Below are 144,179 nucleotides of genomic sequence, written 5' to 3' on the forward strand. Positions count from 1 at the left end.
GATTTATCCACAACTGAGAAAAACATTACAGGACTGTGACGTGTTTTCTCCTTTTTGTTGGGCAATTTAAGCATCAGTCAGGTTCATTTTAATTATTGCAGATTTTTATTTTTATTTTTATTTTATTTTATTTATTTATTTATTTTTGGGGGGGGGGGGCGTGGTGATTTGAAAAAATATATTACTATAATATTCACATTTTTAGAAATTATGTGTTTACCTTTATCCGCCCATTCATTTCCAAGAACGGTGTCAACTTTTGTATATCAGGCTGGATCAATAGATGGCGCTATCAGTAACGCATCCCCAGCTAAAGAGCCACTCGTGTAATAGGAACAGAGTCAGTGCTCCATCCACTCAGAGTAATTCAATGAACTCAGCAGTCCTGGGTTATTGCGCTTAATGCCGCGTGGATTTTCAGGACAATTAACCAGCACCGGAGCTACGATCATAACTTATTAAAAGAGACTATCACGGCTTACATCGGTCTCGGTTCGCTCCTCAGAAGGACCATCCACCCCGCTGTCTGCACGACTCACCGTCAGGATTTCCGCTGAACTTGTTCCCAGCGAACCGGGAAGGCTGAGAAGTTGCGTTGTCTTGGACGCACTTCCCGTCGTTGTCCAGGACCCCGGCTGAAAGTTATGCCTTTGACGCCGCTCGGCACGCACACTCGCACGATGTTAAACAGAGCCGACGCTTTCTGTGAGTGTGGAAAATGATCGCAGCCAGCAGCGAGCTTTCCATTATGCTGAGGAGATGTCTTCTCACTTTCAAACCGTTCAGGTAAGAACACATTAGTTTGGCTTTTCCACGGCTTAAAGCACTAGCCTGCTGACTTTAGAAACGGTAACGCGAGAGTGCATTTCCTCTCCTTTTTGATTTTTAATATGACTTTATTTTATTATTCTTGCCTCAACGTCGTAAAAAATAAATGGGATTCAAGAGAAATATAGCAAAACCACTGCAAATTGATCGTTTAGTGTTTCCCAGACTGTGACCGATTAGTGTTTCTTGCTTCCCCCCCACAGTAGAGCAAGTTTTAAAAGTTCAGAGCTTGTCGATTAATTGGAGTAAAGAAGCGGCCGCTGTGCCACAATTAAGATTTGCTTATTCAGCTAAAGCTTCTCCACACAAGCAGCTTGGAGAAGCAGTGGAAGCAAAGCCAGCAGACAGAAACTCATTAAAACTTCAGAGTTTGACAACACGGGCTGAACGTAAGCTCGTGAACTAAACAGCCCCGCGTAATTAGCAACCTTGACCCCGCGCAATTATCTCACATGCGGCTCTATCACAGACACTGAGGCTGTAGTTGAGCGGCTGCAGTCAGCTTTCAGCCTTGCCTTAGAAAACAAAAACAAAAGGTGTGTATGATAGAAGTGCAGGACCATCCGACCTGCAGTTCTCAGCACGGCTCCTGGAGCGTTCAGAGGAGCCTGTCTTAAGTCAATCGCTCCAAAGCGTTTGTTTTCTAAGCTTTAGAAATGTCGTGCTTCTCTCCCACATGCAGCCATTTGCCTGTAACAGAATGCTTTTGTTTTGGATTTCTGCTCGCTGAGCGCAGTGTGATGCAGCAAACCCATACATGTCATGGTTAATTTGAAATGACACAAGAGTACACAGTGCCCCCCCCCCCAAAAAAAGGTTTTGGCTTGACTGAGACAAAATGAATTTTGAAAAATAGGTCCAAAATGTCATGAAGTATTCAGTGTCCTAAGTTTGAACTGAACTCTGCTGCATTTCCTCTGTGACATTACTCCACCTGTCCTTTGTCTTCTGCTTCTTTCTGTCTCCTGAGCTCTATCCTTGGCTTTTGGTCTTATGTCACAAATTGCCCTTTTGTCTGTCTCCCTCTCCTGCAGGATCTTTGTGGTGGGGATCGGCTTCTTCAGCCTGTGCTTTCTAATGACTTCTCTTGGGGGCCAGTTCTCGGCCAAGCGACCCGGAGATTCCCCCTTCACCATGCGAGCTGAAGGTAAGCCTGCGGTTATACATCAGTGCCGCTCGGCAGCCTGTGACTTCAGTGGCTGTGCCCTGCACTTGTAATGAACAGGCTGGAAACATGCTGAGAGCTTCATGGGGCTTCCTTGATTACTGCCAGTGAACTGACAGACCTGCTCACTTTGCTCATCAGGAGTGCGTCAGGGGGTACCATCGCCTGGAGAGGCTCCTCTCATCTACATGCCATTTTTTTTTCCTCGTCTGCTTTCACGTCATGACCCTCTTCTGACCCAGAGGGACTCGATTTTAGTTGTAGTCGCAGCTGAAAATTGGCTCATGGTTTTGTCCATCTTTATGCCGGTTATTTTACCCCGCGTGTGGGCAAATAGTGCAGGGCCACACGGTGTGTCGTGCAGAGGAAGTAATCTACAAGTCGGCCAGATCCCGCAAGCTCAGCCAAACAAGAATAAGCAGAGCATTTAAAAGTGAAGTAGAAAATGACTGACGCTATAATCATATTTACTGGTGATTTCAAAGATAGTTTGATCATTGGAGGGCTGGAAGCTGCGTGTTTCAGGGTGACAGCTACAGTTTTCACAAGGTAATTTTAAAATGCCAACAAAGGCTTCACTGTCACAGAGATCCCTCAAATGATTTCCACTCCAGAAAGAAATCCGAACTATGCGCAGCCATCCCTCAGAGAAACCGGTTATCTTTCAGGGCACGTCCTCTGTGTTTGTGCTATGTGCCTCTGCATACAAACCACTACAGCACAAGCCATTTGGGACAGTCATTGTTAGCTTTTTGGACTTTGTGTCTCTCACCTTTTTATCACCGCTTGGCACAATGTTGACACTGTGTGTCATCCTCTGTGACAGAGACCAGCTGGCATTAGAAGAAGCAATGCTCCCTATCCACTGCCACCCATCCAAGGACGCCAGTTGTTACCAGTTTGTGTTAGCAACACACCACACTGATGCCAATTCATTCCTATGTAAAGTAGACAACGGCATGAATTTAATCTCTGCTGAAGAATGCAGTTTGGCTCTGGGTCGGTGAGTAAAGGGCACACCGTTGTGTGGTTTTTGTGCGTGCAAGCTGTAAAGATGTTGCCGACTGAATTAGTACTAGAAACGTCTTGGTTATTAAAACTAATAATTCTCAGACCAGGAAAAAAAATCTGTGTAATTCTGTAGTGTAGATGGGAATGTTGTATCAGGTGTGATCATGGGTGATAATTTTAGGGATAGCACCCGTTTATGAAAGGGCATACAGAGAAGTGGTTCAAGGTGAGGAAGCCAGAAAGGAGGGAGTGTAAGACAGGAGAGCTGTCTGATTAATTAATCGCTCACAGGCTGCAGTCAAGGGAAGCCATGAGGCCTCCGGCTCATTAAACGCTGCTAACCAGGGAGAGCCCAACCATGTAAAGGCTCATTCTCCATGTGCATTTGTGTGTTTATGCACATGTGCCTGCTTGGGAGTGAGGATTAGTGGACCAGGAGTTAGCATAATAAATTAAGTTGGGATGAGTTACTCAGTGGAGCGGCACCTCGAAGGCGATTACTGTAGCTATCGCACCCATCGAGCCTTTGCACGGGATGCTCTGGAGAGCTGCAAGAGCAAAGGCTGGATGCATCGGACCCCACATTGTAGCTCTTTTCAATTTCTTTATGATCATTTCGTAAAAAGAGTAGAAGCACCGTAACGCCCACAGTACTTTTGTATCGATGAAAATGGCCAGGCTGTGCTGACAGGAACCGCAGCTCTGTTTACTGCTCATCTTGTGAATGACAATAACTGCCTGAAGAGCAAAAGGTGTGGAAAAAAATATGTAATTACTGGGTTGCTACCTTCTGTTTCTCTCCCCTGCCTCTACATTTCTATCATTCTCTTGGCTCTTTTTTTGTTTTTTGTTTTTTGTTTTTTGTGGCTCTGCCAGAGACGGAGAAATGTACTGGGATGCAAAGCTCTATCCAGATTTAAAGTGCATGCACTTCCTTCATTACTTCCCTTTGAAAATAGGGGAAACTAATGATGTGGAAAAAGTAAGGGGGGGAAGGGGGTGGTCAGAGGGAGACCATTTCTTCCAGAGTGGGGTGCATGAAAGGCGGAGGCGTTTGATCCTAGATATCTTAAAGGCTCCAGAGGCGTACCGTAGCTTTCTAATAAGCTCTTTGAAGACCACCTTCACAGTGTGTCCTTTTGCCACGGGGGTCTTGATGCAGTTTAGCCATAAAGAGAGAAATGGGCCTAGCGCGGTTTCAGGTTTTTACCCAGTTCAGAGCAAGACGAAATGGTTCGGATGTTAATGTGCTCTTCATTCTTACATGCAAGCTCCATTACCTGAGTTGTTTTTTTTTTAACTGCTTTTCCTGCATCCTGTGAATTTGAATTTAATGAATATTAATTAATGAGTGAATATTAAACAGTTTTGCAGAAATTGCTCCTAAAAGAATAATAAAGTCATACAAAAGGAAATAAGATAATAATGAATAACAATCAGCTGCTTACAAGCTGCTTTAGCCTCATAAAGTGCTGAGTTACAGCAGGGCAGCAGGTGTGCGGGGAGTGTTGTTCGGCACCTTGTTTACTGCCATCCTTTCACAGACACTGATGGAACTTTTTTTATTTCATGGATCAGCGATCTTCACTACGTGATGGATGAAAATGAGCCTTTTCTGACATCGATCATAGCAAAGCAAGGGTGTGGCATCTGCACGTCTAGCAAAGCTGAAAATGCGAGTTTGTTTTTTTTTATTTTTGAATAAAAAGTTTGATAATGTGCTTGAAATTGAAGCACTGTCCCTCCACCGTGTGTGTATTGGTACTATGAATAAAATAAACCCAAGTTTCCTACTGCTGGAGGTTCACCAGCAATTGAGAAGAAATGGGAAATGATTGTGCAGGTGACTGTCTGGATCTGTGCCTGACAAAGAAGAGGTGTGGATAAAAGATGACTGCTCATCATTCACACTTTCACCTGGTGAAGAGGAAAAAAAAGCAGATTTTTATTTTTTGGCTTGCATTGTGAGGCGGATATGACAATGCAGACACTGATTGCTGTTTGTGACAGTTTGTGGCTAGATTCAACCGCTAACATGCTTTCTCAGATTGTTATTTACAGCTTTCTGGTGCTGAGCATCTTTTATTTAAAGAATTGTCATCAGGGTGTATTGTGGCTGATTTATTGCATGCTATTTTCCCCCCCTCCCTTGTTTTTTGGTATTACAATAGACAGATTTAGGCGGAGATAATACTCATGCAATGTTTTTGCTGTGAACTATAAAGAAAACTGTTATTTATTAGTTTTAAGTGGTTAAGTTGACTGGACTGTTGAATTTTGTGTGTACATGTTAGCTAATTAATTGTGACCTATAGGGAAATATAAGTACAACACTTTTGATTACAACTTTCTGCAAATTAGTAGCAGTAAAATAATTGCTTCCATTGGAGTGTGGCCACAGAATATATCTGTGCTTGTAAAGTCAAAATAGAGCAAAAAAAGAAGCAATGGATTTCACACAAGCAATATGCTCTTACACCATACTGAGTCCTATGCTAGATGAAATTATTATGGTAGGCTGGTTGATTTCAATGGCTTTTTTTGGGTGGAGAGGATACTGATCAAGTATTGTCACTTACGTGAGCTGCAAACTGGGTCAGGAAGTTCACTTTCTATTCTTGTTGTATCCCTTTGCTTCCATGTATTTTTGTGTCTGTGCAAAAACAGGAAATATGTTCATGCAGAATAGTAGGCAGTGAAAGCATGAAAGAGGATAAAAGTACTACTCTTCCTTCTTGGAAAATAAGTGGAGACGCTGTGCAGGCACACAGTATGTTTCTTAGTAAACTGAGCTTTAGAAATGTACGTTTCAGAAAGTGAATTTGGGAAATTCAAGTGTAATTGATTTTGTTTTTAATAGTAGGTCCATCTCGTCCAGGGGTGGGTGATTAATTTTCTCAAGTGGCCACTTGGGAAAATTAGTCATCCACTCCTAAAGTAGCAAAGTCCCAGTTCTTAAGGTCCCAGCTCACTAGCATCATATGAGAAACCAAAACTGTTACCTTCCGCAACAGTCCCAGTTGTGAGCTGGTGCAGACCTCCACAACAGTCCCAGTTTCTCATGTGACTCCTTGACAAAAGCAGTTGCACACACCAGCTCCAGTTGGTATATTTTTAACCATTTTGAGAAGGTAATCACATGACGCTATCACAATACATTTTTCCAAAATTAAAGGTAGAATCAGAACAACCTGATGCATTGCGGTGACTGCAGAATGATCCGCAACACATAACTGAAGAAAAACTGCAAGTGAAGAAAAAAAATTGCCCTAAGATACAGAATTTATTTGCTGGTTGGTCATGGTTTTGGCAGTTAGACTAATTATCTTAATTGCCCTAATTTATTTGATAAGGACCAATCTCGGAGTCATGATGTAGTGATGGGAAACATTTGTCACATGTCCTCCAGTGTATTCATATTTGTATCACGATTGGCTATCCCTACTCAACTGAACCATTTCAGAATGATATGACCTTACTACGGGGCTTCTAATTTCCCTGCAGCAACTGAACACAGCCTGGCTGCTTATTATCCAATCTGGGAGCTATTAGAGAAGCTCAGTGTGTTCCCTTGTCTGGGAACAGGGTTTAAAAAACAGGGTGGAGTGAAAGCGAAGAGTTGTTGTACACACTATACAGGTTACCAGTTAATTTAATGTTCAAGAATTTGGACTGTGAGGAAACTAGAAGACTCCAACATGAATCCAGAAAGGTTTTAACTTTGATCCTTCAGGCCCTGAGGCACGAGTACAAAACAATTCACCACCATGCAGCTTTCTTATAATAATCCGTAATTTTTCTCCCCACAGACATAAACACATTTTTTTTCCAAGGTCTTTGCCTAAGCACATTCAATTTAAAATAATATACTGGAGACTGCACTAGAGTTTTTAAGGATCAGCTTTAATTGGAGTAGAATTAGAAAAATTATTCAAAGAGCCGCTTGTGGGATGAACCTCTTTCCTGGGAAGTCCAAACATACCTGGAGACATGCTTACCAAATGGTTCATAAGCAGCAGGTTGTTACTGGAATGTCAGTTCATGCACAAAAGAGTGAGTTTGAGTGAAAGTTAAGAGTTGTTATTTAGATTCGGGTTCAGATGCTTTTCAGTACAATGCATAAACATTTGGTCATGTGTAAGGGAAACTAATATAGAAGAGATGGAAAAAGGCGGTTACCACAGTGCAAGCTCAAACCCCAGTGACTTCACTTATAGAAAATCAAAGTCTGAAGAAACAAAACGCAAACAAAAAGAGGAAAGCACTGGGGGTGGCCATGACCCAAAAGAGCCAACAGATCCCATCCCATCTGCCGAACGTGGATAGGATCTAGCATGGATCTTAAATGGCTGCCAATGGCACTGGCACACTGCTGACACAAGCTTCAGGATCAATGCAGATCTGTGTACAGGAGGATTCTTTAAGCTTATCTTCAGAAAACTGACAGAGTTGAAGGAGCAAATTTTATCACTCAGCGGGACAACAGAAATCCTAAACCAACAACCTATGCATCCAAAGAGCTTTTCAGGATGTCTGACCGAGCCAGTCACCTTATCTGCTGGAGATTTGGGCTGTGAGACTTCACAGCAAGCAAAGCTGGAGCTTGCTCTGCTGAAGGTCTCAGAGATTATAGGGGGAGATACAAAGAGCTCCCAGACTTCATTGAAGATACAGGATTTTCCACAAAATAGTAAAATTCTTTACTGCCACCAATAACCTTTAGATATATTGTGTTAAAAGGGCTATATCTCACACATAGTTCTTTCAATATTAACATAAACCGCTGAGAAGTCTCCACTTCTTTTTCAAAATGTGCTGAAGTGCAAGGAACAAAAAACTAAATATCTACAAGCTGTAAACTAGCAACCTATGTGCTGCTGCTCTGAATAAAAATCATAAAAATCAAACATCCAATTAAAATATATTTTCACATTTGCAAATTGATAAAGGTGGAAATTCCGTGTTTCGCACCGTGCGGTGTAATCCAAAAATCATCATGCGTAGGACTAAATGTGTTGGTTTATCTGCACACTGTGGATAGAAGATTAAGGTTTTAATTGAAGTTAGAGGGAGTCGTGTTTTTAAAAAATAGTGCAGGTTGTTTCCATTTTTCCAGGCTGTCGGGCATAATAAGAGGTTGGAGCTGCACGCAGGATAAGTGACAAAGGTTTTCTGCTCTAATAGCTTCTGGATCTGGCAGCTCCCTCACATGTGCCAAAAAGCAGAGAGCAACTCAATCTCAATCAGCCTTTTCTGTAATGAATATTTGAATCTGCAGCGTGAGGACGGGGGGAGGGTTAGCTGAGCATGTCTGAGTTCAGAGCAGGAGGGAATGTATGATTTTTATCCTGGTGACAGGTGAGGTGGAGAGGTTCAGCTCTAAGCTCCCTCACGGAGAAACCTTGCCAGCCAGAGTGGATAGCAGGGAAGATTGGATTTATTTATTTAGCTTTCTGTGGTGCTAATGGGGAAAAAGAATAAATTATTGAGTAAAAGTCAGACTTTAAACACTGCTGCAATCGATAGTTTGGTTGATAGTTTGAATTTTTTTGATTTTTAGCATATACTGTATATAGATAACAAAATCTTTAAATCTTTTATTTTAACCTGACAAAAACCCAACATCAGTTGGGCTTTATTCTTAAATCTTATATTCTTAACTTATTCTTAACTTAGAAATTATGTATTTATATATTTTGAAAGCTTAAAAAAAAAGCAGTTGAACGGTGGTGCTCCTGCTCTAGCATTATTTCATTCGAATCAAACACATAAAAGATTTGGAAGTGATTCCAAGTGTTGAACTTACACTTGGTAGCTGTTCAGTGGAAGCGAGGGAGGTCATTAGGCTGAAACCCAAACTAATCCAATCAGGGAGATGGGGAAAAAATAGGAGTAGCCAAATCAGCAATTTGGTTAATTATTTAAAAAAGGATGAATGCACTGATGAGCTTAGCAACACCAAAAGGCTGTGAAGACAACAGAAGACAGCTAAAGTGCATGATGACAGAATTATTTCCATTGTTAAGAAAAACAACTTCACAACATCTAAACAAGTCATTAACACTCTCAGAAAAGAAGGAAGGTGTCAAAGTCTAGAACTGAGAGACACCTTCTTGAATGTAAATACAGAGGGGATATAACAAAGTGCAAACCACTGGTTACACTCAAGAAGAGGAAGGGCAGATTAGACTTTGCCACAAAACATTTAAAAGAGACCGCACAGTTAAAGCGAGAGGCAACAACCCTATCTTTGAACCAGAATGACGGGGAGGGAAAAGTATGGAGAAGGAACAAGTCATGATCCAAAGCATGCAAAATCATCTGTCAGTCATGGTGGAGGTAATGGTACAGCACGGGCAAGTATGGCTGCCAGCGGAAATGAGTCACTAGTGTTTATTGATGATGTGACTGCTGATAGAAGTAGCAGGATGAACTGTGAAGTCTGCAGAGCTACAGTCTCTGCTCAGATTCAGCCAAATGCTGCAAAACTGACTGAACAACACTTCACAGTGCAATTAGATAATGAGCCAAAGCATACTGCAAAAGCAACCCGGGAGTTTCTCAAAGTAAATAATGAGATATTCTTCAATGGTCAAGTCAGTCAGCTGATCTCAGGCTATAGAGCATGCTTCTTAGTCATTAAATACAAAACTGAAGGCAGAGAGACTCACAAACAAGCAGCAGCTGAAGATGGTTGCAGTAAAGGTCTAGTAGAGCATCTCAAGGGAGGAAACGCAGCACTTTATTATGTGCAAGGGTTCTTTGTTAGATTTTAGGCTGTCAAGTATTTTAAACAGTCCTATTATGTAAAATGATCTAGGTTTGCCCAATAAATCCTCTGAAAATGGGGGACTGTGTATAAATGTCTGTAATTCTGAACCTGTTAATACAGTACTTAAATTAAAGCTGAAACTTTGCACTTTAGTCACATTGATTGAAAAATCCAATCTGTAAAAAACCAAAACCACAACAAATGTCATTGTACAAATACTCACTGGTCTAACTGTATGTCAGTACACAAATCACTCCAACTAAAGCGACCTCAGAGTGCTGCCAATGTCCCTTTTATGCTTCTACATTAATCACCTAACAATGCAATAGTATAATGCTGGTGTATTACTGTTTTGACACAATTTAAACTTTTTTTTTAATGACAAATCTTCAACTCTATCTTCGCATGTTTTGCAGCTTCAGCTTTAGCTCTGGTACTCTTTGAGCATTTCTGCTGTACTGCTCTTCCTCTGTACCCACACAGATTTATTCTCTTTTTAATATTTCAAGCTGTATCAATGATTCTCATTGATCTACAATGTACAGGTGGGTGGTATGACCTAAAACATGATTCCTAAACCCACTATATATTTTTTTCAGAGAAAAGGAAATTCTTCTCATTTATTTGTCATGTTGCATATGTTAATAGTAAACTACCCATCACTTTATTACCTAGTTTTACCAACCCAGCCTTCATCTTCAATAATAAGATTAAAAGATGCAAAAGTCTTGAAACACTCCTCATTTATTTACATTTTGCTAGGAACATAAGAAATGCAATGATTTACTGAAAAATGTAAAATGCATAGAAATACAATATATAAGGCAAGTGAGCAAAAAAGCAGCAATTTGCAAAGAAAAACCTTGAAAGACCTTCAGAGAAGAACTATTGCTCGAGAACATTTTTTTTTTTTTAAAGTACAAAGTCTGGAGGCAAAATGTAAAGAAATGGGGGTGGCTTAAGACTTTTGTAATGTTTTTGATGAGCTAAAACCAAAGTGAATGTATTTATCAATCTAATGATGGTATCATGATATCCATGTCTTCACACTGAAGATGGGATCCAAGCTGCTGTTTCTGCTCACAGTCATGCAGTCTAACCTGCTGCTGGCCTTTCCTGGTCTGCCTCCGCACTCTTTTGTTCCCACTTACAAATTTGTTGCTGATTTAAGCAGACTTGCTCTTGCAAACAAACAAGGCTTGACCTTTTCCCTGACGTGTTTTCCATCATTGCAGTTCGTTTCTTTATATTGAATACATATTTTTGGAAATTAAGTAATAAAATACAAAGTCTTTTCAGCTTTTTCTTGTATGTAGTGCCTAATTACAACAATAGTCATTTCACAGCTATTTTTATTGTGTGGTATAGACTCCAGAACATTTATATAATTCAGAGGAAGCAGGTGCATTGCAGAGTCCTTCTAGCTTTATCTATCAGTAGGCTAAAGTTAAAACACCATCTTTCCCTTTAAGTAGCATCTGCACACTGCTCCTTCTTTCAAAACGGTGTACACGGCTGAAGTAGTACATGTATATAATATGACAACATGCATAAATAATAAATAAATCACCATCAATAAATGATCTTTAAAGCATTTTACTCTACACTGCAATTACTCCTAGCCGGGTAACCACATGTATGGGCCATTATATTAACCTTTCAATAAGTCTTTGTGGGAGTTTTGCATGTTCTTTCTGTGCCTGTGTGGATTCTCCCTGGGTATTTCGGCTTCTTCCCACATTTCAAAGACATGAATGTTAGGTTAACTGGTGATATTAAACTGGCTCTAGGTGTGAATGTGAGCATAAATTGTGGTATTTCTCCTGTGATGGATTGGTAACCCGTCGCCCAGTGACAGCTGGGATAGGCTCTGTCTCAAATATTAATTTACATAGAATTATATGAAGTGCCCGTGTCATCCCCACGGAAACCTGCTGATAGTTTTTCTCCAGGCACACGTGGGGGCCACTTGCTACGTGTCTCTTTGTGCTTTATTGTCCTTACTTATCGAGCTCATTAAAGCAGTGTTCTTTAATTAATTTATTATGTAAGTATTTCTCTTAAAAGAGCAGTTTTTGCAGCCATGTCAAATATGGGGGGAAATGTGAAGACTGGGACTCTGTTAAAGTTGCCCAGAGGGTTGCAGAAGGCAACAGCAATCAGACAGAAAGCATGGTGTGGGCTGTACATGAGCGTGACATGTCCTACTTATTTTTTTTATGCTATTATGCCAAAGAGTGCAGGGCTCTTTGTTTTTGTTTTTTGTTTTTATGTCTGCAACTAAAATGAACACACATGATTTGTATGAATTTTATGATTTCAACATTGAGGTGGTATTAAAATCAGTAAACAACTCTCTGTAAACAACTTAGGCTTCACACACTCACAGCCATTTTCCAAACATACCAACATTTTCTTGGCCCAGCAGAAATGCTTGTGAAAAAGCCCAGAGGACGAGCTTTAAATGCCACTGACTTGAAGGCTGAACATGTAGGGTAAAAGCAAAGTTTGCAATTGTAGACTCAAACACTGAGGCTTGGATGGCACATAAACAATTTGCCGAAGAACTATGGCCAGAGGGCACAGACGCGGCCTAACACATTTCGCGGTGCTGATGAGAAAACTGTGTATGATTGTGGATCAAGTGATGGGGAAAGAATGGGGAAAACACCGAGGGCCACAGCTACAAAGATAAAAAGATGCTGTATATTGGGCGGACAGGCTGGGTAAAAACTGTGGTATTGAACTTCTACACGGAGCCTGTGGGTGTATGGGAAGGCAGTTGTTTATAGCCGGTCAGCAAGTGCTTTGGACACAGCAGGCTACAGTAAAGATGGTGACCTAACTGGAATTTGTTCAGAATATTGATTGTGCTGTGGCACTTCTGAAATTGAGCCTTTAAAGGAGATTAGCTGTCGTTAAATGTGCCTTTTATTAACCAGCTGATGAGGAATGACACAGAGGAGGCGCTACATTAGCACGTAGATAAACTATCAACTCCTGCTGCACCGCTGTCGGTGCACTCAGATCTGCATGGGAAATAACACATTAGCTAATGTTTCCCAAGAGACGACAGAAAACGGGAGCAAAAGGCTATCTGATGAGCAGTTGATTGCAAACATATATAAGGTTTAGTGCTAAAAATGCACTGTGCAGGAAAGGTGGGGGTGGCGGGTGGGGCACAGTCTCAGTAATAGTGATTTACTTGCACAACGTGTGAGAGCTGGATCATTATTGTGGAAAAATGTGAATTCTTCCCACACTTTAGCCCAGGGGCTTTGTTTAGATTTACTGCAGCGAGTAGACGGCAACTGATAGGGGATCATCTGAACCTAGCAAGGAGTCTGAATCCCCCTTATTAAGAAACAGACTTTCCTTTTTGTTTTTTGTTTTTAATAGATGGTTTTAAGTAGTGGTTGCAATTTTCAAATAGACGTTTATTTATGTGGCCTTACATGCTACAGTTTAGACAACATGATAATACACTAGCTTTCTTCTTTCTAATCTTCTTTTAAAAAAAAAACACTAAAATCCTGGTTCAGTGTTTTATAAAAGTATAGTATTAAACTGCTGCTATAATGCTCCAAATCTTAAAGGGAATTCATTTATTCTCTTTCTTTCTGCCCGTAGAATAAAAAATTTGTTGTCTAACTACTGAATTATTCAAAAGGAGACGTCTTTAGGCCAGTTTGACTGAGGATAATAGAAAAGCCTCAGCCAAAGAACAAAACACAGGCAGTGAAGGAAAGTATATCAGTGCAACATTTCTGTGAACCTTTTTTGAGAGGCACTCCTTTTGGGGGGGGGGGGCACACATACTCTCACAAACAGCAGAAGAAGTTGAGTTTTTCCTCCCCTCTCCTTATTTTATTTACTGGAGATGTAATGCAGTTTATTTATTCATTTTATGTGAAAGGTGACTTTTCCCTGCCCCATGATAAATGAACCCTGACAAGGGAAGTGCAGCCTGCACACATTGCAGTTTCCAAAGCCTAATGCAATTGATGAGGGAACGCTCAAAGGTGAGGTTTTATTTTCACTCTCTGAGAACAATATGAGGCTATTGTTGGTTTCGGATGTTTTCTTTTTTTCAGGAATTCAGGCTACAAATTCACTCCAAAGTCCCAAGAGTGGCACTCTTTTTCTCGGTTCTTCAATTTTTTTTTCTCATCAAAAGCGACTTAAGACCTACCGCCTGAGGCACGCCGAGCTATTTGTGTTTTCTTGGTAATTCGTGCATTTACATTTTAAAATGAATACTTGACGTTGGGCTTAGTGTGACTGAAGCAAACAGCAAAGGGTCAGGACCTTGGCTCAGCATTCTGCTTTGACCTGGTTGTCTGTTTCTGCAAGCCTGTTAATTGACTGGGTATTTGTAAACTGCACCCTTCTGGGTTACCACCAGTCAGGTCATTAATAATCTGAACTAAGCGCCAAAACAAGTCCAACACTGAGAGTCTAATTTGACCATTCCTTTGTTTTGCTGGGTGTGCTGGTTCCCAGTGAGCAGCTGGCTTTAGTTATGGGGGATGAAAGTACATAGAAAATTGACTGAGATGATGTTAAAGGTAAACCAGAGTAAACTGGGTAATGAATTAAAGTAATATCATAAGTAATATAGTAAGACAGGCTCTTTGAGAATCCATGAATAGGGAGCAAAAGAGGCTGAAGAGGTGGAGGTATGCTCTGGAGACAAAAAGAAAGAAAAGTCAGTAGAAGCAAGACAGAATACATTTGTGTACATGAGAGGGAGACTGGTTTAACAGTGAAGATACCAGGAGCAGATGAAGTGAAGGTGGATGAGTTTATCTACATGTGGTCAAACATCCAAAGCAAAGGATGGTGCACACGAGAGGTAAAGAAGGATGAAGGAAGGTTGGAGTTTCAGGGGTAATTTGTTGACCCAGGAGAGTTCAAGATGTTAACATTTTCATTGAGAGTGACCGGACATGATTAGCAATGAGTACATCTGAGGGACAGCTCTGGTTGAGATAAAGGAGACAAAGTTAGAGAGGCAAGGCTGACATGTTTGGGTATGTCCACAGGAGGGATAGTGGGTAAACTGAACAAATGATGGTGAACATGGAGCTGCAAGGCAGGAGGAAAAAGACCACAAACAAGGTTCATAGACGTATTGAAGGAGGACATGTAGAGGTTTGGCTTGACCAGAGGAGGATGCTAGAGATGTGGTGAGATGGAGGCAGAGGGTCTGCCGTAGTTACCTCTAAAGGAGGCAGCAGTTTACACCTGAATGACTTCTGTGTTATTTCAATAAATTCTTGTGCCTTATCCTCTTGCTTTTGATTTCCTCATCTTCTCTGTGCCATCTTTCTGATTTTTTTTTGAGGTGTTATTAGTCACATAGTATTTATCTGTCTCTATTTTTTTGTTTTTGTTTTATTTTAGTACTTGGTGGTCAAGAGTCTCGTGGGGTGCTGAGAAAAATCTGTGACATGCTGGAGGTAATAATGAAGAGGATGGATGTTCTGTCAAAACTGGGCAACACAACTGACACCCACAGGCTGGATGAGCTGAGCTCGGCACTGGACAGGTACAGTATAGCACTGGCTTGCATTTCGATATGTGTATATGTGTATACATGTATATAGACATATATATGATGCCAAGCTAGAGTTGTGTGTTCTGTGGTTTCCTTGGCAACTGACCTTTTCTTATGCCTGCACTTGCTCCAGGTTTAAGGATAGGAAGCTTCCAAGCTTCCTCCTTTTGGTGCATTTATTATTAGTTCCCCTGTTAGATATCATGTCCATCATCTCTGTGTCTTCGTCATAGACAGGAACTCTTTCCTCTCAGAATTCACTTCTGATGATCTCTAGAGATCTGCAGGGACATTTTCTGTTTACAGTATGGCTTGTTCACTGTGTAACCGATTCGATCTGCATTTAATGAATGAAGGCAGACGTATAGTGCCTCACCTAACCTGAACCCTGATTTCACAAGTGTGATGGGAAAATATTTGCTGGCTAAAGCTCCACATATTTATATTTCTATGTTACAGTTTAGTTTCCACTGCAGAATGCTCCCTGAATACACCCTCAGTCTCACAGTTCTAACAATCATTTAATTGGCCTCTCAGGGACTAAACTGGAAATGTTACGGTGACAAAGGGCAAATAGTTTCAAAACCAACCACAAATGCTGATACATATTGGGTAAAAGTTCACACTTGAGGTTAGCGTGAAATCTCCCAGCAAGAAAAAATTTGCTCACCTAGTATAATGCTGTGAAAGTAATTAAGCTGTCCTCTTGCTCTTCACCAGCTGATAGCCTTTTACACTCCCAGATTGATGGAAATATAGATGCTTCTGTGTGAAACAACCAATGTATGTTTGCACAATGAGAGGCTGTGCGTGTGACTCCTGTGCTCAATCCGGTCGTTAAGTCTGACGTCACTAGCCGTGTCTGGGCCTAAACTCCGCTGCAGGTCCATATATCAAACGATCACTGTGGCATTACTGAGAGTTGAAAAACTGTCTAAACTCTTTCATCTTTAATAAAATGATCAGCGTTCTGCTCTACCAGGTGTAACAATTGAGTTTAACATCCAGGCATCCATGAAAACGGAATTTATGACATTTAACGGAATTAGAAGTTAGCAGGGAGTTAGCTCGCTAGCTTCTATCTAAATACAATATAGCATGTCCTGACTGTCGGGTTTTGGAAACAAATTAAAACGTACAGCTCTGTTATCACTTCCAACATAAAGGAAGACAGAAAGCTAAACAGCAGTGACGTTTGTAGGGTTACTGAAGTTTGGCTAGCTGGTATTTAATAATGATGTGCTAGCGACACAGCTATGTTAGCATAATATAAACAAGCTAACTTTTTTTCCACTCGATAAAAGTTAACGTGAGAGTTCTCGGTGGTCAGGAACAAATGTAATCGCATGGCAGGATGCTGTAAAAGGACCAAACTTCAGCCAGGAGAACAACTGAGATAATCCATCCACAATACGAGGTTAGTCATTCATATACTGCTGCATGGGCTGGGCTGTAGTTCCATCCTAAGGTTTTAAAAACTGAGCTTAAATAAATGATTAGCGGTAATAAAAGCCGAGGGAGGTCAACAGTGATCACTGACTGTTTTAGGAGCTTTTTGAGATTAAATAGAAGAAAATACAAAACATTAAACATGTTAACAACACAAAAGCCATATTAAACGCAGACTACTTTAGGCCCGGAAGTAGGATTCATCACGTCATCACTTAACGACCGGATTGTATATCTGTGTGACCGCTAATTAATCTGTGCTGCCCTGTTGCAACTTAAGGGATAGAAAAAGATATTTGGCTGCCACTTGCTTCTTGGTAAATGGTAAATGGCCTGTATTCTTGGGTGCTGGCTCTGTATGGACTGAAGTGGAATGAGATTGGGTTTTAGAATTATGTTAAGTTATGCATATAAGCACAGTATGATTGCTTTCCCCTGACACACACGCGTGCATACACACAAAATAATAAATGCTGCCTAAATGAAATCAGACTTTTTCTGCTCGATCTGCATCTGGCCCTGGACCACTGTTTCATTTGTTTTTGCGAGTTTCTGCGGGTTTACATATTCAGAGCTGTTTAACGAGCAATATAAATTCCAGAAATACTACTATATAACACAAGTGCTCATTTGAATAATTCATTTAAGTGTCATGTAAAACAGCAATGATACACTGCAATAAAGTGGTTCCACTAATGAATGTTGGTTGGTTACAACGCAAGCAGCAACCAAGTTGTGTGGTGATGTGCAAAAGTTTAAGGTCACGATGTACTTTTCTCTTAGTCTTTCCATGTCAGATGTTTATGAAGCAATGTGTTGAGCCGTGCAGAGACGAGGATCAGGCCGCAAAGGATCGCCTTTAACCGTTTTAATAGTGTTTTAATAGCAGCTGCAAACAGAAAATATTTACTCTTGTGAAAACTCACCCTGCAAGGCAAATCTAGTAATAGCAACCTGTAATCTTATTATCTAACTACTTTTCTTTGGACACACAGGGCATATCTGAAGTAGAAAGTGTAAATAAGTGGGGGGAAAAAACTGTTCTTCTCCACAGCATCAGCACTATTACACAGATTGTAATGCTACGAAATGCTATGCTGAAGCTGTTATTTGCTAATTTGGTTAATCAATCAAGAGGATACAGATCTAACTTATGTCCTCTTTTCTAGTTACAGTTTAATCCACATGTTTTGGGACAGTGAGATATTTTTGTAATTTAGCCTCTGTACACCACAGTGGATTTAATTAGACAATCAAGATCTTCAGTATAAAATTAAAAACTAAATGTGACACTTCTGCTAAACAGCTTGAATTAAAACTGAAACTCTGCACTTTAGACACATCATGAATATTTCATTTAAAATCCACTGTGGTGGTGTACAGAGGCAAAGTTGTACACACACACACGTCATTGTCTAAATACTTATGGGAAACAAATGGTTTGGCAGGATCATTGCGTTACCTTACATAACACTTATTTCAGCCACAAATGCGTATTACTTACTCACTTGCATGTATAACCAGAGAAAATAGCCAGGTAATGCTGTTTTCAGGTGATGTCTGAAATTGAGTATTTAAGCTTAAAGGATTATTTAGTTTTTAGTTGTGTATGGTTATACTTGCAAGATAATATCCAGCAAGATATCAGGAGAATTATTTTTGTGTTTTGTGTATTTTTTAAGAAAACTGATTTGGTTAATTACTACAACAGAACTACTTCCTTAAGTTTAATGGAAGACCGTGGTTTGTTTTACAAATACACAATGCATTCAAATGTACCTGACATACATTACAAGTGAGTGAACACATCTTTTAGAGCAGTGTTTCCCAACCGCTGTGCCGCAGCACGTAGGTGTGCGTGAGAAATGATCAGGAGTGGCATGGAAGATTGTCTGGCTCCACCTGATTAGTGCTGTAAGCGATCGGCGTGAGTAATGCGAAGTACAATTACATTCTCTTCCACTAGAGGGCAGTACAACTACCTGCTCTAATTAATTGGAGGTAAATGATCTAAATTCCAGGAGCAGGACCACGCCTCCAAACACACACCCCCACACCCTAACCGCAGCTCATTTCTTGATTAAGCCATTCGCCTTTATCTACTAAAAATGCTCCTGAACCTAAAATGACAACGTGGGCCCAGCTGGTGAGATGGGTTACCAACTGTTAGTAAAACAGAAGAAGATGAAGAAGAAATAATAGTCATGCTGTGAGATGATGGTGCGCGTAATAGTAATAGATAAATATTTGAAGAGAAAAAGTAGTCAATCTGACCTGGGTCCTGGAGAGAATTCGGACCCAGATGAACGCCCAACAGTCCATCAAAAAAGTGGTCATTAAAAAAGCAAAAAATGGTGCGCTTGGAACAAACCGAACCAATTCCGCTGTACCTGGTGCACGGAGAAAACTTATCAATATGTTTTTTGTGACATTTTTGTTTGGTGGTGTGCCATATGATTTTTCTAATGTGAACAATGTGCCATGGCTCCAAGAGCGTTATTAAACACTGGTCTAGAGCATATATGATAAGAGCAATCATATTGAACAGGAGAACTACAGTCTTCCCATAGTAACCAGGCCTAACAATTTCGGGTCCTTCTTTAGATTATTCCATTTAAAAGGTGAAGGATAATTAAAGGCCCTTTTTCCAACTGGTGTTCTGACTTTGAGAGTGTTGGCTGCACCGGTTATGTATTTATATGCACATGTACACAGATAAGAAAACGCCAGCCCAAGCAGAAAGGGATGATTTAAAAAGCAATTGGTAAAAAGTCTGTGGGCATACAGAGAGACTGTCATGTAATTTCCACATTCAGTAATAAAACATAAAGCACAATGGTAGACACTGATCAGATGCATTCAGAAAGAATAGGTCACTGTAATCCAAGAAATACTGGGAAAGAAACGTTGCAGAAATCAAGTATTTCCTCGCCTGGAGAGATGAACTAAATTTATTCCAAAGAAAGAAACTTCATTTAAGTTTCAGCTTGAACACAAGCTTTTCAGTGTGAATTTTAAATACGAAATTCAGATCTATAATGATGCCTAAATATTTATGTTGTAACCGATTCAATTTCAGTCCCTTGAGCTGTTTTCATGGTTTTGATGTAAGGGAGTTTGTGTGCCATCTTTTTGCCATTTAAAAATAAGTTGAACTAGACTTTTATTTCTTCCTGCATTAAACATAAACTTTGAATTAAGTGCCACTAAACGACATCAAAGACAGGCTGCAGACCTTTCAGGGTTTGTACTCCTGAAGGGCATGAACAATAAATAACTGTGTGTTCTGCAGGTTGGGAAATGTGGTGAAAAAGTTTTAAAACAAACTTGTTTAAGGTGTTAACCATGTGTATAAAAGTCTTTCTGTTCCAAAGTTTTCTAGTAGCAAGACCAGGAGACAATCTGGGTGCACTTCAAACTCTTGCAAAGAAAACGACTCGCATAGTGAGGGGATGAAAGTGGATGCTTAGGAAAAAAAAACAACATTTAAAGATTTTACACTTATTCTTGTAAACATAGACCTGAGGATTTCCTTTGTGTATTAAATTCTGTATACCTTTGGGTTTTCATATAGTTGGTTGGATAAGAGATTATAAAACATAATTCAGGGGACATTGCAGATTACGACATCTGACATTTTTTTTTAATAAAATGATTTATACATCAGCTAAAAATCAAAATAATTAATGTCTGAGCTGCAAATGTTAGTAACATGTATCACAATTTATAGAAATGTATACACAGGTTTATAACAACTTACCGAATGCTCATACAAACAGTACATAACTACCTATGAATTTTAGACATCTTTAAAAAAGTGTTTTTTTTCAAATACCAGCAGAAACTCATTGATTTTTATGCTGAGGCGTACTGGGGTTTCTTACAAGAGTATTTTATAATTCATCGCACAAATTCTTTAACAATTAATGGGGGCATTCCCAAGGTGAGTAAGTTTATATTTTTGTAAACTTACTTTGGTATTTAGTTTTTTTTTTTTTTTTCAGGTTCAGGTCTGGATTTTAACCGGGCCATTGCAACACCCTCATTCTTTTCTTTTGCAGTCTTTCTCTGCTTGACAGCTGATATGAGGTTATGTCTGTACAAAGGATGTTATTCAAGAAGGCTTGCAGCTGGCTGAAATGCAAATTTGCAAACCTAAAGTGTGCTACCATGTTCTTCTTAGAGATGACAGGCTTTCTCCTTCCAACCAACCTAGTTTTTCATAGAGCAATGAATTCTGTGAAAGAATTTCTTTTTCATATTTTTGTAGCCTCTGTGTTGAAATGAAAGATCCTGGATGTTGAAAAGTTCCTGATACTCCCCTGTTATTTTTTTTATGTATTTAGTTTTGCTTGTTTTCTGGCATGCTACGAAATGGCAACTTAAAATTGTGATATTGCATAACGTTGCTGATTTCGGACTCTTCTTTTGTCTTCATCCTAGTTGTTCTTTAGTTCATCCAATGCATCGTCTTCTCCATTGTAAATATTGGTTCCTGATCCTTTCTCCAGCAGCTTTTAGGCCACAGAGGTCAATTGGAGTGAAACACATTTGCTAACAACCTAATTGCCTTCTGTTTTTATTTCCCCAACAGACCCGCTTTAATATGCAGAGTTACTATATTATCTCAGCAAATAAATTATCTGTCAGTGTTTTAAAAGCTTTTTTGATTTCACGCCTCAAGATCTAGATAATTAACATTTCTTCTTCTGGTTCACGCTTACCAGTGGCGGCTCCTGAAAAAAATCTCAGGGGGGGCAATTTTTATGATATCGACTAAAATGACCCATTTAACCCTTTAAGACCTACCATAGAACCAAGTTCGCCAGAGCTTATATTATATTTTTACATGCTGTGGAGCCATTTTTGGGAGCATTTCAAGTTGCTATACATCAATACAACCATTATAGCCCAAACTTTAATAATATGTCTGCATTAGGTGCATAGTAATTACATAAATTGCAAAAAAGTGCAATAAACTACAAAAAAATTGAAAATCGTTTTTGTTTTTTTAACATATATTTCTAGTTAGAGAAATTTAAGAGGCTTATCCCTCAAAACTGTAAATACAAAAAAGTTACACAAACTAGTTTCCCACCACAGGAAATTTATTTTGAGTGTCTTCATAGTTTTATTTTTGAAATACACCAATTTTTATATACTGCAGGAAAAACAAAAATAAATATTATAGTGCAAATTTGCAAAATAACAGCATATGCATCAAAATAAACTATTTCCAGCAGTGCAATATGAGTCTTAAGCATCCCAGAAACGACACAGAAAGTCATAAAGTCAAACATAACTTTTTAAAACACATAACAAGTAAAACACAAGCTCATAAGGCCTCGATCGTAAAAAACTACATTTCCGCAAAATGACGTCACTTCCGGTTTCGGGCAGGTCATGCGGTCATGTGATAGTTCGCGCTGATGGACGTAGGAAGTGTTACAAACAGCTGATAGATCGGCGAAGCTGTTTCTGGAATATCATGTTTTTGTTGCTGCAAGTGATTTTTATGCAGTTTTTGCAAAGCTATATGTGGAAGGAAACTGTGACCGAGGACAAGCTGATGGCATAAGATGTAAGTACAACTCCTCCGGTTTCATATGCAAAAAAAATTATTGCGCTAGCTTACTTGGTTGCAGAGCTACCGGGATTTAAAAATAGTTACGCAAAACAGAGCGTGCCCGCTCCGATCGGCTGTAAAGGGTTAATGAGTACATCAAACAACACAATTTTAATTTAAATTTAAAATGAACAACCATATTCTGGCCATTTGTATAGATTTGTAAAAATGAACATGAACAGATTTTTTTTTTTTTTTTTTTGAATGAATGAAAAATAACTATTGAAAACAACAACTGTAAACTGATTGGGGGGGTGGGCTAAATGCGTCCCCGCATTGCTAGCTCAAAAGCACCACAAAACTTAATACAATCGATGATTTTAGATAAAATATGACGGTTTTTATCTACCTCTTCGTTGTGCCTTCTTAAAGCAATCCGATGTCCATCATCTAGCTGCGCCGCTATGCTAGTTTTCCCTAGCACAGCTAGCTTTACACTGTTGTCCATATGAACTCGTGAGCTTTCATGTTTCTTGATTCGTTCGGAGAGGTGCTTTAAGTCGGTTTGTCCAGATTGTGTCCACGTCAAATCACACTTGTCACTTTTGAACAGTATGCACGGGAAACAAAAAAGTGCATTAGCTGTTCCACAGCCTGTCAGCCACGACTTGCGCTGGAACCAACTCCGACAAAAAGTCCTGTTGTATGCTTTTGACTTCTCCTTCGTTGCCTGGGTTAGTTGAATTTCGGGCTTGTCAGGTCCCAACTCTTTAACTTGCAGTTTTTCTGCCATTGTCCTTCTGGCAAAAGGGTAGGTTAGAAGCGATCTAACCGAATTTGGGGGAGGCTGTGCCTCAACCGTTAACAATACCGCTGCCATCGTCTCTCTCTGACCTTATAGCTCACTTAGGCTACTGACTGAGGTAAAATTCTAGAACAGCAAATCTTCGCGCGTTTTCTGCAGGGGCGCAATTTTAAGCGCCCCCAAACCATTTAATTCAGCGACGCTGATAGGTCAAATATTTATTATTTTCCCCTGGCAACCATTTAATGATAGGCTATTTCGCTGCATATCAAGGGCGCTTTGACGAGCGCCCCAGAAGAAGAAAAACACCGTTTGTTGGTTGAACTTTAATGAGTCAGCTGGTGAAAATGTTAAAATACGCCTGGCTGTATATGGGCACACACATAGTAAAACTATCATTGATGAATTTTTTAAAAATATATATTTTTACTCCTCCACATTTGGGGGGGCGGAGCCCGAGCGCCCCCTATGGGCCAGCCGCCACTGACGCTTACTGTGAAGAGTGAGAAAACAACAAACTGAATGGAAGGAAGCTGTTACAGAAATATAGCGCTGTGTTTCATTGACAAGCCTATTTGTGGTTCACATTTAAGATATTTCGGGTCTTTACAAAGTGTTTGTGTGTGTTTTTGTGTTTCATATGCTTGATTAGGATCCAGCCCATTGGTCTAGTGGAGCGAATTCAGGCCATAGCCCAGAACATGTCAGACATGGCAGTTAGAGTGGAGCAGATCCTGCAGCGCAGCATGGCCTATAACAGAGGTATGATTTAAAATGCACACACAAACACACACACACACGAAGAAAACAAATACAGCCCTTCTGATGAATCTTCCCGTCAATCTCCAATCCATCCAATCCCAGAGACTCCTTTCCTGCTGCCCACATACTATAAGCCAAACTGTCAAGTTTGGATCCAGTTTAGCACTTTGCTGCACAATTTATGTCTAACATCCACTCGCTTGTTGGTCATATTGAACATGATAGACATTATTCACAGAACATTACCCTGGAGAATAGCAATCCAAACATGCAATATCAAAACTACACAACTGCAGGACATCTAAATCACAAAGATGAATTGCTGCCTCGTTAATGGGATCCGGGTCTTGCCAAGCTTTCTTTATTGCCCTTCATTCTCAGTTACTTTATTGGGAAAAGAATAGAAATCAGCGTGATTTGATGCACGGCTCAGTTCCTCCTCTGTACCCCCACCTTGCACTTGACTGAAAACAATTCAACACGACGTCCGATTAAAATACGCCAGATCATTTTTCTGTTGACATAATGGGCGCTATCACTCAAGTGGGGCTGATCTAGTTACTTTTGGTTACAGCTGAATGGCAGTGGCACTTTTCTTTGTGAGAGCTCTGTTGTTATCATGCTAATCAGTAAGAGTAGCTGGAAATTATTTGTCATCCATTCTGCTCTTTGATGCTCGGTAGGTGCTGGTGGAGGAGCTGCAACTTCTTTTTTTTTTTTTTAATTAGGCTTACTAGTGCTGGGATTTTAGACGGGAAAGAGGAAGGGGAGAGATACTCAATGCAACAGGAAGGGGCAAGAGGGGAAAAGGGAAGCAGGATTGTGGTGGGGGCGGATTCCAATTTTTATGAATCACACTAATGCAATCTATCTATAGTAAATCCAGTGAGCTGGCCGATGAAGAGATTTAGCCATTTAGCAGGGGAATATGAGCTTTTACAGGAGCTTGTCTGTTATCTGCCTTTCACTCTAATTTATCTCCGTTCATCCCAAGGGCTGGAGAATTTACAGTATGTTTTAATACAAAAAATAAACAGACTTGAAGCCCAGAGGAAAGACTGTAGACTATAGATCATGTGCTAGTCTTATCCTCATTTCAATGTAGCTGGGCTATATAAAATCTATTTTTAAAAAAAAAATCTAATATATTGACAGGATTTCTAAAAACACTTGAAAGAAATATAAAGATTTTACTTTGGTTGTCTGAAAACAGTCGAAATTTTGGTTGGACATTACCATCATGTTTCTCTTATCCTCCTCTACACTATATGGACAAAAGAACTGGGCCACCTACACATTACACCTACATGAGCTGCTCAGCCATGGAAAATGGTGCCATGAACCTCCCAGTGCTCAGGTTTTGTGCTGACGTTAATGCTCGAGTAGGTTTCAAGTTCTGGGGTTTTTGAATCAGCAGAAGGCGATGACTTTTACGCACTATGAGCCTCAGAACTCGACCTCCCTGCTCTGTAACTTTACCTGGTCTGCCACTTTGTGTCTGAGTCTCTGTGATTTCCAATAATAATACCACTTTCAGCTGTTGTGGAAAATCTTGGAGTGACAAAATTTCACAGACTGACTTGCTACAATGGCGGCGTCCTATTACTGTAGCATGCTCAAATACAGTGAACGCTTCAGGACTCTTATTGTAAATGTAAACAGTCGCAGCAGATGGCTGCTACTCCTTGACCTTGATTCTGCTGGAGGTTTCTTCCTGTTAAAAAGGAGGTTTTCCTTCCCGCGGTCACCAAGTGCTTGCTCATAGGGAGACTTTTGATTGTTGGGGTTTTCTGTCTATTATTGTGAGGTCGTTACCTTACAATATCAAGCACTTTGAGGCCACTTGGCTCTATATAAATAAAATTGACTGCATAGCTAGATTTTTATACAGCTGTGCCAATGACAGTAAAAACCCCTAGTATATGTGTTAGGCTTTGTGTAGCAATATACAGCGTGGAAAAAAAAAAAATCTCAACAATGCAGCTTTTCTTTGTTGATTAATGCTTGTGTCTAATGCGTGTAGTCTTTTGTCAGAGTGTGTTTAAGCATTGATAAATACCCTGCTTTTTTTTTCTTTTCTCCAGTTAGGGACGGAGCATTCGGACAGTGTGAGATTCCTAAAGATCCCCGTTATCCAGACTGCCCCAGTAAGATGGATGTAAGTCTTTATATCTCACTTAAGTCCAAACGCAGAGAGCAATCATCCATTTGTCGTGTTGTGGCGTTTCACCTTGGTGCAAGCCAATATAAATCTGCTCTAATAAGATAAGGGAATGTTTAACCTTCAAGCGGCCGAGGTATTTTAGTGTCTAAAGTGAGGTCCTATAGAACACTACAGAGACCTTTTATTTAATGGCTCTATTTAAAGCTATAACACACATATAGATTTCCTCTATGATAGATAGATATTCTAAGATGTTCTACTATAATTATGGTTTACAACCCATTTATGCCAAAAGGAGTTAAGAATACGAATTATAAAAACAAAATGTCTTTGCTTATATAATACTGGAAAAAAAATACACTTTAAAATTTAAGGTATTTGAAGTTTGTGTGAAATGTATTTTATAGTGTGCTTATATTGTTTTACCAGCAAAATTTATAAAACCTGTGGCTTTGTAATACAATAGCGATCATAATTGATACTTATATGCTTCGTTGTACTTTAAATGCTTGTAGATCTTTAATATTTAAAAGATTTTATGATTAAACATACATAAATATATAAGTTACAATGAGCTGTTTTCATTAACAACCACTTCTTTCCATTTTCTTCACTACAACAGTTTTTGTTAAAGAAAGTGTGGGGGGGGGGAATGAAAGGCACAGGAGACCTCAATTTAAAAACTCAAAGTAGGAAACATTTTTTATGACTGAAAACATCACAATATGTAAAAAAAAAAAAGAAAGAAAAAAAAAAAGCTATAAAAAACCCCATTTGGCCACGTGAAGGCTAAAGGCTCTTAGCAGAAAACTGGGTTGTCTAAGCAATGGACTGCACTTACTAATCAAAACAAAGAAAAGCAGACTATAAAAACAGATGAGTAAACAGAGTTTCATAATTGCAGTTTGGGAAAAAAATACTGTTTAATAAAAACAGCTTGGGTAAATAAAAGAAAAAGTCATTGTGCTTTATGAAAAAACTAAGCTTGTTCAGTATACTGCTGTCGCAACGAAGTGTGCTAGTATAGCTGTGTACCAGACATGTATACAGAGAAAATAGTTATTTGTATATATTAAGCAGACCTTCATCCATCATCAGTAATATGCCATATGGATGTATTTAATATAGACTATGTGACAAAAGTACTAGACCACCTGGAGGATCTCCTCAGCCAGGAAAATCCATGCCACGAAGCTCCTGGTGTAAATTCTTTGTTCTGACGTTAACGCCAGAAGAAGTATGGAACGCTGCATTTACTGAGTCTGCAAAAAAACTGATCTTTGGGATGGAGTTCAGTAACTGCAGCCTACTGTAGAGAACACTGGACGTGAAAAGTTTTGTTGAGTCAGACTTCCAAAGCTTTTTTCTTTTTAAGTTAATAGCATCCTAAACTTGTTTCATAACGGGGATCATTAGATTATTTAATCTAAGCTTAATTAGACTATCTAGCCAACCATTCTCTTCCTCTCATCCTTATCAGGGTCAGGTGGGGGCTGGAGCCCAGCTACCATAGGGCGAGAGGTGGGGTACACCCTGGACAGGTCACCAATCTGATGCAAAGCCAATCAGACTAATTTAACTAAAGAAAAGTGGCATCACGCTGAAGCAGAAATGTGTAGACCCCACTGATAAATGGCAAAAGCCACACTCCCATGGTGATATCCAACATTATGGATTATTTAACCATCAATATCTTTGGAAATTTTTATTGTTTTGTATTTACAGCTGATCACCTTATCTGATCAGTATGCTTTCGTCTGAACTGGCCTAGTTGACAGAAATGTCTGTATTCCTGTTACGAGATGGTGATTCTTGGCTAAAGTCACAAGTATTTCCACATGTTATGTTTTTTGTTTATAACATGCTTTTACTCAGGCTTTTGTCTTTTTAGAAAAAACATTTTTGAGGTTGTGGTAATGCAAAAAAGTAATAATAACGTGATAATAATGTTGACAAGAGGCCTTCCTCAGGTCAAGGAGAACATGAAGGACAGTTTACAAAAACTGAATTCTGTAACAGCTTCTTTTGTTGGTGGTGTATTGGGCCAGTATGTCTTTAGTATTCAACCCCAACTTTTCTTTCCAGTGGATGCGTGCTCGTTGGACCTCGGACCCTTGCTACGCCTTTTATGGCGTTGACGGCTCTGACTGCTCCTTCCTTATCTACCTGAGTGAGGTGGAGTGGTTCTGTCCCCCACTGGCCTGGAGGAATCAGACCACTACACCTACCTTAAAGCCTCCCCCCAAGAGACAGGTAATATAATATTTTCACATCATTTCTTCCAATTGCTTCTGACCTTCTGGTAGCCGAACAATAATTTGGAACAGAGAGCAAAGTGACAGTGATTTAGGGGCTAAACATTCGCCCACTATGGCCCAGCCATGTACAAGAGCTAGAAGCTTTTCTGCAGAATAAAGGAGAATTCCTGTTGCTGAACTAAGGAATCTTGCTGGGTTGTTTTCACGGCTGTGCATTGATGAAGAAGAACTCAAGAGGGTGGGGGACTGCAATGTTTTTAAAGTCGAAATTCTCACCGGCAGGTCAAAAAAGGGGCTGATGCTCCACTGAGGAAGTGCATGGTAATCTGCACTCGCATGAAACGCCACCTGTGGTGTCGATCTCAAAGTTATCATAAGCCTGAAATTGGCAAAAATATAAGAAAATATGTGAAATTGGCAAATAAAAAATAATGGTGTGAAATGGTGAGTGGTTCGTGCTTCGATGTTCGAGGATTCAGTGGCCATATTTGTTGATAAGTTCCCCGCGGAGGAGAATAAGCAGCTGTAAATTATCGCTTAAACGGTGCTAGGTGTCGCTCCCAGTTTTCACTGCTGTTTGCTTTCCTGCCTCATTTGATTTTTATTTTCAGCATCAACATGCGATGCGCTGAGCTTACAATCACTCTGCTAGGTCTACCCATCCGTTCGCCCCCATCCTCTCCCCCGTGTCTCTCCCCAGAGTAATGCACTGCCAGCATGATGGGCCCTGACGTGAAGTCTTTCTGCAGCTCTGCCTTCTGCTGTAATTGCCAGCCGGTACTCACTGGGAATACTCCCAATGCGTCCCTTCAGTGCTCTGCATCTTGTTTTGCTGTACACAAGTTGCTCTTGAGAGCAATAATCCACCTGTATTGAGAGAAGACGGTGCAGCTCTATGTATTTTTTTTCTTTTATAGTATATGTGTGTTAGAGAGAGACAGTTTGGGTTTGTGGTTATCAGCTTATTCGCTTCTAAATCCTTTCAGCTCTTCTATGCAGTCTCTCCTTCGATTAACGATCCCATACTGGTTATGCCTTATAATGCAGTGATTAGAGTGGGTGAAAGAGGAAAATCTGGGAATCTCGTGTGTCCTATCCAAGGAGTCTACCTCAGGCTAACGGTGGATAACAAGACACTGCACACTGTTTGTCACCTATAGATTTTAAACTACATTCAATGAAAACTGCTTTATTTGTTAAGAAAAAACAGCCATCATAACGTTTTTCTAATATCTCTCACCCGTTCATCTCAATACCAGCATAATCCCTATTTCCTGGTGTAAAATTCAGTAAGGAATTATTACAACAAAAGAATGAAATTAATTATTGGCTCATGAAAAGCCACATCTAATTTTCCTTCCATTTCTGATACCTTTCCTCTCCTGTCATCCAGGCTGTTTTTCAGTCTGACATCGGGGCTCTGATGGAGCAGGTGGGCACCGGGAAGGAATCTTTGAGCTTCATGAAGAGACGCATACGCAGGCTGGCAGCACAGTGGGCCTCTGCTGCTCGGCGGCTGGATGACAAGCTTCGCAACCACTGGAGAGAGCAAAAAAGGGTGAATATGAGAGATTTTCACACGCAAATGCTTCTGCGCACACTGGAGGAAAAGTGTTCGCAGAAGGAGAAGTAGTCCGTGATGCGGTTTCCTCTTTTCAAAGTGTTGTGACAGCAACATACAGCAGATGAGTGCTCTGAATAAAAGCGTTTATCTACAGTTTTTTCCCTCGTTATTTATTTATTTTCCTGTCTTCTAAGTCTGGAAACGTATTCCTCAGTTTCTAATTTGATGTAAATCCATCTGGTTCGGCACTGAGGGGAAAAAAAACCTCTCAGCACAGAATGTTTCTACTCTAACAAACTTGCTCACACACCAGACCAAGTTACCAACAACCGTGACACTCAGATGAACTTTTATGTTCTTCTTAATCTTTGCTTGCTTGGTGTTAATTACACTATGCTGAGGTACAGACATGAACAGATGCTGACTCAGAGTAACTACTGAGAGGCTTTTGTGCACTTTCACCTCTGACAGCTGCATTTCCACCAAGTATCAAGAGATGTCCAGTGAAAAAGCACTGGCATGAGTGCATGGTGTATTTTGGCGAGAATTTAGATTGTACATTTGGGAATAAAAAGTAAATGTTCAATGCCTGTCGCAAAGATTGATGTTAATTATGGCATAAAACAACAATGTGTAATGCAGAACACCCACAAGATACAGCCATGGCAGATTTCCCCACCTCTAGACTTTTATCTGAATTGCTGTGGTGTTAGCTGTTTCACATCTTGATGACGCATTGATTAGCACTGTTGAAACTTCTGTTGCTGCCTCTGGGGTGCCAGCAGTCTGCTTTGCCTTAGGCTGCTCATATGTTTTTGGTTCAGAACACAGGAGTTAAAAAACCCACCAAAACAAAAACCCCACTGTTTTTAACCACTACAACCAGGGGCTGAAAATTCACTGTAGCCTAAGGCAAAAGCACACTTTTTAAAATATCAGCTGTTTGTTCTGTTCTTAATTGTTTTAATTGATTGAATTTTGTCTGATGCCAGTCTGACCACAAAAATAGTAAAGTAATGCCAATTCCATACCATAATCTGTATATCAAAGATGGACTGCATACAGAATAAATCAAGCCTTAAAACTACTTTTTCTCCAGATGCCACCAGATGGCAATAGCTTTGGTTGCAACAAGTCTTGCATCCCATAGCAGTCACACTTTTCTACTGAGTGTAAGAACTCATTTTGTTTTATATTGAACAAAAATTTCAGTCCTTTTTCAGAAATCTTGAGGCCTTTACACACTGGCTCCGTAAAATCTGTAAAAATCTGTGCAAATATTTTGTGAGTTAAAAATATTTTTCGGACTCAAACATGAAATTCTCCCTGCTGTCGGCTTCTCGTGAGAATCGGATGAACCCAGAATCCCAGTTTCTTCCTTTTCTTGTTTAGAAACATCATGACCAGTTCATCATTGCTTGATGCCAACTTAATTTTTTTGTCCATAGTGCATATTTTGAGGACGTATTTTCCGCAAAAATGCAAGTGTGTTGAGTTTGGATCTGAAAAATCTAAACTTTTTTGCAAAGGGCCTGAATTTAATGGTCTTTAGTGATACTGTGTTTCAAAATAGAGGATTATCTGTGGTATAGCTAATAACTATAGTCTCATCTCGAGGCTACAGGACTTTAGAAACCTGCGGGTGACATCACAGTAGCTATGTCCATCTTATCCAACTGCTGCTTTTGCAAAGTCTCAGTTTTGGCCCATTTTGTATTTTGGAGCAAGGGGTGACAGTGTTTAGATGAAAGTGTACTTCTAAATTCTCTCCTATTAAGTAAAGCTTGGTTAGAAAGGTACTTGCATAGATTGTAGGGGTGCATTACACAGATCTATTCTAACTAGTGCTAAGTGGTATTCTAATGAAATAACTTCTCTCACCAAAAATAGACCATGGCCTTCTTGCACAGGCTCTAAGGAAACATGGCTGAAACAATGACATCATCTCCCTGGTCAAAACTGGTCAGTGAATCGTAAACAGACCGATACTGACATTGTTTCCACATGGAACAGAGGTCCAGTCACATCTTATTATTGTAATGAAGTAATTAAATGTCTGAACTAATTTGGTTTGAACATAAATATAGTCATATGTGATTATAGCCATACAATTACACATCCTCTCCATGTACCGTATGGTAAGTTATTTGCCATGCATGTTTGTGTGGAGCATCTTATTAAGAAGCTACAGTGTCATTATATGTGCCTTGCTTCTCATTATGATGCTACTGTAGTCCAGATCTCAGTTTCATAAGCTATTTTTACTGAGATGGATGTAGGCCGTTCTCCCAAGACTGAAAGAAATTCAGAATTGCTGAATTCTGTCTTTTGTAAATGAACTCACATTATCTTGGCATTATGTTATGTGTGTGTATTTGTGTTGCTCTCATCAGCCAGTTTTCAACTGAATAAATCAAATTTCTCTCTATTAATAGGATTCCGCTCTTTCCAAATGCCAGCTTCTTTTTCCCCCACTGGGAAAAGAGAGCTTTGTTTACTGTAATGGTCTGCGTGACAGTAATAGTTACTGTCCATTAACCAGACCCTGCAAGCTTGGCTTCCTTTGCTGAAACACTGAGAGCTGTTGAGCAAACAGAAATGCACTGATTTGTGTGAAAGAGAGATCTTTATAGAGTGTATCGGGCCAGCGTGTCCAGTTTTCTGATGCCTTTACTGTTTCACTGTACTCTGAGCTTTTAGTGTTTGAGTGAAAAACTTGTCCTCACCTCCTACTTTATCGTTCAGTAGGTATGACTCGGCATTCATGTGATACTTTAGTAAGTCATGAGTAACTGCTGGTGAGTCTTTTGTGTTTGTTTAAAGTCTAACTAGAAGCAAAAATCTTGATTTAAATAGAAAGGGTAAGGAAATGCATGCATTGCAATTGCATGCTCTTTTAGGTTGTGGGAACTGAAATCTGTTCTGAGTCATTCTTTGACAAGCAGTTAGAAATCGTGTCTGATATTTTTGGTTTGTTGATTGAATTAATCTGTTCAAATACAATTAATCTGCCTCTGAGTGGACTGGACACAGAATCATCTTCAGATAAAACAATAACATCAGCATCCTGTCAGAACAGATGGTCACACTGGACTAGAGGCTATGTATGTATGTGTGTATGTATGTGTGTTTTTACAACTTCAACCTAAAGTGCTCTATCTATGCAAGATAGCATGGGTGCACGTGTGTGTATATACGTATATGTACGTGTGTGTGTATATACGTATATACGTACGTGTGTGTGTATATACGCACGTGCGTATATACTTTCACTCTCACATAGTTTTATTTTAATTTCTATATTTAGATATTTTTATTCTCATGTTTACACATATTTAACACACACATTGCAGTATTGTGCTCTCTTATGTACATTAAAATACATGTATATTTACAATTTTCACTCTAACATACATGCGTTTTCATTTATGCATTCCTACATTTTGCTCTCATTTACATGCATTCAATATGCATTTAATCTCACAAATAATATATGTATGTAAGAAGAGAATGCATACATGTCTGAAGAAAATATATGTATGCAAGAGAATAATGTATGTGAATGAAAGAGTATAGTGGAAACGGAAGGAGTTTAATGGAAACGGAAGGCTGGGTGTCTGTACCGCTGTGATTGGCTGAGAAGCACGCCCGGGTCACTTTCAAGTGTCTGACAGCATGGAGGCGGGAGAAGAAACTGGAGTTCTTCAGGAAGCTATCGGGGTGTTAAGAAATATTTTATCATCTCCTGAAACGGTCACATCATTGTCCTCGTCACTTGATCAAGATGGGACTCAACTGCACCCAGTGTTACCCACAGCACGGTGGAAAGTGAGATGAGGGAACTTTTTAGACCAGCTAACACCTGGGTAGCTTCAACAAGCCAAGTAGCTACACGGAGTTCGACTTGATTTAGATATCAGGGTTGTATAAATCATTCCCCCAAACTATCAAAACATTTTAGCAAGCTTATATCATTATCTAAAGGGAGGGTGTCATGATGGTGCATTGCCCCCTCACAGGAAGTATGGTCTGCTTTCAAACCTGCTGGCCAGCTGGGGACTTGCTGTGTGGACTTTGCATGTCGTGTTTGTGTTTGTACAAGTTCCCTCTGGGTATTCCAGCTTCCTCCCACAGTCCAGTTCAGTTAATTCAGTTCAAGATTTGCCATGAGTGTGATTGACTGTGTTTCTGTCTTAGCCTTCTGATAGACTAGTGATATGTCCAGGGTGTACCCCATGTCTCTCCCACAGTCAGCTAGGATAGGCTCCAGCCCTCCTGCAACCCTGACTTGGATAAATCAGGAAAAACAAACAGACTGATAGCTTTTTCTAGATAAACTTTACAGTTTTATTAGTTTAATCCAATAAAAAAACCTCCAGAGTAAAGTTTTAAATCTAATTTTTTTTTAACTTACACGTTATACATTTACCACCATCATCACTATTATGGAAAATTCCCACAAATTTCAATTCAGAAGTGAAAATGCTTTGCTGTTTCTTCTGGATGCTCGGTAAGAGATCAGCAGCCCGATCACAGTGTTTGTGCCCACACGCTGTTTTTGATCACTTCTGAATGTGATGCTTCAGTCTAGACCAAACCATTCCTGTCTTCAAAAGCATTATAGTAAGTGAAGCCCTATCTATTAAAAAAAAAATAAAAGGATTTATAATATTTTTTTCAAAGGATCCATTCTTCTTTCTGTTATTGTTGAACATATGCTGATAATCACTATGTCCTGTTTACGTACTTGGTTATTTTATTCTTTCAATGTTTGTGCAAATTATAAAATTAACCCCCCCTACACCACCCACCCGCCCTTACACCAAACTGAGATCTTTTGTTTGTTTGTTTTTTTTTATTCCCTACCACAATTCGCACTGTTGTTGCGGCAGTGATTTCACATCTGATATGTGTGGCTCATATGTGGGCACAGCTCTGCATGCTAAACAGTTTCAAGGCTCAAGCTGTTTTGTGTTAGCAGTGTAGGAGACAATAAAGGAATCTGCGAACTGAAACAAAGCAATGCTTGCAATGTTTAAATTTACTTAGCTAGCATATGTGTGATCTATTGTGAATCTTTTTTTAAAAAAAAAAAAAGGTTTTTCAAAACACGTGTGATGGAGAAATAAAAAAAAAAAAAAGAAAAGTATATGCTGCCATCTGTTGAAAATATTTAATAGCCTGTGAAAGCTATGCTTCCTGGTAAACAGTTTTAAAAGTCGTGCATCCTTGTGCATATTAATTATCCTCGCACAGGTCAGTTTTTCTCTCGGCTTCATGCAGAGTTGAATGAATTGGTTCCCTAGTGTGGAAACGCAGCCAGCCTGCTTTTTCTTTCCTTTTTTCCTCATTCATTACATATTCAGTATTTAAAATGTAACCTCACTGATCCATGCCTAATATCTGGATACATTTATATGTGAAATTTTAAAATACCTAGGAAAATTGCTCTCACAATTGCTTTCAGTTATTCCCCATGCAGTGCTGGAGATTGTCTGAATAGCAAAAGTTGAAATTGATGGGGGCAAAAAAAAAATCTCCAGTTCCCTACTGTAACAGAACTGAAACACTGCACGCATTGCATTAAAAAAACATTGTGCTGTGGTGCACTCAACTCCATTCCTCTCTTGCCTTGACTCTTCTCCTCTACCTTCTGCATTCAGATTCTCGTCCACGTGGGTTTTCTGACAGAGGAGTCTGGGGATGTCTTCAGTCCCAAGGTGCTGAAGGGAGGTCCTTTAGGTGAGATGGTGCAATGGGCCGACATTCTCACAGCCCTCCACGTGCTGGGACACAACCTCAAGATCTCGTTTTCTCTCAAGGAGCTGCATGGGTAAGCTAATATAAACCTTGCATTTAACACACAGTTAAGATCTTATGTGAGGGTATCTGTGCGGGAGTCATCTGCTCTTTCGTAAAAGCAACAAAACAAAACAACAAAAAAAGTGAATGAAAATGCTTTGTTGTTCATTCTAGATGCTCTGTGAGCCATCGGCAGCCCGATCCCAGTGCTGTTGCCTACACACTGTTTTCGATCACCTTTGGCCACACACAGATAAGCTATCTCCTCCTGCTGCAGAGTGCTGTTTCAGCCTGAGGGCTTGACAGCATCTCTACAGCTTGTGCACCTCCTTCCTGGCGCAGCTCACTGACTCCTGAGTGATAACGGGCTCGTCACTCGCTGCACAGACATAAGGGCCTATGACAGAGGACATACAGACGTGTACACACAGCGTGTCTCGCAGTCAGGCTGGTGAACTGGTTTTATCTAAAAGCAACACTATTGGTTGCCACGGCGATGAGGTGTAGTATGGAGAGTTCAGAAAGCAGAAAGCAGACATGTCCAGTCCTGCCTGCTTGAACATTTACTCAGTGGCGTGGTGTTTTGGAGCTGCCCGGGCTTCACAGTGGCTGCTCAGGAAAATGACTGAACAAGTCTGGATTTGCTATTACTTCTTCTTCTTCTTCTTCTTTTTTTGGTGTGTGTTAACAGTGCTGTGGCTTGATGCCAGAGCAGACAGCCTGATGATGATATGCACTGGTTATCGAGCCATTGTTGTATGGAAGAGGCAACAGCACTGATGAGTTAGTGCAGCCCTTTCATCATAAATTTCAGGCTGTGAAGAAAAGCCACTTTGAAAATACTAGGGAGATCAGTGAGGTGGGAAAGCCGCTGTGGGAATGCATCTGTTTTCCATGCCATTATTTACCCCACTAATTGGTGTCATGGCAGCTTGAATCACCGCAGTCTCGTCTCCATTGGGAACAGCATCAGAAATGTTTTGAAAATTGCATGAGTCCTGCAAGAGACTCACAAAGAGACATTAGCAAGGGTTATGGACGATTCTTTCAAGCAGCTCATATTTTGTGCGTCCAGTGTGTGCTTATATTTGAGTTTCTTTCTTCTTCTTTTTTTAACTTACCATTTCAGTAATCAGCAAATGAAATGGTCAGTCATTGAGAAAAGATAATGGAGAACTGAAATTAGCGCTTCTTGGACGCAACTCCCCAAAATATGGCAATTTTTAGATCTCCCTCTCCATTTCCACAGCCTTTAAAATTTGGCCATGACAGACGCCGAACATCCATCAATCCCTTTCTGTGACGATTAATGAACAGAAAAGGAGAACATTTCTCTCCATCCCGTACTTTTACTCTCCCACACGCTATTAAATTGACAGATCGTTATGTGGGTTGCGCTCCCACAGATTCCCTCAGGCATGGATCTATTTACATTTCCTACTCTCCTCTTTTCCACCCAAAGAGCTTAATATCACTGCATGGCCTGCTGTGGTGCTTATGTGGACAGGCCTGTTGCATATGTTCAGCACTCTCTCTGATAGGCTTATTAGCCATATTGGGAATTCAGTTACAGTGGGAAGCCCGCTTTTGGTTTGTATCACACAGCTGATTAGCAACATCCGTGCTCTCTGGTGGCTTCATTGTGTGGCGACTTTGGCTGGCATCTTCCATTTACTGGCCTGCTCAGACAAATCAATTATCCTCCCATGGTACATTTTTAGGCAGACGCTTGTTTACTTTCCCTGCAGGTGCTCCATTGTGGTCTTTTTCTTTTGTGCTGAAAGATGCACTGATCACTCCTTCTTAAGAGTAGATGCTGAATTAATAAATATATATAAACTGTAATTATTCTATTGTAACTGTAATTATTTTTATCTGTTGTTTTTTATTATTGACTACCTGGAAATTATAACTTTGAAAACCTGCTTCTGTCTCTTAATGTTTATCCAAGAAGATGGGGGAACAACAGATGGCACAGGCATTCATAATTATCATCTAGACTTTGTTAGGTGGCAGGGGTGCGTATCATCCTAATGATATTTTTACCTAGGTCTCTTGGCAGTACAAGAAAGCCTTTTCCAGTGTGGCACCATCAGCACTTCCTGTTAGTGTGACTGAAACATCTCAAATATCAGATGGTTTGTGTGAACTTTTGTGCCTATCCTTTCACAGCTTTGACAGTCACACTTTTCATGTGTAGTTTTGAGTCAACGTTAGCAGGTTGCTTTTAGTGCTAATTGGTAAATTTTCAAAGCAATTTTGTCACCATCAGAATGTTAGCATGCTAATGTTAGCATTTAGCTAACATTAGCTAATGTTAACTGGTGATACTTTAGCTAATGTTAGCTACAGTATCACCAGCTAACATTAGCCCTTTAACCAATTTAGAAACATCTGTTAGCCTAGCATGCTAGTCTTTCGAAGGAAGTTGGAGTAGCCACAGAGTACACAAACACACATGTATACAAAGACATAAGAGAAAGTTTGGCAGTATAAGGAGTCAGTTTTAAGATAAGATCTAAAGCAGTGGTCCCCAACCGCGGGCCTCGGACCGGTACCGGTCCGTGATTCATTTGGTACTGGGCCGCGAGAGTTGAGTGTGAAATGTATGGTTTTCAGGGTTTTTATTGGTTTTCAGTTATTTTGTTATCGTTTTTATCGTTAACTTGGTTTTCCTGGGTCTTTTCAGGTGTGTTATGAATAAATCTTCTTTTTTTCGGTACCGGTACTAGTTTTATTTTGTTGTGTTTATCCGCGACACCTTAAAGGCCGGTCCGTGAAAATATTGTCGGGCATAAACCGGTCCGTGGCGCAAAAAAAGGTTGGAGACCACTGACCTAAAGCACCTTGGGTAAACTTAAATATGCTACAGGCTACAAATAAAAGGTCCTGTTTTTCTCAGTGGGCATGTTTGAGGTATGTATTTTTTTATTTCCAAAAAATAATTTAGCATGCCTAAGTGAGCTCAACAGTATCAGTCTGATACCGATAGCAACACTGGTATCAATACTATTGATACTTGGCTCCATACTCCCATTTCTACTACAGACTTCACGGGTCAACCACACAAACACAAATATCTGCTAATTAGGATGCAAAAACTAATAATAATGTCGGCTGTTAGCACAATTAAACACAAAGCAAGCCTTATCAGATGGTGGCATTAAAAATGCTCTAAAAGGCAACATCAAAAAAGGTTATCTCGTCCAGTTCAGCAGAGAGATAGCAGTTTAGTCTGCACCCAAAGCACATTGAGGTAAAAACAGTTCACATGATAGAAATGAAATACATATTGAACTTTACTCATTTCTTTATTGTAAATGCAGAATCACATGCTGGAAGTGGTGAAATATAAAAATGTGGAGATTAATTCAAGACATGAGCCTTGATGCAGGAGGTTGTCTCATGAAAAGATGAGCAAAAGGCATATCCATTTAAAAGGAGACAACTATTACTAAAAGAACAAGAGAAGAAATGCAGTCTCTGTCACTCTTCCTCCCCGGATTTGCTCTAATTGAGGTGGAGGCTGAAGTGGCCTTGACATGATTTCTGTCTGTAACATCGGCGCTTGTCATGCACAGAGGGGAGGGCCCTACAGTAGCTTGGAAAGGCGCAAAGACAGCTGTCTCTTCTGCTTGGGGATCTCCCCTCATCTCCTCCCAGAGCGACACAGGTAATTAGCCTGCAACAGAGCATGGTGTCTAGGCACCTGAGGAGCTAGGAAACACAGGAGGGAAAGGGGGGGAAAAAAAACAGGGGAAACAACTACACACTCAGGTATAGAAATTTCTGTCAGCAGAGTGGAGAGGTAATGTAAGCAGACAAAGCAGTGTTGTCATCCAGAGATAATCTGAAGAAAACCAATATTTCAGTGTGCTTTTTCAAAGAGACTCCCTGTCCTCCACCCACAGGATATACACCTCAGCTACAGCTACTGCCACACATCTCCTGTGACGATTCCCGACACACTCTCTGTCCATCTCTTTCTGAAACAGTGTTGTTTGTTTGTTTGTTTTCTCAGGCTCCCCTGCTTATGCCAAGCATAGCCATTTCTAGATCAATTATGTCTAATCTGGATCTGTAGTGCACTTGACAGAGCCCATTAACACAACCGCCAGGTAATTTCACCCTGTTCCTGGCTGCAAACATGAAGACGTGTCTGAATTGTGTGATTGCTAACCCTTTGAAATTATTTAACAAATGTCAAATTCAGGGTCAAATGTGTCTGTAATCCAGCAGCCTACCCCGAAAACGCGAATTAATGGCAGACGTGAGCGGGCATTCAGAAGTGTAAAATAAGAAAGTTGAAATCAAAGCGTTTTCGTCTCCGAAGCTCCGGCAAAGACCCCCTCCTCCTGTTACACTGCAGTCTCAGGTTGTGCCTCTCCATAAGTGCTGATGCACTCTCACCCAGCAGCTTTCTGATTGATGTTTCTATGGTTTAGGATCAAAGGCAATACAGCAGTATTGTTAAAAATAGCCCGAGTAGACATCAGTGAGATAGCATCATAATGATTTGTCTTCGGTACAGGAAGGGAAATTAAAATAGCTCTTTTCCCCCCCTCAATGTCTGGCAACCATAGTGAGATATTTCTTCATTTAGATTATGACAGAACCTTCAGGTTTTTAAGGTTCCCGTTTTGGTTTTGGGGGGTTTTCATCCATTTCTGCTTACAAAAGCTATGGCTGAAGGGTTTTTGTCCCAAACTCTTTGGGGCTTAAAGGTGAACTGCTTATAATTTGGCCTAGTCATTTCACACGGCACATTTTTGGTCATAACTAAATGTATATGATATTTGAACTTATATCTTATGCAGCGATTGTCAAACATAAGGCCCGTGGGTCAGAATCGGCCTGCCAAAGACTCCAATCTGGCCCACTGGAAATTGTGAAGGATGGCATCGATTTGTGACTTCTAAATGTATTTTCATAAGTGTTACAGCTTGTCCTCCTGATAAAGTCCCACATGACCATTCATACTGCACTAAAGTAACTAAGTGATAGATAAACATTGAAATGTTTTTTTCTCTTTTTTAATAGTTTGTCCACAATAAAAATAAGAACATTTTCTATGAATTAACAAAAACCTCCAGCTACCAGAACTTTTTCTGTAATTTTATTAATCTACTTCAGGGATATTTCCTCAATGTAGTAAAGCAGCATTTCTCTATTAGGTAGAAAAAACTCGGACGTACTGTTAAAATTGCACCTCAGTGTAAAATGAATTTGACAACCCTGATCTAATGCGATGAAATGAATAACTGATGGCAACTGATGCGGACAAGGTTAAAAATCAGTGCAACCTGCGGAGAAACAGAGGCTTAGAAACCCGAGCTGTTAATTCTCGTTACATATTTTCACTGAATTTTTTAAAGGCCAAACCAGATTTGAACAGATTTTCCCACAGATTTTTATGTCCCTAGACATCCATGGCTGTTATAATTTTTGCAGCACGAGGACACTTTCAAGAAGAATACGTTCGCTTGTGATTTTGACAGCTCAAAGTACGCCAAGAATAAAAAGTGTGGGTTTAAAATAAATAAATAAATAAATAAAATTAAAAATGGGGAGAAACCACAAGTGAGCTGCAGGATTTGGACTCAGCTGTTTTTTATTATTGATATTTTCCCCAGAAAAAAAAAACAACAGATGTTTAACAGTTTTATTTTTGCAGACTATGAGAGAAAGTCATATTTATACATTCACACAGCTGTTCAACATGAATATGAGGAAAGTGTTTATTATGTGCCGTGACAGCCGCCATATTTTCATTAGCCGTTTGACAGACTCAGACAGTGCACATCAAAGTGGCACATCAGCTGTTTATGATCATAACAGAAACAACATCTGAGTATTTGTCTCCTCCTCCTGCCTCAAGTGGTTGATTAGCATGCCAGACCCCATTCCCCTCTGCCAGGCCAGCTTTACAGAGAGAGTGGCCCATGTCATTCCCCTCACACTGTGAGCCCTCTTCCCAGCTGCCCTGCAGCCCTTGGCAACCTCCTCGCTCGCAGGCTCGGCTCCTCATATGTGTCTGAAAATCTGCCTCAGCCAATTCCCCTCCCTGCTGGACATATGCACCCTTTAAGAAGTAGCACAATGTGACCGTGAAGTCTCTTTCCCTCGTTTGTTTCTCTGGCTCTCTTCCTTTCCCCAAACTGTTGATTTGTTATGGTGCCAGTGGCCAGCTGTGCAACAGAGAAATTGTGCCCAGTGGTGGTTGTCAAGAGGAGTAAATTTATGCAAGTCTTGCACCTTTGTTCTTCACTTTGCAGTGTTCCTTTTATGCCGTCCTTATCTCACAGCTTATTCGTGCTCTATGAAAGCTGAGTGGCCCATTAAAACCCAAATCTTCTTTGCAGTGCAGCTCAAATGCATTGTGCGTGTGCAAAACAATGTATGCAGAGATTATTTTATCTTATTTTTAAATGATATTATCCTTCTTATAATTATAAGTTGTCCAGATGTGATCTACATCTTTGTGCATATTCCTTCATTATGAAGAATGTGGCATGCAATTTTCTATAACTGCAACTGCATTTGAAGAATACTTCTATATTAGGAAGGCGTCACTGAGCATGCTCATGGATGTACCGCCTGCTTATGAGGTGGAAACAAAATTGTGTTAAACAAAATCTTGTTTTATGTTGTGTATGTTTGATAGTGGAGCTGTATATGATAGACTGCGGCTGCACAGACAGCACTTAGGGGGAATTCATCGGTGGCTTCGGTCTTTTCATGGGATTTGCTGCTAATCATGAAAAAAGATAAAACTAATGCCAGCCTTATCCTCTAATCTTGTGTGTGAGGGAGATGGAGAGAGTTGTTTGTGTACTAATGCGCGTACTGTATGCGAGTTACAGTATGTTTGCACTCTCATTTCCGCACTCCTAGGCCGTTAATGCACTTAAATCCCTCTACTCTTCTCTTAAAGTTTCCCTGGATTTGCATATATCCAATTAAACCTCTGAACAGCAGCGGCATTAGTGGATGTATGAGGAGCAGACTCGCATACAGCTCTGCACTCAGTCACTGTAATACATCTGCTCTCACATTAATGCATGTCAGCATTACACTATGAGAGCCCATACAGGCCGTAATTCATACTGAAACTCCTGCAGTGAAATCTAAGAGACGTACTCATGCAAAGTACCGGTGAGTGAAACCACACGAAGCAGCGTGCAAATCTGTGGCTCAGTATGTGTGTATGTAGTGGCTATTACATAGAGTAAAAATTAATGTCACGGTTTTAAGTCATGCTAGGAGCACGGTCCTGTGACAGCAGTGTTGTTTAATTGACTAGTTGCGCACCACGTTTACCTCAGAGTGAAATATTTTGATTGTTGGCCTTTTTCGTGGAATTTGATACTCATTTTCATGCTCTAGTGCATGTTCACTATTCACTAGATAAAAGATGGAAAATGGTAAATGGCCTGTATGTATATAGCGCTTTACTAGTCCCTAAGGACCCCAAAGCACTTTACACATCCAGTCATCCACACACCCATTCACACACTGGTGATGACAAGCTACATTGTAGCCACAGCCACCCTGGGGCGCACTGACAGAGGCGAGGCTGCCGGACACTGGCGCCACTGGGCCCTCTGACCACCACCAGTAGGCAACGGGTGAAGTGTCTTGCCCAAGAACACAACGACCGAGACTGTCTGAGCCGGGACTCGAACCCGCAACCTTCCAATTACAAGGCGAACTCCCAACTCTTGAGCCACAATCGATGGAGTGAGCCACCGTTTCAGGCGAGCCTCAAGGTGTTGTGTTTTGTATTTTGGCTGTCACCATGTTGAAACCAGGCGTGACGCTAAATCTAACTGAGACCTTTAAAGAATCTGTACACGCACACAGTTGAAACTGTACACCCATTTTTACCATGATGTAGTCAGATTTTTGATACTAAAGGGGATTATAATGTACAAAATGAGGTGGAAACTAGGATCTAAGTCCATAAACTCATCAGAAAAGCTTTTTCTAAGGTCATAGATCAAAGGAGCCAAGAGCTTGTACTCCATATAATTGAACTATTGTTCGCAACCTGCTGGCCGTCAGAAAGAATGCAGGTACAAGACGCTCCAGCGCTGGCTTCCCTTTTCAGACTCAGAAGCTTATGTACAGTTTTAACGTACAGTCAAATAGCTCTGATAGCATGACTGTAAATTTTTAGTTATTTTTGGTTATGATAGTTTACGCCATTAATGTGCACTGTAGAAATATTTAGTAGAAATCTCAGTTTTACCTCTTAACAGTGCTGATCTTAGAACAGCTATTAAGTTTTGAGTTGCAGTGCAGATTTTTCTTAATAATTATTTGAGTCTTCAGATTAAAAATAAATTTTAGAAACACAATACAGTAGAAATACAATATTAAAAAAATATACACTTCATGACCACATAGATTCAAATAAGAATGATACAAAATTCAGTGTTATGGAGAAATGTTGAGGAAAACGTCCCATACATTTATATGGAGTTTGTTCGTTTTACAGTATTCTAATCTACTTAATGTCTTAAGTCTAACAAATAGTGTAGATTCACAGCTCAGGAAGTGACTCGTTTAACTTCAGTTAAGTTCCCTTGTGTTTACCTCCAAAAGTTTAATCTGTTCATCTGGACGTATCGTTTTTTTGTGGGAGAAACGTTTCGTCACTCATCCAAGTGACTTCTTCAGTCTCCCAGAATGCATCAGAATGCATCAAGACGTTCCTTTGTGTTTAGTTCCACTACAGTCTGTAAAGGTCCACTTTTGGGAATGTTGACATCAGTCGAGGCTTTTGATCACACCTTGAAATGTTCCTTAAATAAACAGTCACATCTGCTTCTAATTATGATGATATACAAAGTCTGAAATGCTCTACTTTTTATTTTGATTACACCTAACGCTATAATAATGGTCCACTCTTGCTAAAGCAAGAATGTACTGTATGTATGTGTACGGAGATGCCTCAGGAAGAAACTGAGGTCATTAGTTTCTCATATACATATGATCTTATACATACAGCCCCATAGAAATGCATTAATGTTTAGATTTATGGCACCAGAGAAAAATGCAGAGAAACATTTGGTTTTTTTTTCTTTCTTCTATTTTCTTTTTCTTTTTTTTTTTTTTTAAATTACTTGAATTTCCATCTAAGCCACACTGAAGGTCAGACATGAACTAACAGATTGTGTTCATGTCTTTACTGAACACACTATGACTCATAGTGCAGGGAAAAATTTCCATTCATTTCAGTTTATTTATATAGCGCCAAATGACGAGAACAACAGTTGTCTCAAGGAACTTTATATTGTTATGTAAAGCAATGATGCAGAGAAATGAGGAGAAATCCATGCAGTAGAACCTCACTACACTCGAACATTTCCTGTAGCCGTTTAAGAAACATGAAGATGAATTTTGGTTCATTCCTTGTCCAAAAGTCCAAGCAATCACTTTTAAAAAAGGGTCAACATGGTCAGATACCTGCACTGGTAGGAAGTGATGAAATGAAGTCTGACACCGAATAGACACGCAGCTCAAAGAAACCAGCATCGCAGGCAGACGAGTTGCTACGGATCTTCATGAGTGAACCTGTGAACAAGCTTTATGTTGTTATTGTCATTGTGTGTTAGTCATGTTTACAGACATCATCCTCAGCTCTCTCTTGGTTTTCATGAATCTGTGAAATGCCTCACAATCTATTTAGTATCTGAAAAGTTTACTTTATTGTACATTTGTTGCCTGATTATGGTTTTGGTGGATTCTATCCACCGGGCTGCATACTTCAATTGAAGGAGTATAGAGTGAAAACACAGCTTTAGTGAAACAGCCTTTTGTTTGTGTAAGCACCGACTTGCTTGGGTGTGTATCATCGACTGATGAAACTGCAGTTTAAGTATCGCTGGCTGACCCTCTCCTGCTCATTATTCCCGTCCACTGTTGAGGAACCAGCTGCCACGCTGGTTTCCACAAGGCTGCCGTGCTGACTAAATATGTTCTCTGTCCAAAGAAAGATCGATGGCTCTTGTTATGCAGGTATTTGTGTGTATGTGTATGCTGCGTTGTGCGTTATTTGCTTCTGAGCCAGGTAGTAAAAGAATGGTGAAATGTAAGGTCATGGATTTGACTCCAACTGCTAACAATTTTATTTTTCTCAAAGAAATGCTTAAAACTTGTTTCACCAGACCGGTCAGCCTTTTATTGGTACTTCAGTGGGTTTTCTTTTAGTGCCATTTTAATCACACATGATCTTTAGAAATAGATTTTCATTGCTTTTGTTCACTTTGATGACAGGCATCATGTAGGAAGAAAGAGCTTTGAGATGCTTATTATTGTTCAAATCTTAAAGATTGCATTTTGTGTGTTTGCCATTGACCTTAGGTGGGCTTTCAATTAAAGGATTTTTATTCATTGGTCTTCACATACACATGCATTTCACTACTTCTGAGAAAATGTTTTGTGTTTAGTGCCGTCATATTGAGTTGTACAGAAGTAATTTATTGACTGACTGACAGGGGCGACTGCTTGCTCTGGTGTTTCTGATTTTCTTTTGATGGCACATAAAAGGCTAGTGCGTTTCTAACCTGCATCTATGTTCTTTTCATCTGTTGAGATTGCATTTGGAGCCAGAAGGTGCATACCAGTATGAAGACCAGAGAAATGATTGTGCCAGGAAAGAGTTCATCTTGGCGAACCACAGCAAAGGGAATCATGTATAAAACATAAACTGTCCTGCATCAACAACAGTTCTCTGGAAGTGATGATTATGCTGGAGCTTATCCCAGCTGCCATAGGGCGGTCAGACAGACAACCATTCACACCTCTGGGCCATTTTAGAATGACCTGTTAACTTAACCCCACTAACTGCATGTCTTTGGGAGTCTGAGTACCCGGAGAGAACCCACACAGACACGGGGAGAACATACATGAATGAATATTTTACTTACTTACTGAAAGGGAGACAGGCGCCCCCTTTAACAACGATCCTCAAAGGATGACTAAATGTCACCATTGCATCACAGAGCTATTTAACCAAATAATGACTTAATTTTCTTTTAACATTTATCTGTTGCAAAATAGCTAAAGGAGCTAGTTGAGGTTGTTTGCGCTTCTGATTAGGATGCCTCCTCCACTACCAGGTCACTCCCATGAGCTTCCACCTCCAGCTTGGCCTCCTGTCTTCCTGTTAGTGCCACCGTCTCCAAATCATACATAATAGCAGGTCTCAGTATTCTCTTGTAAACCTTCTTGCTGCTGCCCACCCTCTACCCTGTTGACCCCCAGATATTTAAACTTATCCACCTTCACTACACCTACTCCTTGCACCTTCACCTTCATCACCACCTGCCTCCTTGTCCTTTACACAGACGTGTTCTGTCTTGCTTCTACTGACTTACATTGGATTCAGATCAATTAGATCTAAGTGCAGATCCCATTTCTGTTACATTTGAAACACTAAACCTTTTAACAGTCTTTATGATGGAAGGTCCTTTTTTATCTTGATAAAAATCAGGATAAACCAGAGGTACTTAACTTTTTCTTTTTTACACTTATAGATCATGACTGAACGAACTTAAAATACAATCTAAGAACTACATAAAAAAAACTAAGTGCTTTTTGATTTGCTTTACACATAAGTTTAAGATTGCTGTAACATTAAGAAGTATGCTACAACTTACACACACCGAATTAACCCTAAATATCACTTGAACTTTGGAATAAAGCAACAAAAACACTGTGGGGTCTGCCGGACATTCCCTTCTTTGTTTGATGCAGTCACCTACCAAAGGTGCAGTCACTCAGGCCCCATTGTGAAATCCGAATAGTTAAAGGATTTAGCTAATCAATCTCACAGTGCAATTTCCTCCATCCTGGCTACAGCCCAATGGGGTTTCAAGGCAGCCTGTATAGGTCAAGGTCATGGACCTATGGGACGTGTTCAGGAAGTAGCAGCACACAGCGCAGCCTGTAATGAATATCATGGGCGTCAGAGTAAACACAACACCACCAGTCGCAGCTTAAATCACACTCTTTCTAGAATATTTTGCACTCTTGGTGTCTGAATGCAGAGCTGTTTGCTTTGCACTATGTGGAAAATAACTGGAGTTTAGACTGTGTGAATGAATACACAATGACAGCCTCGGAGAAAAAAAAGAATGGAGACAATTACTGGTGACTGGGTAATTGATATTTGCATACAAACACACACTAACAACATTATTATCATTATTATGTCTAAGCTATTAGATATTAGTTGAGATACACTGTAGGCATAGATGTTCCTAACAGTGAATAATGTGGCCATTCAGAGGTGGAAAAAGACAGAACAACGGCTGCATGTCAGACCTGGGAAAGAACATTAATCCTGCAAGAGTTTAAAACACACCACACACATTTCCATTTATTTTCCTTAATCACCGATCAGCCCTCCTGTCAAGTGGTCAGAGTCAGGTTCTGAGAAAATAGTCAGTCAGTGAGATCTTAAGCACAATACGTCTTTCTAAGCCACAGGCTGTGAAGACAGAAGTGAACCAAAGTGAATCTGAAACATGTCAATTAAACATGAAGCAATATTCCCACAGAGGTCTGGTGTACTCTAGGTTCCTTTTCCCCACACACTGTCAATATCTCAAAAGAGGTGAAATTATGAGAAGTGAAGTCCTGTCCTCCACTTTTTAAACAAGATGTCCCACTTTGGTCTCTGTATGTATGTGGCCACCTGTGAGTTCAAGAGTCTTGTATCAAAAGCAAAGAGCCAGAGGAGAAAGAAAACCCCAAAGCGCAAATCTATTTATTGAGACAAATTCAGAGCAGAAAGGGAAATATTTGGTTAGCTCGGCGGTAAACGGTCAGCAGTGCTGGGGCAGTTCGCAGTTGAAGTCGGGGGGGGAAACAGCCGGCTCTTTGTTTGTGGACAGAATGGTGCACTCCGTGGGGTCACTGCAGGAGGCCCAACATCACAGACACAAGGACATACAAACGATTGCCTACACATACATTCACACAGACACACACAGACACATATGCACAAACCATAACATTTCTCTGCTTCTATGAATGTTTTATTAACCATGTGAATGGGTCACAGAGGTATACCCTGTAGCATAACTACAGTCTCCATAGTCACACACATACATTACACACTCATGCTGACTCTCACTCTCATTTACATGTACTAAGCAAAGTAGATGACATTCCTCGCCTTTCGTAGCTCCCCAAGATGTGCCTTCTTCTGCCACTAGACTTCTTCACCTCATTGGAAGAAGGTTTTGTTTGCAGTGACCAAAATACAGTATATTTCCGGAAATAATCACAACCCTGGATAATCTGTAAATGTTTCTGTATGTATTAATGCATCTATAAGGCTGGCCAATAAAGCTGATACTAATAATTCATTCATATATTAATTCCAGTAAGCTATGCAATTGCAAATGTATAAAAGTTGGCACTGATTAGTCTAAATTCAGTACACAACTAGACGCTAAATATAGTTACAGTGGGGCAAAAAAGTATTTAGTCAGCCACCGATTGTGCAAGTTCCCCCACTTAAAATGATGACAGAGGTCAGTAATTTGCACCAGAGGTACACTTCAACTGTGAGAGACAGAATGTGAAAAAAAAATCCATGAATTCACATGGTAGGATTTGTAAAGAATTTATTCGTAAATTAGGGTGGAAAATAAGTATTTGGTCACCTCAAACAAGGAAAATCTCTGGCTATCACAGACCTGTAACGTCTTCTGTAAGAAGCTTTTCTGTCCCCCACTCGTTACCTGTATGAATGGCACCTGTTTGAACTCATCATCTGTATAAAAGACACCTGTCCACAGCCTCAAACAGTCAGACTCCAAACTCCGGTATGGCCAAGACCAAAGAGCTTTCGAAGGACACCAGGAAAAGTATTGTAGACCTGCACCAGACTGGGAAGAGTGAATCTACAATAGGCAAGCAGCTTGGTGTGAAAAAATCAACTGTGGGAGCAATCATCAGAAAATGGAAGACATACAAGACCACTGATAATCTCCCTCGATCTGGGGCTCCACGCAAGATCTCATCCCGTGGAGTCAAAATGATCATGAGAACGGTGAGCAAAGATCCCAGAACCACACGGGGGGACCTGGTGAATGACCTGCAGAGAGCTGGGACCAAAGTAACAAAGGTCACCATCAGTAACACACTACAACGGCAGGGAATCAAATCCCGCAGTGCCAGACGTGTTCCGCTGCTGAAGCCAGTGCATGTCCAGGCCCGTCTGAAGTTTGCCAGAGAGCACATGGATGATACAGCAGAGGATTGGGAGAATGTCATGTGGTCAGATGAAACCAAAGTAGAACTTTTTGGTATAAACTCAACTCGTCGTGTTTGGAGGAAGAAGAATACTGAGTTGCATCCCAAGAACACCATACCTACTGTGAAGCATGGGGGTGGAAACATCATGCTATGGGGCTGTTTTTCTGCCAAGGGGACAGGACGACTGATCTGTGTTAAGGACAGAATGAATGGGGCCATGTATCGTGAGATTTTGAGCCAAAACCTCCTTCCATCGGTGAGAACTTTGAAGATGAAACGAGGCTGGGTCTTCCAACATGACAATGATCCAAAACACACCGCCCGGGCAACAAAGGAGTGGCTCCGTAAGATGCATTTGAAAGTCCTGGAGTGGCCTAGCCAGTCTCCAGACCTCAACCCCATAGAAAATCTGTGGCGGGAGTTGAAAGTCCGTGTTGCTCGGCGACAGCCCCAAAACATCACTGCTCTCGAGAAGATCTGCATGGAGGAATGGGCCAAAATACCAGCTACTGTGTGTGCAAACCTGGTAAAGACCTATAGTAAACGTTTGACCTCTGTTATTGCCAACAAAGGTTATGTTACAAAGTATTGAGTTGTATTTTTGTTATTGACCAAATACTTATTTTCCACCCTGATTTACAAATAAATTCTTTACAAATCCTACCATGTGGATTCATGGATTTTTCTTTCACATTCTGTCTCTCACAGTTGAAGTGTACCTCTGGTGCAAATTACTGACCTCTGTCATCATTTTAAGTGGGGGAACTTGCACAATCGGTGGCTGACTAAATACTTTTTTGCCCCACTGTATATGCCCCATTACAACCCTTGCTTTCCTTGCAGGGGCAGTTTGAGAGTTTGGGGTTTTGCCTGGGCTTAATTGCTGATTGTCTACACCTGATGAGAGGCGGATAAAAGCCAAAGATCAGCTTGGAGGGGAGGCGCCTCTTCACGCCAGATCTCGCCACGCTCTCTTGGCTGTCATTTTTAGATGAGATCATTAAGTAATTTAAAATATAACCAATGTTTTTACAAAGTCTGGTGTTTGTCTCCACTTTACATTGTGGCTTTTGAGCCGGCTTGAAACATAAATGGGGGCTCGTCCGGGATATTTTGGACTCTTTTAGCAAGCCTAAACATCAGAGGATTTTTTTTTTTTTGTTTGGTTCTTTTTTGGTTTTTCTTCTTTTGTTTTTTTTGTTAAGGTATTTACTGTGACTGAGCAAACTCTCTTTAGTGCGTTTTAGCTGGGTTGTTGTGCTGCCCTTCCATCGAAGCACATTGTTATTTTGCTTTGCTGTAATTTGTTACAGTTTAGTGTGTTTGGTGGCAGTCCATGGCAGTAAGTGAGTGGCGTTTAGCCACACTTGTTGTGATCACTTTGTGCTCCAGTTGGTCTTTTTTGGTCACAGATGGATGGATGGATAACAAGGTTAGCATGGTGGACATTTCATATTTGATGATTTAATGTCAATGGCTTCTGTAGTAGTGCAATGTATAAGGCACAACAGCAGAGCAACTCCTCAGGTGACTGAGAATGTCAGTGAAGGACATACACTATATTGTCAAAACAGATTGAATTAAAGAAAGAAAAAAAAAAAAGACTCGTTTGTTTCCTTTATTGAAGTTTGTGGCTGTAGTAACTTGTCATTTCATCCCTTTAGACTGAATCATTAATAAATTAATGTCAAGATATAACAAAATAATGAATTATGATCAGTTCATCCTTAAGTCAAAGAGAACATTTGGTCCAAGTGTGAAGAAATTCACCAGAGGTTCATGGGATATTGTGTTCATTAGAATAGGAGATATGGGCTAACATACAACCTGAAAATATAATAACACAGGCACGAAATTTAAAAGAAAAAAAAAACTTATATGGATAGATACTGAAGCGTTTAAACAAAATTGTTGAATATATTTCTGAAATGTTTTCTTTAAAACATTCAAATGGAGAATATCAATACCATGTCAAGCCTAAAAACATGCAACACACAAATATTAGCCATAAACTAACCATTCTTTATTAATTTTAGTGTAAGACATGACATTTAACCCGCCCATCAAAAATATATAAACATCACTTTGTGGGTTTTTTTGAGAAACCAAAACATCAGTACTAGAGGATGACTAGCATATAGTTGATCCCTAACAAATTCCCCATGCTGATGCACAAACATCCATTAGACCCCCAGTGTTATTCTCTGGAACCAGAAACTCTCACCCAACATGCAAAGGTGCTAAACTAGGAGCACTTCCAGATACACCATCAGTCCATGCACCACACACAGACTCAGACACACACAAGCATGTTAATTCCTCACACTCTTCCATTCCCCCACAGAGAGTAGAGCACAAGTTCTGTTTGGTTTGGACGGCCCTACGAGTGGACCTCCATGTTGAACAAACTATAACACACCGTGGCCCTGTAACACAGCCTGAGTGGGGCTTCACAGTTCAGTGCTGCTGCAGAGATCAGTAGACAGTAACAACTTTCGCTCCAGACCTGGATTATAAAACTAGTCTAGTCTAGTAGCTTTGAATCAGTGCATCTACGAATTTTTTTACAAAAGTTTTGACAAAAATCCAGATTATACATAAAGTATTTGGCAGAAAAAGAAAAGAAAAAAAAAAAAAGTAAAAAAAAAAGGGATGCCTCCTAAAGGCTTTCAAAGATTTTTTTTTTTTTTTTTTTTTTGGCATGTCCCACTGGGAGGATGCCCCAGAGCGATCCCAGGACACACTGTCTGGGGAACAACTTGGTGATTGGATGGATGACTGAAAGAGGTGGCAAGGGTGAGAGAAATCTGTGATTCTGTGCTTCTTCCCCGCAATCTGAATAGATGGATTAGTGCTGCAGGACTGAGCATTAAAATGTCCGTGTATAAAATAGACAAGTTTTTGTCTCATTATGCTTTGTTCTCAAATATATCTGTCAAAAGTAATCAAGAAAAATCTGCTCTCACTGGACTGTAACAAATATAAAGCTGAACAGGATTATTGATGAATTCAAGAGACAAATGTGTCAAAACTTGATCTGATTACATTTGTAAGGTGAATGGTTAGTTTTATTCTATTGTACCATTTCATTTTAAAAGATATATATTTAGATTTGTGTGTGTGTGTGTGTGTGTGTGTGTGTGTGTGTGTGTGTGTGTGTGTGTGTGTGTGTGTTTGTGTCTAGTCTGGGATGAATATAGAATGCATACCCGAGTATCTTATACCAGAGTTTATTCTCTCAGCAAACTGCCTTCAGATGGTTTCATGTCACATTATCCTGACAGGCAGTGAGATCTCTTTAGTATACAGATGATTTTACAAATCTTCACATCCAATTACACTGTCTTTTTTTTCTTCCGCGCTGTTTTGTACTGTGGCGTCGGTCTTCAGAACTGCCGAAGTTTGACGAAATGGATCTTTCCTTTTGTAATGAAAATAGGCGCGCTTAATTGCTTTTTTTCTCGAACAAAGTGCAACCTTGATCCCAGCTGAAAGCCGGGTGCTCTGAAGTTAGATAGCACTTTGTGATAGCAGACACCAAATTTACATCTTCTGTCTTTCCTTTTCCAAAAGGCTCTTTTGTAATTGCCATTCTCCGATTTTATTTAAGCCTGATTTTTGTGTTTTATTTATTTATATTCAGGCAGCAGATTTTTCATATCAAGGCTGATCAAGCTGCAGAATAGCAGAATGACAGGCATCTTAATGTGGTGCAGACATTTAAAAATACAGACAGAAGGTGTGCACGTTAAGGCTGAAGGTAAAAGATCTGAAGCCCCTCATCATCATGAGTATGGCAGATTGCACATGCGTAATGCAACCACCCCTTCATAGGTGTCGAATGAATGTGGTGTTTGCTTTGGGTAATATGTGTGCTTTGGTGTGTGAGCTGGAACAAGCCTGCAGACAAACTGGGTGGCTCCCCACTGCGAGACGTTGCTCCCTGGTAGTGCTAAATTCTTTGTTGTATGCTTGAATAGCTGCGCCGTCTCACCGAGAGCGCTGACATGCTTCACGACGTGATTGGGCTCTTTCATTCACTCTCTCTTCCTCTCACTCATGCACACATCTTTGCCATCTTATAAGCTCGAAGTTTCCTCTGCAGGAATATTACTGGAGCTGCAGTGCTTTCTGGGAGCCGGCTTCTTATTATTTTTTGATTAGTTTAGTTAGCAAGGATACTTTAACACAAAGGAGAATTTCAGAGAACTGAAAGGAAAAAAAAATACATCATGGGAAAACATGATGAAAGAAGGCAATATTGGAAAACATCAGAAGAAGAAATGCTGCGGTTAGCTACAGGACAGTGTTGGTGAAATGTCCAAAACTTTGTTATTTGTGCCAACTCTCGTGGGTTTTAATTTGTTTGGCTCAGTGTGATGATGAAAGCCCATCTGACCTGTGTGCAGGTTTTTGGGTGTACCTCCAGGAAGAGGAAGCTGCCCACTGACGGGACCTCTGCCCTTTGACCTCATCTACACAGACTACCATGGTTTGCAGCAAATGAAGCAGCTCATGGGTCTTTCACTGAGGAAGCACAAGTCAGTTCTTTATGCTTTATTTTTCTGTGTCTATCAAAATATTAATTTCTGTTTATTTACCAAGATCTGAGGGCAGGCGGGTGGGGGGGGGTCTCCTGTTGGTTAACAGAAATTTAAACACCGATCAAGGAGCCCCGGGTTCACTCCCTACAGTGGGGGAAATAATTATTTGATCCCCTGCTGAAATTGTAAGTTTGCTCACTTTCAAAGAAATGAACAGTCTCTAATTTTTATGATAGTTTTCATTCAAGGACAGAGACGGGATATCAATGAAAAATCCAGTGAAAGCTAATTACATAAAAGTTATACACCAACACGGGCAAGACCAAAGACCTGTCAGAGGGTGTCAGGGCTGGAATGAGCTACAAGACCATCAGGAAGAAGCTTGGTGAGAAAATGACAACTAGTGCGATTATTTGGAAATGTGGAAAAAACCCAAAATGATCATCAATCACCCTCGGCCGGGTGTACATACATAATCTTGCTTCTTGTGGTGATGATGATCATTTGAAAGGTGGTGGATAAGCCCAAAACTGGAGGAGCTGTTATTGATCCTAAGGCAGTTGGGACCACAGTCACCAACGTTGGTAACAAACTACGCTGTAATGGACTGAAATCTTACATCATGCACATGGTTCCCCTGCTAAAGAAGGCACATCAACAGGCCCACCTTAAGTTTGGGAGTGAATTAAATGACTTAGACTTGGGAGAAAGTGCTGTGGTCAGATGAAACCAAAATCAAGCTCGCTGGCATCAACTTGATCTGCCGTGAAGAGAAATGCAGAGTATGGCTCAAAGAACACCATCCCCACAATCAAACATGGAGGTGGAAACTGGCTTTGGGGCTGTTTTTCTGCTAAGAGTACAGGATAACTTCACTGTATTGAGAGGCCAAAATAAGATGGAAAAGTTTGGATGAGAACCTCCTCCCATCAGCCACAACACAGAAGACAGAACAATGACCCAACAAAGGAGTGTCTAAAGAAGAAGCACATTAAGGTCGTGGAGTGGTCTAGCCAGTCTCCAGACCTTAATCCATTAGAAAATCTGTGGAGGGAGCTAAAGCTTTGAGTTGCCAAGCAACAGCAAAGAAATCTAAGAGATTTAGAGAGCTTCTGTAAAGAGGAGCGGACCAAAATCCCTCCTGAGATGGTTACAAACCTGGTGAGAAACGTTTTTACCACTGTGCTGGCCAACAAGAGTTTCTTCACCAAGTACTAAGTTATGTTATGTTTGGGGATCAAATACTTATTTAAATTACATGCAAATCAATGTATACCTTTTATGTAATGTTCATTTTTTCTGAATTTTTTGATATTCTGCCTTTCTCCATTAAAATCAAACTGCCATGAAATTAGAGACTGTCCATTTCTTTGTCAGTGTCAGTGACAAACGTATAAATTCAGCAGAGCATCAAAGGACAGTAAATGCAGTTGGCAAAGTTTTTGTCCTTGTCTTCCAGCTTTGCAGTGCTGAAGCAGTCATGGTATACAAGTGAATCCTCAATTTTTAAACCAAACAGGCGATAAAAAAAACAGCTTTCAATGCAAATTGCAAATTTCGTCACAAAATTGATTAATGAAAAAGGAAACAAAAACAAAACACTCAAGCTATAGATGACAATCATCTGGGCTTTTTCATCCCATATTTTACTCTGAATGCATAAGAGGACAAGGGTGTTGTATTTATGAAATAAGTGGGTAGCACCCAGACACATTTCACAGCAATGAATGTTGATTCTGCTGCATTTTGAGAATTCTCAAATCAAAAGCCTACGCTGATTCCAGTCAGCATCAGTTCAAGGTCGGCTGATCGACCAATAGTCCTCTCCTGACAAAGTGACAGGCCAATACTTTGATTGCCTCTCCAGCCCTGACACTGATTAGAGATGCAAGCTATTGATAAAACGTCTCCAATTTCATTACATCGAACTGCTTCTTCCACTTCCCAGTGTGAATATTTACACCGAATAAAGTGCTGATGAGTAATTCTCTCCTCTTTAGCTTGTCATTGTTAGCTAAATGTTCTATTTCAGTTTGATCTTAGAGGACAATAATTATTTTGTTTTTCTGTTGATGCAGTCAAAGCGGTGTAATGTTTATCCACTCACTGCTGCTTTGACATTATCAGAGAGAACCTGACGCATTTTCTAGTCAAAGCCCTGCACATGGAAAAAAAAAGCCTCGCCCTAAAATTTATTTCTTCAGATTCTGGCCAGGATGGACCAATACCATATCATGATCCGTTACAGCAGCGTGTCCTGTGGTGGCTGTAAAACAAGTCTATTATTTAAGCTCCTATTGTCTCACCTTGAGGCGTGTGTGATCTCTGCTTATTGGGGGTGATGGCTGGGGACGTGGACATCTATCACTACTGACAGCTTTACAAACCAAGACTCTGACACCCAGACTGTGTTAGAGTACTCAGACTAGCTCCCATAACTCAAAATTAGATTTTTTTTCTTCATGTTTCTCTAGACTCAATCTCACTGTATGCACATGTGCTGTTCTGGCAAAGTACAAAAGGCTAAATGTATTGTTTTTCACTCAGCTAGAGGAGACAAATAAATGCAAGAGACAGCTTTGTTCTAATTCAGGCTAATTGTATCTCTTATTTTGTCCCAGATGCCACATAAGAGTGATTGATACCTTCGGTACAGAGCCTGCCTACAACCACGAGGAGTATGCAACTCTGCATGGCTACAGGACGAACTGGGGTTACTGGAACCTTCATGGCCAGCAGTACATGACCATGTTCCGTATGTGGGCTGCTTATTTCTCTACGATCTTTGTTCTCACTGAGATTGAGAGTCTAAAGTCAACGTCTGCTTGAATTTACAGATGCTTTAAGTTGTTTTGATGCACATATGTGTGTGATATATACACTCATGAACCCTTTATTAGATACACCTGTTCAACTTGTTGTTACTGCAAAATAGTTACTCAACCAATCACATGGCAGTAACTCTACTTGGACTTTTCTTCACAAGCATCTCCAGAGTTTACAGAGAATAAATAGTCCAAAAAAGAGAAAATATCCAGTAGTCCTCCGGGGCAAAATATCTTGTTGATGTTAGAATAGAATGACTAGATTGCTATGGTAATGGTAAATGGTAAATGGCCTGTATTTATATAGCGCTTTACTAGTCCCTAAGGACCCCAAAGCGCTTTACATATCCAGTCATCCACCCATTCACACACACATTCACACACTGGTGATGGCAAGCTACATTGTAGCCACAGCCACCCTGGGGCGCACTGACAGAGGCGAGGCTGCCGGACACTGGCGCCACCGGGCCCTCTGACCACCACCAGTAGGCAACGGGTGAAGTGTCTTGCCCAAGGACACAACGACCGAGACTGTCCGAGCCGGGGCTCGAACCGGCAACCTTCCGATTACAAGGCGAACTCCCAACTCTTGAGCCACAATCGCCCCCCTATTGAGCTAATAGGGAGGCAACAGTAACTTAAGTAACCCCTTGTTACACCCAAGGTATACACAACAGCATCTCTGAATTCACAAATCATCAAATCTTGGACATGGGCCCACATAAGATGCCCCTCCTGTCAGCTAAGAACAGAAAACTGAGGCTACCCTACACAAATCTCTGGGGAATGTTTACAGGATCTTGTTGAATCTGTGCCCTGAAGAATTAATGTAGTTCAGAAAGCAAGTGAGCCGAACCCAGTACTAGCAAGGCGTACCTAATACAGTGTCCAGTGAGTTAATGTTTTAAACTTAAAATGTGAGCACACCGTGAGCTAATAAAGACCTCAGGTTGTCACAGGCGAGCCTTTACAGCAGCAGGCAGGAAACTAATCAGTACAGCTGGGCCTGCACAGATGTGTAATACCTCCTGTGTGGGATGCAGACACACACACACCCACAAAGACCCAAACATAAAGGTGCAAAAACACAAGCACACACACGCACATTCATGACACTTTTTGGTGAAAATTGTAGCAAAAGAAACTTTCTGATGTTTGTCTCCAATTAATTCAGTGACAATGAGCAAAACCGTCTGTAGCCAAAACACTTGCTGTTATCACAAAGTCTTATACCAAAAGTTGTCAGCTTTAATTGAGTTTCTGAAAAATACAGTTTCTTTGCAAATCCCCGCTGCAGCAGACTTCCTTTGTGACTGCTAGCATTCATGCTGCTTGACTTCCTGAAAGCGGACAGCTGTGGGGACATTATAGCAGCGGTTTTGTGCAGCTTACTGAAATAATGAAGTTGCACTGTCATCATCGACCGCGCAGATGTGACTCATCAAGTCACCCGATCAGGAGTTAACAGCATCATACAAGAGAAGCATCCTCAACCCCAGCGAGTGCACCATTTCCTGCGTTTCCCTTTAGTCCACCAGATTAATGTAATAACAAATTGCTGAGAAAAACAATGAGCTTCGCTTCCCCTGAATTCCTGCCACACTCTTTTGTTCTGTACCGTCCACGTGCACAGCACCACAAATCTTCACAGCAGCTGCACTTTGGCTACCTTTTTATTTATTTGTTTGACTCTTGTAATGGACTTGAAACACTGTATTGCCAATTATTTTGTTTGTCCTTGGCAGCCCACACTCCAGACAACTCTTTTATGGGTTTTGTGGCAGAGGAGCTGAATGAGACAGAGAGACTGAATATTCAGAAGAACAAGGTTAAAAACATGGCTGTTGTATATGGCAAAGAAGCCAACATGTGGAAGGTCAGTATATCCAGCACAAGCATCAATACACAAATAGCAAGTGTCTAATCCACAGGAGGAGAAAAAGAATATTACATCTTGATTCATACCATGTAATAATTTTTGTTCCTAAATGTGAAATATATTTTACACTGTATAATGGAGGCACTTCAGATTTGATAAAACTCCAAAATATGATACTTTTTTAGAACCTCTAAATATCGCTTTCCTTTTTCTGTCAAACGCCCACTAGGTTTTACATTTCCTGCAAACAATTTCCTCCTCCAGGAATCAGGCCTGAAGTGTGATGCTGCAGGAACAATAGCTTTTGTTTAGAGTAAATTTTCCCTCCGAGCTGCTGCCAAGGCTGCTCCTTCTCTCTGTAACTTTGAAGCGTGTTGCAGCCTCCCTCAAGGTTTGTTTTACTTGAGTCTGGTTGCAGCTTTTGTACCTACACTGCCATGGCGCTCCCTGTTTTCTCAGAACAACTTGAGTTGCAGTGTAAGATTTGTGAAACAGAAAGATTGCTGTGTAGGAGCCAGTAGTATTGGAATCTCCCCAGACAGAGAAAACCCCCTCATTGAGAACAGCCTCTTCTTCCAACTCAATTTTGAGGTTCACTTTAGAGAGTTGGACTTCTAAAGGTTCTATGAGAAGAAGCTTGACTAATGCTTTGCTATTCTTTTTGCTCCATACTGGCCTCCCTCGTTTCACTTCTCCCCTGCTTGCTTGTGGTGTCGCTCTGTGCTGTTCTGTCATTTCATGATGCATCTTTGATGGCTCCACACAGCTTCAAGTAAGTAGACCTCTTTTTTTACTTAACTCGATGCCAAATTTAAATCAAGTCTTCTTCCTAGAATTTATGTTGCCAAAAGTTGCTGTAAAAGAGCCATTTCTGCAGAAATCACTTCAAAATGAACAACGCCAGTAAATAGTGCTGTGCAAAAGTCTTGAACCAGCCTGCTTTTCTTTCGAATTTGCTAAGAGAATAGGAAAGAGCTACAGTGCCTTATTGAAACAGGCAACCATACATAGCAGTACAGTATATAAGGCAAAGTCAATATTTTGTATGACTGCCTTTATTCTTCAACACAGTCTGAGCTCTTTTTGGCAGTCTTCACGAATAGTTCTCCAGGCTTCCTGAAGGACATTCAAAGCTCTTCTTTGGATCTCGGCTGCTTTTTGTTCTGTTCTCTGTCATCATGGCCCAGGCTCTAGGGAAGCCAATCCATGACTGATAGTCCATTGTTTGTTTTTCTCTTCAGGTGTGCTCTTACTGCATGATGGATCATGTCTGTTTTAATAATTGCATCAGTTTCAATCAGATCCTTACTGGCTGACATGCAGGCCAAAACCATGACAGAAGCTCCCCTGTGTTTTATAGATGGCTGTGGACGCTCACTGCTGTACCTCCTGACCACATCCTTATATACTGATTATTTTCAGTCCAGTTCTTGTGTAATTTGACTTGCCTCAGTCCTTTCACCCTTCCACTGAGACCATTTCTGATGAGGCTTCAGTGAACAGTAAATGAATCAACAGATGTCTGTGTGTCTCAGATCCTGCGTCAGGTCTCTGCTGGAGAAAGGACATGACTTTCAAATACTCTTCTTAGTTTTATTTAGCCTGCAATGTCTTCTTTTGTCCTCTACTTGTCAAGTTTCATCAGATTTCTTTTAAGGACACTTTGCACACCATGTTGAGTTTTGCCTGGTTTGGAAATCACCCTGTTATCACTGCATTTTTTTAAAAATTCAATTAAAGAAATGGGAACAAACTATGTGTTCATACAACAGGCCACCAGTAACAAAAGATATGATTTAAAATTGGTTGTTTGCCAAGTTGTCTATTATTTTTAAGCACAACATGGGTTCATCTCTTGATTTAAGTGCATTTTTTATGTTTCAGTGATTCAGAGATCATTGTTAATTTGCTTAAATACAAAATATTGTTCTGAAAATGATCAGCTACAAGGACTGGACTGAAAATAAATTACAAGGCAGCCAATGTCCAAAGAAAAACTTTGAAAGACCTTCAGAACTATTGCTCAATAACACAATAGTACAAGAAAATCTGGCGCCTTGAAAGCAAAATATGAAGAAATATTTTGCTACGGACCTTTGTATATTACTCTAATCTCTTCCAATATATTTTAAACATGCAGAGACATGCAATATACCATCCTATGAAATTCATCAATTCATGAAGTTTTGTCAGTTGACTTTATTTTTAATCGGGACAGCCGGCTACAGTTTGAACTCACAAGTCGCCCACAGCTGCAGTTGTGAGTGAGAGATTAAACCGCAAACCTTTTCATCTTTCAAGTCTGCAGGCTTTGATTTTTTTGATGGTTATTATTATCACTTTCTGTAAAAGGAACTGTTTTCATCACCTCATTGCTTTAAAAGAAAAAAAGGAAAGAAAGAAAGCCTGCAATGAATAATGAGCAGTAACACTTAGTTGACATTTATAAATGATTTATGCCTCAAAGACATAGCTTTAGTAAATTATTCATAACATTCCCTCAGAAAAAAACTTTTTAAGATAAACCAATTTAGTTTTTCTCAATAAAACTATTCAAGCAAATTATCCCCACGGGGAAGCGCAGAGGATACAGTACGCCCTGCTTTCAGTCTTTCATGTTCCTTCAAAATTCCACAGGTACAGAGTGATTTTTAGTTGCCAAGGTGATTGTGTTACTACTAGTATGGAGAGACTTGGCTCATTAGTCTGCTTTTAGCAGCCTCATTTCCATCAACCAGTACTTGTGCTCAGGTTGGGGTGATACTCTAGACTCTGTAACACATCTAGGTTTCCAAACTGCTGTGTGTGTAATTGTAAGGTCATATTTGAGTGATTTAAGGTGTGCAAAGTATTTAGGCATAACACCTTAGCAGAGGATGTATGTACTGAACATTTAAACAAAAAAAAAACAACAACAAAAAAACCCCACAATTATACAAAGTTTCTAAATACTCAAAATGGTTACAGGTAATCTTATAACCAGCTGCAACGTGTGCCGATAACAAGGCTTAGTTAAAACTCAATAAAATGGATTTGAAGTACTGTGGGGAAAAAACCGCTAATTTAAATGCAAATGCAGTTCACCCACCTTTTTTTAGTGTTTGCACAGTCAAATTCATAATTCATACATTCATTTTTCATTTCTTGTCTTTAAGCGCTTCATTTTGCTTCCCTCTTGTTTGTGTTCAAGGGTAAGGAAAAATTTCTGGCAATCCTGCACCGCCACATGGAGATCCACGGGACTGTGTACTACGAGGCACAGCGTCCCCCAGAGGTGCCCGCCTTCGTCAAGAATCACGGCCTGCTGCCTCAGCAGGAACTTCAGCAGCTCCTCAGAAAGGCCAAGGTGCGCTTGCAATATCGACACGTCTGAGCTCTGAAAAAGCGTCAATGTTTGCGCACAGTTTCTGTATCCCAGTGGACTGGCGAAAACTTCCTGCTTTTGTAGAGTTGGAAAAGGGATTGATCTGATCAGGGTGTGAGCAGCTCTGTGTAAACACTCACAATCTGCTGATCTTTGTTGTATTCCGCACTAGTTATTCATCGGATTTGGCTTCCCGTACGAAGGTCCCGCCCCTTTGGAGGCAATAGCCAACGGCTGCATCTTCCTGCAGCCAAAGTTTAACCCTCCTCACAGCTCTCTCAATCACGAGTTCTTCAGAGGGAAGCCCACATCGAGGGAGGTAGAAACTCACAATGTTTGACTTTTTAAAAATATACAGAAGACAGTTATGCTGTCTGATCTTAGCCGTGTTTATTGCCGGAAAGATTATTAATATATTCCACTTGTGCCTCCCTCAGGTATCCTCTCAGCATCCCTACGCGGAGCAGTACATTGGCAGACCGCATGTCATCACTATTGACTTCAATAACTCCGAGGAGTTTGACGCAACCATCCGTGAAATCATGAGGATCAATGTGCGTTCATTTTTTTGTGGATGTGTGTGTGTTTGCCATCCAATCTTAACAGCACTCATTCAACAAAATAATGGTCTTCTTATATTGTAGTCCACCATGCTACTCACTGCTGCATACTACCATACTGAGGTGAAAGTATAATTTACTCTTGCACACTTCACAGTGGGGTTTGACCCGCTTTTGAAGCCCTCTGAGTTTAATAGAGCTCTTAATCATGGCATCCGACGTTACAGCAAAATGCTTAGCTGGCTCCCGCTTTGCTCTCCACACTCCTAATTGCTTGAGATATTGAGCGGCTCAGTAGGTAAACTGTGCCCACACCTGAGTTTACGTGGCAGCGTTCCAGAGGCTAGCCCCACCGGCAGTACACATTGTCCACAGCAGATCTTATTAATCAATCGCACTGTGCTCAATCTGTCACCAGAACAACACAGAGCTACTGCCAAGCATCTCGCAGTTCCAAGACTCATGTGTGCCTCTACCTGTCAGGTGTGTTAAGCAGACCTTGTGTTGCCTGCTGATAGAGACAAAATAAAGTACCAGTTTTGGTATTGGTAAATGCTTTAAGTCCTAGGGGGACAAAAAAACAACACTAATCACATAAGATGAGGGAGTTTCAGTTAAAAATTTAAAAGCAGAAAGAGCAGAAGAAAACAGTTTTAGTTTTTTGTTTGCAACACGGTGGCATCATGGTTAGCACTATTACCTCACGGTTAGCACTATTACCTCACAGCGAGAAAGTTCTGAGTTCAATTCCACCATCAGGCCGGGGTCTTTCTGTGCAGAGGCGACCTGTCCAGAGTGTACCATGCCTCTCGCTCTGAGACAGCTGGATAGGCTCCAGCGCCCCCCACGACCCTGACAAGGATAAGCGGATGGATTTTGTTTGTTTTGTTGTTGTTGTTTTTTTACCCTCTACATATTTAATAAGACACGGGTTGAAATGGAAGTTAAAAAAAAAATAATCTGTTTACTAACCCATCAAACAAAACACTTTAAGAGAACTCCAAAATGTGTTTCATAACTTTTTTTAAAAGTGTGGTATTTTGGGTAATATACTTGAATCAGTTTTGGAACGCTGATGCGGTTTTCATGTCCTTATAATGCATATGAAGTTAGTGCCAACAGCCAAGCGTGAAGACTGAAAAGCAGCTTGGCTCTGTCACAAAATCTGCCTACTAACACCTCAAAAGTTTACTTATTAAGACATCACATCTTGTTTGTTATTATGCACACAAAAGCCAAAAATTGCTATTTTTCAACAGTGTCGGACTATTCCTTGATAGGAAGCAGTAACATCCCCCACTGGTTGCCTGGCAACAGGTCCCTTTGTTCACATTAGCAAAAAGAAACCTGTTTGAGTCTTTTTGCTAAGCTTAATTAACAACGGGGTGGTAGCTTCATATTTATTATACAAACAGTCGTGTAGGGTTTCTTATTTATAGAATTGTGGATCCAAGATGCACATTTGACTGAACCTCCCACTTCAATTTAGTTTTACATAATGCAACCGTCACGCTAGGGAAAAGAGTGGTTGAACAGCTAAAAATATTGAATTTTTGTGCAATAACCTTGCGATCTCGATGCCTTTGAAATTGTTGAGACCACTCGCAGTCAGCTGCCTTCTTCAAACGCTTCTAGACATCAAGACTGTGATAAAACTACAAGGTCAGTGTGCTATCAGTCTGTGATCAGTCTGCAACCGAATGTGGTCAGTTACTTGCAATAATGGCACCATGGTGATTAACTGGGATAAACTGGGAAAAATAAAAAGTCTGTTTCCAGCTATATACACGGAAATTCACATAGAGATAGAGATGCAGATAGAGCGTCATAGATCTAAAACGGATATTCTGAAATTCCTAAACTGAGATAGTTCTTCCAGGATGGCGATTTAACTGGATTAAAACTATAGAGATGCTCAGTAACAACACATTCATATAAGAAAAAAAAACCAGAATACAACCAGCTGACAACCAGTCAAGTCGAGTCGCCTACTGCAAAGCGATGGATCGCAGAGAAGTTGAGCTCATTGGCAAGTATTTGCAAACTTTTGCCTGATAGCAATAGGCATTGGCATATTTGGAGACAGGTTCCCTCCCACCAGATAAGTCATGCAATCACCTTGTGATTGAAAGTGACTCTGACAGCAACTCTCTGGGCCATTCTCAGCCACAAAGAGGTTGCCATCCTATTTTTATTCTTTTGCTGAAGCAGTAAGGGACAGTCACATAGTCTAGGTTTGGTGAGTAGGGAGGTTAAGGAGCGTTGATTGTGTTGGTGTGTCCAAAGCCTCCTGGATTTTTATTCTGCTGTGAGGAGCTGCTCAGTGGCTCAAACACAATACAGTCTAATTGTTTTCAGCTGAGAGCTCGTATTCTCGCACAGCTCGAGATGCTAAATTAGACATGTTCATTTACAGTGTGAAAAAGCCACGGTGCGCTACCCTATTAATGTCAGAAAAATAAATGAATAAATAAGCAGGGAGCTCTTGACCTGATGTGCTGCTTTCAGTGAAAACCGTTGTTTGGTCTCCCAGTCATGGCTGTAATTGTGGCTCCTGTTAGCAGTGTCAGGTCAGTTTGACATACAATTTAGTTTTTGCACCCTGTGAAAGTTTGATATAGATGGTAAAACTGCAGACACACATGTACAAGTGGCTAAAATAGGATTTTAAAGAAAGCAGTCAGAGTGCAGAGGTGCACTAGGAGATGAACTGAATTTCCCTTTTCAGTTCATCTTAAATTATAATTAGTTACTGTGTTTGTAAAAGCATTTCCTTGTAATACAATTACTTGGATAACTCTTCGGTTCGTGCAGTTTAAGCTCAGTGAGATGAGTCTGAGTGTAAAATTAGGCACGCTACATGTGTAGATGGCATTTAGTGTGGCTCATCTGGTTGTGTAGATTACATATTGTGAGTTTACTTACGCTTATTCACAGGCAGCTCAGTGCTTAATGCTTTTTAGGGGTCTGTTCATATTCCTGCAGCTCATGTTATGGATTTAGATAGCTTAAAAAGCTGCTGGCTAAGCTTTAATGTTACTTTAATAGTACTGTGCCTTGTGGAAATTAAGAAATACTCAAATGTCTTTGTGTGTTTTTTGTCCTGTCTGTACCAACTACCAGCATAACTTGCCTCACAGATAAGCCATCATTTTATGTCACTTTTAATGGTGTGAAATGATGAATGTTGCTCCCATTTTTTGTGACCAACCGCTTCAGTCAGTTTAGGTATATTAAATGTGGAGTCACATAAAGAATGTTTCCTGAGTTTGAATTCAAATCACACTTTATGAAACTTTTTTTTTTTTTGGTCCGACTCGGATTCTATTATGTAAAGATGCCCAAAAGGCAAATTGCATTGTGGAATAGCTGATGAAGTGCCAGATACATTTCATTAAACTCAGATGAAATAAAGTAATAAGAGAGCGCTAAAAGGAACACAACGCTAAAAGGAGCCATTTATCAATTTAAGCCTGAGTGCTTTAGTGGCCTGATGGTAAACAGTGAGATCTCACTTCAGATACCACAGGGAGACATTCTGAGAGGTTTCTACACCGGGGATACCGGCAGAATCTGTTCTGTCCCGATATATTTTATAATTAGTCATGTGTTCAATCCACAGTCAGCCTCAAAAATGCTGTTATTGATATAAACACCGTCTCCAAAGATTCCAACCTACAGTCATTATTCCCATCAGTTCCCTATGACCCTGCCTGCATCAAATATGAGAAAGAAGGGAAAGCTATTGATCAGTGTTCTCTTTTGAGCTTTTTTGCATGTTGTGCCTTAAGAAAACAATCTGACAGTGATTGACAGGTCTTTATGGCAACACTATTAACTGCACCCAAAGTATCCAGAAGTCACCAAAACAGCCGTCTCAGTGCCGCGTGACCTGTGGTCCGATGTCGGTTTAATCCATTGTTTGACATATTGATGTAGTCATCACGAAAATTAATGAAATCAATTTTCAAAGCTGTCACCTGTGATGTATTAGGTCGTTGATTTTAATGCGAGGCTCGTGCCGTGATATAGGCCTTTCACAATTACGCTAATGAATGTGTCAACTGTGATTAACTATCAGATGCTCGGGGTCCTGTAATTACTACGACTTGGCTTTGCGGCCATGCGCGCATGCTCTTGTCCACTGTTTGCTCATCTGTGCACGCACGTGTGTCTGCAGGTGGAGCCGTTCCTGCCGTACGAGTACACCTGTGAGGGAATGCTCGAAAGACTCCACGCTTACATTCAGAACCAGGTGGGTCGCTCAACATTTGAATCGTGAAACGTGCTGGCACAAAGCTTAATAAATCTAAGAGGAATGATTTAATGGTGCACGTGACGCCTCCCAGCAGTTTGCGTTTTTTGTGAATAGATGTGGGCTTGAACCACAAGATTCATTGTTATGTGTCTGGCTCAAACCTTATGGCTCTCATGGAACTGATGTTTATAACAGACACAGGCAGTAATTTATTACTGTTATACTTAAAAGAGCACTCAGGGAATGCAACACCGCCCTGTAGTGCAAGGGCTATACTGAAACTCTGATGTTTTATAATGTTTTTATTATAACATACTGACGTCAGCCTGTTTTTTTTTAACATTCTCTAATTCATGTGACTCTGACCTTTGACCTATGACCTTGAAGCATTACATACTAATTAGTGAATTTTATTATCTTTATCCTTATGATTGGAGCAAAATTGGCTGTAATTGGCTTCCATAAGCTCTGAAAACTCAAGACTTTGCAGTGTCATTGTAGCATCATAGGGCGTCCTATTGAAAAACTATATTGTTTACAGCTCTTTCCAAACACTTTCCTTTGATATATTACTCTGTATGGTTTCTTGAAATGTTTTTTCCAAGATCAACTTTGACCTTGGCCAGTTGTTCAGCCAACCTAGGTAGTCATGTCCCCCAAGGCTATTATACTGATGATAAATATTGAACATGATCAATCAAAAGTTTTGGGGTTTTGCTGATTTTCACATTTGTTGTAAGTTTCTATAGCTTATCACGACCATTTGGATATCTTGCAACCAGAAAAGTCTTTAGAAAGTTAGGGCACTGAGTGAAAGCATTCAGGGGAAAAGGAAAATATGAATCTTTTAAGGATTATGTTTTATGCAAATTAAACACAAAACACATAACATGGTAATTACACAGCTTTAGACTAGTTAGTAAGCACCTTTTTTCCACATTTATGTATAAATGTGAGTGAAGCCTAAGAGACCATTTGATCCATAATGACTGTGTTCAGAGGGAAAAAAACAAAACAACTTGACATCTAGTTGACCAAACTCTCTTAATTCCTCTTGAAAATGGAAATTAGTTATGTGGGAACTGTGCCTATTGCTAATATACAGTCAGTCAGTTAAAAGTGTGATCAACTGCACATCCTCTTGATCAGGTTGTGTTGATGATACATCAGTGAAACCATAAAAAAACTGAAACATGGAATAAGTGAACATAAAACTTCTAATTTTTGCGAGACCTCCCTTAATGTTTTGGTATTGAACTTGTTTTAACACCAACTAAGGGTATAGAGACAGTCACATGAAAAGACAAGAAGCCCAGTGTCACTCAGGGGAATACGCTGTAATATTATATTTTCTTTATGATTCAAATGTAAAAAAAGACAGAGGATGTAACACTGAATAATAAGCGCTTTGTTTTGGGCTGTAAACTGATGTTTTGTAAAGTCAGTTTCAGTAGTTATTAATATTATGCACTGTATGATGCCATAGTAGAAACTATTGAATAATGCTTCTGAATACATTTAATCCATTCATTAGTTAATGCTACTTATTAGATATTTTAATAGATTAAGACCTGTTTTTATATCTATTATAAATCAAATATGGCTGCTAATGCAGTGTTTTGATGTATCAAACAGTTTTATTCAGTCATTGTTTGTTTGCCCTGAATTTATATGGATGTCACAATAATTATTATCACATTCACTCAGTCTGTTGACACTACTGACAAACTAAAGGCACACATGTGTGCAGTGTTGCCTCAGAGGACTAATCTGACTATGTGTGTATATACTAATATATAAGAATGCAGGAGTATTGCCTGCATACTTGATAAAGGTCAGATGGACTGATATGTTCTAGCTTATTAAAAATACCAGCAGTAAGTGAGACAGCATGCAAGAGTTCTGCTTAATAGTTTTCATGTCCACCTTTCAAAGTGTCTTAATAGAGGTAAATTCAGTCCTAGAGTGGATTATGGCTGGGGAAAAGAAGCGTAACATTTAAACACAAGGTTAAGAACAGAAAGGATGCGTTTATTCAATTCTGCTCATTGGGTCGATCCCCTTGACAGAAGAAAGGAATTAATTGGCTCTCATGTGAAGCTCCAGCTGTTTCAGAGGAGCGAGCTCGCTGTTGCATTTTAAATCTTTGTTCCTGAGCCAGTGCATTTTATTTTCATTATATTTTAATTTTTTTCAAGTATTTTAGTTATTAATTCAATCTATTTGAAGAGATGTATACACTATATTGCTAAAAGTATTCAGTCTCCCATCTACATCACCGAATTCAGGTGTTGCAATCACTTCCATGGTCATAGGTTTATAAAATGCACAGAGGTGGACAACTTCTGCAGAGTCAGTCACTGCAGACCTCCAAACTTCATGTGGCCTTCAGATTAGCTCAATAACAATGTGTAGAGAGCTTCATGGAATGGATTTCCATGGCTGAGCAGCTGCATCTAAGCCTTACATCATCAAGCACAGTGCGAAGTGTTTGATGCAGTGGTGTAAAGCACGCCACCACTTGACTCTAGAGCGATGGAGACGTATCTGTGTGTGCAGGTGACTATTACTGTGCATAATTATTAGGCAACTTAACAAAAAACAAATATATACCCATTTCAATTATTTATTTTTACCAGTGAAACCAATATAACATCTCCACATTCACAAATATACATTTCTGACATTCAAAAACAAAACAAAAACAAATCAGCGACCAATATAGCCACCTTTCTTTGCAAGGACACTCAAAAGCCTGCCATCCATGGATTCTGTCAGTGTTTTGATCTGTTCACCATCAACATTGCATGCAGCAGCAACCACAGCCTCCCAGACACTGTTCAGAGAGGTGTACTGTTTCCCCTCCTTGTAAATCTCACATTTGATGATGGACCACAGGTTCTCAATGGGGTTCAGATCAGGTGAACAAGGAGGCCATGTCATTAGTTTTTCTTCTTTTATACCCTTTCTTGCCAGCCACGCTGTGGAGTACTTGGACGCGTGTGATGGAGCATTGTCCTGCATGAAAATCATGTTTTTCTTGAAGGATGCAGACTTCTTCCTGTACCACTGCTTGAAGAAGGTGTCTTCCAGAAACTGGCAGCAGGACTGGGAGTTGAGCTTGACTCCATCCTCAACCTGACAAGGTCCCACAAGCTCATCTTTGATGATACCAGCCCAAACCAGTACTCCACCTCCACCTTGCTGGCGTCTGAGTCAGACTGGAGCTCTCTGCCCTTTACCAATCCAGCCACGGGCCCATCCATCTGGCCCATCAAGACTCTCTCTCATTTCATCAGTCCATAAAACCTTAGAAAATCAGTCTTGAGATATTTCTTGGCCCAGTCTTGACGTTTCAGCTTGTGTGTCTTGTTCAGTGGTGGTCGTCTTTCAGCCTTTCTTACCTTGGCCATGTCTCTGAGTATTGCACACCTTGTGCTTTTGGGCACTCCAGTGATGTTGCAGCTCTGAAATATGGCCAAACTGGTGGTAAGTGGCATCTTGGCAGCTGCACACTTGACTTTTCTCAGTTCATGGGCAGTTATTTTGCGCCTTGGTTTTTCCACACGCTTCTTGCGACCCTGTTGACTATTTTGAATGAAACGCTTGATTGTTCGATGATCACGCTTCAGAAGCTTTGCAATTTTGAGACTGCTGCATCCCTCTGCAAGATATCTCACTATTTTTGACTTTTCTGAGCCTGTCAAGTCCTTCTTTTGACCCATTTTGCCAAAGGAAAGGACGTTGCCTAATAATTATGCACACCTGATATAGGGTGTTGATGTCATTAGACCACACCCCTTCTCATTACAGAGATGCACATCACCTAATATGCTTAATTGGTAGTAGGCTTTCAAGCCTATACAGCTTGGAGTAAGACACCATGCATGAAGATGATGATGTGGACAAAATACTCATTTGCCTAATAATTCTGCACTCCCTGTATGTATATATAAGGCAATAATCTGTATCCTATTTTAAGTATTTATTTTCTTGTTTTAATGCTTCTCAAATGTGTGGTAGAAAGCTTCTTTGTCCTTGCTTATCTTGATGGTTGCAATGTTCTGGTGAAACATGTGTTGATGGTGCATTCATGTGATCCTGTGTTTGAATGAGTGAAAACAGTGTTTGGGGAATATCCTAACATGACCTTTGACAAGTCTTATTCAAGCTTTTATTTCTGAATTCACATACTGACCTTACTTTTAAAGGCGTTCCCTTTCTGAAGTTTTCAGTTGTTTGTCCACAATATTTATCCCTCTGCTAGACTGACTGGGTCAGCAATTAAATCCCTTTTTCCTGCCACCGGCTGCAAGCTCAACAGATGGGCACAGTTTTTTTGTTTTTGTTTTTTGGGGGTGTTTTTTCGGCTTATATGCAATGTCCTTGATTTCTAACATTTGCACACATCAAAATGAGAAATGAACAATCACCATGTGTTTAACCGTATCTCTTTCTTGGTATTACTGCTACTTTCAAGTTATTTTAAAGAAGAAAATCATCTGAAATATTAACACACACACACACACACACACACACACACACACACACACACACACACACACACTCTTATCTGCAGAATGTTTACAGATGTTGTTGTCCTCAATGAGATCTGTGATGTTTTGATGGTTGGTATATTGTCTGGCAGTGGCAGGTTAAGGAAATGTGTTAGCCTCTGTTCTGCTCTGACACCCTCTCTTCCCCCGCTGTCAGAAATAATACACACACAATAATGTGTACACACACACACACACACTCACTCTCTCTCTCTCTCTCTCTCTCTCTCTCTCTCTCTCTCTCTCTCTCTCTCTCAACATGCCGTGACTGACTGAGACTGTGACTAGCCGCCTGGCGTGTACAAGGGCAGACTTCCAATCAGGCTCTCCTCCCTGTTCTTTCTGCCACTTTCTTAAACCTTTTCTTTCCTCTTTTCCAATTTTACTTCTAACTCCTCAAGTTCCACACATCCTTTAGCCTCATTTTTCTACTTTCTGACCAAAACCGTCACACTCGTTATCTCCCACTATGAATACCCCTCGCCTCTGTTTGCTCTAGCAGAGCTCTAACTCCTCTCTGACCCTCATACAATAAAGTTTGATGGCAGCTCACTATTTTTTTTTTTTCTAAAAATGGTGTCCGTGTGATGACACAGCAGGGCGCAAACACACACACACTTGCCGGTTACTTGGTTATTCCAGTTGCTTGTTATTGCAACTATCTCATCAGCCAATCACATGGCAGCAACTCAGTACATTAAGGCATGTAGATGTGGCCGGGATAACCTGCTGAAGTTCAAAGCGAGCATCAGAATAGGGAAGGAAGGTGATTTAAGTGAGTTTGAACGTAGCATAGTTGTTGAGCCAGAAAGGCTGGTCTGACTGTTTCAGAAACTGCAGATCTGCTGGGATTTTTCTGCACAGCATCTCTTGGCTTTACAGAGAATGGTCTGAAAAGGAGAAAATATCCAGTGAGCAGCAGTTAAATGCAGTGAAAATACCTCATCGATGCCAGAGGTCAGAAGAGAATGGCCAGCCTGCTTCAAGCTGATAACAAGGCCACAGTAACTCAAATAATTGCTTTTTATAGTCAAGGTATGCAAAATGCACAGCATGTCAAAGCTTGAAGCAGATGGGCTACAAAATTGGAAAACAGAAAATACAAAACGTTGCCTGCACTGATGGGTTTTGATTTTTGCTGCAACATTCGAAGGTTAAGGTCAGAATTTGGTGTAAACAACATGAAAGAATGGCTCCATCCTGCTTTACGTCAGTGGTTCAGGCTGCTGCTGGTGGAGTAATGGCGTGGGTGATATTTTCTTAGCACACTTTGGCCCCCTTAGTAACAACTAAGCATCATTTAAATTCCACAGCATACCTGGGTATTATTGCTAACTGTCCATCCCTTTATGACCACAGTAGATCCACCTTCTAATGGCTGCTTCCAGCTTGAAACCAGTTCATGTTGGCGCCATATCTCAAAGCTCAGATCCTCTCTAACTGGCTTCTTGAACATGGCGTCACTGATGGAATGAAGAATGTCTAAAAAGAATTACTGAAGATTTAATATAGTTTCAAGCCCTCCGTCTCCTCATCTCGCCCCTTTCACACTTTCTTATTTTGCTGATGAACACTGCATATGCGTGTGCGCGCGTGAGTATGCAATCAGGAATGTAGTCTGTTTTTAGGAGTGGAAGTGCAGCAGAGATTGAGAGATTGGAAGTCTGGTTATTGCCTACGGGAACTGGGAGCCTATTTAATAAACGGGACTGGAGGCCAGAGGGATATGTCAGAGAAATGTTATTACCTGGGTTTTATGAATAGCCCCAGCAAGGTGGGGAGGGGTCTAGTCAGCCTCTCACCAGAGCCCTAATTCTGCCTCCAAATCCTATTTACTACTGGGTGCCATGACTACATCCATGTTATTTCCATATAGGATGACAAGGACTTCCCACTTTTGATAAGCAACTCTTTGTGTTTAACAGCTCCTTTATTATTTTAGTAGCATTTAACGTGTTGCTAAACATAATGTACTTTTTTTTTTAAATCAGAGTTTCGTTTTTGTTGTATATTTTACTTTTTCTTTCCACCTGCAGGACTTTTGTTCTCCTGAAGCTCCGTTTCCTCCCGTAAACTCATCTCAGACTTGGTTGGGCAGTGCTCCCAGTCCTTTCAACCTCCTACCCAACTCCAGAATCCTAACCTGGGCCTCCAACGCCAGCTCCTTCTCATCCTGGCCTCCTCTCACTGCACTCCGTGTCGTGGCTTCACTCGAGAGCGAGTCGTGTGTGAAGGCATGCCAGACTGCAGGACTAATCTGCGAACCCGCCTTGTATCGTTTCATTAACATTAGGGAGACTTTCAGCGCGTAAGTCCTTTTTTCCTGAATTTGTTGAATGATGAATCATTTTTGCGTGCACATCTCTTGCGTGCCTGTCCTAGCTCAGAAAAAAAAAATTCTCAGCATCTGAGTGTTTTTTAGGTTAATAAGACAAGTTAATTTACAAAAAAAACATTTGAGGGATCCTGCTGGCATCACTAAAATAAAGGTTACAAGTTCCATAGTTCATGTTTAAATGTGAATGTGATGTAAATTTATTCTAAAAAGGAAACTTCAGCTGTGATGTGCACTCATCTGAAACATCTAGTGCAGTTTTTTATTTTCATTGTTTTTTTGCAAACTGTAACATCTTAAAAGTCCATCTCACTGAGCTCATTCTACAAATAATTATTTGATTGCATTCCATCAGAGCAGCACCACGCCTCATTTGCACTTCTAGTTTCAGTATTATACAGTAGTACAAAGTACTGATGAAACAACTGGATCACCCTTTCCTCTGTTGTTTTCCTGCCATTCTGAACAACAGCCGTAGTAAACACATTAAAGGGTTTTATTAGTGGGTTTTTATATATAAATTGTCATGAAGAAAGAGAGTCATTGCTCATAAAATGAGGTCAGATCTTCACACGTAGTTTGTTTTGAGATGGTTTCATTTCTTTATTGAGCGTCCTGAGTAATCGTTCACAATACATGCTGGTAAAAGTAACTGAACTCATGAGTCTAGTACTATGTTGAGCCTCCTCCATCTGCAGCTTCATCAGGTGTTTCACACTGTCTGCTTTCAGAATGCACGTCAATGCTTTGGGAATTTGAACCGTTCCTCCAACAAAACTCTTAATATTTCTCAGGTGTAGCAATTTACTGGCCTACTTGGGCACTCAAAGCACTTTATACAACATCTGTCGATCACCTATTCACACAAACACTTTTTTCTAAGTCTAAGTGCTAACTACCTAGCATCCACAATCTGATGAACACACTGGAAGCAGCTTCGGGGTTCAGTATCTTGCCCAAGTTTACTATTTTATTCAAGGATGCAGACTGGAGCAGCCAGGGATTGATCTGCATCCTGAGCCACAGCTACCCTACAATTATCAGATTTTGCTTTAAGGTCAGCATTCCTACTTCAATTTCTTCATTTTTACCCACTGTCTTGTCTTCATATGACACGAAAGTGGGTTTTGGTCATCATGTTCCACAGTAGGTGTTAACACTGTGCTGTGCCTTTTTTGAGAAGTTTTGTCACCTGTCCACAGAACATTTCCACGGAAACCTGTTCCAGGATTACAAGTATTGCTCTTTCTCGGATTTTTGCAGGACACACAAACTTTAAGAAGTGTCATTAGCGCAGTGGTTCACAGTGCAGTGTATATGTGTATGTATGTATGTATGTATGTATATATATATATTAGGGGTGCAACGATATTCGTATCGATATTGAACCGTTCGATACAGTGCTTTCGGTTCGGTACGCATATGTATCGAACAATACAACATTTGTAATTTATTTTATCAACTTTCCTTCTGACTATGCTGTCTGTGTTGAGCGCTCAGTGAATCTGCGTTCGACTACTCCGCCTAGGCTGCACTGTCGAGCGCAGATCCACTGAGCGCTCCACACAGACAGCATAGTCAGAAGGAAGAGTGCAGGGCACCTCCCCCACCCTCATTCAGATCTGGCGTTTGGAATTATTTTGGTTTTCATGTGACGTATGACCCTGAAGGTAAGCGAGTCATGGACTAAAGTAAAACAGTATGTTGGATGTGCCATGCAATGCTCAATTACATTGGTGTGAACTAGTGTGTTAGCGCAGTTAGCTCGTTAACGTGTTGGCCGTCTAGCCCCATGCACGGGGCGATCGGTGGTAGCTCGTTAACGGAGATTTGCCGTGTTGTGGCGTTAAGGTCATTTCAACGAGATTAACCTGAAAGCACTAGTGGGAACACAACGAATATGACTGCACATTTACGCCGACATCATCCTAGTGCAAAGACAAAAACAACTAACTAACTTTAGCCGAGTCATTTAGACAGCTGTTAGCACATGATTCTCCTTATGCTGCTGAGAATATAACCCAGAAGAAGCGGATAGTATAGCTTTTATTTTGGAAAGAGACATTTCTCTGTAATAAACTCTCTTTTCCAAAGATGCATGATTCCTCAATCAGATACAGGGCTTGCAATATCGCTAGCCCGATGTCCCGGAGCTAGCGATTTTTTCAGTCGGGCTACCAAAATCTATCTCTTCCCTGCCCGTCGGGCTATTGTAGGAAAAATATATGTCAATGCTTTTGCATTCTTTCAGAAATGTAGCTGGGTAATTATGTCATTGGCATCGGTGAGCCACTGTCAATATGTGACATATTGAAATCGCGTTTGAATTTGCGCTTGTTTTTTTGCTTTCACTTTGCAATTGTGCGAACTGTGTATAGAGAGCGACAGCACTGATCTGTGAGTGATGATAATTTGTGCACCAATTCCTCTGACATCGTCTTATTAATCGTTAGCTTACTATGTAAACATGACAAGTGAAATCTCCCGCAGCTTAAACATGTGAGAGGTTGATCGCGCAGAGAATCGCTGAGCTTATGTGAGTGAGCGTGTAAAAGCAGCAGGAGGATATATATTTCAGTTCTGCTGAGCCAAATAAGACAGGTCAGGGTGAAGAAGTGACAGCCAAAGAAAAGCTTACCACAAAACGGAGAAGTTATGACAAATCAGACTATAAGGCAAAAAGAAAGTGCAGCTTTATGGTTTCATGGACAAAAGAATTTCTGTGGCTGCAATATGACAAGCTAAATAACCAGGGCTGCACATAAGTGGTCCGCAGGTGCGCATTCGCTGTCAAAATAAAAAACACGCACAAGGGTTAGGGTTAAATTTAAAAACTGTACTTTTGAGTTAAAATATATATTTATAATTTTAATAAATGACAAATTAAAAGGGCATGAACATTTTTTTGTATCGAAAAAACATCGAACCGTGACACCAAAGTATCGAACCGAACCGAACCGTGAATTTTGTGTATCGTTGCACCCCTAATATATATATATATATATATATATATATATACACACACACACACACACACACACACACACACACACACACACACACACACACACACACACACACTGTAAACTGTGTCCTCATCCTTTGTCTTTGTTCCCAGGCTGGACTTTCAATGTGAAGGAGTGGAGTCTGAGAAGAACCACCTCTTTCCTGCTTTCTCAGCAGAGCATGCTGAATGCAGCCTGCAGCAGGACCCCTTGCTGTTCAGCTGTGCCGGCTCCAGTGCCAAATACCGACGCCTTTGCCCCTGCAGGGATTTTCGCAACGGCCAGGTGGCATTGTGCAAGGACTGCTTATGACCAGAAGAGGACCTGGATGATGGAGGCTCTTTTGTAATCCTTGGGTAGGAAACTCACTGGCAAGAGACAGTGTGATAAAAGCAGCAAAGCATACACACTGACTGTGCTACCTTACCTCTGACCCAGAACTGGCTACCAAAGTAGGTAAGGTGTAAACGTCTCAGGGATCTGCATGATTGTACTTTGAGTCTGGAGGGTTTGAAGCTTCACTGTACAGATGTTCTGCATTCAGACAGTCTTTACAGAAATCACGATGAAATGTAAAACTTAATGGATGAGTTATATGAGTAATCAAGAAAGATTTGAATAAAAAAAAAATGCTTGATTTTCACAAGTGTGGTTACTTGTTGTTGTGTGAATATTTACAGTGTCATAGTGGAGTTGGATATTTGTACTAGATGCACCCAAAGCCATTTACACTATATTGAGATGTACTATTTTAAATGTCCGTGATGAAATTTGTACATAAGTGTTGTTTAATAAAATACATACAGGAAACATCGTCTTTTTCTATTTAAAAAAGTACTCTACTAGCTATCAGTCTCTGTATCTAAACACATTTTAATACAGGTCTCTGAGGGTTTTGAGAGAGCACATCTTCCATCACGGTCAGAGCTCCTTCTTGTAATGTCACCATCTGAAATGTTCTGGATCCACACCAAAATTTAATGAGGTCTGTCTTTTCAAATGCTTCAAATTTTCACAATTTCTGGCTAGACAGATTTCTTCAGTAAACTTGCTGATTTACAGACATGACAATGCACAAATCGTGATTTAAAGTGAGGTAAAACTATCCATCTTTTATTATCTTTTTATGGCAAAATATAACAATTACTTCTTTCAGCCTGATTTATACGGACATAAAGCTTTGTTGGCACAGACTCGTTGGTTATAAAGTATACTTTGGATACAAGATGACACTTCTTGGTTTGATTCCTGCACGAATATTTGAGGGTTTTTTTCCCCTATATTATATCCTAAGCTGATTTGTTATAATAATATATTCCTCATAAGGCACATCTCTGCAATCCTTGTACTCTATCCCTTGCAAAAATTTATACTGTCTTTATAGATAAACGCATGCCTGCTTAGGTAGCAGAACAAATGGCGAAAATAATGGAGTCAGACATCAAACTTCAATACTTGGATGATAAAAACACAGCTTCCCAACCCAAGACACATTTTACAATATGCTTCTATATCACTCATGGAAAGGGTTTAATATTGTTACCAGGTCGTATCAGAATAGTGTTCATTTGGTAACTGTATTTATTCTCCAGCTCACTCTGCCTATGAAATCACTCCTTTCCTGCTAAAGGTGCAGAAAATCTACAGTTTTCACCACAAAATTTCCTCCTTACTTTTTCAGCACTATTTTATGCATAGCAGGTGCAAGGAGGGATTTTTTTATTTTATTTTATAACGAAATGATTTAGTAAGATTATGTACCTACTTGATTTAACTGCAGCCTCGTGTTACTGTGGAGACTGACCTTCTCTTTCATTACAACTGAATAACGAAAGCTCATCATAGTCAGAGTGAACTGGCTGAATGATTACAGGGGCCAGAGACTCCTTCAGTATGTGTGTGTGTATTTATATATATGTAGACTAGGCTGGCGATGACGGAAAGATGGATTTTACCCAGGACGTATGAGAAACTGCATCAGATTTTAAATATTTAAATTATGTCAGCAGTAATGAGACACATTATTCAAGAGTGATATTCATATGCAATATGATATTGTATCTTGGCAGACTGGCAAATCAGTGATTTTATCTCCTGCTAACGTACATCACTCACTGTAATGCTGCTATCTGCTATCATCTTTTTTTACATTTGCTTCTGCTGTTAAAGAAAATATCTTTATCTAGAAAAACAAAACTATAAAAAGAGCATATATGTACAGACTATAAAGTATTTCAAATTTCACAGCATGGCACAGTGAAGATGGAAAATAGCTCTTTCCCACACACTTCTCTTTAAGTACCTTTTCCAGACTGAGGGAGAAAATGTGCTGTATAGTATTTTTTATTTATTTATTTCAATTTTTTTTAAAAGGTGTCTGGAAGTATAGTTCTTCAGGTTTTCTGAAGGTCCGGTCCAGCCCTCATACCTAAACATTTTCACAGGAATGGTTTTTTTTTTTGTTTGTTTGTTTATTTTTTTTCAGCCAATTAATGCTGACTTGTGAATTATTCGAGGAAAAAATAAGTAACTAAAAGCAAAGAACCAAATTTTAAAATTTTAAATTTCAAACTCACTGCTAAAATACTGTTGCACAAACACAGAATTGTTCCCATCTCTATAAAAAGGTTTGATGCAAACAGTTTGACAGGCTTAAAAATTGTATTCTTGCACCAACAATGTGATTTCTAAAACAATATTAGCTGAAAACGTGACATATTTCAATTTGATGTGCAGTGTATCAAGTGAAAACTGACAAACACAGGACAAAAGAAGATATTTCAATCCTAAATAAAAGCATGAACAGTATATAAACACATGTCATTAAGAAAGGACATGAAACTCCAGCAGGGACTTGACACAGAACCTCAGAAATTTATCTAAGCCTTAAGATGATCTTTCTATTGTTCCCTGAGTCGTCATTAGAAATGGTCTCAGCAGAAGGATGGCCGGCAAGAAGCCATTCTTAAGGAAGGGAAACGGGGAGAAAATGCTGAGGTATGGCGAATTACACAAGAACTGGACTGAAAATCTGTTGTCAGTATGTATACAGGAGGTCAAGAGGTGGGTACAACAGTGCATGACTGTAGCCATCTGTAAAACTCGGCCGAGGCTGTGTCATGGTTTGAGGCTCCATTTCAGTCAGTGGTGTTGGGGATCTTCTCAGAACTGATGGAATTATGGACACAGAAAAGATTCACCACACAATACCATCCTGAAAACATCTGACTGTGATCATTGTCATTCTGAAAAATGGAACCAAGCACAACACAAGTGCAGTATAAACATCCCGGGATAGAAAAACAAAAAATGAAACCCTAACAGTTATTGACTGAGCCTGGATCTCAACATTACCGAAGCAGTGTGGGATCATCTTGAGTGAAACTGGAACAAAAGGCAGCCAACATCCAAAAAGGAGCTTTAAATGCCCTTTAAGAAACCTGTGTTCAGGATGTGCTAAAGAATAAAGGTGGTCATATCAAACATTAACGTTCAAGCTGAACTGATTCTATTTATTACCACGTGTTTCCATTTAATAAATCACTCAATCTATTTTGTATTTGCATGTTACAACTTTTCCAGAATTGATCTCAGATTTCCAACGTTAATCTCAGAATTCTGAGGACAAACAGTCAGAATTCTGACTTTAAATCTCAGAATTCTGGAAAAGACGAAAAAAAAGGACGTGCCCACTTTTCTTTTTCTTCCGTACTTCAGTATGGTTTATGGTGGCTGTAGTGTATAGAATGCCTTCAACAATGAATCTCCATGTTAGCACACATAGGTGATCACTCAATTTTGGGCCAGTGGTCATTATAGTGTGCATTAATGTTTTTTGTTTTTTTTTACAGTCATCATTATACTGCTCATTTGCTTTGATCTACTGACCGTAATGTTAGCATTTTTCCTTTATTTCTTTACTAACGTTGGCACACTCCCATGGGGCGCTAGCACCAATAAGTGCTGTGTGAGGCTGCAGTCCTTTGTGTTGATCTCATGCCAAGTAAATTCAGTGTCAGTCCTGCTCATAGTGCATTGATCCTATTAACCTCCTATACTATTACCTGTGTTGGTATTGCTACTATGGATCTTTAGATCAGTTCTCCCACCTGTAGCATCAGTAAGCAGCTCTCTGTAACTTCAGCTTTAAAGACTCTTCAATGCTTTAGTCGATCTCGTTAACGTTTAAAAATGATCTATTCTAACCTGATGTAGACTGCTCTGCTGGGCACTGACTCTTCACAGCAAAATTTGTAGCAATATTTGATACTTTTTGATTTTGTTTGTGTGGGATTTATGAAACCACTAAGTGAAGTTGAATATTCAGAGCTATTTAAAATCACCTTTACAGATGGACATTTTAATATGCACAGAATGGCTGCAATGTCACCGAAGTCATTATCATGTGAGCCGCTGCTCCACTGAAGCTGAAACCCGTCACTATGATAAGAGGATTTTAATGAGAATCCTCTGAAGACAGGGCTCGAATTTGCCAGTTTTCATTTAATGACGGCGCTAGTGTTTCTTTGACTGATAGTAAGGACCATTTCACAATGTGCCCATTTCTCCTCTCCAATTTATAATCTCTAAACTAATATTGAAATTTCTCTTGATCCTCCGAAACCACAGGATGTGTGTGGCAAGAGCAGTCAGGAGCTTTGAATCTTTTAGGACTTTTATGGCGAGAAATGGAGTGTTGAACAAAAACCTCTTAGACTTAACCTCGCGTATAAAGAATATAAATGTAACACTTCTGAGGCTTTTTTTTTTTCTTAGATGGTATTTTTTTCTGAAGTAACCCTAAAAAGCTGCACCTACCTTTAAGTGCTTTTCTATTCAGCTCTCTTTTTCTCCATTTCAGAAAGAAGGCCTGCGAGCTCTGAGCTCAGCTGTGTGAAGCCCCTCTGCAGCCAAAGAAAGAAAGAAAATCTATTTCAAGTCTGCGTTTTACAATTTTACTGAGATTCAAATTGTGCACTTCAGACAGCTTGCAAGTTTTGATGAATATATGCACACAGTTTGGTTAAGACAGAATGCCAGCTCAAAAGGCCAGCCTTTTAAAGTTCCTGTTGCCTATAGCTAAATCATGTTGAAACATAATGTCTTTATCCAGTCATAGCCAGGGAAGACAGCAAGCTATAATTGTTATGTTAAGTGATTTTGGTACGACTGTTTAAGTTATTGAGAGAGCAAACTTATTAGTTAAATGTGCTGGCTGCAGTTCATCCTGGAAGTTAAAAGCTGACGAGAACAGCCTCCTCGTATCCAAACATTGGATACGAGGCTGAGTATGATGCCGTGATTTCCATTGGCAGTATCCCCAGCTTCCAAACGGCACAGAGATGCTTCAGCTAAGACAGCCCAACATTGTCCAAATTGTTTCACTTCCAAGTGAAGATAAAGATGAAGATAACCTACTCCTTTCAAATTTTCTAAATTTGGGATGGCACGTTTGGGAAATTCTCAAGGTTACCATTTAAAAAACAGGTCAGTGCAGCATTTCCCCAGATTTCTGAGCATTTCACGCCCAGCTCCACTCCTCCGAGACGGTGACACTGTGGGCAGAGTGATCACTTTAGTCCACATCTGTCATCATTAAGAATCGCATGAAATCCTGTGTTAGCTGTTTAAGCAGCAGTTTTAGCAACGGACCAACTTTTACACGTCACTATATGATTCATGGTGTGGCAGGCCACCTTTTTCAAAGAGAGAGATCACACAGACTAGGATTAATACGTTTTCTCAACACACCGCAGGCATCTTCATTCGTCCCGCTTCACGCTCAGCTCCTCACCAGTGCCCCTCGCTGCTCCCTTATTCTCTTCAACTCCTCTTCGTTTCATCTTTTTCTACTGCTTCTCAATTTACACAGGTTTCTCTTTCTCCTCAGCCTCTTTTGAAACCACCACCATCCCTTCCTCAAAATTGAAATGGTTCCTTTTTTCTTATTTCCTCACCCTATTTTTTTTTTAAAGAAAATTTCTCCATGACCAATTCCCATCCTTAACATTGGTGTAGTTTTGATACTATTTTTCAAACAGCCCCCCCCTCTCTCTCTCTTCAGCCCGTATCTTTTTAGTATGGGTGATGGAGTGGGGGCTGTGCTGCCTTCTGTTCATGCTGCTTCACCGCTGCCTCCCACAAAGAGAAATGTATCACACATAATGGTTCTGCCCCCCCGTGTGTGCACGCTATATGTGGATATCTTTCTCTATAACAATAGGTGTGAAAAACTGACACTCTCATAGAGAGAGTACTTGGACTGATGGACGTAATGGACTGAAAAGAAATATTAGTTAGGTTGTGATCTAAACTAGAACAGCACTCAAAGTACTCGTCCTCCTTCAAAGCCAGCGTCCAGTCACATCATTTTAAAGACGGTGAACCACATCAAAGTTTTATCGGTTCACTGGTTTGCCAGACCCCACGTCTCCAACAAGTTCTAATTTTGATCTGATAGTTTTTGTGTATTCTTGGTGAGAGACAAACAGATCACTTGGCAGATGAACTGTATTGTTTCTGCTCACCAATATGTATGAAAAAATGATTTTCAAATGTAGTTCTGTTAGAGGATACCTCTCCAGCAGTCACTGCAGACGGTATCTCTGCCACAGTGAGAACCGAGCCAGTGGTATCTGGTGACTTCCTTTTTTGTCTTTGAGCATAATTACACATAATCTACCCCAGAGGTGACACATTGTTTAAGAATCCATTCAGTTTGGTGCAGATGCAGATAACTTCAGAAACAGTGAACTGAACTGCCTTTGGTGGAGAATGTCATCTGTGGGTTTATAGATTTACATACTTTTTCAGTCTGTTTGCTTTCCTTCATTTCAACCTTTTGTTTTCAACTTGTTCATCACAACTGAATAACAACTAAGTGGTCTATCAGCTATAAAAAATAATTGATTACAGTTTTGTTTGATTTGTAGATTTAGTCCATTGTTACAGGGTTGCTATGCAACATGATCATGCCATATCAACCCAAATTAATGTTTTGTGGACATTCTAAGGTGTTATAGGTGCACAATGAACACTTTGTGGATTATGTGCGCCATGTGAACTCATTTTTAGGGTATGTGGTTGCAAATATATATATATATATGAACCTTCAGGAAGCAAAGGTGCACCTTTGTTCCAGTTTCAGTGTCTTAACTCCTGATCATCTACTCGGAGGTAGCAAAAAATAAAGCGTTTGTGTATTGTGGTGTTTATATACAGTCACAAATCAACTTGGCTTTTTAACATGGCACGCAAATTTTCAATAAAATTGAGGTCAGGGTTTTGTGAAGGTCAGCCCAGAAGCTTTATGGGCCATTCCTAAGCAACTGCAGACTCCAATATCATCACTTGAAACTACTGTTTGAAGTTACTGGTTATTCAGATGTGTCAATACTTTGCCATGTCCTGGAAGAAGACCCAAACTGTCACCCTCAGATGTGAGGGAGTTGGTTAAAAATTCACCAAGGCTCAAGCCTGCCATGAACTGGAAAATGCGGATACACCAGTGTCTCTGTCCACTGTGAAGTTGTGAAGTTTTAAATCTCCATGAAACGAGAAGGTTCCAACCAAGGAAGAAGCTCCTGTTCCAAAATTCACACATTCAAGCTTGACTGAGATTTGCAGCAGTCCACATGGACGAACCTAATGCCTCCTGGAGAAAAGTGTTATGATCAGTTTAAATTAAATCTACCAGTTATGCCAAGAACAGCGGTCAAATATACTGCCAGAATTACTCTAGTAGTTGGCTGATGAATGCCAAAAGTATCTTGCGAAAGGAATTTTAACTTATTTTTAGGGTTGGCATATGTAAACTTTTGACCCTGTATGTATATTTTTGGAGGTAATCCAAAATAAATTGAAACTTGTGCATCCAATTGCTGAATTTCAAAGTTGTTAAAGATTCATGCTGTAGAATAATTCCACTCTGGAAAAAGAAAAGTTTAAAGAAATCATTAAGAGCCCAAAATTGCCATGACATTCATGTCTATGATGAGTTTATGTAAACCTTGGACCACAACTGTATTTTGTCTTTTACTAGCACGTGCTTACCATTTTAAAATTGGTCTGCTGCTATATAGCAAAGTCCATTGTCTACCACAATAAAGCATACCTCATTTTAACTGGAGGCCTTAGAGATATGAGAACTAGAAAGTGCAAACAGAGAAAGTATTGAAGCAAACAGACTCATGTTGATTTTTCAGCTTCACACCCTCCAGTACAGCCAAACCAGAACACACACTATAATTAAAACAGGATACGCTTCAAATTTGATCTGCAGTGTTGCCCACAGATGGTGTTAAAACTCTTTCATGGTTCGCTAGAAAGTTCACCAAAGGTTACACACTGTTGAGGCAGTTTGAGTCAGAAGAGGCAGAATTATTATTGATTGTTTAGCACTAGAAATCTATCATTTGTAAAGATTTTATATGTATTTTTCTAACACCATACATCTGCAAACATAAGGTACTTTTAAAGGGTGGATGTATGCTCAAAATAATGGATGACACAACAGTCATTGGTTTGATTAACCAACAATGATGGGACTGCATACAGTGAGGAGGTGCTAAACCTGGCAGCATAATGTTCTACCAGCAATCTCATCCTAAATATAAGACAAAGGCGATTGTGGTAGATTTCAAGAAGAAAAGAGGTGCACAGAGAGTCCCTAGCTTCTAACATCTGGGGTTGAATATCACTAAGGTCATCTCCTGGTCTGCACACACCTCCACTGCCATCTATGTTTAAAAAGGCTGGGCAGACTTTCACAAGATCTCACAAGATTAGTTAGGTTCAAGGAAAAGATGAAAGCAGCAATGTACAGACACATCCTTGATGATAACCTGCTCCAGAGTGCTCTGGACCATGAACTGGGACAAAGGTTCAGCTTTCCACAGGACAACAACCTTAAGCACACAGCCAAGATAGCAAACGAGGGGCTTTGGGACCAGTCTGTGAATGTCCTTGACCGGCTCTGCCAGGCTTGAACCTCACTGAACATCTCTGGAGAGATCTGAAAATCGCTGACCACATCCAACTCGATGGAGCTGTAGAGGTTCTGCAAAGATAAGAACAGGCCAGAAATAGGTGTGCTTAGTCTTTTCTCAAAAAGACTTGAGGGTGTAATTGCTGCCAAAAGTGCATCAGCAAGGTCTGTGAATATTTATGTATATTTTATATTTTTGTTTATTATTTGTATTTGTATTATTTTGTCATTATGGGTTTGTGCATGTAGAATTTTGAGGTGAAAAATTCATTTAATCCTTTTTGGAATAAGGCTTTATGGATCCACCTTATGTCTGTTTTCATTTTTTGTCCATAGAAGCAAGGGATGCATAGCCAGTATAATTGTATTTGCCCTGCAGCACAACAACAATATAGTCTTCTTTAGTCTTGAAACGGAGAAATTAGATATGACATGTTATTTTGAGGGCTCGTAGGTGTTAGATACTTTTGTTACAGCCAAGTTTGCCAAGCTTTTTTTCCCCCTAAATGTTTGACTTTCCCATCGTACGTATTAAGCTGTGCCATCATTTGTTTTAAAGTCAGTTTGTCGACTTTACAGAAATGTAAAGTCAAGCTGAATATGCAGATGTGTCTTTTTTTCCTAGACAAGGGGAGACGTGTGTGGTAAATCCTTTTTCACATTTGCGTGTTGATATTTTCTACATTTCCAGCCTCCTGCTGACAGAGTTATGGCCTGCAGGCTGTGCCTCGTTCTGCAGGAAATTCCACCCTCTTAGAGTAAATCACATTTCACATTTGACATATCTCTATGTATTTTTTCAGTAATGCATGTCCTGAGTAGCAGCGTAGTGCACAATGACAAGTCAAGAGGATACTCCACAGTCATTCTCAGTTACCGAGTCATCCTGGCTTGAACTGCCAGCTGGCAATTGCAGGCACAGACTTCCAGGCCGCATCCTCCGTACAATACCGAAAGCCACTCTGTCGCTGGATTTATTAGATCTGCGTCTAAAGCTAGAGATAAAGGAACCAATTCTTCATCGATCCTCAGCTAGGGTGTGGAAAAGTGGCAACTTTTGCCTGAAGAGCAGAGCTGGCTGTCTGTGGAAAATCTTTTGGCTTGATTTGAGAGCCTCTGTGACTGCATACATTCAGTCCTGACAAAAAAAAAGGTAGGTGGAAAGAGCATACTATACTATATTCCTTATAGACAGCCCATCCGCCCTCATGACCCTGCTGTCTGATTGGACTGTCAAACTGTAATAGAAGTGATTGAGAAGATGTGAGAGGAATTAGGCATAGGGGGGAAAAAGTGGAAAAAGACTGACCACCACCTGCAGAGAAAATGAATCAAATGGAAAGAAGATATAGACGAGAGACAGATGATTGAAAAGTAGGCTGCAAGATTAAAAGCCAGGGTGGCAATAGATAAGAGTAATGACAGAAAGGCAAAGCGAATATATTCAAGTTTTTATTGTGGACAACCTCGAAGTACTCTACAAAGACCATACAGAGATACACAGGAAAAGACGAGAGCTCTCAAACGGGAAATCATCAAAAAACATGTTTTCTTGGATCAGTGTTGGTAGGACCTTGATGTAAAAGTTTTCAGGAGGATCAAAGGTGTCTCGCAGTTTTACAGCCGGCACGCTTCGTGTCCTCATGAATTATTAAATAAACTTCGGATTGATGCGGGAGGTGAGAGGGCTGGGGAAGAGATGAAGATAGAGAGCGCCGCAGCAATCAGTAGCACAAATAGTTAAAGTGCCATGCCGGTGTTTAAACGCTGTTTGTCCCTGAAGCAGGAAAATTAAGTTAGAAGTCAATGAATACTTGCACTGAAACAGGTCATACTGGCCAAAAATGCCCGAGTGCACCAAAACAGAAATGGAAAGTAATAAGCTGGGTCTGATGCCCAAACCAGCCTAAGCATTCATTTTCATCATCTCATTTCTCACTCATGACCTGATCTTTGCCATCTTTCAAACTTCACGCCTAGCACTCATCAGTCACTGGTACAACCCACTTTGATCTTACGTGAGCCGAACGAGTGAAACTGCACATTCTGTCAATGTAAAGAAGCTTAACTGCACATTTAATCCCTGGGATATCTTAATATAAGATTTTTAAAAAAAACTGTGATTAAACAAGCACATTTCCCTTTTCTACATGACAAATGTGTAAAATTGCAGGAAAAACCTCTGGTAGCTCACTGTCCACATGGTCCTGTAGTTTTAAAAGTATCAATTTTGTTAATTATCCACTTTGGTGTTGTATGAATGGCTGCGGAGGACGTTACCAGAATCAAAAGCTGTAAAACTTACAAAAAATAGAGTTAAAAGCCACAAAATGTATGCCGTCCTTCATATTTTCCAAAGCCATCCAGCGGGCCTGATTGGAGTCTTTGGCAGGACGATTTTGGCCCCCAGGCTTTATGTTTGACACCACTAATCTAGAATGTGCATGATTCTGGGCTCGGACTTCTGCAGTTTTAAGCTACTGAAGAGGAATTATGACTTTTATGTTCAGTGACACACTGAAAAAGTCAGTGACTACAACAGTACTTTTTCATTTTTGGTACACTGCTATATTTTACTACTTCTGACCACAGTGACACTCATAACACATTATTATATATATAATATATAAATGTCACCCAGTCAGCTACAATTTATACAGCTCTTATTGTTTAGTGTTGGTTTATTAGGGAAAAAACACTCTCTTAGAGATCCACATAATCATTAAGCATGAAGAGACCCCTCATAGGTCTTTGTACCAAGACACAGATGTCAGGCTGTGATTGGACAATCTCTGTGCTCTCACAAAGCTTATTAAAAAGGTTGTAAATAGCAGTTTTAAGTCTAAATAACAGTAAAGACTTTTAGTTTGCTTTCTACAGCAGATTTTCCTGCACAGTGTTTCTGTCAGCCTTCCACAAGCCTTGTCATGGATGATGTCTCTAAGCGGCAAGTGGCGTTGTGCCAACATGCACATCCTGTGTGGTAAATCATTAAGATGTTTACTCATGATTAAAGACGTTCTTTCTGCCTGAAAAGCTTCAGATGTGTACCACGGTACACTAAGAGCAGGCGTAAGATGGTGTTTGATAAATGATTCAACACTCGGCTAATCAATTCCCACAAGATCCCGGTTGGTGCTTTGGATTAATCCATTACTCAGTTATGGGTTGTATCACAGAAAGTGCTGCGTTTGTTTGTGCAGGTCCTCGTGGGACACGAGCTGACCTCTGTGTGTGATCTGTTTTTCTGATCTTTACAAATGAGATGAAAGCAGCAAGAGTGAATCCCATGAAACGTCTCTGGGTCTTCTTTCGCAGATTCTTTGGACAGACGCTTCATTTTCTGTCACTACCAATTCGTTTTTAAGAGAGAAACTAAGAAACCCATGATAATTATTTAAAAAATGGTACTATAAAAAGATGCTTATTCAATTGATTTAAGCTACATAAAAGTCTTCTTTTATTCCTAAAACTAGGTAGACCCAGAAAGAGGAAGGGAGTGTGTATGAGTGTGTTTCTTTGTGCGATATCAAGCTTGCTACCAAGTCTTGGTGCATGGATCAGACTGGCATGGACAGGTTTTCAGTCTGGAACATAACTGTCACGCTACCTGCTATAATGTCTTGCTTTGATTGGCCTTAATTGATCTAATTTAAGTTGTTAGAGCTTTCTGAATTGACGCAGCCATTATAGCCACTTTGAGAAATTACTAAGTACATGTCACAACGATCATGTGACACCAAGTTAATTCTGGCAACACAGAATGGTCTCATAGCTTAATAAAGCTGAGACAATCAGAACACATGACTGAATATTGTCTCCTACACACTGTGCTCTATAGAAGAACGAATGTTGACAAAGGTTACATTATGTGCTTTAAGCAATATTGAGCACTGGAACATCTTTATGAAAGTGAGTTTAATGCACTGCAATCCAAGGAACCACATGCCACAAGCTTATTATGCCACAACGCAGATACTTTAGTAATTTACGAAATCCCGCAAACACCAAACAGCGACTGTCCCTCGTATGCGTGTCTCAGCCATGACTTGACCTTTCCCAAGTGGGCCTTTTTCACAGCAGACACTCTGACTTGTCACAGTGGGAAAAGCCTGGGGGCGTTAGTAATGACTACAACCTACTTAAGGGAGGGCCTGCTTTTGTGAAACATCAATACACCTGTGCTTTCCCTGGAGCCCCGAGTCAAAATGTCTGCTGTGAAAAATCACCTTCCAGCAGCCTGCCTGTGCTTAAAACACTGCCCCATGTGAACGCAAGATTAAAAGAAAAAATCACAGCAGGAAGTTAATTTAAACCAGTTCAGTCCCAGTCGATTTTCAAATGAACAAACTCAGATTTTGAGCTTTGCAGATGCTTAATCTACAGTCTGTTTCTCTTTAGAGTTTGACAAGCAGCTATTTAAAGTATTAGTTTGGCATTTGGGAACTGTACTTGTTATTTATTGATTTTAATGTGTGGTGATTTGCTATCTTTGGACAGAGGCAGACTAGCTGTTCCCTTTCCTGCTTTTAGTCATTACTGTTAAGCATCTGATAGCCATGGCTTCAATCATCACCACCAACAAAAAGTAAAAAATAAGAAAAAAAAAATCCCCAACAATTTGTAGTTTTTATCTCTGCCTTTAATTGTGCCTTATAACAGCATAAGGGATATAATATTTTCCATGAGCTAGTCAATACACAAACACCTCATGAACGCAAGATCGTAAGATGGTGTTCCTTAATGGGTGAAAAATGTCCGATAAACTATTGACATTCCAGAACTGGAATGCAGTAGGAAGAGCAAACACAGCTAATCTGAGGTGATGATCATTGCTCCTTTAAACCTCCTGAATGGGTTCACATTCCCGCAGCTGCCCAGATACTATACGCTCCAGCGTCCTCCTCATTTGAATATGAAAGGGCAGTGGAAGCTTACATCAAGATGACTGATTCTGACACGAATGTCTGGAGACTCATTTGTCATTTTGTGTCTCAAAGTTCAGAACCCTGAATCTGTCTTTATATCAGAAGACCAGCACATTAAAGATTTACTAATTAGACCTCTGTGTACTATCATAAGACCTGAGTCAGAACTGGCTGCCAAGTCTGTAGAAAATGCACGTTTTCTGGCAATTGCAGCTTTCTAGATACTTCCATGTGCACCTATACTAGCATGTGGCAAACAGGCTGTCAAAAAACAGTTGCATACTTTAAAGTTGCTCACTGTTTGTGCACCAAATGCCCCACTAATTGTAGTCATGTATTATTTCCAGGGCTAATATACCTGTTTTCCCTCAAAGAATATGAGATCTGATGTATTTTTCAGGATAGTTTTGCATGTGTGGGCTCGCTGATTGGTCTCTCATCTTGTTTCACTGTCTGCTGGGTCTGTTTCCTATTCTCCACAGCCTCTTTAATCTGATGTTGAAATGTATTCCTCTCACATGAAATTATTTTTGCCTGCTGCCAAGACATAGTAACATGATTTTCTGTCTTAGAGGCATTTTAGTCTGCAAATTTTAAGTTCCCCTACTCTGCTTGATGTTTCTCTGAACGAGTATGGACTACAAGAATCTTTCTTCTTAGATGAGAGGCATGGGATTTAATAAATCATACCTCATTTCTTTTCTGTTTCATTTTTTTCACCTTAGGGGGTGTAATAGAAGCTGCCACATTCTGATGTAGAGTTTTTACAGGGGATGGATGGCATGTATTTCATTACTGTGTGATTGTATAGAGCTATGGCTCTATACTATGGCATAAAAAAGCTATGGCATAAAAAAGATAATTTCTCTCTTTTTTTGGCCATTCTCTTGTTGTGTGGAAAAATGCCAGCAGAACAGGCGGTTCAGCAGGTCATGATGACCATGTCTCAATACCTAAACGCATTGAGTAGCTGCCATGTAATTGGCTGACTAGACATATGTATTAACAAGTGGTTGAACAGATGCAACTAATAAAGTGGCCATTCAGTAAACATATGAATATCTCTCATACTGTTTATATCCGTGAATCAGTTTCTGAATACATCTTTAAAATTGGTACATTTATTTGGACAAACATTAATCGAAATAATTCTGATCTGTTTTCCCCGAGAAAGTCAAAAAAATGCCTCATGCTTGTTGTTCTTTTTTTCCTCGCTAGCCTGGTTTAAGATTAGCTTCACGAATGTCTTCGGCAAAAGCATGCTGCTAATACACAGGCTAGTGTGTGTGGGTGGAGGAGGCCAGTGGAGCAAATTGTTGTGCTGTTCAAAAAACATGCAGAATATCTCAGACATTGCATTTGTATTACACCAGTTAAATTAAATAGTTACACATTTTCCTCCCACTTCAATAAAATACCCAATAATAAAAAAAACAAATCCCCCAGGCACAGGGCGCATGTAAAAATGTGGTTCTTCTGAAACTAACAGAGCAGATTGTGAACATTTGTACTGTGCAGGTCAATGAGTTTCCTTTCATTGCTACGTTCACCCTTTACAATGTGCTATTGCTACACTGAAGCACCACTAACTAAAGTGGTAGGAATATTAAAATAAAATACTGTTACACTTTTTCTGTCTTCTTGCAAATCTTAAAATTTACTTCATCTTAATCTCACAGCTAATAGAACCCAGAGTTGGAAACACAGGCGCTCTGCACCACAGATATGTTAAGGAGAAGCTTCAAAAACTGATATTAGTCTAAAATTGGACATTGTGGTGAAGCATCATGCTTAGACAGTTTAACCTTGGGTTACAGCTTATACAGAACTTACCTCCACCTGTTAGGAGAGGGGTGATCTCTGTGTTCCAGGAGCAGTGGAATTAATACGACAGTAAAAAAACAAAAAAAAAAACAATTAACCTCACATAAAATGTCCCTTTGTTTTGTTATTTTTTTCTAGTTTTTGCCAATGGACTGAGGACCTCAAGTGGATGGCAAATGAACAACAACCATCTATGTGAGTGCCAAATGCCAGGAATGAAAAGGTCATAACACGCTGTGCTAATGGGGTTTATCAAGCCTGACATAATTGGCCTTGCGTTCCATCTAACGCACAATTTCCCCCATTCAAAGAAAAGCAGCTCTGGGGAGCTGCCATAGATTGAATGGCTAATAAATGCAGTCCTTTTATTTTAACCTTTATGTTGTCTGACTAAGTGTGTGAGGTCTCATCTGACTATCTGCCAAATCCTCAGGCCAGCATTCATTTGGGGGATGCATGTTGTTAAAGACTGCGTTTCTGTAAAGCTTTTTATGATAATGATAGCAAAACGCTCCTTAATTGGATCTCACTGAAAGCTAACAGTGAAACAGCCACTACAAACAGAATCTGTGTGGTTCCCAGTGTGGTTACTCAAAGACTGTTTTAACACTACATGTGGAATCCTTTCACTGTAAATAGAAATGAAACCTGAAGAAATAATACGTCGAACGCCGAAACAGTGCTGACCTTTCACCTTTTTAATGAAAGCTTAAAAAACTGCAGTAGTGTCGACACACATTTTAACCAAGTATTTTTGTAAGTTAAGTAAGTTTTCTTAACTGCTTACCCAGCTACAGTTGAGTTCAAACAGAGACTGGAACAACCATTTACCCACATCCACACCTTCTTCCACAGCTACATCCTCAGTTAACCTTACACGGGTGCGCTGGACTGTGAGAAAAAACCGACCCACCTGTTGAAAACAAATAATGACTCATGGAGAACATGCACATGAAAGCTCCAGCTAGGCAGCAACCCTCCTGCTGTGAGGCAACATTGCTAACAAGTGTAGCTCCACCCTCCCAGGTCCTTCTGTTAATAAATAATTATAATAAGAATACAATATTGCCACAGTTTATCTATTATTTCTACTTTCAACCATGCAATTATTACTCATGTTGTCTGACTTTTCCATCACTGTGTTTGGTTAAATACTCCAGTTACTTAATAACTGCTCAGCTAATTTATCACTCTTTCTTGTCCATTTCTAGTTAACAGGTGGGTTACAGCTGTGAGCTGAAAGTCAACTTGCTCATTTTTTAAACGTTTTGTGATCAGTGTCAGTGTTTAAAAGAATTCAGGAAAATGGAAAATGGATGCAGGTTTATGGAAACGTATACAAACAAACATACATACAGCCACATATTGGTGACATTTTGAAGCAGAATGATCAGATTTGGATTCATCGATACATAAGATCTGTTGCTGCTATTTTTCATTTCAGCTGTTGTGGAATTTTTCATATTTCAACCGTTTCTCCCTGTTTTCCTTCCTTAAAAATGGCTACTGTTCATCTGGATAGTTTTTTAGGTTTGCCATTTCTCCATTTGCCCTCAACTTATCCAGTTTCCTCAGATTCTTCAAGGACACACTGCACACCAAGCTGAGATATGCGTTTAGTTATCAGCTGTTTGGTGATCATCATGTCAAAAATATAATTTTATGTCTGTCACACTGTGTTATCGTTGGCATTTTCAATAGATTCAACTTAAAAAAAATGGGAACAAATTATATTTTTGTAACAGATAAAATTTATAGCTGGTTCTTTACTAAACGTTCTGTTATGTGTGTGTGTGTTTGAGTTGGTTTTGATGCTTGAATGATTCATAGGTCCGTGTTTGGTGACTTAACAAACAAACAAACAAACAAGAAAGCATTCCTCTGGTCAGGTACAAGGACTCGACTGAAAACAAAGAAACAAGCAGTCAATATCCAAAGAAACACTTCGAAAGTCCTTCATGGAGAACTGGAACTCCTTGGAAGCAAAATATAAAGAGATGAGTGGTGGTTCAAGATTTTTGCACAGTATTGTAATTAGGTGGTCCACACACTTGCTGGCAGTTGCAGGGCGTCGACCCCTTGCTGGGCGTCCTGAAAACATCCAATACTCGTCTTAAAATAAATTAACAGGTATGCATATAGACATCCAATTCACAGTGGAGTCTTTTTCATCTGCTGCACGTTGGGTATGAACAGGTAGGGGGTATTTAAATTGAATTTCAAATGATCTATTTCATGCTGCTAAACATGGAGCCTTCCAGAATAATTCTCTGTTTGTCTGAAAAGTATTTGAAATTCCTCACAGCTCGGCCTATTATTTTTCTCTTAAATAGCCTCCATTTTAATGAACACTGACTTGTTGCTTCAGGCGCTTTCCCAGGAGAAACAGAAGAGAAAAACTGTGAGGAACCTGTAATCACTTAAACTAATTAACTGCAAAGAGCCTCATCTGCATTACTGCACATGCATTTTGCTTATTCAATTAATGTTGAACAAAAATAGATAAATAAAAAATGTAATATATATTCCAAGCAGAAACAACTAAAATCCAGCTTCTCCTGATTTTTGTTTGATATTTATGGCTTTATGTGCTTTAAATACAGACTCTCCAAGGCCGTAAGGTGCTTTAATTTTGGAAACTGTGTGACAATTTCATTTGTGAGAATCATATTTGGGCATCCTTATTCATATCAAGCTGAAAGGCAGATCAAAAGAGATGTATTTATGCTCTGAATTACCAATGCATGAATGCAATGCTCTACTGTATGGTTGAAATGCGTGGAGTCATTGTGAAGTCTGGGCAGCATTGAAGACAGAAATAAATCTAAAGTGCTTTAGTCATTATTACAGTTAATTAGACATGGGAGCTGAGAAGGGACTGAAAAGAAAGATGAGCTCAGAGAGGTGATGAGCCGAGCTCAAAGGAAACAATCAGTAAACTTCCGTGTGCATTTTCCCCCGTCAGACTATTACCACAAACATCTGAGGGTGTAGGTGATCATTTTAGTCAAAGGGAGTAGATGAGTCATTGTGTTTGTGATATTCTTCGCCTAGGCTGTGAAATATGGCAGGATATGAATTTCAAAGTAATCATCTTTGTCATAATAGAGTCAAGGATGCTTTTTATGGCCCTTGATCATAATTAGAGTATCAAATGGTAGAGACACACCAACTTTTACACCCACGGTGAAAACAACTAAAACACCCACGCAGGAAAACAGAAAAACTTGTCTTGGAGTAATGGCTGACTTTGGTTTCATCGGAAGTACACAGTCAGTTTTATGTAAAGCACATTTTATTAAGTCTTTCAGTCTCTAAGTACACTCGCCGTGATTTCAGTTTCAGTTTTTTAGCACCATCAACAGCTGAAATCATAGTTTTGTTAATGCCAAACCTTTAAAACGGTTGACAACCTGACAGAGGAAAAGGGAAAAAACCTAAACCTAAACTAAACAAGTGTCACATCTTTTGTGGTACTTTGCAAGAAATAAAAAACAGAGTGACAGTGCAGTTGCACAACCGAGGTGCAGTTTGATCCATATTTTTTGCAGAGACAGTTGGTAAGAACAGCTTGCTCTGTGGTAACGTTATTCTTTGTGCCTGAGGCTGATTAGGAGAAACAGCTTATCTGAACTCCACTTCCCCCTCTCAGGATGTCCCCCGCTGGACCGCACTACCTTTTGTAGGCTGCCAGATCCAGAACCTTTGAATTCCCCCACAGATGCTGCTTCTGGAGTCTCAATGTGGGACCAGCTGTATCTCCATGGGACGGCAAATGTTAGGCAGCGAGGACACAGTAACCACCTTTGCAAAATAATGCCATGAAAAATATGTCCCAGTAACCAAAGCCATGCCTGTCATCACTCTAACAAGGCAGAACAGCAGTGATGGATTTAATAAGCCTATTGTATATTCAGTGCAGTCCAAAGGTCTGTGGCCAGTAGCAAATAATCTTTGTCGTTTTAGTTCTTAACTTAATTGACAAATTGGCAAATGACAAAATGAGCTTAATAATTTGAGCAATGGCTTAAGTGTCTAATGAAATATACATGTGTTTGAGAAAGTTTTGGTCTGCAGAGTACACTCGTTGCCCCAGCACAATGTGACAGTGTTCCAGAGAGCTTCTTGTAATGTCTGGAGTGTTTGGCTTTATGCCCCACAAATCTTTAATAATGGTAGAGGTTAGTGGCTGATGATGGCATGGTCACTTATCACCTTCCTGAGTCTGATTTAGATACAACTTATCTGTTATCTACAAAGCCTTTTAGAGAAAGCTTCAGTCTAGTCATGATCTGACACTTGAGGAGTCCCTCTTCACTTAGAATGACAATTTGACTTATGATAGTTTCACTTTGCTTTCATGCCATGTTTTATGTTATAACAGCACTACTTAGTGAGAAATGTTCTGCTGGAAACCAGAGGCACAGTTTAGAGATGATGAGCAATCTATTCAATCTGATTCATTTGAACAAGGCTTTGAAGAGCTACTCAGAGCTACGCTGTGCTCCAATGGAAGGGCTCAGCTCTAGGAAATCCAACCCTTTCTTCAAAGGGGTAAAGATTTTGGGGTTTTTTTCACAGATTTTTAAAGCTGCTAGATGTGGACATCCTACCACACAGTCAGAATTCCCCTCTGCTCAGCTTTTTATTATTGGCCATGAGTTTATAATCATAATTCTCTTTTTGTTTCTATTACCTTAACTCTCATTAACACACACACACACACACACACACACACACACACACACACACACACACACACACACACACACACACACATTTATATATATATATATATATATATAGTTTCACCTGTAGATTAGAGAACTAATCATGACCCCTCTTGTCTTTCTGACCCAATGAAAGGATCGTGACCTAAATCAACAATACTGGGAAATGAGACACTTTTTTTTTTGCAAATAAACATACCAATATGTGCAACCTGTTTGATCAAAATAACACATTTAATTCTATAAATATAATTACTGCTATTACTGTGCTGTATGTTACTATATGTTAATAATTATTGCTATCCATGAATTTTTCAATTTAGTTTTAAAAAAGAAGAAAAACAAGTAAAGCCCATTGTTTTTATTATTGTCTTTATTATTTTTCTATTAAGATGACAAATGCCAGCAACTTACATGCATTTCTGAACAGAATTCGTTTTAGTCGTTTAAATATTTTGTTTCATTAATTTCTGACTTCAAATTTAGATTAAAAATGTGAAGTTTGTCATTTTTCTAATAAACAACAATATAAACAAACTAATAAACAACAATACACATTATTTTTGTTTAACAAACTTTTGACATATTTTTTAAAACATTTTCCGTGTTTATCATGTCGTCTGGTAAGGTACAACAACAACAGCTTTAAAAAGCTTTGTATATATGCCCTCCTACGTTTGTGTCCGAGTCCAGAAAGGCGGTAGAAAATATTCAATAATGTTAGACAGATAAAAAAAAAAATCACGAATTTATAGTCTTTTGTTCATTTCGTGTTTGTCAGTGTCGGATGAAATTTTGCTTGAAAATGTGCGACCAAAACGACTTTTTTTTTTCAAACATCACGTTGATTTCCTGTTTGGCCGAAAGGGGGCGGAGTCAAAAGTCTGCCGTAAGGTCAAAGTGACGGGTAGGAAATGTTTTTCTTTTGCGGTTTTCATTGTAGGAAAGTAGGCGAGAGGCTCGCTTTCTTCTCTCAGCTGACGACATGGACCCTCATATAGTTGGACAGCTACAGTAAGCCAACCTGCCGGCACGGAAAGAAAACATTTCTGTAAGTCAAAGTGTCTTTCTTTCCGCTATAGAAACCGCTTGACACTGTGTTTGCTTATGTGTCATTACATTGTAACAAACTTTGAACTTTGACATTTTCTCTATGGATCAAAACATCCCAACTGGTTCCAAAAAAACTTTCTGAAATTCTCCTTCTGCAGCACACAGCTTATATTTCAACCCTAATTATGGTCATGTGAATGTCACTGTCCTCTCTTTCTCCCCTCATTGACCTTTACTCAGCTCATGTTATGTAGACTTTTTTTAAGAAGAAGAAGACGTGCCCTTTCCACTAATCTATACTGACAGCTGCCGTGTCATATCTCTGTGGCAGTTTAACAGAGTTTGCTGCTGACTGAGCTTCAGCCATGGTGCAGGAGTACCAGTCCCCTGTTCGGGTCTACAAGCACCCGTTTGAGTTGATAATGGCGGTAAGTGACGTGCTTATATTGAGGAATCTTTTAAATTCACAGATTGTGTGCGTATGTATATATGCAGCCTTCCAGCTCACAGCATTGAATATGAGCTTCATATTTGCAAAATATCCTTTATACACAAACTAGGGATCAAAGTTTGGCAATCTGCTTTTCACTCTAGGGCACTGACCTTTTGCAATCCAAATGCTGTTCAGCTTTTCCTCTCATGAAAATAAATAAATTTTAGATTTCAAAAGTTTTCCAGCTCATTCCATGGTTAGGTGGCAATGTAAAAGAGACCAGACACTTTCAGAAAATAGTCAGTAGCCTTGTCTGCCTCAGATAGTCATTTGTCTCATTTTTGATATTTGCTTACTTGCAGTCTGTACTGCATGTTTATTGACTTTACTGGAATGCTGCATATTTTTTCTTTCCTGCTCGTGCTGCTTTAAATACAATAACTTGAAGGGTGCTTTTCTTTCTTTTTGCATGAAAACACACAGCACAATAAAGACTCCTTTTTTCAAAACCAGACTTGCCATTTAGTGTTTGGCAACTGGCCTTGATGTTGAATGGTTATGCAAAAACCAGGGGTAGGCAACCTTTTTGATGACAAGTGCCATCTAAAAAAGTGCCATATCAACCGTTGCATTAACAATACGATAACTTGCTTCAGTTCCAGTACCAGATGTTTTGCAGCTGTAAAAACTTTTAGAGTACTTGCTTGCTTCTCATATCTTGACACAGCACGTGTAATTGATTCAACTTTCTCTGCCTCATCCTTGAAGGTTTTTTGATGTTTCGTCTCAAATTGTCGTTTAACACTGGAAGTCCGGCAAACAACACTCTCGAGGCAAAGGGCACATACAGCACGATCTTTCTGTTGCACAAAGTCTTCCGTCCAAATTGTCATAAAAGACCATTAGCTGTATTGTCATTAGCTCTGTGTGAGCTAATTTGTGATGTGCATTGGTGGCCCAGCCTTAGATATTTATTTTTAAATACACCTTCTCAGATTATTTCACTGCATGCCGTGCCACCACTTAACCCTTCACCACGTGCCAAGGGTTGCCGACCCCTGATATAGACACTCAATCAATCAAAATTTATTTATATAGCACATATTAAAACAACAGTGTTGACCATAGTGCTTCACAGTCAGCCACTTCACTTGGTACGTCAGTTTAACTGCTCGTTTGGCGCAAATATCAAAAACGGACAAATTTCGGTCAATCTCGTTATTTCTTATCTATACAGAGTCTGGCAAATGCAAAGGTTGTGGGGTTTAATCAAGAATATATCAGAATGAGAAAGTCATTTAAGTAACCTTGAACGTGGCATCGTTCTTGTTCGGGGTATTTTGTAAACTGCTGATCTATTGTGATTTTTGTTTTTGCATTAGAATTACATTTCTTAGACTTTTTGTCTTATTTATGTCAGAAATCAGAGGAGAATAACCAGACTGCTTTGAGCTGAAAGGATCCACTCCTTACAGCCAAAGTCAACCCAGTATCACAGCAAAACGTGTAATAAACACGCCGGTACACCCTGTCCACTTCTAACTTTGGAGAGGGAAAAAAGATAATGGTTGCATTACCGACAGGGGGAGATAGTATATTTAAAGCCAAGAAGTCAGTAGTAAGCAAAAACACATGAAGTACATTCAAGGGTCCTTAATAACCAGAAACGATTAAGCTAGGTGGCTAGTATATATTTACATGTAAATGTCTTAATGATGTCAGTTTAAATGCTTCCTCCCATGATTATTTTCATGTTGGCTTGAAATAAAGTATCTCCCTCTGCTGTTACTGCAAGTGCTACGTGTGTATATTTCATTTGTAAAGGCAAAGTGTGAAATGGTCTTTTACATAACGCTGTGATACTGGGCTGCCAACGTAAGCAGAGTGCACAGCACAGATGGAGAAAAAGCGCACCGAGCGCTGCTCCAAATAGCCAAAAACAGGAAACTGAAGCTCACCAATATTTGACAACAGAAGATTGGAAAACATTGCCTGGTCTGATAAGTCTTGAGTTCTTCTGCAACATTCAGATGGTGAGGTCAGAATTTGCTGTAAACAGCTTGAAATCATGGATCCATTCTGCCTTGTATCAGCGGTTCAGGCTGCTGGTGGTGTAATGATTGTGGGATATTTCCATGACACGCTTTGACCCCTTTAGTACCAGCTGAATATTGTCTAAACACCACAGCCGACCTGAGTATTGTTGCTGACCATGTCCAAAGCTGTATGACCACAGTTCACTGTACTCAACTGGCCGCCTCAGGTACCAGATCTCAGTCCAATAGATTGCACCTTTGGGAAATTCACCACAAAGATGTGAAATCAGCAAATCTTCAGCAACTGTGTAATGGTGTCATGTCCATATGGACCAAAATCTCAGAGGAATGTTTCCAGCGTCTCAGAAATAATGTTAGTTCTGAATGCAAAAGAGCGTCCAACCCAGTGCTAGTGAGGTGTAACTAATGAAGTGGCTGGTGAGTGTGTATTTGAGGTGTCTGTAAGTCATTCAGCGTGGTTGTTGTTTTCTTATCATGTGCTGCCTGGGCAGAGGTCGGGAGTTCTCGAGTTGTTTTGTAGGATGGTTTTTTAGAACAGCTATAAGTTATGTAAGTGCCTCGCTGACCAGTTCTCTTATCCTTTAGAAAGCAAACAAAATGCAACGCTAAGAAAAAGAGAGTTTGTCAGCAGAAAACTTTGCAGCTATATTTATATAACTCACTTTCCATTATTCCAACAGTATTCAATAGTTACACAGGGGGAAAAATCCATTAAAATTCCATGCTATAAGCTGGCTTTTCTTTAAATGGAATATTTTTTGTTATGATACCGATGCATTGCTTTCCCATCACTGCAAATTGCAGTTTTGGGCTAAAACCATAAGCACAAGAACACCAGGCAAAGCAAAAGTAGGACAAAAGAAAAATAAATACGGATTCCCGTGAGGGGCACCGTCACCTGTGCGGTCTGCTCTTGGTGTTTTCTCTTAAGTTACACATTAAGCCAAAGTGTTGCACAACATCCTTGATGAAGGGTTGTAGAGACTGCGATGCTGCAGCGGTTACAGTTTGCCGTGCAGCTGCTATACAGAGTTAACACAATAGACAGTGTGGATAACACCTACACCAAAGCCATTTGATGCTTCCCCATGGAACATTTGCAGGTCTGAAATTCTTCCTGCGTCACTGCAGGTTATTGAAAAGACTCTCAAAATAAGCCCTTTGTGAAAGCTAAATAACAGCTCCTTTAAGAAGAGAAAGAAGCCTGCGACAGCTTAAAGAGGAGAATCCAAATGAACAGCTAACATCCTCTTCTGCTCCCATTTACCTCAGAGCTTCTCATTAGCTCCCTCAATGCTACTGACAGCTCTTGTTCAGGCTAACAGTGCTAATCAGTGTCCTGGATATTACTGAATGTTTAACCTTGACACCATTGTTGTTCCTGTCATGACATTTCTTAATGACTCTCCGGGGCCTTTATGTAACAGAGCTAGGTGCCTGTAAACGCACGACACTTGTAGAAATGCATTTGATCAATATCGGCAGAAGAGTAAAACATGATTTGAATGAGCTGAAAAGTGCTGTCTGTCTGACGTTTGGCTTACACAAAGTCCTCAAGGCTTGCTTTGCCTAAAACACTAGAAACCCATGTTCTCTCCCCCCCCCCTTTTATATATTATTAAATATTTTGTGCCTCCATTATGTGGTTATGCTCATAATACTGAAGGGGGAATAGGCAGAACAGAGCTTTCAATTTGTCTGCAATCAGTGAAACATACTGTTTTAGTTAGTTTGCCTGTTGCACAGCGCCAGTCATTGCTGCTTAATTAGCACAGAAACATTTCCCAATAATTTTCTTAGTGAATAATTTCATCCTGTTGATTGGATTGTTCATACGCTGTGCTGTATTGATGCGTGCAGGATGTGCGAGGTTGTCTGTGTGTGTGTGATTTTGAGAGTTTAGCTTTTTAAACTTTTAAAATCTTAAGCTTTGGCTGACTTAGTGATTTTACTGCTTAACGCAGTTCCTCAAGACATTGACGGCACTTTTCTATCCCATGGTAAAATGCTTATCCCTCTATCCGCGCCATTACACAGGCAGCTGTCCGTATCATAAAGATCTAGTTCATCCCCTGCTTTTGCTTAGTTGTCAATAGTTTGCTATCAGAAGCTGCACTGCCCCTTGTTAAGTAACATCTTTTACTGCAGATCTTGAAACGCCTGCCTGGCAGCTCAGTAAGTGCATACAGGTAGCCCTGGTGATAGTGGCGAGGGCAGATGGTCACATGCTTTGGTCTTTAAAACACGTGGCAATTACTGCTTGTAAATGCTGCAGGCTGTTGGTGTCTGCAAAACACAACATTTTAATAGGCATTTACATAAACTAAAGTTGCTAACTACAGAAAAAAGCACCCTAACCTGACACAGTAGTTCAGTGCTATAAATCTATTCAGTCAGCCTTTGTGATTATAGTTTTCTATAAGCAGCTTTCCCTTCCTAACAGTGAGCTACCTCACTGAGGCAGAGCTCCCAGTGGAACAAACTGAATGGACCCAGGCAAGCCATTAATACAGACAACATAATAATAAACCCAATCAATCAATTTTTCTATATAAATGTCTTTCAGGCCTACGTGAGACGGTTCCCAAAGTGTCCATTGATTCCAATGTTTGTGGACAGCGAGATCATAAGTGAGAGCCAAAGTGATGATGGATGCGTGCTGGTGACTGAGAGGCGCTGTACGATCGACATCGAAGCCCCACGACTTCTCAAACGGGTACTTCCACTCTGACCTTATAGGGGATGAGGGCGGTAAAGCAAAGGAATTGGTTACTATGATGTGATCTTTCTTTTGTGAAGTACAAAAACCAGATGCTCTTTATTTAGTGAAATACTTGTAAATGATGCATTTCAGCCTTGCACATGTTATTGGAGGATAAAAGATGTGACTTTTTGCAGTAACTGTAAATGTAGCATGTTTTGTTTCTTCTGCATGTAGATCGCCGGCGTGGATTATCTGTACTTCATCCAAAAAAACTCTCTGAACCGCAGAGACAGGATGCTCCATATTGAGGTTCACAATGAGACTTTTTCTAACAGAGTCATTGTCCGTGAGAGGTGCAGCTACACGGTGAGTCTGAGAGTCAAACGTGGTAATCAGGTGCTTAGAATGTGGCAGCGTGTAGGAGGTTTATTTCTTTGTTTTTATATAAACTTTTACAACGCCTAGTGCTTGCCGGATGGTACAGAGTCCCTGCTAAAGGCAATGCAATATGTGGTGCATGAATTATTCATCTTAGGTGATCCTCCCATAGTGTGCTCAAGGCACTAAAGAGCTAGTGTCACCAGGTGTCTTTAAAGCTGCTGTTGTCTCAGTCAGAGTTACTATAATACTGCTCTCCCTGTTAAAAGATGCTTCGCACAACTTTTTGATGTCTGCTCTGTATCATGTGGCAGTCTGCACAGAAGAAAGTAAGAATTTTGTATGACAGTAATTTTGCAATTACTGAACCAGCCACTTCATTAGGTATACCTTGCTACAGCTGCCTTCTCATCTTCTTTAACTCTTCGTGGCACAAATTCAATCAATTTTGGTTCATGTTAACATAATAGCATCACATAGTTGCATAGGTGCTCAATTGGATTGAGATCTGCCGATTGTGGAAACCGTTTGAGTTCGGTGAACTCATTGTGATGTTCAAGAAACCAGTTTGGCATGATCTGAGCTTTCTGAAATGATGTGTTACGCTGTAGTCATAAAGAGATGGACAACAGCAATAATCCAACCCATCTGGCACCAATTTTCTTCCTCATTCAGACGCTCAGTTTTCAGCTTTAGTAGATTGTGTTGACCATGTCTGCATGCCTGTATGCACTGAGTTGCTACTAAGTGATTAGCTGATTAGATATTTACAATAACAAGCAGTTGAAAAGGCGTACCTAATGAAGTGGCTTGTGAGTGTATGTGCAGTACCTGGCACCAGAACCTACCATTTACTTAAAAGGCAGTTAAAATTGTGATGACGAGATATGTAACCATGTATGCACTGATGTAATATTTTGTATTAAACCTCAGCTTGTGCTTTGTTTACATAACAAAGAGTTTGGTTGAACAGTTTGGTTCAAGTTCAAATTCATATGCGTGTCCTCTTCCACAGGTTCATCCAGAGAATGAGAGCTGGACTTGCTTCGAACAGTCGGCTAGTCTGGATATTAAGTCCTTTTTTGGTTTTGAAAGCACCGCAGAGAAGATAGCGATGAAGCAATATGCTAGTAGCATTAAAAAGGTTTGCATATTTTACTTCATTTGCCTTCACGTCTTGGTCCAGATGCTTCCCTAACTGTCAAAATTAATTCAGTCTTTCATTTCCTTCAACTGATGAAGGGTAAAGAAATTATTGAGTACTACCTCAGAGAGCTGGAGAAAGAAGGAGTCACTTATATACCTCGTTGGACCTCCACTGTTGACTCTGGGACAGTCACTTGGAGGCACCAGCTGCTGCCCCCCTCTGCTGCCAGAGCCATCCCAGTGAACAGTGCCAAGGACGGGCTGCACTGTAAAGACTCATCATGTTCTGCAGAGCTAGTGACCGGTTCGCCTGATGGTCAGTGTGTGCTCGCTAATCCCAGCAAAGGTTTAATATAAATGTCAAAAGATAACAATACATAGAGTGAATTTACCAACTGAGATATTAAAAGTGTGGGAAATAGATCAGTGGGTGATTTATACAGCAGTGCAGGAATCCTCCTATAACTGCACTGCCAAAAAACCTCAAACAAACAGAAGCAACATTTTAAGTGTTTGATAAAAACCTGCAAAACTCACCATGTCTAATTATTTTCAAAAACGCTGAAATTGCACCATAGTCTTCAGTCTGTTGGATGCAATATTGTGTAACATTATGCTGTTATTGTGTTTTGGCCTGTAGACAAGTTGGATGCTGACTACATCAGACATTACCTAGGTGATTTAACGCCTCTGCAGGAGAGCTGTCTTATTCGGCTGCGTCAATGGCTGCAGGAAACCCACAAGGGCAAGGTCACAAATAAACAAACACAGTTTCTTTCATTAGTGAACAGTTGATGCTGCGATATACAGTATGCCTTTATTTCTAAGACACTCACGCAACCTGTTATTTCCCTCTTGCTTCCACTCTTACTCTAGCTCAGTTTTGATGCTCAGAGACATACAGTGCTGTGAAAAAGTATTTGCACCCTTCTTGTTTTCTTAGTTTTTTGCATATTTATCATGTTTATCAGATCATCCAGCAAATTTTAATATAGGTTTAATACAGGTAACCCCAGTAAATACAAAAGGCATTTTTTAAATTATTGTTTTATTTATTTAAGGAAAAAAGGTCATTCAAACCTCCCTGGCCCCGTGCAAAAAAGTCATTGCCATCGTCTGCAAAGGGTTACAAAGCCAATTCTAAGGATTTAGGACTCCAGTCAACCACAATGAAAGCCATTATCCACAAATGGAGAAAATTTGGAACAGTAGTGAACCTTCCCAGGAGCAGATGGCCTGCCAAAATTTCACCAAGAGTGCATCAACAACTCTTCCATGAGATCGCAAAAGAACCCAGAACAACATCTTAAGACCTCCGGGCCTCACTTATCTCAAATAAGCTCAAAGTTCATGGTTCAACAATAAGAAAGAGACAAACGATGAACATTATGGAAGGTTTGAGTCCCTTTGCATCGGCATAAAACTAACACAGCATTTAATAATTAGAACATGAAACCAAGAGTCAGACATGGTGGTGGTAGTGTAATGGTCTGGGGCTCCTTTGCTGTTTCAGGACCTTTTTGCAAACGAAGCAAACCAGTTATTCAGTTTAGGGCGCAATTTCTTTTTCACTGCACTACATGCAATTTGCAAAGATTTTCACCAGCAGAGTATTAAAAAATGCTTTGGATTCATCAGCATCTTTAACGATGCACCTCTCATGTACAGATTCCAAAGGATCAGCATGTGCTACGCTTCCTCAGGGCCAGAGATTTCAACCTCGACAAGGCCAGGGAGTTCCTCTGCCAGTCACTGACCTGGAGGAGACAGCATCAGGTGGATTTCCTGTTAGACACATGGAAGCGCCCTCAACTGCTCCAGGATTATTACTCTGGAGGCTGGCACCACCACGACAAAGGTACTGAGTGAGCGATGCTGGTTGATATTGCCATTATTGTGAGGCTTTTTTACTCCAGGCAGAGGGAAATTTTATCAGCTAATCTTAAAAGCCACAGGGATTTAAGCTTTTGTGTTTATATAGTTCTCAAACAGCCTGTTAATTATTGACTGCAAAGTCTGAACACCATATGTCTTCACTCCCATGTTTGGAAAAGGTTTCATTGCTTTTAACAGCTCAGCTGATCCAACTGATCACAGTTAAGACTTGAACACAGGATGTTCCCCTTGAGTGTTTACATGCTAAACCGATACCCTTTCTAGAGCGGTAAACACCAGCTTTGTTTACAGGTGGAAGTGTGCAGTGCAGTTTGTGATTGTTCACTGTGTTTCCTTCTCATTCAGATGGCCGTCCTCTGTACATTTTGCGTCTGGGTCAAATGGACACTAAAGGTTTAGTACGAGCCTTGGGTGAGGAGGCGCTGCTGAGACAGGTGACATAATTTATGACTTAATTTACATGGAAACAAAGCAAAAAGTGAAGATATTCTAAATGAAGTTGGCGCTTAACTGTGACAATGTTGCAGGTGCTTTCCATTAATGAGGAGGGACTGAGGCGCTGTGAGGAAAACACCAGAGTTTTTGGACAACCTATTAGGTGCCTAAATCGTATTTAGTTTAATCCTGCTCGTGTCCCATTGGTTAATGAGCAATCAGCAGTGCACTTTAACCAAAACAATGCGATGTCTGTTTTTATGTGTCGCTAGTTCTTGGACTTGCCTGGTGGATCTGGACGGTCTAAACATGCGTCATCTGTGGCGACCTGGCATTAAGGCGCTGTTGAGAATCATCGAAATTGTTGAGGCCAATTACCCTGAAACTTTGGGTCGCCTGCTCATACTGCGGGCACCGAGAGTTTTCCCTGTGCTGTGGACCCTGGTGAGAATAAACTGACTGCATCACCTGAATATGGAAGAATTCATAAAGCTGTAGAATACAGATGCAGAGATTATAAATAGCTAAGTGCAGTCCAGCCATGCTGGAAAAATGAGCAACTAATAAACAAAGAAAAATCTATTTATGGACCAGGAAAGATGACTGTAAAACTAAAACCCATAGGGGCACATTTAATCTTTGCTGTATGCAGTAGCATGGGTGGCAGGATTGCAAGAAATTACAGAAAGAGAATGAGCTACTGGGACGATGATGTCAATATAAAATACTATGGATGCTTAGTAACACCATCAACCAAATATTAAAGTATGTGTCACAGTGAGTTTTATATATTTACTAGGTATGTGTGTTTTTAAAGGGATGTCAAATGCTGTCATTTTTCTGTAAAGCAAATTTACCTTGCCTTTAGGTATAAATAAAGTTACCTTACCTTACCTTACCTTACCTAACACCATCAACCAGCTAACATGTGCATTTTTCATGCTTGAATTATTCATTGATTATGGATTGGCTTTCACAGTCCATAATAAGTGACTTTGCCCTTTCCTGCATGCTCTCTCGGTCTCACCGCCAGGTCAGCCCCCTTATTGATGAAAACACTCGTAAGAAGTTCCTTGTTTATGCTGGAAACGACTACCAGGGTCCAGGAGGTTTGGTAGACTACATTGACAGAGAAATTATCCCTGACTTCCTGCAAGGAGACTGCATGGTGAGGTTAAGTCTTCAGCTTATTGACCATACCTGTGAAAGTCAGTCTCAGCCCAGCCAGAAATATGCATATCATACCTGCAGTATGTGGTTTCACCAGCATGTACCAGTTTAGCATAGCTACATCTGGGTAGACATTTCTCTACAAATCCAGTGAACATCACCTTGCACTTCAGGCCCTTGACCCTGTGTTGTTTTGTTATGAAGAAATGATATATTGGAGGCCTGTATAGATTTTTGAGCTGCAGGTTGTCAGATAGGACCAGAACATACTGTGCTCACTGGCTAGTGGGTACAGTATCTGCCTCAGCTCAGCTGGCTCAGTTTTCTTTCCTTTTTTTGTTGACATAAAGGAAAAAAATTGCATCTGGGGCACATCACGATGTCCTTACAGGAGGACTCGCGTGTTTGAATTCTGTGACAGTTCAGTCAGTTCTGTGAGCACTCAACAAGTTGTTGCTCAGCTGCAAACGTGAAAGTGAAAGAGCTGTATCTAGTTGGAACTATAAAATGGCATTTCATACTGAGAAAGGTTATCCTTTAACTGAACCTGCATATCTAAGTTCATGGCATATGAATTGCAGTAAAACTTATTACATAAGATAATACTTTATTACACTATGCTTTTTGTAAAACAAGCTAGTATGTCTACATATATTTTGATATATATTAGTAAGCGTTCTGCTTTAATCACATTTATTTCTTCTTCTTCAGTGTGACATTCCTGAAGGAGGAATGGTTCCCAAATTTCTGTACAGAACAGCAGAAGAATTAGAGAGTGAAGAAAACCGCCTGTTGACTGATTCCATCTATAAAAGTGCCAGTATCTACAAGGGGGCTCCATACGAGGTGCAGTCTCAACTTTTATGCTTTGCCTCCAGTTTTATGACAATAAGAGTTAACAACAGGGCAAGAAAGGCGACATTTCTTTGCGTTTAATAGAGTTTATGCATTGTGTAATAGTGCCACTTACTGGAACAACTATGCATTGCATGCTTAAAATATATAGCGTGATTAATGAATTGCAGTCTTCAGACCTGTGTTTCTAATCTTCTTACATCTTTCTACAGCTGCTGATAGAGATCACAGAGGCCTCCTCTGTCATCACATGGGACTTTGATGTGTCTAAAGGAGATGTGGTATTTAACATCTACCACTCCAGGAGAGCCCCTCAGCCTCCCAGAAAGGAAACTCATGGTATCGCTTCCCTAGGGGCTGTTAATCCACAGCTTATAGACAAGAGCTGGGTACTAGGCCAGGACTACAGCACGGTGGAGAAAGCCCTCATGTGTAGGGAGGGAGAGAGTGTGCAGGTGAGAGAGGACATAAAAAGCTCTTTTGATCTGTCTTTGTTTAACAGTCTCAGACAACCTTCCTTTGTCCCCGTTCGCCGTCTTAAGTGCTTAATCCTCCATCACAGCGAACACAAATTGATCCTGCAGATTTCTCTGGTTTGAAACAGGGCTCCCACATAACACGCTGGCCCGGCTTCTACATCCTCCAGTGGCGTTTCCTAAGCTCCGCAGCCTGCGCAGCCTCCAGCATGCCTCGAGTGGATGATGTGCTGGCCTCTCTGCAGGTTTCCTCCCACAAGTGTAAAATCATGTACTACACCGAGGTCCTTGCCTCCTGTGACTTCAGGTCAGTTTGGTATTTTTATTTTTTTGATGCTATACTGAGGCTCTTTTTCACTGCATGGGTCTTATGTAAGACTTTAAATATATATACAGGGACATTTATGCAAACTGTTTGTTCCTTATGCTTGTGCGCAAGCTGCCTTTTATTTGCCGCAGTGATTAGAATAATTGATTAGTATTTGATTGGGTGTAACTACGTCTTCAAGTTAAGATAATGTTGTTTGTCGATTTGTTTTTGTTTGTTTGTTTTTTTAGGGGTTCCATGACCAGTCTCGAGTCTTGTCACAGTGGCTTCTCACAGCTCAGTGGCACCACAACATCCTCTACCATTTCAAGGTAGCGTCTGTTAAGCGGACGTCCAGATGCAGCGATGACCAAAGCTCACTTGTATCCACTGGTGCCTTCAAAGAGAATTTTGTTTTTCAAATATGAGCTGTGTCACTGAAGACTGATTTTTGTTTCTACCGGAGTACATTAATAATGCAAATACCTGATGAAAATGCACTTTCGTCTTATATCCTTGCAATACGACAATGCATAAAATGAAAAAAAGGAGATGACTCACACACAGTAGCGTTTATATATTCTTAGATTAAATTTTAAAAAAGCACACATGAGCTTCTGTCCTTGCTTCTGTTGTCCACAAGGTGTCAGTGCAGTCTGCTGGAGCTGCTCTCAAATCTGCAGCGGCCTTTCCGCTTGGAGTTTAACTCACAGTCTTCATTTGGTTGTCTATGAAATTGAAGGGAGAATTGTTCAGAATTGTAAAACAATAATAATCGATGTCTCTGGAGTGTCTTGCACCAAGTGTTTCGAACAGCACCTGCGCTGGCAAAGCTGTGCTGAAGCAATATCTTTGATTTATCATCGAGATTGTTATTGCTCTTCGAGCAAACGGTGAGGTTTTAGGAATGAGAAGCTGGTATGAAACCTCTTTTTTGAAAATCTGCAGCACACTCCCTAGATTTCATGTAATGTTTTTTGGGCTTGTTAGGCTTAGTTTTCTCAGGCAGCTAATTTAAATGCAATAAAGTGCAGCCTCTTGTGATCTGGCACTGGGCCAGGCAGACTACTGATTTACATAAAACTTTAATTTCCATAAACTTATCAGATGCTTCCAGCTAAAGCTTAATTGAATTTTCCTGCGTTATTATTATTATTTCTTTTTTTTGTCTTCTTGGTTGCAAACTCGTGTCATGTTGGTGTTTATCCCGGCACAGTCAGGTACGTGGAGTTTTTTCTTTTTGAGGCTGATTTACCAGCATCCTGACTTCCTGCTGCCATGCCGGTGCTGTTAGACAGAGAAAGTTCACCGACTTAGCCTGAAGCTTGTTTAGTGAATTATTCAGCCTTCTCTAACAACCTCCCAAAACCCACATTTTCCACACACAGAATAACACTTCTGTATCTTGATGTGCCTAATTTTCTCGTAAAAAATGTTTTTGTTAATATAACTGTTATATATTTTAAGGCCAAATTATTTTACTGGCTCACATTGGCTTGAAAATGTCTACATATGTAAAATTTCATAAGCAAATGAAATACTCGATAATGCATAACCTCATAATGTGGCCACCTGTTTGGTTGACCTGACGCCACCTTCTGAGGGTGTCCTGGCTGACCTGAAGCCACAAATCACTCGGCTGATTAATCATTACAGCTCGTCCTGTGTGCTCACATGCTGATGTTTACTAGGTACAGTGTAATGTTAAAAGTGGGCAGGGGGAGGAGATGGGAACATTTCTTCTGCAGATATTTGTTGTAAACTGAATGAATTTTGACTTTATAACATCTGATAAAATGAAGAAAGATTAGAGATGTCCTGAATATCTATTCTAAGTTGTAATTGTAAGAAACCTGAAATGTTTTGAAAGATTTCAAGCTACTCACAAAAAATGGGAATCTCTCTCTGTGCTAGAAGAGATGTCTTAGGATCAAATGTATTGTCCAATATATTATATATTATCTCTCTTCCTCACCAGTTTTGACGAAAGAACTGATAAATGCACCTGCACTTTGACTTCTTATTACTTATTCGCTTGTTGCGCTGCTGAACATCCCAGATAAGTCTCCAGCAAAGTTATCTGGAATTTGCCTCCCCATAGGCACAAATGAAGACTCAATCCCCCTTTTATTTCCCTAAGACATTTCACATTCTCTCTCTAACCTGCCTCATAAGCGGCTGATTGAATGTGCTTTCCCACCACGGCGGAGATTGGACTTGTCTGAAGTAAGAGTCAAATTAAAATCAGTCTGGAATAAGACCGCAACCTAGAAGACTAGAACACTTTATTCTTTGGCGAGCACAGCAGGCAGGCAGGAGGAGGGCTGCATTCATAATATGCTGCTGAAATAGTCCTCAGACTTGTTACCGATATTAGCATCCCAGCCTTCACTGGGAATATGTACATGATAATGAACGATCTTTTCTCAGCTTTTCCAGACTCAGACATGGAAATAGGCAACACGGGGATGACTTTGAGGCTGTCTTTTTTTTCTGTATTTACATCTCATGAATAGAAAAAATAAATAAATTACAAAAGGTAGGGAGGTTGTGCTTTGCAAAATAGTGATTCATGCACCGCTTACCCATGTCAACACACTCCTCTGAGTCTATTTGCAAGAGCTAACAAAGTTGATGCATTAAGAGAAGCCAAGGTCAGCTGATAATAGTGCCTAAAATACAAAGCGAAAAATAAAATAATAAAAAATAAGGTGAAAACCACTTATCGCTCAACCAGTTCTCTTTATCCACCACAGGCTTCAGCTAAAATGGATTTCTTTCTTGTTGAACTCGATAATAAAAGAGAAAACCTTATCAGGCATAAGGTTGTAGGCTCTCACTGTAGTGTGGAGCCTCATTAAAACCTAAGCCGTGTTTCATTTGCTTCCTTCTGACAATCTTGACCTTCCCACTAATTGAAAAGGAGAGCTCCAGATTAGTGCGCCACATTATTTTCCGGAGGCTTGATACACTGGCAGGAAAACTTTGCCCGGGATTGTTGGTCTCAAAACAACTGTGCGTCTAAATCGCGGCCCTGGTTTGAGTGTGATGTACGGAAGCTGAAAAACAAACAGTAAAACTCCTTCGTTTGAGTTGTGGACCTGTCTGATTAGCTAATCTTATATTGGCCTGTTTGAAATTCATTTTCTGACTTGATATACTGCTGGGCTTGATTAATATGTCCACAAACAAATAGATACAGTCACATCTATTTATCTCTGATGTTTCATACCATCTCTCATATCGTGTTACATTGATTTTTCCCTGCTACAAGAGAGACCATCAATCTAGCTACAATTTAGGGCAATTTCTGAGCTCTGCCCTCATTTGCAACAGACTGTCAAGGTTCTGCTTTAAGTTGTGTTGTTTTCATCTGCATTCGAATCACACCTGCATTTATTTCTCTGGGCTTCCTCGGCTCACTGACTGCTGTAGTTGACATTTTCATTCTTTGCCCTCTAATTGGTCACTGAACTGTGGAGGTCAATATGAGTTTTTGCCCCCCCACACACACACACACTCTTTTAAATGCTTTAGTGGAAACACTATAGCAGTTACTTATCTTTTTGCTTGTTTGGATCGATTACTAAGCTGTGCCGAGTAACTAATCTGTCTAATGTAAGAATGAACGACAGGAGACATCGAGCACCACATCGCAGTCCCGTTTATGACACAACCACAAACATGTTTTGTGCTGCATCCCTTTCCTGTAATAAAGAAGAGTGCCAACTCACGCTTTATCGTCATGCCATTGATTGAATCCTGACAATAGCTGCCCCAGGGTTCACATAAAATATTGAATTACTTTCCTCTATAAAAAGACAACAGACCTCGAAGGCTGTGTGCAAATCAAATTAAGCCTTCCTCTTTTTAAAAAAAAAAAAAAAAAAAGAAATTTAGAAAATTTAGAACAAGAAATGCTAAATTAGCTAAAATTCATGCTGGGAAAACAGCAGTGGGAGCAATATGCTTGGAGACTTGTTAAATTTGAAATGGTGGCTTCGACTTGGAGCAGGCCTGCAACTACAAAGCATCTACAAACCAAAGTGATAAAATAACATGGCAATAAGACCGAATGAGTCTGTGTGATGATAAAATGATTAACGATGATAAATTGGACACATTTTCTGAAATTCCTCCTTGCAAACTACATCTATCTATCTATCTATCTATCTATCTATCTGATATGCAAGCCACTTGGCTTTAATATTTTCATTGGTTGAAGTCTGAAGTCAGACATACCACACTGATGCAGTTTAATAAAAATACCAGTGCTTTTCCTTCTATAACAAGTCAAAAACTCTGCTGTGGAAAGGACACACTACTGTATATTTTAACCTTCTGCATGAGGTGTCCTATTAAATGCTACCATGTGACAGGAGGGAGCTAGTTCTTCCTGCCTGATGGTGCATGTCCCTTCTATAGACAGTAAAGGTTCCTCTATACTACTTCATGTTAGATCATGGGTAATCAATAGTGTTTCTGCTGGCAAAGAGTAAATGTTGACATTCAGAGCACCTGTCTTTGCTCTCCTCTCGAAGCAAGCCTCACCACCAGCTCTAAATGAACACAGGGCTGCCTTGCTGAAAGCCAGACTGTTGGGGGTTGATGTGGGCACCTGCTGAGAGGCAGAGAGAATAAAGCGAGACAGACAGGTAGAGAGACTGACATAAAGGTGTGAAGGTAAGATTAAGGACGAGGGGAGCAGGACGATCAAGGCAAATGTAGATATTTAAGAGTTCTGTATATCTCATGGGAGCGTCTGCCAGCTCACCTGCCAGTCCTTTTTATCCTGTCAGACTTTATAGAGGGATGGCTCAGTACGTGGTGCCATCACCCCTGTATCCACTGCACATGCATACCTAAATTTTACTGTATTACCTCTTCCCTCTCTTTCCTATAGATGTCTCTGGCTTCTGTTTTTCTGTTCCTATGCTTTTCTGTTTCATTGTGTTAACGTCTCAGGACAGCCTGTTTTATCACCATTATCTTCATAAGCTATTGTACAGTAATCTTAAGTTATGATCAGTAAGCAGTGTTTTTGCCAACTAATTAATGGTGAGGTGCTTAGTTAATTAATCAGTTTTGCCTAGTCTTTAACCAGAAAATTAAATAAGATGCAATCATCTTCTGCAAACACTTTTATTCAAGGACATAAAAGGACATTATTGCTGACAAAACTACAGGTAATTTCATAAAATCATTTTATATTTCTCTTAACAGCTTAGGCTAAAATGTAAATAATTTTTAAAAAATGAATATAAACAGCAATTCAGGTCAGTTCAAGACTCAAGGTGATACTATCAAATTATCTGAGGAGCACTTTAAGATGAAGACAGCAAATCTATGAGAACAAAAAGTGTCACCCAGTTTAAAAAAAGGCAGATCGGCTTCTGCAGACCGTCCAGAACAAGTCTGGTCCCCGTGTTGTTTTAAACAATGCTTCACAGATGCATTGAATCAGAGAACAAGAGGAGATAAAAACACAGCCAAACTGTTGTCTGAAAATGTTTCCTGGCACTAGTGTTCACTGCTCTGTCTCCGTGTCTCTCTCCAACATTATGAGGTAGTTACTGTAAGCCAGGGCCGTAAGTGATCCCCAGATGCATGCTGGCGCTACACCACTCAGTGTGTTTGTAGCATCTAAGCCCTCCGTCCTTGTCTAAACTGCGTGTGTCAATGTGCTGTGTAATTAAAAGAAACTTTCCTCACAGTAAAGGGACACCTCTATTCTCAGGTGACAGTAAACTCATTTTCATTTGGAAAGAGATTAGTGGAAAACACAGAATGACTGTTTGATGCAAACTGGCACACACTGCGGCTCAAATTCCCTATAGCCCATGTTATGAAGAAATGAAGAGGCTTCTGCAACTTGGGTCCTGTGTGGTTCTAGATGTAGGTAAGCATCATCTTTTGTTTTCTAAAATGCTGCGCTTGTTTCAAACCCGATGACCTTCAAATCTGAATTTTACAGAATGTTTAATCCATCACTGGTCAATGCAATTCATAATTCACTCCATGCTGCTTGAATTAGAATCACAAATTTAAATACCTTTAGAGAAAAATTCCCTCCCTGGCAGAGAATTGCACAACATGATTAATACCGCTGTCACATCTATCCATAAAATGTAAGGCTGTAGCCAGCAGCCAGTTAGCTTAGCATAAACAAAATCTGCCTACTAGCCCCTTAATGTTCAATAATTAACCCTCGTTTGTGTTTAATCCATAAAACATAAAGCCTGTAAGACTGAAAGGGAAGGCTGTACTAAGACTTGCTATGATGTATGGTTTAGAGACGGTGGCAATGACAAGAAGACAGGAGGCCAAGCTGGAAGATGCTAAGATTTTCACTGGGACAGGGGGACAGCTCAGGTTGACCAGTTTGGAGACAAAGAAATAGGACAAAGGATGCTGGATATAGAGCTTAGAGGCAGAAGGAAAAGAGTAGGATCACAAAGAAGCTGCTTGGATGTAGCGATGGATGCAGAAGGTTTGTGTGACAAAGGAAGAAACCCCCAGCAGCCTAAGTCTATTGCAGTACAGCAAAAGCAAGATCAGGGTCACCTAATTCAGTCTCAATGATAAGTTTTATCAAAAGTTAAAGCCTAATCTTGAAGGCAAAGAGAATGTCTGTCTCCCAAATCCAAACTGGGAGCTGAGAGGAGCCTGAGAGCTGAAAGCTCTGCGTCCTATTTTACTTTTGAAACTTTAGAGATAGGAGTGCTCTGAAATGTGGCTACTTTATTGAATTGATATACCTTTATTAGTCCCACAAGGGGAAATTTCACAAGGCTGCCGACCTATTGCACGCAATGGCGGCGCCATCTTACCCTCCGACCATACATACATTACACAAAACATCACATGGGGAAGACAGTTCAGAGAGGTATAACAATGGAAAATGCACCACATGAGGAAAGATAAGGAGAAAAAAATAACTCCCCCCAGACTGAGCTCCAACAGGGAGATCAGTTTGAGAACTTTAGAGTGAGTATTTTCCACCATGCAAATTTCCTTGAATGAAGACCAAAACATTATCATAAATGTATGCCAGCACTATCCCTAGCATCAACTAGGGATCCATCTACCTCTTGTCTCTCCCCTGTAGCCTGCATCATCTAAGACTGGAGTGATTTCCAGCCACCCCCTTGGTGCCTTTGTCTTTACACTTAACACTGAACATGTAAATAAAGAATGTAAAAGTAAAATCATTCTCTGTGGTCCTCGTTTGGGTTCTGCACTTGAGCCCATTTTCCCACCGGTTTATCCAGTTTATGACATCAGGTAGGGAAAGACAAGCAGTTTAGCCATCACTGAATTTCATTTAAACAACTCATGTTTAAACAGTGCTGCCAGAAATTGGTTTTCATTTTTTTTATTATGCAGATATAAAAAAAATCTTTTTTAGTTAGTTTGACTTCTCTATGAATTTTAAAATGCCTTCTTATAAAATTGGGTTACTGTTCATGAGGAGGCTGTTTCAAGACTCTGATTCAGCTGGTTTTTGTCAGTCCAGTTGGGCAAACTGCATTTCAAATTATTTATTACTACAGGAGAATATAGTTGTGTTTGTCTGTGTAGTCTCCAAGCGCTTCGAGCTCCTCGGTTATGATGCATACAGTAATTGGGGAGTGATGAGTAAATATCCCCATGGAGCTCAGAGGTGCAGGGACAGGCAGATGCTGAAGGTGGAGGGTTTTGAAACAGCAGGCAGAAATGCACTAACAGAGTATGTCAGACAGAGAGATGGAGAGATGGGAAATTTTGCTGCTTAAATAGACCACCTAATTGACAGGGTATGCTTGGTATATCGTGTCAGGAGAGTGAGGCATGTCTAAAGCAATGCAGCTTGAGCTGAATGCCTTGACTAGGTTGGAGGATTTGCTCCATTTGGAAAGAAAAACGTGAATACAGTAATTTACTTCCTTTTAATGCTCTAACCTGTATTTGCCCTATCCTAGTATACTGCTCAAGGTTTCACCATGTCAGTGTTACATTTATAAACCTTTAAGGCAGGTGTTTTCAAAATGCAGATGTGGAAAATGTTTTTGACTGTCCCACCTGTAGTTGGGGAAAATTGCTTTGACAAGCAACAGAGATGAGATATAGAGCTTGACAGGTCTGCCTATTGTATGTGCCTGAGGGAAACTCATCACCTGTCAGGGCTAAAATAACTTTGGGCTGGTGTGTTACCCGTGTTTCTTGCCTTTCAGATCCTGATTTGGATATTGAAATGATCAATCTCCCCTCTCTGCTTCCACACGAGACCGATGCAGAGAGTCTCAACAATGACAGCTTTAACTACCACCACCCCCGCCTCCCCTGGCTAATCCTCTTTCTGTCCGTCTTGCTTACATGTTGTGTGAAGGCATTGTGCTTGTAATTGCCTTCAAGACTGGCTTAGGCTCTTGACCAAGGATCTTTCAGCTGTGTTCTGTTAAGCCTATTACATACTTGTTGCATGCAGACACACACTACCGTGTGGATGAAAGCCTGAATGTGAGAGCCAATTTGTGGCACTTGCTTTGGCAACACTGTGTGCTGAAATTTAGTGCAAGTCTTTTGTTCTGTGGATCATTAGCACTTCAAAACAAAAGAGACAATGCAATGTATCGAGGGCCTTTGACTGTTAAAATCTGTTGGTTGTTGAATGAGCTTAAGGAAAGGATAAGACAAAAAAACGTCAATTCATTAGATAGAAAAGAAATGAAATTTAATTCCGTTTTATTTATATAGGGCTAATTCACAACAACAAGTGCCTCGTGGCACTTTATATTTTAAAGTCACTACAGTATTAGAAGGAAACCCCAATAATCAGACAAATGGCCTGTATTTATATAGCGCTTTACTAGTCCCTAAGGACCCCAAAGCACTTTACATATCCAGTCATCCACCCATTCACACACTGGTGATGGCAAGCTACATTGTAGCCACAGCCACCCCGGGGCGCACTGACAGAGGCGAGGCTGCCGGACACTGGCGCCACCGGGCCCTCTGACCACCACCAGTAGGCAATGGGTGAAGTGTCGTGCCCAAGGACACAATGACCGAGACTGTCCAAGCCGGGGCTCGAACCAGCAACCTTCCGATTACAAGGCGAACTCCCAACTCTTGAGCCACGATCGCCAACATCGACAACATCAATAAGCAAGCACTTAGCAACAGTGGGAAGGAAAAACGCAATTTTAACAGGATGGAACCACCTGCAGAGCCAGGCTGAGGGAGGGGAAAAGAGAACAATGAGACGAACTACAGGAGAGAGCGCGCCAGAGTTTAATAATTGGTAATAATTAAAAACAGTAATGTTGTATGAACACACAGAGAAAAGATGCAAAGAGGTGAAAACAGCTGAGTGAAGAGGAAATGCTCAGTGCATCATGGGATGCATTGAACATTTCCCTCTCAGCAGTCTAAGCTTATTACAGCATGACAAGTGGTGGATTCAAGGTCACCTGATCCAGCCCTAACTAGAAGCTTTATCAAAAAGGCTAATCTTAAAAGCAGAGAGTGTGCCTGTCCCCAAATCCAAACTGGGAGCTGATTCAACAGAAGAGGAATCAGGAGTCCCTCCCATTTCACTTTTGAAAACTCTACAAACCACAACAAAGCCAGCAAGCTGAGAGCAAAGTGCTCTGAAATGTGGCTACTTTAGGAGAAGCAATTTCATTTTTCACCATTCGTTTTGATCTTTTATCAATACAAAAATGAGAATCTCCTTAATTGAAGATCATAATATCATTATACATGTACGCCAGCAACCAGCTGAAGGATAGTGTAGCAACAGAAGAAGACCCGGAGAAAGAACCACTCTTGGTTTCTACTTAGTCTGAAAACCTGTCAGAAAACTGGCACGCTTGTATGTGTAGACTCACTGATGAATGTATTTCTCAAGGTAAAGAGAACTTGAGACTACATTAAAGAAACTCATTATTACCTTGGACAACTGCAAGATTAATGTCCTCCTGGTGTAATTCAATTTACAACTGAATGTAAAGGCAAAATCCAGAACCCAGTAAAAAGACTGAGGGCTTTTTCCCCTTCTCCTTCTTAATTTAGCTCTTTTTACTGCAAAGTAATGTGAAAGTGCTAACGGGGTTACAACTACATTAAACACAGCAAACTGGCTTGTGAAAATGTTACATTTCAAGAGTTATGAGCACTGATCTTGTTAAAAAGAAGCAAGTAAGGTTTGACATGTTGCAGTATAGTACAGTACAGTGGCAGATCATACATTTTCTGCCAGCTTGTAAAGTGCTCCGAGATCCTGTGTGCACTATAAATCCTGATCAACTGACTCCAAAGTTAGCATCAACCACTCTTCCCTGTATCTGTTTAGCTGCTCCTTTAATTGTTGCTATGTGAAAACGACACAATGTATGAACATATTAATACATTTACTGTATGTATTTTAGGTCCTATTGTAAATACAGCTAGCTAGACAGTGCAGCAAGAGGGTAGCACAACAAATATTTGCTTGCCAGCAGTCTTTATATGATCTACCTTGACTCTAATCCGAATTCCCATCAGACACTGTTTTGCATGTGGGTGTGCGTGGCAGTCACCGTATGTGGAGACCCCGTTGTTTGTGTAGTTGGAGCCATATTGTATGATTAAACAAGGAATCCTGCAGAGTTTTGCATCTGTTGTTGTTTATGGCTCTTTCAGCATGTCGAGTCTGAACTGCGGATGGAAGTTGATATGAAATGGGAATGGCTCTTGGCTAAATTCACGGGCCGCATCTCATTCATAATTTATAAGGAAAAGAAGTATTTTATGACTTTGGGGTAGCAAATGTGTTTGTGTAAATATTACTGATGATCAGGAAGCTTTGAAGAGAGGTCAAGCATCACAAATTCTGCCTCCAGACATGTTCTAAATGCCTTTCAAACAGTTTCTGAAATATAATATATAATTTACTAGATAAAGGAAAACAGTGTTTTTGGATTTCTTAGTGTGCCGCTAAACTGTATGTTTCTACATGGTGCCCCTGAAAGGGTTTTGCATTACAGGAAAATAGTGCATATTGGCAATTATTTTAAAGCAATTCAAACTCATAGAGGGTGTAATGATGTAGGTAGTTGTTTAACAGATCACTAAACATATAAAGTATTGTGCTTAAGTCTTGAGGGACCAATCAATACTTTGTATTTTGCTTCCAAGGAGTCAGGATGCTTTTTCACTGAGTTTCAGTACACTCATTTTACTGATGTGGTCAAAGGCTTAGGTGTGCCAAATTACACAAGAACTGAACTGAAAGTCAGTGTGAACATGTCTTATGAAGTGATATTTCCAATTTTGTCATTTTTGGTTCAAATCATCAACAATATGTGCAGAAGAGAGGAGAGAGGTACAACAGTCAGTGCAGTCATCTGTAAAACCGGGTGGAGGTTATGTCATAGTTTGATTGAATTCTGAACACATAAAAGTATCACACTTTGAACAAACACACAGTACTGTGAGCATCATTTGTCAGCATGACTATGAGCCCAAGCACACTGTCAGTGGAGTAAAAGCATACCTGGATAGAAAAACACAATATGGAAGCCTATCAGTCATGGATTGGCCTCCCCAGAGCCACAACCTCAACATTGTTGAAGCAGTGTGGGATCAACTTGACAGAGAACAGAACAAAAAGGCAGCCAACATGCAAAGAAGAGCTTTGAATGTCCTTCAAGAAGCCTGGAGAACTAGTCCTAAAGACTACTTAAAGAAATGACAAGTCTTGCCTGAGGCTGTGTCGAAGTCTGTGTCAGTTCTTATTCATCCAGGTCATGGGAGTCTTAAATGCTCGAAAGGAAGGCAACTGGACTTCAGTGTTCAATTGCCTTCATTTCAAGTGCTCATGACAGGCTGTACTGAAGAATACCGGTGGACATGTCAAATATTGACTTGACTAGGTTTTTGCCTTATAACCTGTATTTCTAATTATTTTTAGAAAAGTGTGTAAAATATACAAAATATAAAGAAATAATTAGTGGCTCAAAGCTTTTGCACATTACTGCATTTATTGAGTGTGAGCCAGCAGATGACCATAACATGAATTTTATGTGATCCTGAGCTAGGAGTTATAGTCAAGAGTTAGAGGGTAAAGCGGGATGTAATAGAACAATACGAGAATGACCTTACGACAGGTTGTTCACTTTGTAAAGCTCATTGACGAGTTCACAACCCCTCTAAACTTTGATGTCCCGTCATAAAAATAGTTATTTTCGAGGAAGATCTTTCAAGGCCAAAACTTGTATGATATCTTGTGAAGTGACTGTGGGTGTATAGTTCTTATTTCAACCCTTTGATTGTATGTGATCAGATAGATCATTGTGTCAGATGCAATCAAGAAGTCCTGATCAAAACTCTTCGTACATCTGAATTCAGATTACCTGTCTGCCTGTGGATCAAAGGTTTCGAGCAGAGACAGGATTATCCGCCAGTGGAAGGTAAAAGAATCCAAGGCCTTTGCCCTGAGCTAATATGGGGATTTCCATTTCAGAATGATTAGAGTCAGAGAGGAAGACTCCGCAGTGTTAAAACGCAATTTCGTGTCATGCCATTTAATGGCCGTCTGCTGATCATTTAATTGCTTGCAAGGTTCACTTGACATTGCTGCTCAGTGGCACCTATGATTGGATGAGTGCGATCCTATCTTGACCCTTACATCCTGTGATTATTTAAGCTGGACTGCCCCTATTCCACCTTTCCCTCTTCACTGACACGTTTGGAAATTATTCATCAGGTTTTTAACTGCTCGTATCTTCGCTCAATTCAGTACCCATTGCCTGTCCAGCAATAAAAATTCATTACAGTGATTTGCCTTAGGTGAGTGCTTGATATGTGCAGAATTTCATTCTTACGCTCTCCGGGACTTCACCACTAAAACATAATTTCAGTTTGAATGGTTTTACAGGGACCCGTGAGGCTTTGGCTTATGCGGAGAGATTTGACTCTATGGTAACATGTGCGTCAGACCGTGTTTCTCAATTATTTCTTGGTTTTGTTCTCTTGGGTTGTGCTGCCGTGCTTTGTTTATCTGCCATGTTTGACAACCATGGGCCACATATTGCTGTGACACTGAACCTGCAGTCGGACATAAAAATATCACTTTAATGACTCTTGTTTATTGTTATCTGGAACAGAGGATTTCTACAGCACACGTGTTTGGGCATTACATAATTTCAGTGTTTTGTTGTGCAGAAGGGTAATTTAGTTCAAATGAATCCTTGGGACATTGCAAAAACACCAATACGCCCATTTTGTACAAAAGAAATTGCCTCTTCAGGCAATTATGCCAGCTGTTAACTACAACCCAGTCCACAAGATGTTGCCTTTGATTTGACTTTCAGAAATAATTTAGCCTCCAGCTCTCCTCATTTCTAAATTAAAGTAATAGCTAGTTTTATATTCTCTATTATGCGTTGTCCAAATTTATTTTTGTAACATTTATTTAAGAAGAAAGTGAAGCTAATATGACTAATAAATCTCTTTTTCCAGAGTATTCATAGCACAATAGTCAACATTACCCCTGCATATTCTCCAATAGTGGGACAAGCCGGCACACCTGTGGAAAATCACAGAAGGACAAACATATTGCTGTGGGTGTTAAACACTCAAACACCATGCTGCTAAAATCCTAAAATGCATGAGATAAGAAACTTTAGTTTCTTATCTCATGCAATAGGGATGTCCAGCAATGAACTGTGTGGTGTGGGTTTTGGGTGCCACTTGCTCTCGAAATCGTAATAATATCCCCTGTTACTGATATTAGCCACAACAAATTCTTATTGATGATAGTTGTCTCTCTCTGCTCTCTTCTCTTCCAGTTGCACATATGGCTGCCCCTCCCTGAACTTGCCAGAGGTTTTTTCCTGTTAAAAGGGAGTTTTTCCTTCCCTCTGTCACCAAATGCTTGCTCATAGGGGGTTGTATGATTGTTGGGGGTTCTTTCTATTGTAGGGTTTTTACCTTACAATATAAAGCACTGTGGGGTGAACGCTGTCATGAATTGAGGATATGTAAGCAAAACTGAATTGAATGAATTCATTAATGCAAGTCCTTAAATGTATTTAGTGTGTTTCAAAAAGACATGGTCTATTTCAGTACTGTCAAATGAAAAATGAAGTTTGAGTAAGCCACACTATGTATGTTACAGGTACAATAAACTGCCAAATGAATCAAAGATAGAAACATAGTTCAAGGATGTTTAAGAAAAATCTTTTAAACCTTATTTGAACTTTTGTTTCTGAATACTCCACCCTGTTGCTATGGTAAGTGGAAAAAAAAATCCTCTAAAATGCCCTCATGTTACTCGCTTTTTCAATAGCCTTGCTTTCGTCCACTGTAGCTGCATTTAGGTGCCACTAGGAAGCATGAGTACTTTATTGGTACCTAATTCATTGAACAAAATTACATTGTAACTTGCTCCTTCCTCTGTGGTCTGAAGTAGAGACCAATCAATACTGGCTGGGCTCTATAGGCTGATGATTGAGCTGTGCCTCTGAGCCAGTGGGCTGAACTTTTCAAGACAAAGAACAGAGCAAAGGTGATTCATGGTGATTCACTCCTGTGGCACAAATTAGAAGGCCTGGGGTTCCATTACGTGCAGTGGTGGTGGTGGTGGGCGCTGATATAATGAGGGTTAGTCGGCCAATGCTAGGACAGAAGGCATGGGGGAAGCGCAATTTTCTGAGTGGCTCCCACTGCAGTGCTGCCGAACATGAGAAATGCTATAGAGGAAAGAAAGGTTACTACGATTGACATTGATTGGCCATCCAGACTTGAATCTCCACCAGCTAACTGTAATCTAAAATTGGATTTGGTATAATAAAACTGTCAGTCAGACCTGTCACATATCCTTCTCGCTGGTATTGCTTTATATTCCCATGTCACCATCTTATTCCTGCGTGTTTTCGTTTTTGTTTCCGTTAGCTAATTGCTCTGATTGTAGCTCCCCATTTTCATTTAGTCGTGTTTACCTATCAAGCTGTTCATCTGAGCTCCTGCTAGTCTACAAGTACTTACGGTAAAAGTCTACCAGTGCTTAAAACAGGCACTGGTGTGCAAGTGACAAATGAGCGAGAACCTGATTTTTCTTGTTAAATCAACCCCTGTATGTTTTCTTGCACCGCTTCTGTACAAGTGTACTATTCCACTAATCAATAGCATCGCTAAGTGGCTACCTCTCATCCACCTAATGACTCTGGTAATTGCTCCAGATACAATAGCCCACTATATTTCTATAGATTGCAGGTTTCATCAGAGGTGAGTTGTGTGCAGCAGGGAGACAGAAGGGGGAAATGTGAGACAGAGATAAAGAGGACGGTTATTAAAAGAAGCTGAGGTGGGGGAATGCAGTAGAGGATGACAGATTTTGAGCAATGGATAAAGATTTAAAGCCAGGGAAAGGAAGAGGAGAGAGTTTCCACTGAATCCCAGATTCCAACAGAGCCACTGATCCTACTCTCTTGTGACGTCTGATTTGTCTGCTTGATCTTAGATGGAGCCTGTTAATGGCTCTAGGCAGGGTTTCTATCTTGCCAATGTAATTAGGAATCTTTATATGTCTGTAGACATACAGACGACGGGGACAGCCGGGAATTTTAATATGAAAAAGTGTTGCGTTTGTCAAATTTGTGTTTCTGAATTGCAGTTGTTATTTTTTTCAATAATACCTAATAGAAGACAATGATGTGTCATATGTAGCTGTTTGGGATGTATTCAGTGGATGGTCTATGTGTTTGTGAGTGTGTTTAATCCCCCCCCCCCCCACACACACACACACACACATGTTCTGCAAGAGAATGAAGTGAAGCCAATGTCTGCTCCTGATCAAAGTGTAAATGATACACGATGCTGTCAGTTATGGGTTTTTTTTCTTTTTCCCATTTGTGCATATTTGATGTTTCCCAGCACATAACAGACAGTGAAGCACTGATGTCGTCTGATCTTGTATGAAAAAAGAACTGAGACTCCAAATGATTTACAGATGAAAACTGTCAACACCACCCTTGCCATTCAGGGAACTTTGAGAAGAATATTGCCTCAGAGCCTTTTGTGACAAGAGAACTATGGTTCTGAGTCTCAGTGGACTTTAGATGAAGTGAAATTGGAAATGAAGAAAGGGGATGAATTTCACCTTTCAGTTCTACCTACACCACAGTAAAAAAAAATATGAAGAAGTTTATGTAAAAAAAATGACTCACTGTGTTTCAATGAGATGATCAGCATAGCTGTGTTGCTGAATCAAGGTCATAAACTATATCCTATTTATTTAGGTGAGGTAACAGTTGAATGTATGGCATCTTTGCTTCTGTAATTTTTACTTTAATGACTGCAAAGCTGTTTACCTGTAAACATTTATTCAACATCTCTATTCTAAATATTAATACTGTAAATTCTTTTGTGTCATGCCACAAAACACCTAAAATAAATTTGTTACATGTTCTCAGATGTAAGGATTTGATACTTCTCTCTCTGTGTTGTACTGATTAGGTGCTGCTAGGCTCCATCTGGCTTCCTTAAACAGACTTAATGTATCTAGCCAAATATAAGTGCATTATTGGAATCCTGGTAATGCATTATTGAACTTTGTTGGACTGAAGTAACATTGGTGGTGAATAATGGTCCCAGTGTATTTGTGGGAGAATCAGCTGGTTAGAGTGGTAGCAAACAGGTTAAAATCAATATGCATTAGGTTTGTTTTGTATAAAATATAACGTCTCAGCAGAGTGTACAGCGCTGTGAAACAATATTTTCATCCTTCATAACTCATAATTTCTTATTTTTTGTGTAATTGTAGCCCTTATATTTTTCAGATCATTAAATAAATTTTAGAATAATATTATTTTAATATTAGACCAAGATAACCCAAGTAAATACAAAATGCAGATTTTAAAGGATGGTTTCATTTATTAAGTAAAAAGGTACCCAAAACTACCTGGCCCTGTGTGAAAAAGTCATTTCCCCCCTTGGCAGCAAGAACTTCAAGTATTTGTGATAACTGGCAAGTCTTTCACGTCGCTGTGCAGGGATTTGGACCCACTCTTCTTTGCAGAATTATTTTAATTCAGCCACAGTGGAGGGTTTTCAAGCATGAACGGTCTGTTTAAGATCATACCAAAACATCTCAATCTGTGATGTACAAATCACTCCAAAACCTTAAGAGCAGAATTCCATCAATCATAGCAAGTCGTCCTTAAGCAGCAAAACATGCCTTAGACCATCCTAGTACCACCACCATGTCTGGTGATTTGAATTTCTTTTTATGAAATGCTGTGTTAGTTTTAGTCAGATGTAACAGGACTCAAACCCAAATCTTTTGTCCTGCCTGTTTACAGATTATTTCCCCCAAATTCTTGGAGATCATCAAGATATACTTTGCTAGATGTAAGACAAACCTGTGTGGTCTTCTTTATCAGCGGTGTCGTTTTGTTTGTTTGTGTTTTACCATGACACTTTCCATTTTTGGAGAGTGACCTTTCTTGTTGTTGAACCATGAACCCTGACTGAGGCAAGTGAGGCCTGCAGTTCTTTAGATGTTGCGTTGGGTTCTTCTGTGACCTCGTGGATGACTTTGATAACATGTAAACATTTCGGAGTAATTTTGGGAGCTCGGTCACACCTGGGAAGGTTCACCACTGTTCCAAGTTTCCTCCACTTGTAGATATTGGCTGTCACTGTTGTTCATTGCATTTTGCATTTATCTGGGGTAGTTTTGTCTAATATTAAAATTCATTTGATTGCCTTAAACCTTTAAGTGACCATGTGTAAAATAATAAGATATAAAGTGAACAAATCCTTTTTCATAGCCCAATATGTAAAGGGTGCACACAGCCACTATGACATCACCCATTGATTTGAAGACTACTATTTTGCATCATTAAGTTTAACAGGGTTTGTTTTTTTTTGTCTTTCGAAGCCAGAAGTGAGATAGAATACTAGATAATCTGCTAATGTCAGAACCTCACTCATTTAAAAGAAACACAGAGAACAGGTCTTTTGGATTGTCTGTTTTTATTATAAACTTAACAGGAACCCATAAGCATGAATAAAAACAACAGGTTCAGTTCAGTGACTTAGAGTGTCAGAAATGAAGCCTATCACATAGTATAGTATCTAGTGTCTAATCATGCATGTGTCTCCTGAACCAGCCATGCCTCTGAGTTTTAAAGCATTAATACAATTTCAACATGGGAATTAAACATGAAAATATAACACAAAAATGTTTCTAACCATATATATTCATTAAAGTTGTTCTAAAGTTGTGTTTTAACATTGGTATCCATGGTGACTCTCTCTATGGCCATTGCTAAATGGCAGTTTTGGGAATTTCATTATTGTAGCCTTCAATTTCCAGCCCTGGAGGTTGCTATATTTGAATAACTTGGAACTAAATAAAAACGAATGTGCTGTGGTTGATTAATGCATCCCTTTTGAAATGGCACCATCTATAAACACTATTTGGTTATTTAATTAGTATTTTTCTTAATTAATCTAAATCCTTTCAATCCTCAGCTTTGCGAAACTGCTGTTTAAGTTCTGATAATTAATAACATTTAAAAATTTAAAAAACTCAAAACACAGAAACTTTTTTTAGTATTGACCATAATAGATTGTACAATCTGTAGCTAGAACCTGAAGACAAGAAAGCAACCTGTATATCAATAATAAATTCAATTATTGTAGCAAACTTTGGAGGGCAACATGGTGGCACAGTTAGCACTGTTGTTTCACTGAGTTGGACTCAGGTACCTTTCTGTAGAGTCTGCATGTTCTTCTGTCCCCATGTTTGCTCTGTGTTAGCCCTCCGATAGACTGCTGACCTGTCCAGGGTGTACCCTGCCTCTCATCCTATGATAGCTGGAATAGGCTCCAGCCCTACACCTGAAGTGGGTAAGTGGAAGAGAGAGGATGCATGGACTCTGGAGGGCAGTACACAAATGCTTAAGGTATGAATCTGAAAATACATTATTCATATATTTAGAAGCATTGTAGACACAAAACAGTATTAGAGTCATGCTTCTTCCCCCTCATAAATAATTTCAGGCTCGAAGTTATTGTGACAAAGCCTGATTCCCCACCAGCTTGCAAATCAAACAATGCCTAAGTTTAATTTTGGCCTTTCATCAAGTTAAATCATAGAATTAATACAAGTTAGCAATAGCCAGTACGGCATGCTGTTTGTCATTTTAACCAGCAACAGCAGCTCAAGAGACAGACTGTGTTCATCTAATAAAATTTTATTCATTTGCATCTGCAATAGAAGCCATGAGAGACCACAGTAACAATGCTCCCTGCATCAGCTACGCCCCAGGCATTTGTACTGTGATGAACCCAGCTATTCACAGGTAATAACACAGCTAATTTAGTTGTTGGGAAACAAAAAATAAAAATACACGTGTCTGTGTTTTCACATGGGCTGAGTCATCTATTGAACACGCGCCACAACAGCCATGTTGGCCCTCTCCCCAAGGGCACCCCGTTGCTCTTTTCATCTTCCGTGCGCGTGTGTTAGTTTGTGTGTGTGTGCTTTTTCAAAATGTTCAGTGCACATGTTTGTGTGAGTCTGCTTTGTGGGTGGCAGTGTGATTCATTATGTACAAACTCCCTCTCATCTACAGACCAGATTAATTTATTAAAGCTCAGCTCCCATTTGTTATTTGGTGAGAGAGTGCAGCATAAAGTAACACAACTTTGGATGGGCGGAATTGATATAGGGCCCAATAAAGTGTTTATTAACACAGATGCTTTATACTATGCTATCTAGAACTGTGCTACCATTTATCACGGTGTGAAGTGTTTGGCTCTCTTGCGTGTCGAACTGTGGGACTGTAGAGGAAGATGGGTTTTATTTTGAATGGTTTTGACTGGAGTTGGGGTGTTACCTGAGCCCCTTCTTCATGAAGTCTACATTTCTAAAGATGCTTTGTGTGACAGGGATTCAGATGTGCTGAAACCCTTTGGTGAAGAATCATTGTATTTAAAGACTGTACTGACTGTACGTTAGTTATCAATACACAAACAGTTTCTTTCATGAGTTGTCCTTCATGGCTGGAAGCCACAACTCACACAACAAAAGAAAAGTGCTGGAAGCGGTGCGCATCGGCATAAATAGGAGTGCCAACGTGCTGATCAGGGCTGTCTGAGGCTACACAGGAATATAAGAGCATTACAGAGTGAGTCACAGCAACAGAAATCCATGTAGGCAGTATCGGCTGTACAGTCCGTAGGCCCTTCTTACTTTAGCTTGCACACATTCTTATTGATTTCTTTGGACTCCCACAAAAGGATTTTCAGAAAAAAAAAAAAAAGTTTTTAAAAATTTAGATGACTTTTCTGAACTAAATTTCACAGCATATCCATTAGAGTCCAAAGATTACGTTAAACTTTACAGGAAATACACATGCATATATTTTTTACAGAGGAGCAAAAGGTTCAGCCTGAGAAATTTCAGAGCTTGTAGCACAACTCACACAGTTCTACTTGCTGTACAGTATTTTTGACTACTGGGTAAACATTTGCAATATGAGCTGTACAGTACTAATGATTAGAAGGTAAAAACAATTTTATCCCATTAGTAGCGGAGAACGAATCCAATATGATATGCTGCTTTGCCTACTGTCTTAAGGGGTAGATCTAATTGCACTTCTAGGCGCTGTCTATTTGCATTGTATGGTTGTTGCTGCTGTTCTAAAAAAAACGGAACAAAAAACTGAATCAGCCTGAGAGTAATTTAACATCAAATAAGCTGAGAGGAAGCACAGGTCAATGTGTATCATGTTCTTCAAAGCTGAGCTAAAAGCAATTATATGTTCTCATTAACAACCAGCTATTGGTTTAAATGAGTGGTGAGGATATAGAAAAGATGCCTTCATGCCTTCTTAGAATATCTTGCTGTTTGGACACTTGGGAGAAAGTATAATTTAGTATTATTTGGAACACAGCCATCTTTACAATTGCTTCATCCCGTCTTCTAACATAAAAGGCTTTGTGAGTGGATGAAACAAATTGTTATGAATACAAAACATTTTTCTGTTGTATGATGGCTGCTTAAGACTTCAATTTTGTGAATTGTGGAAAATGCATAGACTAGTTTGGCACCATGATTCTTTCAGTATATTGTTGTCATGCTGTAAATCACCAATTTACAGGGTTCTGGTTGAGGGAAGGCTGTCATCCAAGAGTTTACTGTATAAGGCCATGTCCATTGGCCCATTAATGCAGGGAAGTTGTTCGCTACCCTTAGTAGAAAACCCCCCCAAAGGATAATGTTTCCACCGCCATGCTTGACTGTGGGGCTGTTACCAATGGTGTTCTTGGTGACTGTGGTCCCAACTGCCTTCAGATCATTAACAAGCTCCTCCCCTGTAGTTTTGGGATGATGAGACAAAGTCTTGCGTCGAGCTCCAGACCAACACTGGCTGTAGTTTAGGTGGTAGGGCAGGTGTTCTGCTGATCAGAAGGTTGGTGGTCCGTATGTCTGCATACCAAATATCTCTGGCCAAGATACTAACCCCAAGTTGCTCTCCAATGGATCCATCGGAGCATGAATGTTGGTTAGAAAGCAATTTAAAAAAGCATAGAAGAAAGTGTTTGTCTGAATGGGTGAATGTGGCATGTTGTATAAAGCGCTTTGATGAGAATCAGTCCATTTAGTATTTATGGTCATTTTATATTTCTTCCATTTCCGAATAACCACACCAGCAGTTGTCACCTTCTCACCCAGCTTTTTGCTGATCTTGTAGTCCCTCCAGCCTTGTGCAGGTCTACAGTCTTGTCCCTGAGATCCTTTGCCAGCTCTATGGTCTTCCTCATGGTGGTAGAGAGGCTGGAATGAAAAAAGAGTGATTCTGTGGACAGCTGTTTTATACATATGAGCAGTGCTGGTCAAGTTACTTGAAAAAAGTAATTAGTTACTGATTACCTCTCCGAGAAAGTAATCCTGTTACTTTACTGATTATTTATTTTCAAAAGTAATTAGCTACTTTATTATTTAGTTACTGTTTAAAAACATGACACACAACTTGAAAATCAAAGATACAGCAGCACTAAGTCCTGTCGCTCTTTAATTGTGTTTTCACCTGTTTAGCAGGAGTGGGTCATGTCAGTGGGGAGGTCTGGGGGTTTTTTCTGTGAATTTCACATTCCCGTGGCGGCGTGCTGGGTGCTTGCTGAGATTTGAAGTTTTTGCTGTTCCCACGCAGAGTGTACAGCGGACGTTAATGTTTTTGTCACTGCATGGTCGTACTCTCTCCTGCACTCCATATTATCCAATATTGATCTACACACGTCTGTTGCTAGCACAGAGGTTGCACGCTCGTACGTCATTCTAATGAGACACTCACAGACACATACAAAATCCCAGTTTAGTAATGCAGTAAAGCAGCGTGCTTACGGGAAAGTAACAGTAATCTAATTACTTTTTTGCAATAGTAATCCCTTAATTTACTCTTACTTGAAAAAAGTAATCGGATTACAGTAACGCATTACTTGTAATGCTTTACTGCCCATCTCTGCATATGAGTGGAGATCAGAAGTATTTGTGGTTGATTAATTGATACACAAGGACACACAACTGATCTATAGGAGGCAGAAGGCTTTTTGGACGCTATTCTGTCTCTTTCCATTAAAATGAAATTGCCAGTTACAAAGCATGTGCACTCATTTGTCCAAAATGCTATCTGTGTACTTATAAAAATCCAAATTGTCCCACTACTCTTTTCTGTAAGGATGTGGCAATGAGACTTTCATATTTGCTTCTTCAGGCCATCCCACAGTTTCCCACATCAATGGCATAGAACTTGGTAGAAGTTCAATTTTAAATGTGGAAAAGGCAATGAACTATGTTTACTGACGAGTGTATTGAGAAGAGTTCCTGAGCCCAAGCAACATAATAAAGTGTGTTTTTAATACTTTGCTGTCGGAAAGCTTGAAGATCACGGCCATTCAGTATTGATTTTCAACAATGTCTCCTATTCACAATGATTTCTTCAGATTCACTAAATCCTGAATTATTTTCTTTGTGAAGAGATTCAGTGGGTCACACTGAGTCATTACCTGATGATTTCTTACTGCTGGAAGGTATGTGTAAGGCTGTAATAGCTCAGTGTCTGCCCGGAAAAACCAAGGACGTACATTGCTCTGGTTGCGTAAGTAACACAAAGTAAGGGAAATAATTCACAAGTGGAAAACATTCAACGTTCACCCCAAGTCTGCGAAATGGTCAGAAAGCATTTTAAATATTCAAGTTAACTTAGAAAGAGACTGAACAAGTAGGTTTCTTTGAAAGGATTGCCAGGAGAAAATAACAACATTAATAATAAACATTATGTAATAATATAGGAAGTTAACATATATCAAAGCCTTTGTATGTTTATCTTGCAGGCAGGATCATTTTGCTTCTTACTTTTAATGACTTTGTCCACTGTGGCCTTTCCTCACTGTGGAAACACTGCATTTGTATCCACATGCAGTTTACTTTTTATCCTTGCATTACCTATTTGTTTGTTTATCTGTTTTTTTTACAACACAGTCTTTTGATCTTTATCAGGCTCCCCTCAGACAGAAAATCTCCAGGAAGATTACACTCTGGTTTCTTTTTTCCCTCCTTTTTCATTATTTATTTTTTATTCATCAGCTTTGCAATAAATGGATTTTAGCTCCCTTGCAGACCATTTCATTTGGGGATATATTGCTTAACAACACTTCCAAATAAAGATACATGCAACTCTTAAAAGCTCTGCGGTGCCACTGTCTAAAAAAGTGAACATTATGTAACGTAATGATGAGCTTGGACAGACATGGTTGAAAAAGTGACCTTGGATTAGAGCCGTACCCCTCCACGGTGACCTGGTGTAGAGCCAATGTCTTGGGATTATGGTAAACCACTGCTGTGCCAATGTGACACACAGGATTATTTGATACTGCATTTTTCTGGACAGAGAAGACTGTGTAGTGTTTAACACATGTTTGGGTTTCAGCAGATTAGAAAGTCAAGGACAAGTTTATATGAGAATTTTTGTCCTAAAACAGCTCATGTGTTATCAGTTTGGCTGAATTTGGTGGGCTGTATCTTAAAACACATCTCTGCCGAATCCTCACAAGATTTACCTGCTCCAAGCTTCTGTGCTATTTAATTAACTCCATCGTTTTTCTGATTGTAGCACTGCAACTGCAAAAAAGCAGCAATCTGTTGGCCTGGTCTCCACGGCATTCTTTTTCAAGTGCGCAACAATTCTGCTACAAATGCAAATAAAAGTAGAAGGCTTTCATTTTCACATCACTTAAACCCGACACAGAACTAAATCTGGTATAAACACAACATATAAAATGCTGAAGCACAGACCTTTTTTTTTAAATATATGCTCATGTCGAATCTCCCCAAACTGACTCATGTCAACATGGTGCAGCACCACTCTGTGACTCTGTGTGTACAGCATGAGTCACAGCAAGCTGAAGACTTATTTCTGCCACAGTTTTCTGATCGAAGGATCTTGTCACACATTAAGGTTTTAAAGTCAGTGGATAGGAAATGATTCTGAGCTGACAAAATGTATTTATTTATTTGCTCTTTCAACTTCCATCCTGTTTGTATGTAGCTTGACATCCAGATTTGGAATTATTATATAGCTAACCTGTGATCTGTTCCGAGTGCTGTCAAGAATGTGAGTTGTGAAAAGCTAGGAACCCTCAATAAAGCTCACAAGGGCTTGTTAGGTTGACTTAATCACAGTTGTCTCTGACCTGCTCTTTATCATAGTATGCCAGATTGAATAGAGGCATTTTGGGTCAAAATATTAGAGATTTTGGCTTTTTGGATTATATCTCTGCTCTGAAAGTCCAGAACTGGGTGCCAGGAAACAGATTTGGATAATTCCTGTTAACGTTCTCTTTGAACTCTGAACTGAGATGATGGTTACACTGAGGACCAAACAGTACACTGGCTGAAAACAAGACGCTAACAACAAACTTACTCATATCACTCTTAGCACTTCTACATTTTTACGTTTCTTAAGCTTCAAAGTTCTGAGCACACACTGACTCAGTTTTGGGAAAACTGTTGCAACAGTAAACAAATGGATAGGCAACAGTCATTAATAGGATAAAGTTTGGAAATGAAACCAGTGTAAGTGCCTAAAAAAAGAAAACTACAAGGTACATGCTGAATTGTTGTACTGAAATTCAGGTACTAATTGCAAAAGTATCATACAGCAGTCTCACAAAGTTTTCATAGTTTGTGTAAAGGGCTCCAGCTTTCTATCTAGATTGATTTTCCATTTATTTTCTTTATAAATGAATAAAAGGTAGTTTCAGGTTCCAAAAAGAACACCTTTTATTATTTTAATATTAATGTCTTTATGCTCAGCATTACAAATGTGTAAGATGACTGCCTGTTTCGTGACAGTGAATATATTTTTGCGTGACAGAAGCTGGTGAACTGCAGTTTGTGTGTTAGTGGTAAAGATCATGACCTGACTGAAGGTACCTGGCTTTTAAGCTATAATGATATTTGATTCTTACAAGAAGTCTCCTTGTACAGAGAGGCATCATATCACGCTAGATGAAATATGCATGCATTGTAAAGCATAAACTGTGTAGTATTACAATGTGCCAGCTAAAGGCTTTTTTTTATTACTCCACTGTGTATTCCTGTGTTTCTCTGCTTGTCACTGGGGAAACATAATTGCACTGAAATATGTATTTTGTAAAAGCCACATCCTGTATCCAGCAGGGGAAAATTCAAGGGAAACTCAGCCAAGACTCACACAAAAGCCAACTTTATTAACATTTCTTGACAAAGCCGCTACTAGCTCTGGCTAGGCAGACCTGGAAAAAGGTTACGGCAGGAAAGGGCAAACCTGAGAATGTGAGTTTTATGAAAGGATACTGTCATTTTTTTAAGGTGCTTAAAGGTTTATCAATTAATGGTGGCAGGTTACTGTATTATTGTGGGCCAAAAGCACCTGTCTCCTTTCATCTAGAGGGAGTTTGTGGCATCTCTCCCAGTTAGGGCTGTAATTGGATGTTTTTTCACCTTTTCTTTCCAGTACACAAACCTTTTCCCTTGGTTTGGCATATTTTCACACAGAGAAAATTCCATATTAATCAAAATTTACCACTATAAGCCACATTCACCTCCATACTGGGCAGATGTGTCTATTTTGGGAACAACTGAAGTTCATACAAAAAGAAGGTGTTGTGTTCTGGAGACGTGGATCACTTGGAAAATTTCCTCCTGATGTTTGTATTTATTGTTAAAGTTTGCATACTCTAAACATGTACGGCACTCTGATGCATTCCAGAATTCAAAATGTACTTGACTACAGGAAAGCCTCGGTGTAGTCCTTGTAGTTGGGTCAGAAGGTTGGATCACATTCTCACTATAAATGAAATGCCCCGGAGTCTTTTGGAACCAGATCTAAACCTCCTCCTCAAAAGGGTCTTGGCATGCTCGTTTTGGTTCACGTCCAAGTGCGATTGTTGTGTTCACTTGTGTATAAATGAATTACACTAAGTAAATAACATTTAGTTATAAAGCCTTTCACAGACATGTGGTCACAAAGCAGGTCACAAGAAATTAGAGTAAAGAAAAAACATTAAATGCAATAAAAATGCAAAGAAAGGTTGAGCTACAGAAGAAATTCAATAAACGTAGCAACATGTAACAGCTTTTTATTTTAGAGTCAGCTAAGTGTAATTGGTAGACTGCTCCAAAGCCTTGGTGCCACCGACTGAAAAGCTTTGTCCACCTGGTCTTCTGTCTCACAGGCGGAACAAGCTGCAGATTCTGAGCTTATAATCAAAGACTGAGCAGCAGTGTGCTCGATAAGAAGCTGGGATAAATAGTCTAGAGCCGGGCTGTTAAGTGCTCCTATGCAAGAACAATGATTTTAAAATGAATTGTAAATACCTAGCCACTGTAAAGAGGACAAAACAGAAATGATGTGAGCTGATTTGCTGGATCGTGTTAATAGTTTGGCTGCAGCATTCTGAATCACTTGGAGGCATGAAGGAGGTAATTTATCTAAGCGGGTAAACAAGGCATTAAAATAGTCTAAATGCAATGACACAAATGCATGAATAATTTCTGCTATAGAGGATATAATTCATAATTTACAAATGTTCTTTAAATGAGAAAAACAGAAATGGATTTTATATGCAAGTCAAAACCCAGAGAGAAATCAAATATTGCTCCAAGATTTTGAACATTGGATTTTGTGGTTGAAAAATAATTAGGTAAGAGACTGATGGGTTTTGGAATACAAAGCAGAAGGAGCTATGATCATTGTCTCAAATTTGGTGGCTTTTAAGACAAAATAATTGTTAGGAAGCTGATCCCGAATCTACTGGACAAGGGTGGACAGCTTATCCAGCTGCTGAGGCTTAAAAGATATATACAGCTTAATGTCATCAGCATAGAAATGATAAGAAATGTTAAAGTGCCAAGGGGAACAGCAAACATATGGTTAAATGAACTACACAGCACAGTTGAGACAATATCGAGGCATTATAGATGTTTCTTTCTTTGCTATTATCACTGGTTAATAATAAATTATACATCTGTTATTGTGATAGCTGTTGCCCATTTGTGTAATTATGAGCCTCCATGTCAACTCCAGTTTCATAATGATCTTTTTCATCTTAATACTAGTATAATACTAGTATTTAAAATTATGTGTTTTTACAACAACTGTTATAAGTCACAGTCATTAGAAATTTCTAATTATATTACGTTTTGGTTATTACAGTTTTTTACAGACGCTAGGACACATTTCTCAATACTTAGGTCACTTTTGCAAAACTCTTCACACAATCCTCCTAACTGACCGTCAGCTTGGCAAAGCAGTTCATTTCACATTCAAAATGCACTACAACTACCAAAACACTTCATTCAGGTCTCAAATAACCTCATTCTTCCAGAACACTAGCAAAGGTTGACAGCCGACAAACACACTTTGTCACCCACAAAACAATGACCTAAAAAACACTAACAACATGTAGCATTACACAGTGTTTTCTTGTGTAAAACAAGGACACATCTCTGTTTATAATTTCAATATATGTTACTGGAATGAATCAGACATCATGCAGAATTCGTTAATATTTGTTTATGTATTTTTTTATTTTTTTGCACTAAGTAATCCCAAAATACAAGAATTTGTATACACACCATCCACTGATACACATACAATAGTAATGCTAATCTACTCGGTCTTCTCCATTTGGCCACAGGTTCTCATCCACATCACATCTCATGTCATCTAGGGCAACACACCTAGGAAATAATCTTCTGGCTGCCAGAATTGAAGGAGTTGAAAAATTGAAGGAGTAACACCTGTGTAGATGTTCATCTACAATGAGAATCAGCTGTGGCTGGTTAAACTGCATTTTTAGATTTAAAATATGTTTCAATAAAATATTGCTGTTGAATTTTGCTGTCTTTTCAAGTTTTGCATTGTGTTATTGTTTTGGCCATAAGTTTAACAGTTTTGCAAACAGTATGTAAGCACATGCAAAATGTCCTGTCCGTACAAAGATTTTTGGCAGTTGTTGTGTCTGAGTGGGAAGATAATTCATGAAATTTGAGAGATGTAGTCATTGAATGCATTTTGTGCCAAAACAATGATAACTGATCCTCAGTTTAGCCCACATAGACTTCTGTTGTGCTCACTGTGTGAGGAGTTTTGCAAACGTGACCTAAGTATTGAGAAATGTGTCCTAGCGTCTGTAAAAAACTGTAAGAATTTAATGTTTGCTGAGGTCGTCATGAATTGGGGAGGCCAGAGAGGGTGAACCCTGTGGAGCCTTTTGGAGCACGACCATCTTCTCTTTGGCATTTTCTGTATAGAGGCCTCAAGACCAGATTGTTATCTAGTTTGGGAGATACAAAAGCTCATGGTTACTTTGGGATTGAAGAATGGACAGGGCAGTGGGTATGAAACGAAGCTCTCTGTGAAAGAATAAACCTCAGAATCGGGGTGATCATAGCTCCTGAAACATGTTTGCTCTCTTCCCCGTGATATCAAGTATTTCCATGATAAAAATATTCATCCTCTTATACCTCACTTTTGAAACCTTGGTCTCACCAATTTGTACTATAATTATACTGCTAAGAGGATGCTCTGACCTTGTTAGGGCAGATAATGTGCTAGAGGTTTGGGTGACTTTTAAGGTCGCAGCCTAACACAACAGTTCGCACATTTGGATGCTGAGCTTAATAAACTTCATTCACTTATTTGAATTTGTGTGTGTGTGTGTGTGTGTGTGTGTGTGTGTGTGTGTGTGTGTGTGTGTGTGTGTGTGTGTGTGTGTGTGTGTGTGTGTGTGTGTGTGTGTGGGTGGTTTGGAGTCATAGAACGGCTTATTTCTGTGTAGTTTCAAGAAAATCACCTCTCATTTATCCTGACTGACTGCAAGTATTTTCCAAGGCTTTGTAAATGTAATGCTGCGATAACCTAGATACCGTGTTTATTTCTTGCTGAGCCCTTTTTGTGACTTATTCACAGTTTGACCGAGGCTATTGTCAGTGGGTTTCCTTTTTCCTTTTTTGTAATGCTTTATGGAATGGAGGCAGTCTGGGTCATCAGAGCAGAGCTATCAGCTTTTTGATGTGACTGGTTGGATTATATCTCTGCTACTAAAGTCCTCAACTGTGTGCCAGAGAAGAGATTTAGATAATTCTAGTTAACATTCCCTTTGAACTCTAAGGTGAAGGTTACACAGAGGACTGCAGCAGTTAAAAGGAAGAGGCTAATAATGGGCTCAGCTAATACAGCTAGCTGCATTTCTTCTTCTTTCATTTATTTATTTAGAGATTTTAGGCTCCTCTTTTCTTAAGCAGAGTTTTTCGGTCCCCTGCACTTTAGCTTAAAAGTTGTAAGTTTCCCATGACTAAAAGAAGCACACAGATTTGTTACTATATCTATCCTCTTTTGATTACACTTATCAGGGTTGTGTTGGCCTGGAGCCTATCCCAGCTACCACAGGAAGAGAGGCGGGGTCCTGGAGATCGCCAGTCTGTCACAGTGCTATATGGCTGTAGCAGTAAAGAACACATATCTGTTTTCAAAAAGATGGAGCTGTATATTCTGTGCAGAGCCTCTGTGTACTTATGCAGACTGTTGGTAGCAGTCCTGAATACATCTCAGTCAGTGCAGTCCAAGCACGACTGAGCATCAGGTGCCTCACTGGCCCACAGCTTTGATGTCCTTGCAGCAGGTTTAGAAAACCTTATTTTTCTGTTGTATGTAGGCATTAGGTGGTCAGTGAGCTAGTGCATCTTTTAAAATAGTCAACAGTGATCCAGTATGTTCACCTCTCTGATCAGGTATTTCCTTAATTGTCATTATTTTTCAGTTCATGGGTGATAACTACTACATAATATAATATCTTTGACATCAGACTATTGTCACTGCTGTTGGAAAAAAACAATTGAATGAACATGGTTAAATTCCAGTCAATTTCTGATACCCATTTTAAGTCCTATTACTGTTTTTATTACTATTAATTTGAAAATTTTTAGTAAGTATAGAGTAAATTCATAAACAAACTACAATAAAAAGTCATTAAGTTTTAATCCGACTCTCCCTGTCACGTTTTCAAGAGAACAGTTTTTGAGCCGACACGATGACAATGTGGGTTGTGGGAAAGCAGCCAGTAAATATGCAGAAGGGCTGGAACAGGAGGCGTAAAAAGTTGAAGTTGTCACACACAAAAACATACACACACATACACCTACAATGTGCAGGTTGCTCATTAAGTGTGCCATAGGGACTTGGTATGTGAACCTGCCTAGTGCTGCAGTGCCGTGCTGCAGAATAGAGAAAAGATGGGACAGTCATTGCCAGAGGAATGTTTTCTTCCAGGTGAAAGAGATGACTGTACTATTCTAGTCTACTGTCAAAAAAGACTCACATAACTTTCCAGTCTTATTCTCCTCAGTGTGGCAACTATTGTACAAGCAGCAGCGTAGTTAACAAGCTGGAGGTGGCTCTAGTAATTAAATCATCACAGATTTATGTGAAAACGTATGCGCTCCAACAAGTGTTCAAACTCTTAAATGAGGCCTTTTATAACATGTAACATTCTGCAACTAAGTTTCACACAAAGTACTGTCTGTACAAAATACCCACAAGCTGTCAAAGAAATCTGTTTTCTTAAACACATGGTGAACATCATTTGAATTATGCTAATGTATCAAAAATGTGTTATTCCAAATGAATATCCAATCCCCCACAGCCTAATGTGCACCTCCTGACAAAATGTAACTGCAGACCACATGAGCTGTGATTGTGGCCATGCAAACATGTGTGAAAATGTAATCTGTAAAGGGCTGCTGTTGTTTTCGGCTTCTTCATAATGTTAATGCAGTAGCCAACATTCTGCCAATGTAGCCATCTTCCATTTCCTCATTTTCACTGCTCTGCCAATCCATGTTTAAACTCATTGCAATCCAAAATTCTCTTGTTTTAGTACAGCAGTAATTTCAATATTGTTTGGGGTTTTTTTTTTTTTACATTCATTACCTTGATCCCTAACATAATATTGTCATGACATTGCTTAATTAAAAGAAGCAGCTAAGAAATGATGATGAAAATATCGGATAAAGTGGGCTATACTGCAGTTCATTTACACCTGGATTTGCTTTGTTCAATGAGCCAGTAACCTGTTGTTTGTGTGAGAGTATAAGCCTAAGGTCCTCTCGTTGTCAGCAGTCAGTGTTTTATTATGAACATTAATTGACACGTCAATTTTAAAAAAGCTGCTTAGAACTGGTTGAAAAAATTGCAGTTCCTACATTTTTTGAAATATAATGTACACATATTCTTACAAGATATAACTCTTGAGTAGAAAACAGTAGTTCGCAAAAATAAATGCACTAATATGCATGTAGAATATAAAGAGAACGGACACCCTCTTTCTGTCTGAGAAGGTTCTCAGTCATCCAGGTCATCGTAGAAACCTTGGCTGATTGTGACCCACACCCGTTTTCACACCTTGACTCATGTGATTAGGTAGAGGATCAATAAGAGACCCATGACCCTCTTGGGGACACTCCCATAGAGCTTAAAATCTGCGACTCTCCACCAATTGCTCTTAGAACTGAAGAAGCTTCTTGGATGAGAGGTGAAACGTCTTTAAGGAAACTTAAAGAAGTCCAGACGCTTTTCTTTTTTACACATTTACACAGGTTTTTAACAGGTTAAATTAGGGAAAACACAATCTAACAGGATCAAAACATCACATATGTAATTTATTTAACAAAAAGTAAGCCAACATTCATAAGCAGTGAGTGAAATCTTAGTACACACTTACTGTTTCCATAGGATATAATGGGGTAAGTAGCAGCCGGGTGCTGCCAATCAAATGCGCTTGATTCTTTGATCATCGGCAAGTGTAAGCACCTCTATAAAAGCAGAAATTGTGTTTATTTGCAGGTCAGATGTGGGCTAACACAACGTCAATGAGGCAAGATATCAGCAGTGACCATAGAGAAGCCATTGTTGCTGCCTGTCGGTCTATTAAAGGTTATAAAGCCATTTCCAAGCAATTTGAACTCCATCTTTTTACACTGAGAAAGTTTATTCATAAATGGAAAGCATTAAAATTCAAGCCTTTGATTTATGCAAAGTACTTAGTTTTTCACACGCTGGTCCTACATTTTGGCTTTTTTAATGATCTGAGATGCTGTATTTACCTAAATGTAAAAGGAAGTGAGGACTTTTTTCATTTGTAAGGCAGACTCAGTATTTTTTATTATGTCCTGATTTGTAAAACCTTAGAACTGAACAAGAATGTACTTTATTTTTTTCCACAACTGTAAATTCTATATCAGAAGTGACCCCAAAGTACTAATTGGGTGCCATTATTTGGAGTGATATATCAATATTTTATTTTATTTTATTTTATTTTTTTACTTCAACCATGCATCAGTCTTTGTACCATTTTGTGCATTAACTTGATTGTGCCTAATCTTTCCTTGTTAAATGACGTTTCAGTGGGTCAGCGCTATAGGTAAATATTAGCTTCACCTTGTCATATAAAGGCACTTAATTATAATGTATATTATTTCCAATAATTAATATAGTGAAATATATTATTATATAATATTTCTTTTTCTTGTTGGCAGCTTGTGAAAAAGCAGATTGTCTCACTTATAAACAACCCTGCAAATACCGTAAACAGTAATTGTACACAAAGAGAACCAAAACCGCTGATGACCCTTATCATCAGGTCTGATTACTGAAATTGTTGTGCACACGTGTGTCGCAAAGAGGACAACTTAAAAGTCTGTTTTTTAATTTTAATATTTGTTTGTTTATTTTCTTTTCTTTTTTACTGATGTTCTTAATTAATCTGCGAGTATTTCAGGCACACCCTCAGTAGTGGCTTGTTCATTGCCGTCTGCACCATGCTGAGGCCAGGGGCATATGATGCAGCAGTGAAAAGGATCTCTGTGTTTGCTGTCTGTTTTTGTAAAGTAAAATCTGTAGGAGTGCTGCT

The 144,179-nt window shown here is 39.8% G+C and overlaps 2 protein-coding genes across 2 annotated transcripts; both read left to right on the forward strand.

The window, feature by feature from the left end:
- Nucleotides 1-327: 327 nt before the first annotated feature.
- Nucleotides 328-78,130, forward strand: mgat5b (alpha-1,6-mannosylglycoprotein 6-beta-N-acetylglucosaminyltransferase B). The gene is made up of 17 exons (XM_086288783.1): nucleotides 328-786; nucleotides 1,863-1,975; nucleotides 15,183-15,327; nucleotides 23,809-23,918; nucleotides 26,003-26,076; nucleotides 28,168-28,335; nucleotides 29,734-29,898; nucleotides 35,568-35,737; nucleotides 54,393-54,524; nucleotides 57,149-57,282; nucleotides 59,098-59,228; nucleotides 62,422-62,577; nucleotides 62,768-62,914; nucleotides 63,033-63,149; nucleotides 67,336-67,410; nucleotides 74,006-74,277; nucleotides 77,423-78,130. Exons 1-17 carry the CDS (start codon nucleotides 719-721, stop codon nucleotides 77,619-77,621), a joined length of 2,376 nt encoding a protein of 791 aa, XP_086144909.1. The 5' UTR covers nucleotides 328-718; the 3' UTR covers nucleotides 77,622-78,130.
- Nucleotides 78,131-98,658: 20,528 nt separating this feature from the next.
- Nucleotides 98,659-114,420, forward strand: sec14l1 (SEC14-like lipid binding 1). Its single transcript, XM_086288784.1, has 16 exons — nucleotides 98,659-98,828; nucleotides 99,162-99,258; nucleotides 103,887-104,036; nucleotides 104,259-104,390; nucleotides 105,418-105,546; nucleotides 105,645-105,864; nucleotides 106,189-106,298; nucleotides 107,217-107,406; nucleotides 107,790-107,878; nucleotides 107,972-108,042; nucleotides 108,152-108,323; nucleotides 108,913-109,047; nucleotides 109,761-109,895; nucleotides 110,117-110,359; nucleotides 110,509-110,687; nucleotides 110,939-114,420. The coding sequence occupies exons 2-16, from the start codon at nucleotides 99,196-99,198 to the stop codon at nucleotides 111,021-111,023; spliced, it is 2,103 nt and encodes a 700-aa protein (XP_086144910.1). The 5' UTR covers nucleotides 98,659-98,828; nucleotides 99,162-99,195; the 3' UTR covers nucleotides 111,024-114,420.
- Nucleotides 114,421-144,179: the final 29,759 nt, after the last annotated feature.

Source organism: Aulonocara sp. 'chitande type north' Nkhata Bay, linkage group LG4 (genome assembly GCF_057382095.1).
Source record: "Aulonocara sp. 'chitande type north' Nkhata Bay isolate Kocher_YH1m ecotype deep benthic linkage group LG4, A_spYH_male_GT1.1, whole genome shotgun sequence".
In the NCBI taxonomy this organism is placed as follows: Eukaryota; Metazoa; Chordata; class Actinopteri; order Cichliformes; family Cichlidae; genus Aulonocara; species Aulonocara sp. 'chitande type north' Nkhata Bay.

What these genes read in the sequence shown, in the direction of transcription:
- mgat5b (XM_086288783.1), top strand. Translation starts at nt 719, where the DNA reads ATGATCGCAGCCAGCAGCGAGCTTTCCATTATGCTGAGGAGATGTCTT. An exon ending in AAGAAGCCAACATGTGGAAG is followed by an intron (nt 59,229 to 62,421) that starts GTCAGTATATCC and finishes TTTGTGTTCAAG; the next exon opens with GGTAAGGAAAAATTTCTGGC. An exon ending in GTGAAATCATGAGGATCAAT is followed by an intron (nt 63,150 to 67,335) that starts GTGCGTTCATTT and finishes GTGTGTCTGCAG; the next exon opens with GTGGAGCCGTTCCTGCCGTA.
- sec14l1 (XM_086288784.1), top strand. Translation starts at nt 99,196, where the DNA reads ATGGTGCAGGAGTACCAGTCCCCTGTTCGGGTCTACAAGCACCCGTTT. An exon ending in GTTTTTGGACAACCTATTAG is followed by an intron (nt 108,043 to 108,151) that starts GTGCCTAAATCG and finishes ATGTGTCGCTAG; the next exon opens with TTCTTGGACTTGCCTGGTGG. An exon ending in CTTGCCTCCTGTGACTTCAG is followed by an intron (nt 110,688 to 110,938) that starts GTCAGTTTGGTA and finishes TTGTTTTTTTAG; the next exon opens with GGGTTCCATGACCAGTCTCG.